Source organism: Choloepus didactylus, chromosome 22 (genome assembly GCF_015220235.1).
Source record: "Choloepus didactylus isolate mChoDid1 chromosome 22, mChoDid1.pri, whole genome shotgun sequence".
Lineage (NCBI taxonomy): Eukaryota > Metazoa > Chordata > Mammalia > Pilosa > Megalonychidae > Choloepus > Choloepus didactylus.
This window is the reverse complement of record NC_051328.1, coordinates 6,580,580-6,724,758: the sequence shown is the minus strand read 5'-3', so window position 1 is coordinate 6,724,758 and position 144,179 is coordinate 6,580,580. Positions and strand designations below refer to the sequence as shown.

The following is a 144,179-nucleotide window of genomic DNA, read 5'->3' as shown; positions in this document are numbered from 1 at the left end:
AGCAAGGAGGCACAGATTGAGGTGATGTGGCTACAAGCCAAGGAATATTGAAAACTGGATGAGGCAAGGAATGCAGTCTCCCCTAGAACCTCCAATGGGAGTGCCATCCTGCTGATGGGCCTTAATTTTGACTAAACAAAACTGATTTCAGAACTCTGGTCTCCAGAACTGTGAGAGAATAAATTTCGCAGACATTTGTTACAGCAGCCTTGGAAAGCTAATACACCAGGGGCTCCTGTCAGTGACTCCTCTGTGCCCAAAGCTCTTCCAAGACTGAAGAGCCACGGTGCCAGTTTGAATGTATTATGTCCCCCTGAACACCATTATCTTTGATGAAATCTTGCATGGGCAGACATATTAGTGTTGATTAGATTGTAATACTTTGATTGAGTGTTTCCATGGAGATGTGACCCACCCAACTGTGGGTGATAACTCTGATTGGATAATTTCCATGGAGGTGTGGCCTTGCCCATCCAGCATGGGCCTTGATTAGTTTACTAGAGTGCTATATAAGCTCAGAAAGAAGGAGTGAGCTTGCCACAGCCAAACGGGGTGCTTTGAAGAATGCGCAGGAGCTGAGAGGAACATCCTGGGAGAAAGCCATTTTGAAACCAGAACTCTGGAGCAGATGCCAGCCATGTGCCTTCCCAGCTAACAGAGGTTTTCTGGACAACATTGGCCATCCTCCAGTGAAGGTACCTGATTGTTGATGACTTACCTTGGACATTTTATGGCCTTAAGACTGTAACTGTGTAACCAAATAAGCCCCCTTTATAAAAGCCGATCCATTTCTGGTGTTTTGCATTCTGGCAGCATTAGCAAACCGAAACAGCCACCAAATGCCTAAGTCATGGAATGGCCTTGGGAATGGTGTGGCCCTGGGATCGAGTTCCCCTGCCACCACTTCCAAGCTGTGTGACCTTGGGCAGATGGCCTAACCTCTCTGGATCTCAGTCTCTTAATTGGCAGAATGAGGACTGCCATATCCCCACACAAGGTCGTTTCAGGGTTAAATGAAATAGCACACATAAAACAGAGCCTGGCCTGTCTTCCCCTGTCAATGAATAGGGGTTATTCTGTTTTCCTTTTTTTAAAAAAAAAATTATTATTACACTTCTGTTGCTTTTTCAGGGGCTGCTCTCAGTGTGTTCTGGAAATTCCCTGAGTGCTGTAAATCACATTCATATTCTCTTCAAATCAATAATTTGCCAGGTAAATTTACTTGCTAATTTCATGGACTCAGCTCACTGAGAGTTAGTACCTCATAAACTCAAGACGGCTTACAGAAAGTGTCCTTGACAACAAAAGCAAAATGGTGCCCAACCCGGAAAGGTGGTCCCAGAACAATGGGAAACAAAGAGGAACATTTATATCAAAATTCTTTGACAAAGTTGATAGCAGGTAGAATTAGCTGCATCCAAGCAGTTCTGGTAGTTCTCATACAGGTGAGATAAAGCTGGCAGTTAATATATTCATGGTATGTTTTCAGAGGTACTCTTAGATTACCCACTTCATAAACGCCTTTGCTATTGGAAGCCTAAATTTCACCATTAGAGATGTTTTCCTTTGTTGAGTTCAAACATGGACCTGTTGAGAGCCAAATACCATGAAGATACAAATACTATTACCTGAGGACAGTTGCAATTTAAAATCTTTCAGTGGTTTCCTGATGCTGCTGGGAAAAAAAACTACATTTTTCCATGGCCTCCCAGGCCTGCATGTTGTGCCCTTCTCCTTGCTCTGTGTCTTCCTATCTTTCTTCCAATTCTCCAAATGTTCTATGGCCTCTCCTTCTAATCTATGTGGTTAGAAAGCTCTTTCTCTCAACAACATCTGAGCTCCTGAGGGTGGGGACAGGTTCTTCTCTTACCATTTCTGCATTCCCATAACCAAATATTGTGCCTGGTACATATCTTATGCTGTTTAGTAAATATGTGTTGTATGAATGAATGAACTAATGAATAAACCCAGTTCCAGAGTGATGGCATTGAGGACACAGTAAAGTTTTGTTTGTTTGCTTATTTGCTTAATGTAGAAAAAAGAATAAAATAAATGGCAAGTTTAGAGAAGAGAGAGAATGATGGCAGAGAGGCTGTTCAGTAAGGATTAGATTTGGTTACACATAAAATAACAATGGCTTAACTAGAGAGGAAGGTCTGAGGGGAGATGTCAGATGTTGGTGGGATGCTCCGTGGTTATCAGGACCCAGCCTCCTTTCTTGGTGCTCCAACAAATTTAGGACCGACTTCAATACTCAAGGTTGTCTCAGAGTTTAAAAAGGCTGCTTAGGTTCCAGCCACCACATCTAGATTCCAGACAAGAAAAAGGAGGATGGAGGTAAAATACTCTATTACCCAGATAAACTTAAGGAGCTGTCCCAGAAGCCCCACCCAACAACTTTTGCTTGCATTTTGTCGGCCATGCCTACTGGGAAACATAGTGTCACCGGCAAAATAAAATAATCATTCTTTTGTTAATAAGGAAGGGGAGCCAAAAGAGTTCATGACTTTAAAGAGGAATCCAGGGCAGAGTACGTCATTTATTCACTTCATTTACTCATGGAAAATGTATTTAAGACATACTGACCTCTTGGGGCCCCGTGCTGGACCGGGAAGGGATAGAGTGAATGCAAACATAACGAGGTGTGGTCCTCACACTCAAGATGCTCAAGTTCAAGTAGGTGATACAGGCTGATAAGAAGCTGAGTGCAGGACAGAGACGGCAAGCAGCCCAGGTGAGGCAGAACTAAAAGCTGCAGGTTCTGAGAGAGCTCCCTTTTCCCTGGAGGTGGCTAAGAAGATTCAGGAGGCAGCAGGGATGAGCTGAACTTTGAAGAATGGGTAGAATTTTGCCAAGTAGTGAAGATTATTGTATAGAATACATTTCAAGTGGAGAGGATAGCTCAGGCAAAGGTTTGGAGATGGTAGATTATGACCATTCAGGGATGAGGGACTTGCCCTAATGCCAGCAGGACAAGGGCTGGGGCAATGGGGGTAACCTGGAAAGCCAGTACCAGCTCCCTTACGACCTGTCCCGGCCAGTGCCCCCAGTCTCATTTCCTACCACTTTGCTCCCACTATCACAGCCCAGCCACGTGGGCCTTCCTTCTGCATCCCCAATAACTCTAAGTCTCTCTCCTTAGGGCCTTGGCTCCTGCCTTCCCTCTGCCTGGAGTCTCTGCCCCTCCACTCTTGCCCTGGCTGACCCTTCTCATCCTCAGGGTCTCAGATTAAATGTCATGCCCCAGAGAGGCTTTTTTCCTGCCCTCCTCTCCAAAGTACGCCCACCCTTTTATTACCTCTCAACGCACCTCACTCTTACTTCATGACATTTATTATAGTTTGAGATTATATTTTTACTTGTGAAATTATCTCATTAATGTCTGTCTCCCCCATTAGATCACAAGTTTGAGATGCCAAAACCGGGTCTGTTTTGTCCACCCCTTGGTGGGACTTGGCACAGGGTGGGTAACCAATGGAAATTCACTGGCTTAACAAATGCATGCATATATGAGTATGTGTGTGTATATGCATCTGTTATGGCTAAAGACTGATAGGGGGCTAATGTCCAATGAAGATTAAAAAACTAGCAAATTAATTAACTGTGCTCTTGTATACTTTAATTCTAAAAGCTAAGTGGTTATTTGATTAAAGCCTGCTGCCTTGATCAGAGATGTTAGCACAGGGACAGATTTGATGAGCAGTGGCTTCCTGTATTGAAATGAAATATATGGAATTCAAACACATTTATGAACGCAAACATTACTTAGCAAAGGTCTAGAACCACGCACAACTCCTTTCTTAGACAATTAGTTCCGGCATAGCCCAGAATAGAGTTATGGAAATACACGCCATTCATCTGTAGCCAGCTCTTCTCCTGTGGGACACCCACTTCCAACCATTCACCCTGGGAAGCCTGGCTCTCTAGGAGTCTACTCGTTTGGAATTCACTATTACTCACCTCCACTAGACCAATGTTTTTTCTGGACCATCTGAAAGGAAACTATTCTGAGCAAATAAACCCAAATCATGAAATTTCAAGAAAGCAGGTCTAATAATTTAAGAAACAGAGGTGCACTGTGGTATCAGAGAGAAATTGATGTGCAAACAAACAATTAATATATTAATAGCAAAACATTCTACGCTTTTCATTAAAGTAAGGTTCTGCTGAGGATATCCACTCTGGGTAATGCTGGTGGCTTTATTAGAGTTTCCGTCTGTAATTAAAGATAACACAACTACCTTTCCATGAGATTTGAGGGCATGAAAGGAGAGAGGAAAAGAGGGGTTTGCAGCTTTCATTTCCCTGGGAAATAGTGTGCCAGTCATTGGGCTAAATGCTTTGCACATTTAATCTCTTAACTCTCCAGCCACTCTCTGAGTTAGGTATTATTTTTATTTCCATTTCACAGATGACCAAACTGAGGTTCAAAGAGGTACAGCTGCCTACTGAAAGTTGCAAGAACATTTTGTAGAATGGAAGCCAAATCCAGACCATGTCTGGCTAGAAAGCACATGCTTCCCCAGCACAGCCCCACCACACCATTTCCCTCATCTAAGGTTCTGAATTTCCTTCCTGCAAAGTGGTCTTTCACTGATGAACGCAACTGAAAAAGCCTTAATGTTTCCATGTATATAAGGTGTGTGTAATTTTAATCACATTGAAAAGTCATGTAAATCATAATGAGATACCTCATCCCCAAAGAAGAAATCTCTTTAAAAGTCTGGCAAATCAGTGCTGGTGTGGTGGTTGAACAGTGGGAACTTTCTTACCCCTATTATAGGCAAAATCATTCAAAAGCGCATTTGCTGACATCTAGAAAAGCTGAAGACCCATATACTCCTTAACAGTGCATTTCCTCACCCACATGTATACACAAGAGGAACTTTTGTGTTTGAATAAAGAGATGTGTACAAGAATATTCATTTCTGCATTGCTCAGATTGGAAAAAATGGAAACAAACTAAATATCCATTCACAGGAGACAAATAAAGCTTGATTGTCATTCTGTGGAATGCTAGAAACACTGAACTCTAGGTAACAACACAGATAACTATCAAAATAATGTTGACTATAAAAATAGTAATGATAGATCTATAGTTTTGGACATGCAGTGTATAAAGACATAATTTCTAACAAGTACAACAAAAAGGTGGAGGAGTGGAGGGGTATAAGAACAGTGTTGTTTATGCTATTGAAGTTAAGTTGGTATCAAATCAGATATGACTGTTATAGATTGAGGATATTAACTTTTAACCCAATGATAATACAAATAAAATATATGCGTGCTGTATTCAGAAAGAAATGAGGAGGCACTCAAAATGGTACAATACAAACAATTAAATAAAAATGAAAGTATGCATTAACAGAAGAACTGAGAGTTAAAAAAGGTATGACTTACAAAGGCTAAACAGCAAAATAGCAGAAGAATGTCCTGCATTATCAGTAGTTGATTTCAATGTAAATGGATTGAACTCCCCAATCAAATGGCAAAGATTGACAGAATGTATAAAAAAGTGTGACCCAAGTCCAGCAGCTATGAATGTCAGCATTACCCCATACAACAAATGTTGAAGAGTCTGAAAAGGAGATCAGACTTCAAGTAGCGATATGAATGAAATGGACATGGTTCAGACCAAGGTAAATCAGACTTAAGGGTAAAGGACAATAGTGATGCTGTTTTAAAACCTCAACTTCTGTGTGAGACCAAAGGAAGAGATGTTTATTAGGTGTAAAATCTATCTATTTTTTTGTAACACACTATATAATTTAACTTGTGTGGTCAGTTTATTCAAACACCGTAATTACATGGAAATTTGAATAGGGAGTGAAATCTGCTTGGTTCGTACAGGTTAGTGTGAAGCCCTGATATATCCCAGAGTAATCTGGGCAGAGAATAAAAATGTATTTGCAAAGCCCACTTGAGAGACTGGGGGAGAATGTGGGAATATTAAATTTCCCCACTTGAGGAATTACTGATATTCTCACAAGCACTGGGGACTACCAATTTAGAAAGCTGAGCCCTTGATCTTGGGGCTTGCCCTTATGAAGTTTGTTACTGCAAAGGAGATGCTAAGCCTACTTAAAATTGTGCCTAAGGGTCACCCCCAAAGAATCTCTTGTTGCTCAGATGTGGCCTCTCTCTCTCTAAGCTCACTTGGCAGGTAAACTTACTTACCTCGCCACTACATGGGACATAACTCCCAGGGGTGTAAATCTCCCTGGCAACATGGGACACGACTCACAGGTATGAGCTTGGCCCTGGCATCATGGGATGGAGAAAGCCTCCTTGGACTAATATGGGGAAGAGAAATGAAAAAAAATAAAGTTTCAGTGGCTGAGAGACTTCAAATGGAGTCAAGAGGTCATTCTGAAGGTTATTCTTATGTGTTATATAGATAACCATTTTTAGTTTTTGGTGTCTTGGTATAGCTAGAAGAAAATACCTGAAACTAATGAACTGCAACCCAGTAGCCTTGATTCTTGAAGACAATTGTATAACTATATAGCTTACACGGTGTGATCATGTGATTGTGAAAACTTCATGGGTCCCATGTGCTTTATCCAGTGTATGGACAGATGAGTGGAAAAATAAGGACAAAAAGTAAATGAATTTTAGGGATGAATGGGGGGTGTGGGATGTTTTGGGTGCTCTTTTTTACTTTAATTTTTATTCTTATTTTTTTGTGGTAATGAAAATGTTCAAAAATTGATTTGGGTGATGAATACACAACTATATAATGGTACTGTGAACAAATGATTGTATACTATTGATGATTGAATGGTTTGTGAGTATATCTCAATAAAATTGAATTTTTTTTTTAAAAAAAGGCACAATCCAACTATATACTGTTTACAAGAGAATCACCTTAAATTCAGAGACACAAGTAGATTGAGAGTGGAAGGATGGAAAAAAAAAATACCATGCTAATAGTAACCAAAAGAGAGCTGGGGTAGCTATACTAATATCAAATAAAATAGACTAAGTCAAAAACTATTACAAGCGACAAAGAAGTTCACGATATACTGACAAAAGGGTCAACTCAATAAAAAGACATAACAATTACAAATATATATGCACCTAATGGCAAAATCCCAAAATATGTGAAGCAAATATTGACAAATTTGAAGTGAGAAAATGAGTGTTCTACATTAATAGTAGGAGACTTCAATGTACCACTTTCAATAATGGATATACATCCAGACAAAAGATCAATAAGAACACAGAAAACTTGTATGATATTCTAAACCAGCTAGACCTAACAGACATGTATAGAGCACTTCAACCAATGACAACAGACTGCACATTTTTCTCTAATGCACACAGATCATTCTCCGGGATAGACTATATATTACATATATAATAGTTCAGAGAATAAGACTCAATAAATTAAAAAATATTGAAATCATACAATGTACCTTCTCCGACTACAATGGAATGAAGCTAGAAATCAGTTACTGAGGGAGAAATGAAAAATTCACAAATTCATGGAAAAGACGTAACATACTCTCAAATAACCAATGGGTCAAAGAAGTCACAAGGGAAAATAGGAAATAAATTGAGGCAGATGAAAATGAAACCCAAAATACCAAAACTTATGAAATACAACAAAGGTAATGCTGACAGGGAAATTTATAGCTCTGAATGCTTATATTAAAAAAGAAGAAAGTTCTCAAACCAGAGACCTAACCTCACAACTGGAAGATCTAGAAAAAGAAGAACAAACTAAACACAAAACAAGCCTAAGGAAGGAAATAAAAAAGATTAGAATGGAGATAAATGAAATAGAGAATAAAAAACAATAGAGATAAACGAAACCAAACATGGGTTCTATTGAGAGATCAATACAGTTGACAAACCTTTAGCTAGACTGACAAAGACAAAAAGAAAGAGGACACAAATAACCAAATGCAGAAATGAAAGAAAGGACATTACTCCTGAACACACAGAAATAAAAAGCATTATAAGAGGATACCATGAACAACTGCGTGCCATCACGTTAGATAACCTATATAAATGGACAAATTTCTCGAAGCACTCAAGCTATCTATTTTGACTCAAGAATAAATAGAAGATCTCAACAAACCAATAACTAGTTTCAATTCAAAAGATTGAATTGGTAATCAAAAACCTCCCAACAAAGGAACCGCTGACTTCACTGGCGAACTTTACCAAATATTCCGAGAAGAATTAACACCAAACTTGCTCAAACTCTTCCAAAAACTTAAAGAGGAAGGAACACTCCCTAACTCATGTTATGAGGCCAACATCACCCTACTACCAAAGCCAGATAAACGTACCACAAGAAAATTGCAGAGCAATAGCCCTTATGCATATGGATGCAAAAAGCTTCAACAAAATAGTAGCAAACTGAGTCCTAAAACATATGAAACAAATTATACACTATGAGCAAGTGAGATTTATCCCAGGTGTACAAGGGTGGTTCAACATAAGAAAATCAATTAACGTAATACACCACATTAACAGAACAAAGAGAAAAATACATGATCATCTCAATTGATGCAGAAAAGACATATGACAAAATCCAGCACCCCTTCTTTATAGAAACACTTAGAAAACTATAGGAATAAAAGGAAACTTCCTTAACATGATAAAGGGCATTTATGGGAAACCCACCACTAAAATTATACTCAATGGTGAAAGATGGAAAACTTTCCCGCTAATATCAGGAGCAAGACAAGGATGCCCACTGTCACCACTTGTATCCAACATTGTACAGGAAGTTCTAGTCAGAGCAGTTAGGCAAGGGAAAGAAATAAAATGCACTCTGATGAGAAAAGAAAGAATGAAAATTTCCCTATTTGCAGACCACATGACCTATATACAGAAAATCTTGAAAAATCCACAACAAAGCTGCTAGAACTAAGAAGCAAATTAAGTAAAGTAGCTGAGTACAAGATTAACACCAACAAATCAGTAGCATTTTTATATATTCATAATGAACAGTCTGAAGAAATCAAGAAAAGTACCATATACAATAGCAACAGAAAGAATCAAATATGTGGTAATGAATTTAACCAAGGATGTAAAGGACTTGTACACAGGAAATTACAAATATTGCTAAGAAGAAATCAAAGACAATCTGTATAAATGGAAGGCCTTTCGGTGCTCATGGATTGGAAGACCAAATATAGTTAAGATGTCAATTCTTCCCAAAGCATTTAACAGATTAAATGTAATCCCAATCAAAATTCAATGGCCTTCTTTGCAGAAATGGAAAAGCCAATCATCACAATTATATGGAAGGGCAAGGGTCCCTGAATAGCCAAAGTCTTCTTGAAAAAGAATGGGAAGTTGGAGAGCTCACACTTCCCAATCTTAAAAGTTATTACAACACAAAAGGACAGATATTGCACAGACTCACAATATGAACTGATTATAATGAGCAAACTCTGAGAGTTAAAATCTGGAGTAATGGTTACCAGGAGATAGAATGAGGGTAGAGAATGGGGAGCTGATGCTTAATTTGCACAGTTTTTTAAATAAGGTGATTGTAAAAGTTTGGAAATCGATAGAGGTGATCGTAGCACATTACTGTGAGTGTAATTAACAGTGCTGAATTATGGGTGTGATTATGGTTGAAAGGGGAAGTTTAAGGTTGTGTATGCCACGAGAAGGAAAGCTAGAGGATAAAACATGGGACTGTCTAACATAGTAAACCCTGTTTTGGGTGATGACTATGGTTAATTGTACAAATATAAGAATGTTCTTACTTGAACTAGAACAGATGTATGTCACTATTGCAAGGCATTAATAATAAGGTAGTATATAGGAAAAAAATACAACTAATGCAAATTATGGACTATAATCAACAGTAATATTGTAATATTCTTTTGTCAATTGTAACAAAGTACTATACCAATGCTATGTGTCAATAACAGATGGGCAGAAGGGAGGATTTTTTTTGGAGCAATGAGAATATTCTCAAATTGACTGAGGTAATGAATGCACTACTTTGTGTTTATAATCAGAGTCATTGATTACACACTTTGGATGGACTGTATAGTATGTGAATAAAACTCTTATTCTTTTGTAAAAAAAAGCTATTACAAAGCCACAGTAATCAAAACAATATGGAACTGGCACAAGGGCAGACATATAGACCAATGGAATCAAATCAGTAGTTCCAAAATACACCCTCACATCTATGGTCAATTGATTTTTGACAAGAGTGCCAAGCCACTAAATGGGGAAAAATAGTCTCTTCAATGAATAGTGCTAGAAAAACTGGACATCCACATGCAAAAGAACAAAGCTGGATCCTACCTCACACTGTATACAAAAAAAAATTCAAAATGATTCAAATACCTAAATACAAGAACCAGAACTATAAAACTATAAAACCTCTGGAAGAAAATATAGGAACACATCTTCAGGACCTTGTGTGAGGAAATGGTTTCTTAGACTTTACATCCAAAACTTATCAAAAAAATAAAAGACAAATGGGACCCCATCAAAATTAAAAAAAAAAAAAATTGTGCCTCAAAAGGACATTATCATGAAAATAAAAAGACATCCTATGTGAGACAGAAAATGAAAGCACGCTGTTTGCCAGGACATTGTGGGTTTATATTCATGTGTAACAAATTGATTTGGAACACTGGAATTTCATTCTATTCTGGTTTTGGTGTTTTGGGTTTTTTCCCTCCTTGTCTTTTGTAAAGGCAATTATCTAGTCCCAGGAAAAAGCCTTCAGTTACATAAAGTTTTGTTTTATGAAATGTCATGGATTCATTCATAATTTTGTCTTGTTCTTCCAATTGATATACATGAATTTCAGAGCTCTTGTATTTGGAAGGCTTGAAGGGCCCAGACTTTGAAACAGTATCCTGTTTTCATTGTTTTGGGTTTTTTCCCCTAAACTAAAGCTATATGAAGCTGTGGATTAAACAATAAATTTCTAAATTAAAAAAAAAAAAAATGACATCCTACAGAATGGGAGAAAATATTTGGAAACCACATATTTGATAAGGGTCTAATATCCAGAATATATAAAGAAATCCACAACTCAACAACAAGAAGACAACAACCCAATTAAAAATGGGCAAAACAGTTAAATAGACATTTCTCCAAGGAAGATATATGAATGTCCAAAACTCACATGAAAAGACACTCACCATTAGCCATTAGGGAAATGCAAATCAAAACCATAATGAGATCCCATTTCACACCTACTAGAATGGCTACTATTAAAGCAAGAAAAGAAAATTACAAGAGGTGGAGAGGATGTGGAGAAATATGAACACTCATTCATCGTTGCTGGGAATGTAAAATGATGTAGCTGCTGTGGATAATTTGGCAATTCCTCAAAAAGCTAAGTATAAAATTACCATATGCCCTGGCAATCCTAATTCTAGGAATACACCCAAAAGAAATGAAAGCAGGGGCTGGAACAGATACTTTCACACCAATGTTGATAGTGGCATTATTCACAATTGCCAAAAAATGGAAGCAACCCAAGTGTCCCTCAGACGATCAATGGATAAACAAACTGTGACACATAAAAACAATGGAATAATTGCTGAATAATTTCAGCTGTAAAAAGGAATGAAGTTCTGATACATGCAACAAAATAGATGAACCTTGAAGACATCATACTGAGTGAAATAAAGCAGAAAAAAAGGACAAATATTGTATGATGAAATAATTAGAATTAGCAAACTCAAAGAGTCAAAACTAAAATATAGGCTATCAGGGGCTGGGGTGGGGATAGGAATTCAGGAATTAATGCTTAAATTTTACATAATTTCTATTTGGGATGATGAAAAAGTTTTGATAATGGGTGGTGGTGATGATAGCACAACATGGTGAATGCAATTAACAGCACAGTATTACATATTTTAACATGGTTGTAAGGAAGAAATTTAGCTTGCATATCTGTTATAGAATAAAAACAAACAAACAAAAAAGACCTATAGGACTGTACAACACAGTGAACCCTAATGCTAACCATGGACTACAGTTAATAGTACAATTACAATAATATTCTTTTATCAAATATACCACACTAATGGAATATGTTATAATAGGAGGGTATATGAGAATACTGAATTTTCTGCAAGATTTTTCTGTAAACTTACAATTTCTCTCATAAAAAAAAGTTACTTGGGAATTTAAAAAAAGCCACAATTTTGATTAAAGGCAATGCATGACATGATCCCAGCCTGGATCTAATAAAGGAGGAAATGCCCTAAAATATATTATTGGGGCATATGAAAAAATTGGAATATAGACTGTATAGATGTTACATAAGTGGATATTCTTGTTCTTAGGAAATGTACATGGAAGCGTTAAGTGTTCAAGGACCATGATGTATACAACCTAGTCTCAAATGTTTAGAAAATAAATTGATAGAAAGATAGATGGAAGGATAGATAAATAGAATGATACGGCCAATGCAGCAAAAAGTTGGTAGATCTGGATTTCTCGGTATGTTGGAGTTTACATTATTTTTGCAATTGTCCTGTCAGTTGGAAAGTATTTCAAAATTAAAAGCTAAAAAATGTTGAGAAAAATTAAAAAGCTGCAGAAATTACCAACAGTGTTATAACATTTTTTAAGCTTAAAAGCATATGGATACTCACAAATGAAGTAAAATCATCACACACACACACACACACACACACACACACACACACACACAAACCATAAACCATATATGGGAAAATTCAGAACTGCTAGGGAAAAGGGAGGAGAACAGAATGGGGAAGAATAAATAAGACACTTCGGCTGTATTTGCAATGTTTTATTTCTTAAATTGAGTCTTTGGTACTCTATTATTTATGGAATTACTCTCCATGGCTTTTTCCCCATGTCTGAAGTATTTCAGCATCTTACAATTTAAAGAGAGGGAGCAAAGTGTTTTACTTTCTATAAGAAAGGCTCCTGGGGAATAGCCATTGGTGGGGGGGTGACTGTGGGAAGCAAGAAGCTAGGAAAAGCTTCAAACATCCCATTGCTTGGCCAGAAGCGCCCTGCTACGCAGCTGCACGTGGCAATGCCTGAACGCAGCAAGTGTGTCAGACCTTCTCAGTCACCCCCCACACCTGCTGCAACTGAGCACGCATTCCCTGGAAAGTCATGTTTCCCCCAGGTGAAGGATGGCATCGCTCTGTCTCTGTCACTCGCACAGAGAAGGAAGTGCTGTAGAGAGACAGATTAGATCATCTATTATCAAGCAGGCAAAAGATAGACTGAGGAGGCACCTGGCGCTCGCCAGATGTTCTATCAATTACTGGAGTGGTGGGGAAGGTGGGCCTCACCTCCTCCCCACTGTGCCCCAGTCCAGCCTCTGCGGGGAAGAATTAGGCAAGAAACTAGATCCTGGATGGGTTACCTGCAAAACTGGCCCAATGAAGATGTGAAGCAGTGGAGGTAATTCTCCAGGTTTGTGCACACAGGCTAGAGATGAAGCACAGTGACTCTCCCCTAGCGATCTTAGAAGAAAGCCCCGCCAGTAGCTACAACCATCATCTTCATCACCTCCATCATCATCATCTACAAATGGTTACTCTAACCCACGACCTCTACCAACATTTATCTGTAAGTTTTCATTTTCTCCGATGCACACCTTTCCAAGAAAGGTGCTATCAATGTCCCCATGTTCCAATAGAGGAAACTGTGACAGGGAGAGTAAGTAAGCAAACCAAGGTCCTCCCAAGGGACAAATGTGCCCTCTTCTTGAACGCGCCAATGAGCCATTAATGATCACCTCACCCACTCACTCAGGCATGGGGAGGTGAGCACAGCCCTGCTGCTGCTTTAAATTCTGGAAGACCCTGAGCAGGGACAGCACCCGCAGGATGGCTGTCTCCAACCAGGCAAGGCTCTTGGGCCCAGGCCTCCAGAGTCTAATCTCTAAACAGGGAACTAGGGGAGTTGCCCAGCTTTCCTAAGAATCAAAAAGGCTCTTCAAGACTTGATGAATCTTTGGAGGGGAGAAAGAGAAAGGCTGCCAGGAGATACTAGAAGTCTGCTGTGTCCTGTGTTCCTTCCCACAAAGGGGACTTCAGCCCTGGGGTCTTTGCAATCTCCCACCCCTAGCACCCCAGCTTGCTGGCCCTTGGAAACAAACAGCAGCAAGTTGCTGCCTCCCCACCACACACACTCTAAGCCACAGCTTTTCACATCCAGGGCACCCCAAGTAAGTGGGAACCCTCAGATGTGCTGTAAGAGGGACGTTGCACAGGCAACCCAGCATAATTCAGATGCACTCACAGATTGGGCACTCATGGCCTTAAGCTGATTCTGCCATTACTGGCAAAATTGGAGGCATCAGACTTGGAGAAGAAGAAGGAGAAGGGAAGAGAAGAGGGCAGCTTTACTGGCTGTTCTGGTTTGGTAATGCATCAACCATCGGGTCCCTTCACTGGAGGATGGCCAATGGCATCCGGAAAACCTCTGTTCGCTGGGAAGGCACGTGGCTGGCGTCTGCTCCAAAGTTCTGGTTTCAAAATGGCTTTCTCCAAAATGTTGTTCTTGGGACGTTGTGTCCTCTCTTAGCTGCAGCTCCTCTCTCAGCTCCTGTGCATTCTTCAAAGTGTCCCTCTGGGCTATAGCAAGCTCGCTTCTTCTGTCTGAGCTTATATAATGTTCTAGTAAACTAATCAAGACCCACATTGAATGGGCGGGGTCACAACTCCATGGAAACTATCCAATCAGAGTTATCACCTACAGTTGGGTGGGTCACATCTCCATGGAAACACTCAAAGAATTACAATCTAATCCACACCAATAGGTCTGCCCACGCAAGATTGCAACAAAGATAATGACGTTTTGGGGACATAATACATTCAAACCGGCGCACTGACCAAGAGCAGAATTATGCTGTAGAAGTACAACCCACTGATCTGTCCCCGCCCTGGGACACTGGCTAGTAATTAGTTCACCCAGGGAAGATGCATCCTTTAGAATTTTCAGGCTGCTCCACTCGACCCTGGCCCACACCCTCTCCCTTCCGTTCCTCAAAATCATCCTATCCAAAGTCACACTTGCCTTCCAAGGCACAGCCACCGCCAGTGTCCTGATCACTGATACTGGGAAAATAGCACCTTCCCAGTCCATCCGAGGGAGGGAGAGCCGCTCGCAGAGAAATGCTGGAGTTTATGTATGTCACTAAATGCTTCTTTCTTCCATCAGGATTGTCCACCTGCATTTACATTCTCTTGCAAGCCCCTTTCGGCTGCTCTGCAGTCTCTAAATCTTGACAGATTAGAGGCTTTCACACGCCCTCATGATATTATATTTTCTCTTTACAGCCAGAATTAGAGCAAATTTAAAGCATTGCTCTAAGTGCAGGAGACGAGCCCTGGAAAATATTGTTATCATGTCCAATATTGGCATGCGTTATCTCCTCTGGAGTTGGGCTCGGCTGCACTAATTAATTAGTTCAGTGAATAACAGCCATCAGTCACTGCTGGGCTCTTCTCTGACACGCTATCTATGTGATTTTCTTGAAGTTTCAACAGAGTCAAGGTAAACAGGGCATGCACAGAATGTTCTAGAATTCCCAAAGGATAGAGGGGCTTCAAGCCAGGCACTACCCTCATCAAACTGAATAACGGGATTTCCAAGACCAGGAATGGAAATTGGAGAGATGAGGATGGAGCAGAGTCGAGAGAGCCCTTGGTAAGCCCAGCCTGGCACAATTGGAAAGAAAATAGCAGCCTGTACTTTACCCCTCACGGAGTCCCAGGTCCCTGGATCATCTACCCAGAGAGGATGTTGGGAGGTGGCCTTCTCCATAATCCCACCCAAAGGAAAAATAAAGCTGAGAATGCCCTCCTAATTATAAACACAAACAACAAAGATTAGGATGTGGGCCTGGGAGACTGTTTGCTCTGCAGTCCTTGTTTTAAAAAGCATTTGAGAAATTCCTTTGGATAATTCCCAGGATGTTTTTCCAGTGCTCATCCTATGTTGAATCAAAGCTTCCACAAGAGCTGCAGACTAAGTCCTCTCTCCTGCAGTTACTTGTGGATGGAATAAAAAAGGTTCCCTTCTGGGAGAATGTGGTCTCCTCCCCATCCCCATCGCCACTTGCAAAACAAGGGCACTTCATACAATGCAGACAATATGGCGCCCCATCCACTGGGTGCAGGGCCCCAAGCAAGGGTGCAAGGCTGAGACAGTCATTGCGGCAGTGCTCACACATGGAAAACAGTATAACATAGCAGCTGATTACTGTAATCTCCATGATGGGTGGGACTGGGTCTTCCTCATTCACCATTGCCTGACCCAGAGACCAGCCCATAGTAGGTGCTCATTTGCGGTGTGTGAGTAGGCAGGGTTTCATTAAATGTGCAATGCAGAGCCAGGGAAATGGTGTGTCCCAAGCAGAGGAAACTGATATTAGCAACAATCAGAAATCAGAATTTTGCTTTTTTGGATGTAGAATAAGAGAGCTGCTCGTCCCACACTGGAGCCTCACTTCATACTTTATGAGGTTAGAACAAGGGGTTATGCTGCAGGAGGAAAGCCACTCTCAAAAGGCTGCATGCTGTGTGATTCTGCTTGCATAGCATTCTTGAAAGGACAGAATTATAGAGATGTTTTGGGGTGCTTTTGTCACAAAACTGTCATGTTTCTGACAATTACCTCCCCCATTCCCCCAAGGCTCCTTGAAGCTTTGTGTACAGTAGTGTCTAAATCATCTCTGTCTGTTCCGGGCCTAGCCCAGTGCCTAACCCCAGAGGAGGTGCCAAATATCATCTTGTTGAATGCATGTATGAGTGAGTAAGTGAGCAGACTCCAGGCAAGGAAAGCAGGAGGCAGGTCAGGAATTATAGGCATCTAGACTACAGATTCAGAGAGAAGCCCCAGCAGTTCACAAGGTGAATCCAAAATCAAGGCCAGCCAATGGCCCCATGTCGACTTCTGAGGCCCAGGTGTCCCCAGGTTCCAGGTGAGAACACAGATGAGTGGCTGCACCTGGCCAGAAGGCAAATGATGGCTAGAGGTAGAACTTGAAACTGGGAAAACGGGCCCATTTGCCCAAGAGAGTCTGTCCTTTGGGAAATGGTTACTCCAGATGGGGGAGGTTGGAGAATGCCTGGCTCCCTCTAAGTTCCTTTCTGGAGCCAGCTCATCCTCAGACTTCTCCCACTCTCCGTCTGCCTGCTTAGCCCCTCCTCGCCCTGTGGGCCCAGACACGTTCTCCTTCTTCCCACTGTCAGTGTCCTCCGGCCTTAGGAGTGTGTCTAAAATGTTGACACTAGAGAGCAAATGCCACTTCTGGGATCCCAGGTATGTGTAAGCTCTTCCAAAGCAACCTGGAAATGGCTGGCCTGAGAGCAGCCTGCCCAGCTCAGGCAGAAGCAGTGGGGTCCTTCAGGCTACCTTCTCCCTCCCTTCCAGGAGCCTGCCACTCAGAGACCAGCCATTTAACTTTGAACTGTAAACAGAAGCAGTAAATTAGAGAGAGGCAGGGGTACAGGGAATCAGGAGGGAAGGGGCAGGGCCTGGGGAGGAGGAGGGCCTAGGTGAGCCACAACAGTCCGTGACCCTGGAGACACTGCTCCCTCGGGCCGGGCCAGGCCGGGCTGGCCATGCTGGGGACCCACCTCAGAGGAGATCTGCCCACCGGGGCCGTTCCAAGGCTGTCCTTCACTAAGTGCTCTGGACAGTTGTCCCTAGAAGCCCAATCCCAGTCATGGACCTTTCAGGTCAGGTCCGAAAAAGGGACAAAGGTCTCTGTAGAAAATGGACATCCTCCTGCAACCCAACAAGGAGTGCAGGCTGCAGGCCCTGGTGGGGATTTTCAAAGTGAGCTTATGTTTCTAGCACTTCTCCGGTGGCTAACTTGATTTTCGCCTTTGGGCAATCTGTGGAACCTCCCTGGCAGCACAGTTCTGCAGCCATTCCCTGAGTGTCTGTTCTGAGTCAGGCTCTGTTCCGGCCAGAAAGGCAGAGCTGGATGAAGCAGAGCTCCAGGTTTCCAGAGACGCCCAGTCCAGTGGGAGACACAAACAGTGGACCACAGACTGTAGCATTAAGCAAAGCAGCTGGTGACGAAGATCAGTAGGAGGTAAAAACAAGATAGGGGGACCTGGTTTTCCATCCCACTTGGGCGGGTTATTTCGTGGGAAAAAAGGTCAAAACTGCCTGAGTGGCCACTAAGGTTTGGGGATAAGCAGCTAGGAGCCCTTTCAAGGCTAGTACCATCTAAAAACCAAAAGAAGTCTGAAGAGGTCATCTGGAGGTGAAACGAGATAAATGTATTATTCCTGAGTTTGGCCCGGGGTCAGAGTTCAACAAATGTTTGCTGACTATATGGGAGAGTAAGTGAGAGAATGAATGGTTAAGCAGGAGAATTAATTCAGAACTGACTCTCTTACCTCAGAGCAAGATCCTCAACTGAACCTCTGAAAAGAAAAGAGACTCGGCTTATATATGTGTTTATTTAGCAAACATATAGTACATGCACCCATATAGCGCGGATGGGTAGCCTCTGAGAGGGTGTGCAGAGACCATGTGCCACACCAGGCCCCAGCCTTGCTCCTGGCCTCACCATCAGGCACTCAGCACCACCTGCCCCTCTCCGAGCCTGGGCCCCAGTTCTACTGACTAGACCTGTGAAGTGTCCTTGAGTGGACAGCTGCCCCTTGCACCCCAGGTCCTCCCAGAAAGGGGCCCTGTCCGGCCCCTGTCCAGGACCTCAGGCAGGAATGGCAAATGTGTCTGTGCTTGTGCCAAGTGTGGTCAGTCAACAGTGGCTTCCTGGAGCCCTGGGTTGGAAAGGATTTGGTGGTCACATCTGGACTGACCAGGAATGCTCTCGCTGGCCTGGCTTCCCACTACCCTCCACTGTCGAGGCCTGTAGTCCTCTGCCCTCTTAACCAGGCTGGGCCAGACTCATCCCTCTGGTCACCTCCGGGCTGCTCTGCCACTATGTCAGTCAGGACAATCTGGTTGCAGGTGACAGAAATCCAGCTCTAACTGAGCAAACAAAAAGGGTACACACATAATTGTACCATTCAGGGCAGACTTCTCACTCTCTCCAACTCTCAGGTCTGTTTTCCTCTGTGGTAACTTCACTCTCATGTGACTCTTCCCTCAGGATGGCAGAAATGGCTGTCAGTAGCTCCAAAATTAGTGACCCCAATAGGAAGAACATGCTCTTTACCTGTAGTGTCAGCAAAAGCCCAAGAATTGAGTCTCCTTGGCTTGAGTTGATAGCATGACCATCCCTAAACCAATCACCAGGCAGGGGATGCTTTAGTGGGCACACGTCTGGGTCTCCTGCCCTCCCCTGTCATGACATGGGGGTTGGGGGTAGAGATCAATCCCAACACGTTATATGAACCTAGAGGGGAACAGGGCTGGGTCTTCAAAGGGAACATGGGAAGGGTATTCCCAAAAAAAGCAGGAATGGATTCTGCACTAGCAAAGACATCATGATCCCAAGTGCACGCCCCCATTCAAAGAGTCTATCCAGTCCGTAGAGCTCTCTCCTATCTGTTCTTACCCTCTGGTGCAGCCTGTCTCCAGCAGAACCCTCTGGAAGGTCAATGTACTCCCTTGTGAGAAGGAAAAAGTTGCCTATGGTTTTGAAGGGACTGGATCTTCATTTGTGAGACTTTCTCCCTTTCCCCTGTGGTGACATCAAGTAACTATGTTAGAGTCACCTTCTTCCCAACCCCTTCCAAAGGAAGAGAGGCCAGGGCTCAAAAGATGTTCCACTGGGATTTTTCCACATGCAGGGGAACATCCATTCTTGTACCCATTTCTCCTGTTCCACCACTGTCACCTGACTCTCCTTCCAGCCCATCAGGATGCAGGAAGGAAGAAGGTGGGTCTGCAAGTTGAGTGAGGCCATGTTATGGCAGATCTTGGATATCACACAAAGGACATTAGGATGGTGCAGGTGAACCAGAAAGCCCATGTGGGCTCATGAACAGGGGAATGCTAAAACGGTGTCTTAAGACGGATTTTCTGGCAGAAGTGTTTACAACAGGGCTTAGAGCAGAGAGCCAACCAGACAGTCTTGGCTTCTGTTCTCTGGTTTATTCTCACAGAACCCAGTCTTGGGGAGATGGGTTCTTTGCAGGTTCTGCTGGTCACTCACATCTTAAGGAGTTCTGCTCCTTATGAGTTGATTTTTTCTTTTTTAATTATGGAAAGTTTTCAGATATAATCAAAAGTATAGAGAAAAGCCTAAAAAGTACCCATATGCCCATTACATGGCTTCAAAAATTATTAACTCAGAGCCAATCTTGTTTCATCTAAAGCCCCACCCATCCTGCTCCATCCTCGATTACTTTGAAGCAAATCCAGGCATCATATATCTTTAAGATACTCAGATTGCAAGCTCCCCAACCCCCACCCCCACCCCACACACAAGATCTGGAGATTCCATTCTCCTTGAGAAGAAAGGAATCTGGTCCATTATTACTACCTCATTTAGCAAAGGAGAGCCTTGCCCTTCCTCCTCCACAAACACGGTCTAAGTCTTCTTACTTCACATTATACTTTGCATCTTTATGGGAGGAAAATTGTACTCCAGTGATTCTTGTCTGGAAATGCTCAGCTGCAGTGATTGCAATGTTATCTCCCCCGGGCTTGCCCCACTGCCCTCATCCAGCCCTCTTGCTAACCCCCATCCCTGCCCACTTTCTCAGTCTATAGCCCTGTTTTCTGATCTGCTTCCCGTTCCCTTTTGCCCGATTTTAAGGTCCCTCTCCCCCATCCTCCAGAATCCCAAGACACACAGATGGCCCAAGAACCGGGACAGCCTGGAAAAGCTCTATTTCCCATCTCAGAATCACAACACAGAACGCCCTCTCTCCCGTCCACTGTACCAGCCTGCAAGTTGCCACAGATGCAGGAAACAAAGAAAGATTTGGTTTCTATCGTAAACACGGGCTGACCTTGGGCTTTCAAACGGTATGTTATCTCGGCTACAGCAGTACTCCTAGAATAACTAATAAATGCAAAAGAAAGTTTGTGGGGGGAATGGGGGGAGGGGGAGAAACACAAAAATTATTATTATTACTTAAGGAACCAATGAAAGAGCGAGGTTCTTCTAAAGTTGCAACAGCATCTTTAGCAGCTGCAGGGTACATTAAAGCAAGGGGCCGGGGGAGGGAAGATGGGGCATATTTCAAAGCTGACTGCCGCAGTAACAAAAAGCGAAGGGGGTGCTGTGTGGAATACGCCAACTGTTTGAAGTGGACAAGATTTCTAGCATGTTGCCTTGATGCCTGTACATACTTAATAACAGATGTTTGGTCTCTGTAGGCAGATAACTGTGCCGCTGTGAGGCTGGCTTGACCCGCGGAGCCGTCCAGCGTCCAGCGCCGCAGGGTAACAAAGGATCCTCGCGTCTCCCTTTTCTTCACTAGGGGAATGCCCAGCCACGCTTCCTTTTAAGCACATAATTACTCGGCGGCAACTGAAGCTCATACATCCCCCCCTCCTAATGGCCGTGGAGCCATTCGGCCGTAATTTATGGGGACAGGGTTCAGAGTTTTAATAATATTTGGATAATATCATGGCCCGCCCGTCGGTGGCGTGGTGATGAATAGAAGGCGAGTGGGCGCATTTCGATTCCGAGCATGACGGGCGAGCGCGAACGACTGGGTGCCCGGCCTGGCCTTTATGGAAACCTCCACCGGGCCATCGACTCATGAATTATAGAACTGGGCATGAAGGATTATAAACGGCTGCAGGGAATCGCACGGGGACGCTTGCTCCGAGGGGAAGTGCCCTGTTAGCGCCTCTTCCTTATGCAGATAAATGAATTGCAGAGAACACCAAAAGGGCGTAAATAAACCCTTAGTGGATGACATATTAGCACATCAACATAAAAAACCTGCTCGGGGATATTTATGTTTATACTCTCTGCTCAAGTGGCTCCCTGGATTTTTGGCTTCTTACTGCTCACCTCATAATCCCCACTTTCTAACGGCACCTCTGGGCGCGTTTCTCTGTTGGCATTTGTACACCGGTTTGCTCAGAGAATCCCTGATAGGTTGGCAGTGGGGTAAAGGATGCTCATCAAATTCAAAGCAGACTTGGTTAAGCTCGCCAGGGCAAAGTCTTGGGGTGCCCCCAAGGCAGGGACTACATCCAGGCAAAGGCTAGAGCTCTCAAGAGCGGAAAGAAGGGATGTGGCTTCAGCAAGTTCCACCCACACTAGGACCAAAGAGGGGGAGCCACTCTAAGGCTCAGAGAGAAGAGACTCCCTCAAAATCGCAAAACCTTGTTGCCAAGCCAAATCCCCGACTCCCAAGCCTTGCCCCAGGCTGCCTTATCAGGCCTGATTTTTCCTTCCCCAAAATGTAAACATTCAACACCAGCCTAAAATGATAGTGTTAAGACTAGGACAAGGTTTGCCAACTTCCTCCTCTTAATCTAGACTGACTCACCCTGAACTTTGACAAGGTTCGCGTGCCGTGAGCAATTGTTGAACTTACACACTCGATATCCATTTAATCTGAAGGATTTATTTGGAAAGAACAGCAATTATAGCTGCACCTCAGAATAACTAGGAAACGGAGTGTTTAAATCTCCTTAAATAGCTTGCTGGAGTTCTAAATAGCTTCCCCCCGCCCCCAGGTTTGGCTTCGGAGCTGTCACTTGCCTGGGCCTTCTCACGGAGACCTGGAGCTGTTTGGAGCAAGTTTCAGACATCAGGGCTTTTTGCTTTCAGTGCTTTCTGCTTTCCAAAGCATCTAAAGGCATGTGATATTCCCTTATCTCGCCAGGAGAAAAGAGGCAGCAGAAGGACACCAACATTTATTGAGCTCCAAATATTTTCTTCTTTTATTATTGTGTTTTTAAAATTATCATACAAAAATTAACTTTTTTTTAAGTTCACAAATCCATGAATTTTGTCACATGTATACATTCATGTAACCATAGTCACAATCAAGATACACAACGGTTCCATCACTCCCAAACACTTCTTCAGGCTGTCCGTTTAATGTCAAACCCTCCCTCCACCCCCTATCCCCTGGCAACCCCTGATGAGTCTCCATCATTATTGCTCTGTCTTTTGAGAATGTCATGTAAATGGAGTCACACACTAAGTAACCTTTTGAGACTGGCTTCTTTCACTCAGTGAATGCCTTTGAGATCCATCCAAGTGGTGGCCTGAATCTACAGTTCACTCCTTTTCATTGCTGTGTTGTATTCCTTAGCAGAGCTTGCCCTAAAGTCAGGTTTTTCCCCCAGCAGTAGTGGCTCACAGCTAGGGAGCAACACTGGGTGCCAGGGTCTGTCCTAATGGCTTTGCCCTGTTGACTCATTTAACCTCTCAATAATCCAATGAGGCAAGTACCTAACATTACATCCATTTTGCAGATGAGGAAATCATGGGATAGAGATGTTACATCGCTTGCCCAAGGTCATACAGTAGGTAAGTGCCAGAAACCCCTATAAGATTAGAACTGCACCCAGCCTTGTGTTTTATAATGGGAGGCCATAATTGTAAATGTCTCTGGCAGGGAGCTGAAAAATTAAAATTCCCAGGGAGGGATAAATGGCTGATAGCATCGCCTTCCAGAGAGCAGGTTATGCTGAGACTTGGAGACTGACAATTGACATGACCAGAAGAAAAGCAAGGGAAGGGGACAGTGGGCTCCCACTAGCCCATGGCAGTGAGGGCCACCCACAGTTTACACCCACCCACACATGCCCCAAGGGGGAAGTAGTGAAAGCAAAACAAGACACACTTTCCATAAATACAGCAGCTGATAAATAAGAAACATCCCAGCCTCCACCCACCCTGCCAAGTCTCAGGGATTGGGAAGGGAACCAGACCTGAGAATTTGGAATTAATTACCAGGAAATCCTGGGGCGGCTGACCTCAGGCCTCCAGAAGGACAGTCATCCACTGTTTCACCCAGCCTTCTTCAAGGCCTCAGATGCCACTGCTGTCCTTGGAACCAAAACCACACAGAAACGTAGATGTGGCATTTCAGGTGTCCTTTCACTCAGTTCACGGGGAGGCTGAGGCCCAGAAACAAAACGGACGTGTCCAAAGGCATACAGCACATCAGTAGCAGATCCAGGATTATAACCCAGATCCCCACTTTGTCCTCTAATCCACTCATTCATTCATTCGCAAATGCTGTCCTGAGGGTGGCAGGGGGCTACTCACCATGTGCCTAGCACCTGTCTGGATACTGGAGATAAACAAATGAAGAAGACAAAGCACCTGCCTTCATGGAGCTTATAGTTCTGGCAGGGAGAAAGACATTAAACAAATAATCACAAGCAAATAAATAATTAAAACTATATTAAAGATTACAAAGTTGTCTTAAGACTCCCAGTCCATGTGCTTCCAGCTAACTCCAGCTTCTTCCAATTCCTAAAGGAACAAAGGGGAACTCTCCTGTAACAGTGGGAGCCTCCACAGGCCGGCTGCATTAGGTCATGCAAATAGTTATATAGTGATAGAGCTTTTCATTAGAGCTTTTCAGTGCTGGCTCTTCAGACAGTGCTCACACCCTGTTGATAAGGCAAAGCTGGGCTGATTGCCCACTGTGGTGAGGGAGATACCCCTTCTACTGAGCCTTCCTAGCACCTTGGAGACAGAAGGGCAAGGTGGGATTTTATTGAGATTCTGACGTCTGGATTAGGAGGCTTTTTCAATGTGGAAGGAGGGGAGTTGGTTAGAATGAGAAAAGGACCTTATTATAATAGTTTTGCATTGGTGGAAAGGACAAATGATGATTTTGAGGGAGGGTTTCAAATAATCTAGGGGATATAAACTGCTGTTTGATGCTTTCATCGAAGAGTTGATAGCTCCTTCAGGATGTTCCTGTAATGAACAAAAAGCTAATTGACTGGGCCACAGTCTTCTGGAACAGTCAAGCTATGGTAATGAGACAATGGAGTAGTAAAGTCACGTCACTCTAGACTGTAAGTCATGTGGGTGGATGGTTTGGGTTTTCATGGAAGTAATACCTGTTCATTGTACACCATCCAATATTAACAACAACAATGATAACAGCAATAATAATATCTTCCACTGGGCCACTCATTGTAATTAGGAAGCTAAGAAGAGACCCACTTTACAGATGATAAATGTGCAGCTAGAAGGGGGGAAGATGTTTAGCCAGAGGCATCTAGTTTGGGACCACGAGAGTTAGGATTCAAACACAGATCTTCTCTGTCTCTGCTCTATGCCACCCAGCTAAGGGAAAAGAAGATAGGTATTAACCATGATTCCACCACCAAGAATGAATTCCAACCTTTTGGTGATTATCCTTTTAGGCTTTTGTCTGTGCATATGTGAATATTCGTAATTTTTATAACAATTTAATCATTCATACTCTGCTCAAGTCACTGCTTCTTCCTTTCTGGCCCAAATCCATTGCTGTTCCTTCTGGAAAAGCATTGCAATATTCCTTTGGAAACCACCTCTCTTCCACTCTCAGCCCAGGTCATTCAATGGGGTTCACTACCCCAGCCTACCCTCTCCCTGCTTGGGAGTGAACATGCTACCCAGGTCTGGCCAATTAGCTTGGGCCTGGATCAAAGTGAATGGTTGCTGAGATGAGCTGGTGATGCAAAGCCAGACTAATGAGAGTCTTTCAAAGACTTTGCCTGAAAGCCTTAAGGTTAAATGTCCACTTTTTTCCAGAATTCTTAGGTATAACGATTTGATAAGCCCAAACCTGCAAGTAGCCAGAGTCTGCTTGAGAATGAAGCCCACAAAGAGAAAAGTGAGGCCAGGATACTGTATTCTGATACACCACCCCAGCTCCTGGGTGCAGCTATGACTGAAATCAGTTCTCCAGGACTTTTCAGATATAGGAGACAATAAATTCCTTTTATGGCTTTAGTTGGTATGAGTCAGATTCTATCCCATAAACTTAAAATCCCCAGATTTTTTCCAGTGGTTCTATGCCCTTGGGTCTCAAACCTAAGGTTGTTGAGATCCAGCCCTGGAATCCCATTGCCCCCAGCTGTGAGGACACTTCCACCGTGGACATCCTCTTTCACCAAACTCCTTTAGCATCAGTTTACATGGTTTAAACGTGTTTTTGTGTGTGTGTGTGTGTGTGTGTGTGTCAAGTTGCTTATTCTGCCCTGAATGTCCCCTCTTCCCGAAAGTCCAGTGGGAGAACTCTGCCTCAGACCTGAAAGTTTCAATCTGATGGTCGTCTCTGGAAGGTGATGTCCACCACCCTACCCCTACCCCAGCCCTCCCACCTGCACTGGGCCGGTGGCTCCTGCTTTGGGACATTTCTAAAGGACCATCACAGCACTCATCAGGGGACTTTGCAAGCTCACTGGACTGTGAGTTCCTGGAGGGCAGGGACTCTGATCAAATTCTGAGCTCCCAGCTGCACACAAGTGGACTGACCCAGAGCAAGAAATCAGGATATGCTCCTAGAGTCCTGGAGTAACAGAACGGGAGATTCTGGTGAAACCCAGATTCCTGGGCAGGAGGCTGAGGCAGGGCTCTTGACTCACTCTCCACCCCCTGGGCCTCTATAACCCTGGGTATATTTGGCTCTCATGTCTCAGGCCATGTGCAAATGCCCCCTTTGTCCGGGCTGCCACTCAAACACTGGCCTATCAGGCAAGCCCTGATGCCCCCGGCCTGGGCACAGCCACTCAGCGTCCTGCGGTGTGAGGAGGAGGCCAGGGTCAGAGAGGCCCGGGGAGGCCATTTGGTAGACTGGGAAGTTCTTGGAAGCAGGCACCAGCTCCGCAGAATTCAACGCTCAGGGTTCAGCCACAGAGGAACCCGGAGAGAGCCAACATTTGTTAAATGTGATGAGCTTTGTTTTCATTTTTTTACTCTTGAAACTTAGAATTAGATGTCTTTATACCAAGGTTCTCAATTGAAGGGTGCATCAGAAATCACCAAGAGGGTGAGGCCTGGGCCCCCCACACTGGGTTTCTGATTCAATAGGTCTGGGATGGGTCCGATAATTGGCAGCTCTAATCATTTCTCAGGTGATGCTGACGCTGCTGTGCAGGGTCCCCATTTTAAGACCCACTGCCCTGGTGGGAGGTGAGCGAGTAGGGCTGTGGATTAGATGGCCCAGGAAGGACCAAAGCCCCTACCCCATCTTCTCCCTTCCTCTCCCCAACCTCGACAGCAAGACCCTCCTGGGCCTTCACGGGAAAGATCAGAGACTTCATCGAAAGGTCCAGCAGGGAGGTGGGGATGGGCGGACACTACCTGGGGAAGGGGCAGGTCCCCGGGAGGCCTTCTGTTAAGCCAACAAACAGTAGAAGCCACATCTCCATCCGGACCTGCTTGTTTTTTTGAGTAAACACAGTGCAGAGCCGCCTGTGTAAACACACATTGTCTCCTGTCGGATTAAGAAGCAAGCAGGGGCTGGGCTTTTTCTTTCCTTCCTTTTTTTTTTTTCCTTTCTTTTTTCTTTTTTTTTATAAGCACTGAGAAAAGCCATTAAGGGATTAACACCCCGATTTATGAAAATGGAGGATGATAAAGGAACAATGGGGTGACAGCATTGTGTAAACGACATTGATTCATTTCAGAGACAGGGCTGTTAACTGGGAGAAATGAAGAAATAAATGGAACAATGAGGAGATGCTTTTACCAGCTTGTCATTAATTAGCTGAGAGTACAATTGTTTTATTGTCCTTTTTGAAAAATACAAAATTGGTAGGAAAATACAAGCACTGAGCAAATCGATTATTCTGTGTCATGGGCTGACATCTGCTTTTCCTTTTCTCCTGGAGCTCTCCGCCTCCGGAAGTGGCTTCCTAAGGGAGGAAAAAGAAACTTTCCTCCTACACAAGGTTCTTGTGGGATTTGGAAATAGAATGACACCCTCCCCCCCAAATATACCCCAAGCTTCTCACCAGTGGAGGACAGCCCCTAAGCTACAGAACCACCCTTGGTCCTTTTCTGGACTTGGCCAGTGGCCAAGGAGGGAGCAAGAGGCTGGGAGCTGGGAGGTGAGGGAGGGCACCCTGGCAGCTTCTCTGGCAGTGGATGGGGAGAAACAAAGGGCTTGGGGCTGCAGACAGAGCCAGCCCTGCTTTGGGGAAAGACACATTTCTGCCTGGATGAACATTTCAGTAAGACTCCCCTGGGTTCTTCTGGAGGGCTTGTGTTCTCATGAGCTGAAGGAGACATACATGAGCCTAGGGTTGTAGGGACAGGGACAGAAGCAGATCTATGGGGAATTCTGACAAAACAAGACTGGGTCTATGCAGTCTGGATCATCCTTTATCAGCTGAGGGAGAGGAGTGAGGCTGCCAGAATCAGTGTCTGTTTGGGCCATTTGTAAATCTGAGCACTCCACCTGTCAGATCCAGGAAAGGTGGCCAACTGTGGACATTGCAAGAAAGAGCCAAGTGGTCCCCTAAGGGTTAATAGCACTTATAAAGAGAAGGAGCTCACAGAAACCAACAGTTTGCCTGGTAAGACAACTGTAAACAGCTTTCCCATTGTTCTTGCCTTCTGTGAATATTGGTCATTGTTAGGCCTTTAAACTGGAAACATAGATATAAATATAGCTATCTTTATAGCATTGTATCTTTATGGCTCAAGATAAAAACAATGCACCCTTATATCTCTAATCTTCAGTACATATTTATATAAAGACATCTTTATTCAGGAAGATTATGTGTGTATACCTCACATATAAATGTTGACAATCATAGACTTTGACTGATTCATACCACACGTATTTATTAAGTGTCCCCTATGTGCCAGGCACTGCTTTAGTGGATACAGCAATGAACAAAAGAGAACCCTCCCCTCCCACAGAATTCATATTACTGTATGAGAAGCAGAAAATAAAAAAATAATGATAGTTACAGGTCAGATAATAATTGGTGCTATGGAGAAAACAAAGCAAGTTTAGAGGGATAAGGAATTGGGGAGGGGGGCAGTTTGCCATTTTAGAGCCAGGGAGGCCTCACTGATAAGGTGACTATTGATCAGAAACCACAGGCAGCTGCCATGCTGGGGGAAGCAAGTTCTAGACACAGGGAAAAGTAAGTGTGAAGTCCCCAAGGCAGGAGAGTCGCACATTAAGAAAGCCCACGAGGCCGCAGCAGTGAGCAAAAGGGAACCAAGCATTATAACCATAACTGCATAAAATTCTTGGCAAAATCACTTGCCATCTTCTTCCGGCTCTCACAGTTGAACATGATTTTTAAATGTCCAATTAAAGACTGTGTACATTTTATTGTAAGTAACTTCAAATTATTTTCAAAGAGGAATAAATTCTAAATCAACAAAACTAGACTGTTAGAGAGTAGCTACTTTGATCACATTACTTTGGATCCATGTATTATAGGTGTTTGGTTGGGGGGAGAATGGCAATCAACATACTTTATTAAATACATGTGTTTGTCTTTTGTTTGGGAAGCTTCTGCTGTCACACCTGTAGTTTTCTCCAGGAACAGAGCTGGTTGTCACTTCTTCCCTGCACTCTTGCTTCTTGTGGATTTTGTTTCTGTCCTTTTTCCCCTTTCTAATTGCTCCTTTTTCTGTCCTGAAATCTTGGCCTGCAATGGGCCCTGTCTCCAATAGCTGTACCAGCCCAGCCTGCCTGCTACTTTGAATCCCTAGAAAGCACCTCTGGCTCCTGCCATTGGAATCCATGAGGACCCCTGAGGACAGAGCAGGGTGGGGTGGTGGGGGGAGACGATTTACCATCAACTCACCAGCCAATTCTGGTCAGTTGGAAACAGCTGCCAAAAATACCTGTGTCGGGAAGGAATCTGAGGCCAGGCTTAGGTTGAAAGGAAAGTACAGGCTGACAGATTCTCAAGAGATTAGGTTTTTGTCCGTGGAGTGGGGAGGGTGGGACAGACAGTATCTCGCTTCCTTCTAGTAGAATTGCAGGTGAGATCAGAGACCATCAACTATAGGCTGCACCCCTGTCGTTGACCAACAGTCGTCACCCTTTAGTGCTAAGAACCCTGGATTCAAACCCTGTCTCTGTGTTCTACAAATTGCACCCCTTTATCAAGTTCCTTAATCTCTCTAAGCCTCAGTTTCCTCATCTGTAGAATGGGGATAATAGTCGTATGCTACTTTATAGGACAGTGAGGATGATTAAACGTAAAGTCCTTAACTTGCTTGTTATAAGCACTCAGCCCATGTTACTTATTATTATCATTATCATCCTTATTTTTCAGAGGTCTGCCCCACCTTGGGGTACGCCTGTCTGTCAGCTTTTCTTGCTTCATGTCTCACCACCTTCCCCACTTCCCTACTAACTCCCCACCCCGTCCAATCCCCCTACCTCCCCACCTACTGTCTCTAGAGCATGGCACTGCTTCTCAGCATCCCTCTCTTTTCCTCACTGTGGTTCTCTTCCTGAGTTTCCCACAGGCTGTCTCTGTGTCCCTGCTACTCCATGACGTGCAGCCAGGAAGCTCATGGACAGTGAAAGTCAGGCTTTGCAGAAGCAGAGACTACCTGTGGGTGGGAGGGGACTTCCAGCGGCTGATTGACAGGGCAGGTGAGGTACCAGCCCATTTCCTTGCCCGTGCCCTGCACCAGAGCATGAAGGACCTGGGCGTGAAGCCTGAGAACTGGCATTTCTAACATTCCCGGGGGAGGCTCACATTTTTGAGAACCACTGATCTAAGATAAGCCATTTACAGTTTTTCCATCTGTAAAATGGGAGCAGTGACCCCTTATCTCACAAGATGATCTTTCACATTCCTGAAAATGAAATGCTATATATGGTAAGAGTCCATCAAAAGTTGAATTTTTAGGAATAATGCTGATGAGAATTTCTCAGAGTTAAGGTAGTGCGAGGCCAAATAAGAAGTTGTGTAATTATTATAACTCCCTTGGGGTGTTCAGCACTGCCAGGAAGACAAAGGAACTGGTAAAACCATCCCTAGCACCCCTCAAAAGCAGCTGCTTCCAGTAATTCTCTCACTTTACACTCGAAACAACCCTCTGACTTTGGTTTAGTGTTCCCATTTTACAGAGAAGAATCTGTCACTCCAAGATATGATGGGACCTCCCAGGGGCCACTACGACAGACCCTTAGCGGGGTGCCTGAACGTCTCCTCACACATCCTTCGCCTCCCCTCAGAACTGCCTCCCCACTCCTGGGGTTGACTGGACGCCATCTTTGTGTTTCGTGGTCCCAACATTCTGGCCAGAGCTGTTCGGATCAGAGGTTGACTGACCCCTGACCTAAGCTGGTCCAATTAGCATCTCCCTCCCGGGAATTTGGAAAGGCCACTAAGGCGCAGTTACAGAGTCCCCACATGTGGACCAGAGAATGCCGGTGGGGAGCATGAGTGAGAAGGGAAAGAAATGAAGCTTGCACACACAGAAAACTGCAGAGACAGCAACCAGAGGGTTCTGGAGCTCTTCAGTTTCTGTTTCCAGTACCTTCCTGGGCCCCCACTCCACGCCTGTCCTTGGAGTCCATGCTATAAGCCTGTAGCGAGTTAAGGTTTGGGGTGTTAATCTTTTTACTTGTTTATTTTGTTTTTGCTGTAAGTGAAAGAAAACTTAGATCAAGTGATTTCATCTAATAAAGATGTTATTGAATATCACATATGTTGCTGGGAAGTCTGGCCTTAGTTCTGGTTTTATATGAGGCTTGATTTGGTGGCTGAAGTAACATAACCAAGAACCCAGCTTCTTTCTGTCTCCCTCTTCAGCCTTTTGTCGTGTGGGATTCATTCTCTGGAACCACAGGGTCCTGAGCAGCTCTATGCTTTTCCATGGTGGCACCAAAAATGCCACTGTAGGTTTCATCCCTCATGCTGTAAATAAGGCTTTGGAAAGGAAGAGGGAATTTCTTCCAGTTGGCCGCACCCAAGTCACACGATTTAGTCTCATTGGCCCAAACAAGGCCACATGCCCATCTCTGAACCAATCACTGTGTCTAGATTGAACCAATCAGAACTCTCCCTAGGCACATTCTATCTGACTGAAGATGGGAGAAGAATGAATTCACAAAGGAGAACCAGGGCATTTGGGGTGGAGGTAGGAGGCGGGGAAGGGACGCTGAGAAAGCTGCCAACCCATGCTCACTACATCCTATAGCCTTTGCTGTTGTTGCTTAATCTTTTAAAATTTTTAACCAGAGTCCTAACGAATTTGGTAAGTGTGATCTTCACCCTTTACTTTTACTAATTATTTTTGAACATTCTTGGGAATCCTTTGGGGTGTGCTTGCCTGGTTTAAGTGAGCAAGAAGGGAAGGAAAGCCAGATCTCAGTCATTCACGGTAAGGAGGAGAAGTATAGTCAGACTTGGTCAAGATCCTTGTCTGTACAAAAATTTAATAGAAATTTTGATATTAGGTCCAATAATTGGCTATGAGCAAGATCTTAAAGAATGGGACTAAGTGAAATGATGAGAATAATAGATGATAATTAATATGAAAATTATATATAATCCATAGTGTTTCATTAGTTTATAATCCATTATAATCAAGGCTTTTTTTGGGGGGCCTGACTCAGATCAAAGGAATCTTAATTTGAGTCATTGTGCAAAAAAAAAAAAAAAAAAAAAAAGAAGACTGAATATTTTGTTTTACTGGATTCCTTATATCCATACAAATATTCACATAATATTCATGTATATATTTGCAGAGGAAAAAAACTTTCAAAATCGTACTCGATGAGAATACCAAATACTATTTCAGAACCATCACAAGTGCTGAAGCCAGGAGTACAGCTGTGTAATTTTCTGGATGGATATAATTGCCTGGGAAGAAAAAGCCAGAGGCAACAGCCAAGCATCCTTTTAGGAAATGCTGAATCACCCATGAGTTCAGAGGTTGAAGACAGGCAGACTTTAAAAATTCTGAGTCAAAAAGCAATTTAGAAGAGTTGGATGTTTTATCTGAAGATGCTTTAGTGGTGTCTTACCAATTTTCTTTAGCTTTAGCTTTGCCCAAGAGGGATATAGTATCGTCATCCATGCCTAAATACGATGTGAGAGCTCTTCTAATAAATGTGATTTAACAATACTAATGACAAGAAAACACTGCACCATATTTACTTGATATTTTTTCCTCTCACTGATCCATGAAATGATCACCACACCTTAATAGCCTCCTAGATTTGGTACAAAGTGTCATAACTTAAAAGCCCACATGATGTGGCCCCACTACATTCTTATTGCAGTTACAGTTATTTTTTGTTTCTATCGTCCACTCTCCTATATGCCATAGACTCTTTTCGTTCTTGTACTCATATGAATGCGTCAGAGCTAAATTGCAGAGAGGCAATTTAAGCATAGTCTCTGGTTGGGATGTTATGTGTGATTCTATCTGCAAGGGTAAATGCATTTTACAAACAATTTTACAACAGTACCAACATCATGTATATTAATTTCTTTTCCTGTGGTTGTGCACCCTAGTTCCTCCAAGAATCTAAGATGTGTGAAACAAAACATACTGACCAGTCTCAAACACATTACCATTGACTGTCAGGCACTGATGACTCGGTGCAAACGGAAGAGCAGTTCAAATAAACAAATGCTTAGTGTTGGATCCAAATAAATGAGTGGGCACATCTACTTCCTGCCCAGGCAACAGGTCCTTCTTGGTTGGGCTTTAACTATGCCTTCAGTGCCTCCACCCAGAATGAATTCAGCAGCCAAGTTGCCTTGCATGTCTCACTGTTTCTGGAAAATGAGTGCTAGGACCATGTTAAGGCATGACTGTGACTCTTGCAAATCTTTCTTCTTGCTCATGGCTGATCATTCCATTACGTCATGATTATCATACTGCTATAGTGTAAATACATGCTTATTTGCATCTCTCTGTCCAGATGGTTGGTTACATGATAATTACAGTATGTTTGTACTTACTGGGTTTAATTACCAGATAATCAGGAAGAGCATGCAAATTGCTAGGTTGTTGTAACACAGTACATTGAACCAAGTAAAACCTGTGTATTGCATGTAAGTAAACAAGTTCTTACATGGGATTGTGCACTGTAACCTGTGACGACAAGGAGGCCTGAGGTTTGTTATAGGTCCATTGTGTGGGTTAGCATCACATTTGCTGAGCTTGGATTAACGTCCAGATTACAAGGAAATGTAATGGGAGAGACACTTAGGCTGCCACGCCTGCTGGGGAGACAATGGGGAATTGGCTCAGGAGTGGCTGGGTAAGCGCCAGCTCTTGGCTCTGGAGCTCAGCTCCCTTCCAACCTTGTACATTCCAGAGTCACGTGCAAGCATCTCTTCTCAGTCCAACCATGGACCTGTCCCAGTGCTGGCAGAGAGAGGTTGCAAACTGTCAACTCAGTAAACCTTTCCCAGGAACAAAATGTTGCCCCAGGCAGAAGCCAATTTACAGACCCCTGTTGTGTCTATTTTGCCATTGGTGCCATAGCTAAAGTGTTATGTTTGTGTGTGTGTGTGTGCGCGCGCGCGTGCATGTATGTTTCCCTTCCTTACACCAAGGGGAACTTCCCAGATCAACTTCATGACTGAGCCACTCTTGTGCATTTCTTGGTTGCAGCACTTGTATTTTTTTCTACTATCCCCTTCCTGATTTTCACTTGGGAAGCCATTTGTTTTAAAGAAGCCAATTCCATCCCTGCTTCCAGGAATGAAGCTTTTGAACCTTCATTCAGTATATTCCCTTCCCCTAGCTGTAGAAATTGGCTTAATGTTGGACATATGCCTTTAGCCAATCGTAGAACATTTTCTGGAAATCCCAGAAGTGAGACACTCTCTCTTCCTCACAATATGAATGATGTAGCCTGAGGCCTCAAGGACCACTGAAACTCATCTCACAGCCATAAGGAAGAAACTGGGTCTTCAGTGACATCAGAACGGCAGGATCAAGCTTTACCTGAAAGCTACTCAATATTTTCCAATTACATGAGTGAATAAACTCCTTGTATTGTTTATGTCATCTGGAGTTGGGGTTTCTGTCATTTATAACTAGACACATACTAACCATCCTGGGGTGAATAGTGCCTCCTGCCCCCAGATTCACATCCATCCAGAACCTCAGACTGTAACCTTATTTGGAAAATAGGGTCTTTGCAGATGTATTTCGTTAAGGTGAGGTCATGCTGGATTAGGATGGGCCCTAAATCCAATGACTGGTGTCCTTATAAGAAGCCCACAGGAAGACACAGACATACACAGAAGAAGGCAAAAAGGAGTCAGAGGCAGAGATTGTAGCGATGATTCTACAAGACAAGGAACACCAAGGAGTGCTGGCAGCCAGCAGAAGCTGGGAGATAGCCATGGAACAGATTCTCCCTCAGAGCCTGCAGAAGGAGCCATCCATGTAGACATGGTGATTTTGGACCTCTAGCCTCCAGAACTGTGTGACACTATATTTTAAGCTACCTTATTTGTGGCATTTTTACTATGGCAGCTCAGGGAGATAAATCCACTAACTTGAGAAGTGGCTGTGGTTTATCCACCTGTCCTGACTTAGAAAGCCCCTTACAAATTTCCTCATGGAATCTTCTGGCTCTCTTCCTGGACATGAGCAGCCTTCATGCTCTGAAATAGCATTTCTAAAGTTTATGCATGGATTGCTTTTCCCACGGACATGAAATGGCATCTTGGCATCTACCTGGGGGTGCACAGCCCATCCCTGGGGAAGGAGGAACAGAGAAACTACTCTTTATCCATGGCAGGAAAACTCTCCAAAGCCTTGCTCTTCTCCTGGGAGAAGTCTGGTGGGAGGACCCTGGATCAAGGCAGGTGGGGTGTTACTCGAGTTTGCTCGAGTCTACAGCCCAGGATGGAGAGCGTCCAAGGACACAGCCAGAGAGACAATTGACTTGTAAACTCAGAGGGCAAAGGAAAGGCATGATGGCAGAAGGTGCAGAGAGGTGGTTCTGGTTTGCTAATGCTGCCGTTATGAAAAATACCAGAAATGGATTGGCTTTTACAAAGAGGGTTTATTTGGTTACAAATTTACAGTCTGAAGGCCATGAAAATGTCCAAATTAAGGCATCAACTTGAATATACCTTCATCGAAGGAAGGCCAATGGCATCCAGAAAACCTGTTAGCTGGGAAGGCATTTGGCTGGCACCTGCTGATCCCGGGTTGTGTTCTAGCTCCTCTCTCATCTTCTGTGTGTTCTTCAAAATGTTGCTCTTGGAGCATTCTGCCCTCTCAGCTTCTCTGGAGCAAAAACTGGGCTAGCATCTCCAAAGTGTCAGCAAAAGTCTGCTTTCAGCAGCCATCTCCAAAATATCTCATTGCTCTCCAAAATGACATTCTCAGCTGCTCTGAGGTCCTTCTGTTTGTGAGCTCTATTAAAGGACTCCAGCGATTAAATCAAGACCCACTCTGAATGGGCGGACTCCATATCTCCATGGAAATAATTCAATCAAACAGTTCACCCTCAGTTGACTGAGTCACATCTCCATTCTAGCACACAGTCAGAGGACTCCACATTAATCAATAGTAATACCTAATACATCTGCCCCCACAAGATTGCATTAAAGAACATGGTGTCTTGGGGGACATAATATATGCAAACCAGCACAAAGGGCTTCAGACACAGGCAAAATGAGGTGTGGGGGGTGGCCCTGCACCCATGGGTGCAGAACATGCACTAGGTCATCTCCCAAACAAAGAGCCTGTTATCTGTCTTGGAGCCAAGGCTCAAAGCAGCCCTATCAGGCTGGGCATTCACTAATCCTGCAAATGTTATCGAGCACCTACAGAACAGAGTGCTGGGAACTGTCCCAGACACTGAGTTGAAGATACATATGCCCCATAATGCACTTGCCCTCATCTTCTTGTGTCCATCAAGTGAGACAAACAATTAAAAGAGCAATTGCCGTCTAGTACAACTTCCAGTCTAGAGGAGGTTTAAGATGTTGTGGGGGGATATAATGAGAGAAACCAACCAGACTTGGATTCAGGGGCAACTTCCTGCAGGAAATGAAATTTATGCTGAAAATTGAAGGATGAGACCTTGGTCCCAGGACGAGCAGGAGGGAAAATGCTTCAAACAGAGGGAAGGACATTTGTCAGGAGACAAGAAGGATTGGGCAAACTTCTAGGAACAGGAAGGAGTCTGGTGAAGCATGACGGGAAGTGCAGCTGCCGAGACAAATGGGCCAGATCTCCCGGGGCCTTGTCCGTCCAGCAGGGCGTTTGCATTTATTCCAAAGGCAACTTTTAACAGGCGGGTGGAATGACACGATTGCATTTGCCTTTTAGTGGGCACCCATATTTTGTTCCAAGCACATCTCTAAACTGTTTTTCAGAGGTCTTCTTTGGGGGAGTAAAGGGAAGGGGGTACATATTTTCCTCCAAACCCATGTGTAACAGAGGAGGAGAGCAAGCAGTGGGTTGCGGATGCATTTGCACTTCAACCCTTTTGTCACAGCTGTTTGATGTTCAAGAAGCCCTTGGAATACTTTCAAAAAATCTTTTCAACTCTGTTTTCCTTCGGGGTAGGAAGCCTTGTTCTCAGCATGTGATTGGATTGCAAAACCCAGCACCTTCCAGACTTTACTGGGAAGCCAAGATGGGGCACCCAGATCTACCAGATGACCTGCCCCACTCTTAGAATCCTCTGTTGCCCAGACAGGAAAGCTTTGGCTCACCTGGAAGCGTCAGTAACTTTTGCTTGTGGCACTATCAGAATTTAAGAGGGACATACCCAGGATGTTACCAGATTCAGAAGGGGAAGATATGCACTGAGTCTGATGAGCACAATTTTGCATTTGGCCATCCTTTTATGGGCCAAGACAGATAACAAAGAATGGGAGGAAAGGATTTTTTTTTTTTTACTGTGGCAAAATATTTATAACATATTTTTTCCATTTGAATCATTTTAAGTGTACAATCCCATGGCAATAATTATATTCACAATATTGTGTAATTATCACCTTTATCTACATCCAAAATTTTTCATCACCCCAAACAGAAACTCTGTACCCTTCAAGCAATAACTCCCCAATCCCCCCTGCCCCCAGCCTCTGGTAAACCTCTATCTACTTTCTATGAATTTGCCTATTCTATATATTTCATATAAGGAGAATCATATATATAATATCTGCCCTTCTGTGTCTGACTTATTTCACTCAACATGATGTCTTCATGGTTCCTCCATGTTGTATTATGGATCAGAACTTCATTCCATATCCTGGAATGAATAATATTCCATTGTGTGTGTATACCACATTTTGTTTATCCATTTTTCTGTTAATGGACACTTGGATTGTTTCCACCTTTCGACTATTGTGAATAATGCAGCTATGAATATTGGCGTATAGGTATCTATTCGAGTCCCTGCTTTCAATTCTTTTGGATATATAGCTAGGAGAATTGTTGGGTCATATGGTAATTCTTTGTTTAACTTTTTGAGGAACCAGGAATGGTTTGTAATTTTCTTTAGTTTGCCTCCCTGGCATTTCTTCCGTTTTCCTTCTTGGTGTGAATCATCATCATCATCGTCATCATCATCGTCATCCTCATAATCATCATCATCATCATCAGAGAAAGTTGTTAATAAGAATAATAATCAACAGCAGTGATGACAAAAATGGCTGCCACTCATTGAGTTTATAGTGTGCTGGGCACTGGGCTAAGTGCCTTAAATCAATTATCTCATGTAATCCTTACAGTAACCTTGTGAGACAGATAACATTATTGTCCCTATTTTACAGGTGAGAAAATTGAGGCCCAGCAGCTAAAACTGCTGAGAGGGTTTGAACTCAGGCCATCTGGCTCTAATGTCCACAGCACAGTTGACTCCAGGGAAGTCAGTTCCTCATGTATTATTAGGAAGTCAGTCCCAGGCCTCCGGTTCTTAGTTTCTTGATGCCCAGCATAGTGTAGGGCTCTGTCTGCGTCCTCAAGCATTTCTCCCTGATGCAATCCCTGGTGGAGCCACAGGGCTGAGCCAAGAGAGGCTCGATCACCTGGGCCAAGTTTTCATTAAAATGTGTGTGTGTTTTGGGGGCTTAATGATTATTTTCAGTCCTGGTTCCTGCTTATTTGGTTTGGGTTTTGCACGATTAATTAGGAGCCTAAATTAATGAGAAGGGAAACACGTGTCCAGCTGGTCCTCCCAGATGTTCCTGGAAACAAACTCTCCAATTTGCACAGCATGACAGTGTAAACATGACTTGGGGAAGTCGCTCCGAGCCTGGTTCAGTACCCAACACTCCTGGCTGGGAGGAGCCTGGCCTTGCTGGAGAGTCTGTGGCTTTCCCAGGTTTGAAATAATGTCTCAAAAGTGCTTGCTGATCCTGTTCTCCTTGGCTTCACAATGGGCCGGCCATACCCAGGCTTCCTCACCTGATCCCGGATAAGAAGGGGAAATGAAAGCCTAAACTCAGAGCAGGAGACAGAAAAAGAGGGAGACAAGGCAAGAAAAGAGGCTTCCAAATAAAGATGATGAGCTCTCCAAAACTTCAGTGGCTGTCTGCCTTTCATCTGCACCCACCCCAGTCCAGTTTTCTTTCATATCCTATGCTCGATGTTCCTTTTGTCTTCATGATGAGAACAGACTGATTGATCTGTTCCAGTTTCATCTTGTTTGGGGTGGTGACTGAATTAAAATAAATCAGGGTCCATCAGGGTCCATCAGGGTCACCGAGGATGTCTCTCCAAGATGGAGTCAAACCCTCCCCTTCTGGCGTCCACTTGCAGGAACTATGGGAGAATGCACCCATATCAGCGTGGGCAATTCCTAGCAAGTCCACAGAAGATCAGGGAGCTTTATACTGTCTCTTCTCTCAATGCACTGGGCACCTACTCTGTGTCAGGTGCTGGAGTTGTGGAGCGAACAAGGTAGGTATGAGCTCTGTCCTTAAGGAGCTTATGATCTAGCTGTTCTAGCTACACAAATCACAAACTTCACTACGGCTATTAACCCAGTCAAGAAGCTGCCCTGTGCCCTCCGTACACAAGCTGCTTGGAGGAGTGAGTGAGTTAAGATTACCTCTGTAAACAAGCCCACCATTCCCTTACCTCCCTACCCCCCACTACAAGCCCCTTATTCTAGTTGGATCATTGGCTTCTTATCATCGTTCTACACGGCATTCATTTATGCATTCATTCAACAAATATTAGCGATGCCGTCCCAGTCCCTGCTCTAGCTTCTGAGGATACCACAATAAACAAGACACAGAAGGTTCCTGCCCTTAAGGAGCTTGCATTCCAGTGGAGGTCAGAGAATAAACAAGCAAATTGCAAACCCCCACCCCAAAAGGGTCCATCCTGGCCCTGTTTTATTTTTATCCTTAACATTCGTCACAATCTAATACAATATATAATTTACTATTTTTTCCTGTGTGCCGATATCCTCTCACCAGATTATAAGCTCCATTTTATTGATTTTATTGTTGTCACCCTGAGCCTAGAATAGTACCTGACATGTAGCAATCATCCACATGTGTAAAGCAAATGAAAGTTAAAAAAAAAAAAAATTTAAAGGACAATTTTTATTGTGGTAAATACTTTAAAGGAAAGAAACAATATTCTGTTATGAAAAGTAACTTACAGAGAAAGAAAAGATAAAGCAAATGGGGGTGTGTTATTTTAAAGTAGATGAACAGAGAAGTGTTCTTTTTTATAAGGTGACATTTGAACTGATACCTGAAGGTCAAGAAGGAGATCTCCATGGAACCCTGGAGGGTAATTATTCCAGGCAGAGGAAACAGCAAATGGAAAGACCCAAAGGCAGGAAAAATCTTCATTTGCTGGAAGAACAGAACCAAACCCAGCGTGGGTGAAATGCAGTGAGTGAGGGAGAGAGTTATCAGGTGAGAGCAGAAAGATCAGCAGAGACCAAATCATGTTGGACTCCATAGTCTGTGTAAGAAAACTGCATTGAATTCTAAGCGTGATGGGAAGCCACTTCAGTTGTATTTTTTTAAACAACTTCATTGAAGTTTAATTAACAGGCAACAAACTGCACCTATTTAAAGTGTGCAAGGGGATACACTTTGACGTAGTGAAACTATCTCCATAATCAAGAAAATGAGTATTTCCATCACCCCTGACCCTTTGAAGTTCCTCCCTCTGCTTTTATGGCTCCCCCATGTCCCCACATCCTCAGGCACCCACTGTTCTGCTTTCCATCACTAAAGTTAGCTTGCATTTTCCAGAATGTTATACAGAATCATATAGCATATGCTCTCCCTGTCTTTTTTCACTCAACAATGTTGGAGCATGTACCAATAATTATTTCTGTTTCTTGATGAATAGTATTCTGTTGTATGGAGATACCACAATTTTTTATCTATTCACGCAGTGATGGGCATTTGGATTTTATCCAGCTTTGAACTATTACAAATAAAGCTGTGATGAACACTCACGTTAAAGTCATTGTGTGCACGTGAGCATTCATTTCTCTGACATAAATATCTACATGTGACTAGGTCATATAGTGTATGTATGTTATCATTTTTAAGAACCCACCAAACTGTTTTCCAAAATGCTTTTACCATTTTGCATTTCCACCAATAGTGACTGAGCATCCCAATTCCTTCACATCCTCACTTCATATGTTCAGTCCTTAAATTTAGCCTTTCTAATAGGTGTGGAGTAGCATCTGGTAGTTCTTTTAAATGGCATTTCCCAAATGTCTAATCATGTTAAGTATCTTTTCATGTGTTTATTTGCCACCCGTAGATCTTCTTTGCTTATATGTCTATTCAAGTCTTTTGCCCATTTTTTATTGGATTGTTTGTTTTTATTTTCTTATTATTGAGTTTTAAGTGTATATATGCACGTGTGTGTGTGTGTCCTGGATACAAGTCCTTTTGCAGATATGCACTTTGCAAGTACTTGCTCCCACTCTATAGTTTGTTTTTTCATTCTCTTAAAAATGTCTTTTGAAAGGCAGAAGTTTTAATTTTTTATGAAACACAACTTATTTTACAAAGCATGATTTTCATGTCAAATCTAAGAAATCCTTACCTAACCTTAGGTCATAAAGATTTTCTCCTATGTTTTCGTCTACAAATTTTATAGCTTTAGGTTTCACATCTAAGTCTAGGATGCACATAGAGTTCACTTTTATACAGTGTGGGGTGTGGACCAGAGTTCAGTTTTTTGATTATAAATGTGCAATTATTCCAGCACCATTTGTTTAAAAGACTATCCTTCTTTCACTGAAATGCCTTTGTCAAAATTCAGTTGTTCTGTATGTATTTCCTATTTCTGAACACTTTGTTCTGATCCATTGAGCCATTTGTCTGTCTTTATACCAACACCACAGTGTTTTGATTATAGTAGCTTTTGACAGTACAGAATTTGATGTCCTAGAATCAGGTAGTGTTAGTCGTCCAACTTTGTTATTTTTTTTACTTTTTTTTGGCTAGTCCAGGTCCTTTGCATTTTCATATGAATTTTTAAATGAGCTTGTCAATTTCTCAAAAAAAAGAAAAGCCTGCTGGCGTTTTGATTGGTGTCTCATTAAATCTAAACCTGTAGATCAACTTGAGGACACTACTGAGACCTCTGACCCTGAGCATGGCATTCCTCTCCATTTATTTAGATCTTCTTTAATTTCTTTCAAGGATGTTTTGTATTTTCCAGTGTACAGGTCTTTAACATCTTATGTCAAATTTAACATTGAAGTATTTTAAAGAGGCAATTGACATGGTCTAAAGTAAGAAGAAAGGACTGGAAGGAGATCAGAATGGGAACTGGGAGACCAATTAGGGGACAACAACAGCGTCCGGGCAAGATATGTTGGGGGCTTGAACCAGGATGATGGTGGCAAAGATGGGATTTAATTTGGGGGAACCATATGAGGTTGCCAATATTATAGCCTCTTTGACCTACAAAATGGCAGTTCCTTATGGTTCAAGCTAATATTTTGGAAAAGTCAGGACTTACCGATGGATTATAGGCAGGGAACTAAGGAAAGGAAGGACTCAAGCATGCCTTTTGGTGCTTAGCTCAAGCAACTGAGTGGACGAATGATGCCATTTCCTCAGCCTGCAAAAACTGGGAGTGGAAAGGAGCATGTAGCCCCATGCTCCATGCCCTTCTCTTTATTCCCAATTCTCTCTTTCTCTCCTCATCTTTAGCTTTTCAGGGAACACAATTATCACAGGACTACATGTTTACTGTTAAACATGCATCTTTCCCAGCCAGCTCCCCATTTGACGTTTTAATGACTTTTGCTGGCTTAGCTTTCCGTGGGCAGGGCATACAGAAAGAACATGTTTCTGTGCATGGTTTCAGATTCACGCATACTCCCTTAATTTTAATGCCATAGTAACATGCCCTGAACTTTTTATTTCCTTGGGCCCAGCCCTCATCTGGAAGGGTTCTGGGCCACATTTTCAAGCAATTTGGTTCTGATCATCATGAGGCTCCTGCATTTATGGAGGGAAGGCTAAGAACGCATGCTTGGGTTTATATTCAAATTACTACCCTAAATGACTCCACGGGGGGTTCCTTTTAGGGGTCACTGAGAGCCAGAGTGGAATGTTTTTCCTTCTTCACTTTATCCCAGACCTGGGGGTGCGAGGACCATAAAGGCAGGTAATGTGTTTTATAGTCAGCTTCTCTAGATTCATTTTTCCACCTCCATCCCCACCCACAAATGATACCCATGAAATTCCACAGAGCTGACTGGAGACTCACTTTGTACAGCCCTGTTTGTATAAAGGCCAAGAGGTTTGGGTAGCTAAGTGACATATCAGGGGGCACCTGAGAGACGTGACACTCCCCATTTGTGCCTCAGCCAGTCATGAGTGATTGCTCTGAAGCCCAGTGAAGAAGTCCAGTGTGAAAAGGGCTACTGAAATGGTAGTGAGGTCCCCATCACTGGAGGTGTCCAAGCAGTGCTTGATAGAGGTGTTAGAGTTGGAGATTTTGTGCAGCTAGCAGGGAGTTGAACTATATAGCCCTATAATTTTCCTTATAATACAGACTTTTTATGAACTAAGATATTCCTTCACTGTTTCAACAGATATTTATTTACCCCCTACCATGGGCTGGAGATTGTACCCTGAGGATACATCAGTGAATAAGGTGGACCTGGGCTGTGCCCTCTGGAAACTTATAGTCCAGAGAGGGTGACAAACAATCCATAAGCAATTTACGAGATGATGACAAAAATTGTGGCAATCGTGTGTTGGGCCAAGTGCCTTGCTGGCATTTTGCATGGGTTATCTCAAAGACATGACCTTAAGAGGTCAAACTCTATTTTACCAATGATAAATGCAGGCTCCAAATGGGTTGCATAAATTGTCCAAACTTACCCTGTTGCCATCTGCTGAAGCTGGGGTGGCAGCCCAGACTTCCGGGTCTCCAGGGTCCATGAACTGAATTATCCACCTGGTTAAGATTCTTACAAGACCAAGTTCGTGCTAAGTCCTGAAAGCCATGGTCTCCCCCACTCACCCTACCCCCACTCTCACCTCCAGAAAGGTAAACAGTACAGGTTCCTTCTCCCTCTCCCCTCACCAAACATACTAGTCCTTGGAGGCCTCCAAATAAAGTCTCTCAGCTTAGCAATTAAGTTTGCCAGCTTAAATAAAGGTATAGTAATATGATTTTACTTAAAACTTGAGGCTTGATACTTGCCAGAACTCCCACTGTCTTTCAGAAAGTGAAGGTAGGAAAGTCAAGGCAGGAGGGCTTGTGACCCCCCTGCTACAATGTGCTCAGCCCTGGAAGGGGGGAGGGTTGGGCAGCCTGAGTGTGGTGAGGAAGTAAAATAAAAGGCTACCAACTCTTGATGTACATACAGTCTAATTGCAGAGACAAAAAAAAAAAAAAAAAAGAGATGGGCAGCAGGTGAGCAACAGAGTACTAAGGGAAGGACCAAGACATGGGTTCCATGAGACGCATGTTTCAAACCCTGCGTCCTGCTCTGTGTCTTTGGATAAGTCCCTTTCCCTCTCTGAGTCTCAAGTTCTTCACCTTTAACAGTGCTGTCCAATAGGACTTTCTATGGTGATGGAAATATTCTATGTCCACAGTGTCCAAGACAGTAGACACTAGCCACATGTGGCTTTTGAGCTCATGAAATGTGGTTAGTGTGACTGAGATCTGAATTTTTAATTTTGCGTAATTTTATTTTAAAATTTAGATAGCCACATGTGGCTAGTGGTTAGTATATTGGGTAGCATAGACCTAGATATTTTGGAGTTAGGAGACTTCTTCTTTTCCACATAATATATTGAAATGTGCATTTTGGAGACAGAGCACTGTGGCCATGTCCCAGCTTTAACATGTCCATTTGTGAAACCCTGGACAAACCTCTTAACCTCTCAGTGCCTCAGTTGCCTCAACTGGCACCTAACTCTCTGGGTCATTGTAAAAACTAAATGGGAAAAATAAATAGATGGGAACTGCTTGGAACAGTGTCTGGCACTTCATAAATGCTCCGCAAATGTAACTGCTTTTTAAAAATTATTATTATTACTGTTATTATTAATGGGTCTTGGCCTTACTCAGCCTCCTAGAAGCAGGCCTTGTCCGGCTAACACCTCCCTCTTCACCAGGTAGGCAACAGTAACTTCTAAAAGTCATCGTCCTGATCTCAGTTGCCCAAATGGAATGATGAGGGGTGAGAGCCCCAAGTCTATGGGGACCCTCTGTATGTCCACAATGTTTCCCATTCTAACAAGTATTGAGTGTCCTCCTTTCTAGCACCTGAGAAAACATGAAGAGAGTTGGACATCTTTATGGCATCACCACTCCAGAGTCTTTTGCCAAAGTGATTAAGATTGTTCTTGGGCTGAAATGATAAGTGCAAATCAACAGGACAATGATCAGGTGAGACATTCAGGTATGTTCATCTGTAAGTTATTTGTTTTAAGGCTGTTGAAAAATTCAGATGGGCCTGAAAACAGCCCAGAATTTCCTTCTTTTTCTTTCTTTATTTCCAATCCACTCAAGAAGGGAAAAAAGCCTGCAAGTATGGAAATCTGTTCTTAAATTGCTTTGGCTTCAATTCACTTTGATTGTTACCACGGATTTCTGTTTGTGGGAAACTCTCTACAGTGTGTCACTGATATTATCAACTCAATGTGTAACCATGGGCAAGTGTCCTCTTCTTTAGGCTTCACTTTCCCCATGAATACAACAGGGATTTGAACCGTTTTGGGGGTGGAGGAGTGTCCTTTGAAGGGCTTTTCTCTTTGAAGAGTCTAAGTTTGAACAATACCCTTTCTTTTCAGACTGAAAATATGACAGGGTCACGAGAAACTCATCATTTTAAACACCATTTCCACTCTCCAGACCTAGAAACGCAGAAGGCATCAATCATGAGTTGGAAGCTCAAATGCCTCCAGGGGCCCCACAGGGAATATAAATTAGTGAATTGGGCTGGGTAGGGTTCATGGTGAACTGGAGAACCTACACCCTGTCTAAAGGAGGCCATTGCTACATCTCCAGCTAATTGTTACCACATGGGAATGTGGGCATCTTGTTGACAGATGTCAACATTTTCAAGAAAAACCAGAAATCTGAATTTTAAAAATAAAAACTTCCAATTTTAAATGTTGGCTCAAAAAAAATTAGTACTCTGTGGACTAAGCAAAGAATATATGTAGGCTGAACTCCATCCTTACCGCCATTCCTCCAGCATCAGGTGTAGATGGTTGAGCCAAAAGGGCCTGAGTCCAAAGCAGACTTTGGAAGGCAGCTTTTAGAATAAATCTCAGGTATCAGTTCTCTTAGTATGACTCTTTCTGCTAAAAACCAATCCAATAACCTTCAATCAAAAACAGTAAAGTCCAACCTAGGCTGAAAATCAAATGCAAACAAGATCCCTACTGACTTCAGGGAGTTGGCTTGCAGAGCCTGGAATTGAACTTCATCCATTTTCCAGGTAACGGCACCCAAAATCTCCTGGATTGTTGTGAATTCCTAGGCAACAAAGCAATCAAGACGCTCCCATTGCTGAGTCATAGAATCACTCTCAGACTTGTTAGGAAACAAACGTCCAAGGTGATGGTCAATTCCCATCTCAACCATCCTGGAAATGGTGGAAGTCAGCTCCCCTTTTATCCCCTATATTAGCAGCCTTTCTGTGTCCTTCCAGTATAAATCATAATCTATTATTTAAAAACGTATTTTTGTCTCCTTGTTTATTATCCACATCCTCCACCCCACTAACTCCACGAAAGTAGGGACTCTGCCTGCCCAGTTCATACCCATTTCCCCCATGCCTAGAACACTGGGGTTCCATTTACATTTGTTAAATAATAAGTTAATGATGACTGTGACTATATTTGAGTGTCTACATGAATAAGGAGCTTATCACTTCCCAAAGCACTCTGCTATTTCTTTGGACATTTTGCCTAATAGAGAGCTCTTCTAAAACTGGTCTGAATCCAGATGATCTCTCTTAGCCCCAGTTTTTCCCTTTGGGCCACGCAGACTAAGACTAAATCCTCTTCTAACTCATAGGCTCCTAAAATCTGAAGACAGATATCATTTCCCTTTGAGTCCTTCTTTTTTCATTCAGGGAAAACAGTTTCATTCCTTCATTTTGACCTTTTAAAAGGGGAGGACAATGGGGTGAGAAGGGGAGTAGAGGGGTGAGAAGGAGATGGGAGGGGTCGATAAATCAGGAGAAGCCCTGAGCAGAGGACGCAGTTGACAGAGTTACTGACCCTCTTGCTTTCAATATTTATTTTAAAGCTAGATGGTTCAGTTTTTCAAAATGTGCATTTCTCAGTCACATTTGGATACACACATTGAAAAATAGGCCTGTGTCTTTGGACTCCACCACATTTCCATGTGAATGCAACAGAAGGATCCATTGGTTGAGTTAGAATGTCTTGGGCCCTGCCAACCTTGAGATTCTAGGACTCCATGAAGAACACTAAGTACTAGCACTGGTGTGTGTGTGCGTGTGTGTATGTGTGCGTTTGACTGTATAGATGGGCTTTTCTCTTAAATACATGTTTCTGAAAATGCTTTTTGAAGAGTCCAAAGCCAATGGCCCAGAGCAAAGGAGAAACGGGCCCGGGACTGCACGACCCACACCCTTTTGGTGTCCTGAAGAAAACGAATCTTTCTGGAGAACAGCGCTGTACTTTTCATTGCCTTCCATGCTTCCTGCTTAACTGACTTAGCCTGTCAGCTCTCTGATGGACTCTGGGTGGGGAGCAGATCAGGAGGCCCAGTGCAAGCTCTCCTGAAGCCAAAATGCCAGGTCTGAGTAACCAGCTGAAACCCACACGCTCCTCACTGAAACTTGGCAGTCGTAAGGTCCAGTGCTCTGGGAGGGAAACTTACAAAACATCAGAAAGTCAGAAGGAGAAGAAGGAATGAGCTTCTATATAAAGCAATGAAAATAACAGCAGTAATTCAACCTGACTGGAGACCATAGACACCAGATTATTAGGAAAGCTTTTAATTTCCTAAAATTATTTCTTGAACAAGAAGGAGTTGGATTATATTTAAATCAGTACAAGTCTTTTATATCGTAAGAGCCCATCTCAAATACTTTATTTTGAACAAACAGTACTATTTCAGGAAAACACGTTAGCCTGAAATAACCTCAACCAGCTGCTTTGAGATGCTAAAAGAGAGGTCACCTGACAGAATCAGTAAAGAAAGAGGGCAGACATTCAAAACAGATTCAGCCATTTTTCCTGAGGGTATGACTTTACAAGCGCACATTTTGAATACTGTTGTATACAAGCCTTTAAATGATTGGTTCAAACAGCAATATAATAAGTTATTACTGCTGGAGATCACAAAGAGTACTAGTGCATTGGAATAACATTTCCAATGACTGTATCATTCACATATTCAAAAAGTGCAGTATCTAGAACACAAAGAAGAACATGTTGTAATGGTGAAAGGACCAATCCATCAAGAAGACATAACAATTAAAAGCATATATGCACCTAACAACAGAGTCAAAATTTATGAAGCAAAAACTCACAGAATTAAAGGATAAGTGGACAATTCCACAATAATAGTTGGAGGCTTCAATACTCCGCTTTCTATAATGGATAGAACAACTAGACAGAAAATCAACAAGGAAATAGAAGACTTGAACAGCTCTATAAATTGCTAGACATAAACATCTATATACTACTCTACCCAACAACAACAGAATACACATTTTTCTCAAGTGCTCATGGAAAATTCTCCAGGGTAGACCATATGTTAAGGCACAAAACAAATCTCAATAAATTTAAAAGGACTGAAATCATACAGAGAATGTCCTCTGGCTGTGATAAAATCGATAACCAAAAAGAAATTTGATGAATTCATAAATATATGAAAATTAACTAACTAAACAATGTCCTAACCAAACAATGAGTTAACAAATCACAATGGAAATTACAAAATACTTTGTAATGAATGAAAGTGAAAACACAACATACCAAAACTTATGGGATGCAGCTAAAACAGTGCTTAAAGGGAAACATTGCTGCAAACACTTATATTGAAAAAAAAAAAAAATGATGTCAAATCAATAACCTAAACTTCCGCCTTGAGAAACTGAAAAGGAAGAAGAAAAGCAAGCTAAATCCAAAGTAAGAAGAAGGAAGGAAATAATAAAGATTAGAAAGGAAATAAATGAAATAGAGAATAGAAATTAATAGAGAAAATCAATGAACTTACAGAAAAAGTACAGTATCTATGCTTTTTGTAACACAGACAAGTTGATTCTAATATTTATATGGAAAGGCAAAGGAATTCAAATAGTGAAATGATTTTGAAAAAGAACAACATTAGAGGACTCACATTCCTTGTCCTCCAAGACTGGGCACAGGTGTAAGAGCTCCTGTGCAGCCATCTTTGATTCCTTCCTATCAGACTGATCATGTCTCCTCCATGTTACCATAGGGCACTCATTGCACTGTACTGTATGGCTGCATCTTGAGGAGGCAAATGGCATCTTTCCTTCTCATCCCTTGAGGATCCAGCAAAGTGCCCAAAACAGAAAAGATGGTTAATAAATGGTATTTTAAATGGATGGATGGACAGATGGGTGGGTGATAGATGGATGATGAATTCTGAATCCTATTACTTGTTTACAAATAGGTGAGGCAGTCTGTCTTCTTAGATTGTTACTACAGAAGGAACACTAAACTAGAAAACCAGGAGCCCCTCAGCTCTGCTAACCCTCCTATGTGACTTTAGCTGAATCGAGTCATTTCCTCTCTCTGGTCTTTAGTCCCATCTGGAAAAAGCAGTGAATTTTACTAGATGATCTCTGAAAGTCATCCAAGTATAGGTTTTCTTGTACTTGGTTAGAAGGATAGAAGCAGTTTCTTCCAGCTATGCCCAGAGAATCCAGAATTTGATGTAATGTGTTTTCTAAAAACCAAATTTAGTGGCTCTATCCATTAAATCCTTTAAAGTGGTTAAACCAGCTGAGTACCTAAACACAACACTTTGTCTCTCTCCAAAACCTTTTGTATAACTTAAACTCAGTACCCTTTAGCTCCTTTTGCAGAAAATTTACACAACACTCAATCAGCATTCACAACAGGTTTTTGGCAAGGAGAATTTGTCAGCTGCAACAATGTCACCCTATAAACTGGCCCCAAAATTCCATTTTCTATTACTGATGGGAAAGGGCATTGTGGACAGGAATTCATAGGATGTCTCTGGTTTGACAGAAAGCCATGTGGGTAAAAGAAAAGGACAAAGGAGGTCTCTTCTGGAATTTAAAATCGTATGTCCTCCTGTAAAACTTGGGAATTGATTCTGATTATACCATAGTAAAGAAAAGAACTGCTCAGGCTTTTTCTTTCCCCTCTATTTCAAAGATATTTTATTTCTCAGAGTTTTTTTAACACAGAAAAAAAAAAACAGTTTGGTCTAATTTCAGAATTTTAGCTTCTTTTCATTTCTGAGCAAGACACCACTCAATTTCTCATTCTGGTTCCAGCCACAAGAGGTTTGACAAGGACTTAATTATCAATATCCTTGCCTGGGCTAATATGGTGGGCCAGTGGTTTAAATCTAGTATTCGGTCTCAGAATCTTGAAATTATTTATCTATCTTTGCTGCAACATTGGTCAATTTTGCATTAGAACATTTTCCTGGGATCCAACCAAGGACCACAGAAGCTTCTCATTTTGCCATCTTAAGAATAATTTAGCCCTTTTTAGGAAAAGAAAAAAAGTCAGACTTTGGAGTAAGGGAACTGGCCACTTTTCCATTGGCTTCCTTGGACTCATCATTCCTAATTTGAGAAATGATAGCTAAAAACATCTGTAGCTTGAATCTGTTTTTTTTCCCAACCATGTTTGAACAATTATACACGTTGCTATCAGAAATTCTTATATATCACTTTTAAAAAATAAAATTTTCATGCAAAAAAATGTGATTTTGGTTTATCATTTATCCTAAATTGATTTCTTGCAGAGAAAAGATAAAACTGGACACTAGGTTGAAAAAGATGGAAGGGTTTCTTTCTCTGTCTTTTAAGGCAGCTCACTGAGAAGCCATTACAAATCAATGGAAATGCATTCAGCGAAGAGTACAGACCCATTAAAGCCTCTATACGTATTTCACTGACCACCTTGGGACGTATTTTCAGAATTTTAACTACTGCACACATTCCATGCCAGGGGCCTGAGAATTTAACTGGAGAGAGCGAGGTCCGCTCCCCAGTGCATTCACTCACCAGCGCTCTCACTGACCAACTGTGGGCTGGTGTACAGATTAAACAAGGGGAATTTAAATATCTGGCTTCCTGGGAAATAAAAGGTCAGCAGGTTTATTACTACCATCAAGCCTTGATTGTCCAGAATCACGGAAAGGAGCAGTGGCCTAGAAACTCCAAGCGGCACTGCCATTGCCTTCCCCACACTTTGGGACTCTCCCATTTTTTATCCCATTACTATCCTTTCTGCACCAGTCTCTTCCTCTGAGGACAAGTAGTCTGAGGATCATAAGAACTGATCCAAGAAAACTTTTTTGTTTTGAAGAGTCATCTCTGAGCAATATCTGGATGCATCTTAGTGTGTCATGAGGCCTTGTCAAATGGTGAGATGAGGGTCTGGCCTCAGCAGAGGTGGTGGGTGTGGTATGGAAGAGGGGATGGCGCCTGGCCATAGGCCCAGCACCTTAATCCCTTGGCCGCCATTTTGTCCCCCCTCCCCCCACAGGGCACAACTTCCAGGCCACTTCCCATGTAGGAAAAGGAAATGGTGATGATATTACTCCCATTATTGCCATTGCTTCCCACAGGAGGTTCAGCAATTTCTTGTCATGAGGACCCAAGCACCAAGGCCACTCCACCTATGATAGAAAGTGCAATCCCAGCAGCTAAAGGCAGATTTCATACAAAAATGCTTAATACCATAGAGATAGATGGATGGATGGATAGATAGATGGATAGATAGATAGATAGATAGATAGATAGATAGATAGATAGATAAAGATAGCTGAAAATGATGGATGGATGGATGAATGGGTGGAGAGAGGGAGATAATGGTAGAAAGGAAGGACAGAAGGAGGGAGGGAGGAAGGAAGGAAGGAAGGAAAGAATAAAAGGAGTTGAAGATTTATATTTTTCTGGCAATGCCTTTGGGATTACAGAGCATAAACCTTCTCCTATCCTGAAATTCTGCACTTGTCCCTTCAATAACACAGTCCTCCAATAAACATTTAGTAGACATCTGTGGTTTGTAATGTGAAATTCTGTGACTGCAGAGCACAGCTTCCCAAATCTTTCCAAGTATTTTAACCACCTGGAGAGCCTTTCAGATAGATCTGAAGATCTATCCCCAAAATAATCTTGCCTTGCCCACCCACTCCCTCTCTCTCTCTCCCTCCCTCCACTTTCTTTCTTTTTCTCTTTCTCTCTCTCTTTCTTTCTTTCTCTCTTTTCTTCTTCTTCCTCTTCTTTTTCTTCTCCTCCTCCTCCTTTTCCATCTCCTCTCCTCTCCTCTCCTTTCCTCCCCTCCCCTCCTCTCGCCTCCCCTTTCCTCTCTTCTCTTCTTTCCCTCTCAAGTTTCTGAGTTCCCTGGGTAATCTTGTTGGTCTAGTTACTTTGAGAACCTCTTCTGTAGGCCATGCAAAAGAAAACCAAGCCACGGGGACTTTTGTCCTAGGGAAATGCAAGTTTAATTGGATTCCCATTCTAACCCAAGTACTTCGGAGAAGAAATGCTGGAAAAAGACTGCACAATGACCTGGAACTGAACCCAAGATAACTACCTACTCACACGGAGATCTTGGCCAAGCCTCTTAAAGTGAGTTTTCTGCACTATAAAGTGGAGATATGAAGAGTCCTTATTCCATGGAGTAGTTGAATGGATGAAATGAAATGCTGCATGTAAAGCACTTAGCATAAGGTCTGGTACATAATGGAGTTTAAACAAAAGTTGGTGTTTGTTGTTGTTATTCTTATCATGGCCAAGTAGAGAGGTCAAGCCCTATTCAAGTGCTGTGAAAAATAATGGAAGGGAAGTAAGTTTAGGAACTTAGATTAGTCAAGGAAAATGTAATAGGAATAACAATAATAACAGTTGGGAGCTACTTACTCTGTACTAGGCTCTGTGCTTGAAGAGTTGTTTAGAGAAATAGGAGTTACCAGTCCCAAAAAGTCAGATCCTCTTTCCAATTCCCTGTGGTGGCCCTTCCTTAGTTATCTAAGTGGGAGCCAACCCAACCTCCACTCATACTGAGGATCCATGGCCAGAAGCCAAGAGCAGACCTTGATGAAACTGTGAAGTTATACTTGGCTTATCGTTTTTTGGTCCCTTTGGCCTAGCCCCTGATACCTCTCTTTCTTAACCATCCTTGAACCTTTTTCTCTCTCAGGCAAAAGCTGATAAACTCAGTCCCAGGGTGCTGCAGATGACATATGGCCCATAGAGAGACCACCCCCCACTGCCACCAGGAGATTTTCACTTTTTCTGAGAACTAGAAGCTTTAAACCAAGAATACCCATGGATCAGATGGTAGGGTATTTTTAGGGAGGCAGGCAAGCTGCGTCTCTTCTGAGACATGATCCCATCCACAGGAAGTGAGCAGTGCACCTCCCAGCTCCTGGTGTACAGCACTTCACAGTTTAGGAGGCCCTGTCATCCTGTATTCTCTTTGGTACTTCTGAGCAGTCTTGTGATGGAGACAGCACAGATGGAGCCAGTGGTAAGATCCAAAAGAGCCCAGAGGGATTATTAAATCCAGAATTCCCAAAGCTCAGGGTGCACACAGTACATGAGCTGATGAGAGCCCCCAGGTACAGTAATCCCTCACAGAGACTCACTGTCAACTCTAATCCTGTCCTTCTGATCAGCTGTCTCCATTGGATCCTACTGAGTCTCTATCCCCTCTCCAACACTTGCCCTTCTCCCTTTTTAACACTGAGAGTGAACTTACAACTCAGAATCTTTGCAAGCAAGAGCGTCTAGCTAGAATTTAATACCAGATTTTGGTCCTTTTAAATTTTATTTACTTTTCCTTTTACTTTCTATTTATGCCAAGTGCTACTGGTTTTCCATCTGTGGGGATACATAAAATTTCCTTATTTAAAAAATTATACAGTAAATTTAGTGAGTCAATTAAAAGGAAACTATTAAGTAAATAAATGGTGGTTCATAGATGTGACAAAAAATTGGAAAAATGGTATAAACACGTTTTAAGTCTAGAAAATCCTCAACAACCTGACCCATCATCCTATCAATAGAAAACTGAGGGCAAGTCCAAGGTCACTTACTTGTTGGTAACAGAACACACCCAGAGCTCACGCCCTCCATGTGGCCAGCTTGTTAGCAGCTGGAGAATTTTGGTGTCCAGCCCCTGGTGAGCAGGATGAGACTTCAGTGAGGGGACACAAGGGGCAAAAGGAAAAGGCCCAGAACTCTAGGGTTTTGCTGTCCTCCTGCCCTGAGCTTTGTCTCCAAAGCAGAATTAAGGCTGCAGAAAAGACCCTTAGTGTGGGCTCTTTGTTGATCAGATTTCAGACACCCCAGGCCTGAAAACCTGAGAAAATGATTAGACCCAGATTGTCTTCCAGAAACGCATCCAGCTCCCCCAACAGGCTCAGAATTTCAAGAGAACTGCTTTGGGTGCCTCCAACCAGGGCAAGGACAAGCTTTAAAACATATATTAAGAAAAAAACATGTTTGCATTGGTCTCCTGTGAAAACCTGAAAATAAATTTGGGTTTTTTTAAATGTTTTGTTTTTAAGAATTTAAAAGGTTAAAGATAGGGAACTTTTGTTTCTAAGAAGATGGAGCAGACATACTTTTTCCTATTCTTCTCACTAAGTCCAACTAAAACCCTAGAATATTATCTATAAAACAAATACAAGAAGATTCTGTGAAAAGTGAAGAGAAGAAGGAGATGGGCCAAGTACCTCCAGACACCAGGAATGTCAGAGCAGTGGGTTCCCTGAGCTGCCTTTTTTTTGTGTGTCATATACTCTAGATGTGGAGCTAAAGAAGCCAGCAACCCAGAAACATCAACAGGCACAGAGAAAAAAGCCCCATCAAACATCTGCTCTCTTAGCCAAAGGACCAAGGAAGAGGCAACCTAGCAAGACAGAAAACTTTCAAACAATAACCACTCTACATCAAACACCACAGAAAACAAACAAACAAACCAAAAAACTGTGGTACCACCCACACAATGCAATGTCAGAGTGGGGGGCTTAGACCACAAAAGGGCAACAGGAAGGATCCTTGTGGAATTGTTCTGAATTTTGACTGCATCGAAGTCAATATCCTGGCTCTGATATTGTACTCTAGTTTTTCAAGATGTTAGTGTTAGGGGAAACTGGATAAAGGGTACATGGCTCTCACTGTGTTATTTCTTACAATTGCATGTAAATCTATAATCTTCTCAAATAAAAAATTTAGTTTTTTAAAAAAATTGTTAGGGATGAAAAGGCAGAACCCATGGGAAAGGTCTGTAACGAATGGTGGTGAGGGTAGCACAGCATTTTATGATTAATCCCACTGATCGGTATGTTTGGGAGCGGCTGAGATGGGAAAGATCACGTGCCAGTTTGAATGTATAATGTCCTCCAAAATGCCATTATCTTTAATGTAATCTTGTGTGGGCAGACATATCAGTGTTGATTAGATTGCAATTCTTTGAGTGTTTCCATGGAGATGCGCCCCACCTGGCTGTGGGTGATAACTCTGATTAGATAGTTTCCATGGAGGTGTGGCCCCACCCATTCAGCATGGGTCTTGTTTAGTTTACTGGCACTATATAAGCTCAGACAGATGGAGTGAGCTTGCTACAGCCAAGAGGGACACTTTGAAGAACGCACAGAAGCTGAGAGACAGATATTTTGAAGACTGCCATTGGAAGCTGATGCAGACATTTCAGAGAACGCCATTCTGAAACCCAACCAGGGAGTAAGCAGACGCCAGCCACGTGCCTTCACAGCTAATGGAGGTTTTCCGGACGCCATTGACCATCCTCCAGTGAAGGTACCCAATTGTCAATGTGTTACCTTGGACACTTTGTGGCCTTAAGACTGTAACTGTGTAACCAAATAAACCCCCTTTATAAAAGCCGATCCATTTCTGGTGTTTTGCTTAATGGCAGCATTAGCAAACCAGAACAGATAATTTTGTATATGTTTCCACAATTTAAAAAAAATAATAAAAGTAAAAAAAGACAGAGCTTAAAGAGACAATAAAAACTAAAGGCAATATATGATCCTGGACTAGATCTAAAAATGGAAGAGAACATGCCTAAAATGATAGTAGTGGGACATATGAAAAAATTAGAATGTAGACTGAAAGCTTAAATTGTTTGAACTTGATAGCTGCACTTAAGGTGGTTACATAAGAGAATATCCTTGTTCCTAGGAAACATACGTGGAAGTATTAAGTGTTCAAGGAACACGATGTATGCAATCTACTCTCAAATGTTTAGATAATAGATAGATAGACAGATAGAAAGATAGATAAGATAGATGATAGATGGATGATAGGTAAAAAGAAAGATGGATAGATAGAATGATACAGCAATTGTAGCAAAATGTTAAAAGTTGTGGATCTGGGTTTCTGGCAGTGGGGAGGTATGCTGTATGGAATTTGTTATTATTTTTCTAACTTCCCATAAGTTTGAAATTATTTCAAAATTAAAAAGTTCTTTTTCTTAAGGTAGGACTCAGTGTCTCAGTCTGGGTCCTAGCACCTTAAGCAGATGGCAGAGTTAAGAAAGATAGAAAGATTGGCACTTGAGGGGCAGCAGACACGGGGCCACACCTTTCAACATGGATTTTTCTCTGGTTGTAGAAAACCAAGAGAAAGGTGGAGGCCTCGTTCGGGCTGCCTTTGTTTTTCTACTTTTGAGTCTCTGCAATTGGTTCCACTTGGCCTGAGGTTTTCAGGCACTATATGATAAAAGATCCAAGCAGGTATTTTTATTAGCATGTGTCTAGTGATTTCTCCCAGCCTCTTTGGCACCAGGGCACATCAGAGTAGATTATAAATACATGTGCCACTTTCCACTAGGTCAAGGATAAACATGCCTGGGCCTTAGTGTCCCAAAGACCAAGGTTGCTTTAGCACCCCCAGAGTCCTATTTAAATCATCCTAAATCCAATGGTACTTTGAAATATTATTTTTCCTACCATCTACTCTCATCCCACTTCCAGGGCAAACCTGGATCTAAGCTGAATGAGGAAGATGCTTCCTGATTTTCCCAAGAGCCTTGCAGAGAAACTTCTCAGGTCCACCTGGCTCAATTGCTGGACCATGGGAAATAACATATAGGCATGTGTATGTGAACTAAAAGAACCAAGATGGGGCATCATTTTGTATCAGCAAAGATCCTTACCAGAGTGAACAGTTACCAGACTGCACTGGACTAATCTCCAACAGTGACTCCATGAGGCAGAGATCAACAATAGCCATATTATACTGCTGAAACTCATTTCTTTCTCTTGGGTGTTTGGAGGAGAGATGACTCCCATGGATTAAAGCAGGATTTCTCAACTTTGGCACTGCAGACATTTTGAGCCAAGTAACTCTCTTTTGAGCAAGACTGGGCATTGTAGGGATGTTTAGACCCCTCTCTGGCACACCCCCGCTTCCTATTAGCCAACCCCATCCGCCTACCCCCATAATGACCAAATATGTCAGCCATTGCCAAATGTCCTCTGGGGGCAAAGTTGCCCCTGGTTGAAAACCACTGGGTTAAAGTAATCCCACAAGGTTTTTGAACAATTTAAAGAGAGTAGAAGAATTCTCAAGACGGAAATATTGGATACCTCGGTCTAGGGGATGCAGGAGCTTAAGAAAAGCAAAAGCTTAGACAACAGGGCTTTCTGGATATGAATATAAAGGGCCTGGCATATAGTTAAATGCTTAATAACATTTTAATTTTTTTGTCATGCTCTTGCTCTTTGGCATGCCCATTTCTTGCCAGCGCTTTTAAAATCATTGCCTATGTGCATATGCTCATTTCAAAAGTAGAAACAAGTGTTGGAAGGGAGAAGTAGACATGGCATTCAAGTAAAGCCTTTTCTTAGACACAATGGTACAGAAGACAAGTCTAGGGTGGGCATCCCGGCTTCTCTTGCTTTTGTTGGCTCAGTAGTGCTTCCCTCCTTCTGGAAAGAGTCTCCACCTTTCCTTTAGGCATTTGCTCCTCTTTCTCGCCAAACGGTTCTGGTGGAAGTGAAAGTTAATACACCCACTCAGTCTCAGCCACAGGGTGAGAACAGGACCCAACAAGGCCAAGTAAAGATTCTTTCCTGGGAGTTAGATTCCTAAGTGGAGGTGCTCAGCGGCAGCCTGATGATGACCTTGAGAAAGTCAGGTCATGACTTCCTGCTTTTCTGCCATTATCAGAGATGCCTTGGATCCTGCCAGTAGCACCTTCAACAATTCCTTTTTCTTGCTTAAGTTAGTGAACATGCGTCTCTATTATTTGCAACCAAAGAACCTCACAACAGATTCTCTAACACCCAAAGAGTGGCACTGGTTGGACTAGCTTTCCACAACAGGAACATCTTAAAATTCAAATTACACTGAACCAATTAGAAATGTGTTAAAGGCCAATGAAAGATACAGTGGAAATAAATCAGTAAATTGTAAGAGAACTTGGGGGAGTATAGTTTATGTGCAAAATAGAAAAAATTAAAACAATATTGTCAGCACTGGACAAGGGTACTATACATTCTACATAAATAATTATCAGCAGATCATTCCAACCTTGGTTGGGCAGATGGGGTGCAGTGTGGTTCTTATATTAGGAAGTAGAGTTTGTTGATATATACAGAAGAGTTGCATCATTGCAGGAATTCACTTTTCTCACATCCATTTAATCAAGCTTGGCAGAGATATAGGAGACAGAGAAGGAAGGAAGAAGAGAGGCAAAAAGAGAAATTGCAGTAGGACAGGACACCCCAGAGGTAGTGTGGCGTGGCTTTAGGGACCCCCTGCTCCCTCCATCAGCCTCAGTTTCTTTGTGCCTCCTATGCTGTGAGCATCTTGTGCCAGCAAATGTGATTTTATTTTCTTTTTCACACATGGCCCCTAAACTATGTCATCTAGTGTCCAGTTGACGGACATCATTCTCTTCCAGCTCTAGAAGACATTCTAACGGGGTTGGACTCACTGAGAAGATGATAAAGAGTAACTGAAAGGTTTTGGTTTGAAGCCATCTGAGATTCTTTTTTAATGCTTTACAGACTGAATCAGTGTCAGGCCTCATTTGTCCTGGTGTGGCAGCCAGCTTGACAGCTGTCCAGTTCCTTCACGTCTCCTCTCTGCAATCTGAAGTCTGCTTGGAAAGAAGGCCTGACTCCCACTGGGGACTCTGTTCCTGGCCTAGGGAGGGGACTCAGAGCCCGCAGGGTGACACGGGCGTGCTGGGGTGTTAATCCCCAGGGGCAGCCCTCGGCCGATGGCAGACAGGAGTTGGTGGACAGATGCCTCTTCCTCACCCTCCAGGTGGTATAGTCTGAAATGAGGATTCCGCTCTGACTCCCCAGGTTCCCAGCAGGATTAAGTCCCCTCTACCCACAGTGACAGGGAACCAGGGCCCCCTCTTGACTGGCCACCTTCCCTGCCGGCCTCACTTTTTCTTTCCTACCAATATGATGCCTCCCAAATAAATTTGCTTTCAGATTCTTATCTTAACATCTTCTTCTGGGAGATTCTCTCTCTAAGCCCAACTCTGCAAATAAACTCACTGCCTTCCCCCTCTATGTGGGAGCTGACGCCCAGGGGTGTTAGTCTCCCTGGCAACATGGGACATGACTCCCACACATCATGGGATTGGCAATGCCTTCTTGACCAAAAGGGAAAAAAAGAAATGAAACAAAATAAAGTTTCAGTGGCTAAGAGATTTCAAATAGAGTTGAGAGGTCATTCTGGAGGTTACTCTTATGCAAGCTTCAGCCAGATACTGCAATTTGCCACAGTATGCCAAGCCCCAACTCATAATATTCCTGAAAACCCTAAAGAATACCCTAGGCTCTATCTAAGATTCTATAAATGTTTTACTTAGTAAGTTTATTTTTTCAGAAACTTAAGGCCTTCAGATTGTTCCTATACCAGATAAGCCCTGAAACCCAAAGGTACCAGTCTCTCCAAAACATCAAACAATTCCATTCCTTTACCCCATAAGGTTGACACCCCTTTCCAGCGTGCAGAACCTAAAATGGTCATTGCCCAGACATTCCTGAAGATTGAGAGAATAATCAAATGAAAGGGAGGAGTGTAACTGATAAATTAGATTTGACAAATGATTATGACTACTGACTCATTATATAGATATTTCTTTTTAGTTTCTAGTGTATCAGAATAGCCAGAAGGAAATACCTGAAATTGTCAATCTGTAATCCAGTAGACGTAATCTTTGATAATAATTGCATAACTATATACCTTTATCATGTGACCATTTGATTGTAAAAACCTTGTGACTGACACCCCTTTTATCCAGTGTATGGGTAAACGAGTAACAAAATAAAGGCATGCATGAAAAAAATAATAATAATAGGTCAGAAATATGGGGGGAAAATACCCCTACTTAAACTATGGAACATAGTACTACTTTAATAATCTTTCACCAATTGTAACAAATGTAACTACTGTTAAAAAATAGAATTACAAAAAAAGTGTTACCCGTTGTAACAAATTTTCCACACAAATCAAATATTGGTGACGGGGTGGTATGTGGGAATCCTGTATTTTTTGCATGATTGTTCTGTAAACCCATAACTTCTCTAATTAAGAAAAAAAAAAAAAATCTACTTCTAGGGGAACCCAAACTAAACATTTGTCATCCTCACCTCACTCCTATGCTCCAAAAAGGAAAGCTTAGTGTTTCTTCAGGGTCAAAATCTGACATTGTCTTCAAAGTCATTTTTTCAAATACAAACTACAGGTACAACGTGTATAGCCTATGAGCTTCCCAAGGGCCTACAAAATATTGGTGAGCCCGATTGCCCAACATTGTGGATGCAATTAGTGCCATTTAATTCTACACTTAAAAACAGTGAAAATGGCAAATTTTATGACATGTATATACATATATTTGTATATATATGTACATATATATAAAACCACAATACTTTTTTTAAAAAAAATCGAGACCCAAAACCTAACACATTGGCTCCAAAATGTACAAGAAATCTGCAAAATAAAATGAAATATCCATTTGATGAAACATGTGCGAAATGTAATATGAGTTCAACTAGTCAACCACAGCTCACATCAATTCACATGCAGTTTCCCATGAAGTGTAATTGCTGCAGGGTGTGGGTATTTTAAAACACTTGATAGGAGATAAGATAGAGTGAGGAAGGCACGCTCACGGGTCATGGTGGTTGAGACTGGAATCCGCATCTCTGTAGCACTTTGACTCCTCAAATCAGAGAAGGAAACATCTTTCCTCCTCACCCTGCCTGGAAATACAGACAACCATTTGCAGGAAGAAATCTTGTCTGGGGAGAGGATGTCACCAATGCTTAGAATCCAATATTCGCCTGGCTTTGTTCTGCCTTGGAAGGAATCCATACTCCGCGCGATTCTGATGAAGACAACATCTTCCCAGGCCAGATTGTGACACCTCTGGGCCCCTCCCCCATATGAGCTCTATACCCAAATGTGGCTCGAGACTAGCGAGGCTCAGTGACAGTGCCAATCAAAGCCACCAGATCGGCAGTGCGCACACCGCTCCTCGATAGAAAAGGTGTTTTATTTCTCATCCCTTTATTTTTGTCACTGAAAGAATGCTTCCCATGTGTGGATTAATTAAAGTGTAAACATTAAATATTGATTGATGCATTATCAGCACGGAGCAGTGGCCTCCCGTCTGATTGATTCCTGCGGTGATTTATTGTCATATTTGGGGAGTCATTTTGCCTGATAACCAAGGGGGCGGCCTGCCTCCCCGCCAACCCTCACGCCCACTCCATTCCTTCTTTTTTCCCACTACCTCCTTTTATTCTTCCAGGTGACATCTGCCTTCCAATAACTAAAACATCTTCATCTCACTGTTGAGAGAAAAGTGTGTGACCTGACATTTGTTTTGTGTGTGTATATGTCTGTGTGTGTCTCCCAGGCAATTACCAAGGCAATTAACAATTTAATACAGAAAATAACAAATCTCCCCTTTGCTATGGATATTTCTGTTTCACGGAGCTTCCCCTACAGAGCTCTGTGAAATATGATTACAGGCAAGTTGGGAGTGGTGGGGAGAGGGATGTAAAAAGAAACAAAAAGGAACAAAACAAAACAAAACACATGGTTCCAGTCTTGACATTTTCCTGAGGTGGAACTAGAAAATATAGGGGAAATAAAACAACAATTCATACTGATAATTGCTCATAAGTCTCTACAGATGTGAATCAATATAATAAATTTTGTCAGCCTTACTCACATGAAATTGCCATTTTATAGGTCAAAAACGATCAAAAATCGACAAATTCATCTGGCTCTACCTTACACATGCAAACTCCCTTCTGAGGTAGGATATGAAGTTTACTGTCTCTCTCTGTGTTTCAAATGAAAAAATGAGCACATACAACTACCATAGCATTTGTGTTTTACCCTAAACCAAGCACTGATCCAAGTGCTTTACATGATTTCCTAATGGGAAATTACCACAGCCCTGGGAGGTTGGCACTACCATTTTACTGATTTCACAGAGCAAACATAAACAAAACAAGACTTCTCAGGGTTAAAGTTGGCGGAGACCTCGTTGGAAGCGTTTGTCTCAAGATGCTCAAGGCACTCGCCAGTCAAGGAGAGACTCCCAGACAACCAGGGCCTGACCCCCAGCCGGTGACACACGTGGTTCATGACCCCATGAAGGTGTGAGACTTTGGCTTTGAAGGCATCCCGTTCCCTGGCTCCCTCCCCTTGGCAGGAGGGGAGGTGCAGGCACTATCTGAGGCAGAGAAAGCCTTGAAGGAGAAACATTCTCAAGTCTCTCTTCTCTACATGAGCCCAGCATCAGGTCCTGCTTAAACACGGGGCATTTGAATCCTCCTTGGCCAGGGAGCTCAGAGAGGAATTTCAGGGGGTCTAAACTCTCCAACATCCTGTCAGCCTAAGGTCCTTGAAGCTGAGAGTGGTCTCTGATTTTTGCCACAATGGAACTAGAAAAGGAAGCCAGCTCATGAGTCACCCCACCACCACCACCCTCAGTCCTGGGGATTCCTGGCTGATAGCTCAGCGTCCTCCTACCCCAAAGGAGTCTACACTTTGCTCTCAGGTCTCCAGGTCCTCCCGATGCTTCTGCCAAATTGAGCAAATTGCATCCTGCAGTCAAATGCTTCTGACATAGTCCAAGGCCCAGAATGGGCTCTCTGCAACCTGCAGCACAGCCTGTCAGTTCCCCCATAACCCCCTCCATCATCTTTGACTGACACTTTTCTGAGGTCAACCTTGATCAAATAAAACATGATTGGCTGTTATAGAATGCCTGTATCCTTTGGAAAGCTCCGTGTTCTGCATAATGACAGTATATATAATTCCAAATTATTAATTAGTGAAAACTGTATCAACTCTTCAGAAAATCTCTTGATACAAACACATCCCCCTATCATAAGACTCTTCTAAGAGAACAGTCCAGTGGTAACTTCTTTCTTCCTTTAAGGGTGTCTGCTGTTGCTGCTATGTATTTTCCAGCTTCTTAACTCAAATGCTTGGGTCGTATATTTTCAATCCTTCTTAGGTTTTGATTAATCCATTTAAGGCTATAAAATGTTCTCTGAGTGCTACGTTAGCCATATCTCAGCTTCCAGCATGTGGTGCCATTAATATATAGTTTATTATTTCAGTTTTGACTTCTTTAACTTAAGAGTTTATTTGGAAGAGTATTTTTGAATTTCTGAGGGAGAAAATCAGAAGCATATTTTCTTGAAATTGCATTGGCTATAAATTTTAGAACTAGCTAAACTTCCTTACATTCTACTTTTCAAATCAATTTCATAGCTATTAAAATTCAAAGAACCAGGGAAATTCCATTGACACTGTCCCCCAACCCTAGAAGAAAGAGCAGATATCACTGGCCCAGTCAATGGCCAAAGCCCATAAGGTTAGGCAGTTTGTCCAAAGCCAAAGAGCAGAGAAAGGACACAGCCAAAGGCCCCTTGTACCCTAGTGGAGTGCTTGTCCCTGCCATACTCAACCCTGGACACTTGGTGGGGTTCATTTGTCAATAGTATTGACTGAATACCTACTGTGCACCAGGTACTATTCTAAATGCTGGGAATGCAGAAACAAGCAATACAGACATCCCTGCTCTTGTGGGCATTTGCATGGAGAGCAATGTGTGACAATAAGACCTGGAGGTAGGAGAAACCCTGGGTCCAGAGGAATAGCTCCTGCAAGGAGTCAGTGAAATAGCAAGTCCTCTTCAAAGGAGCCAAGTAAACTAAGTCTACTGGGTCCCCGTGATTCTTTCAAGCCCACATGTATGAGTTACTTCCATCTACTTTTCAGAGGTGCTCAAATTAGTGGGCGAGCCACTGTGCACTGCTTCTCTCCAGAGACGCCCTCAACTCGTCTCCCAAGACATGGCCTCCTTCCATCTACTAGACATTTGCTGGGCACATACCACCCTAGGTACAAGACTAAGCACTTCTCCCAGGATGTCTTTTCATTCAATCCTGACATTTCTGCCCATTTCACAGATGCGCACTCAGACAAATGAACTCACCCAAGGTCAGCATCTTGTGTGGGTGATGTCTTCTGTCTCCAAGACCAGCACTCATTCTAGTACCCCAGGTTGTTTTGCCTCATTGGGAGGAGACTTTGGGGAAGAACTTATGGGATTTCAGTTGATCTGTGGCCCTGTGTCTTCCACATGCAAAAGCTTTGTACCCTCCACTTTGTTGCATTCATCATCATCATCATCCTCATCTTCTCAGCAATGTGATAAACATCTTCATTGCTCCCATTTTCTGAGCAACCAGGGAGTATGCTGAGCACCTTCAATTAATTGTGCCCTTTAATCAAGATAGTGGTTACGAGCAGGGACTCTGGAATGGATCTCTTGGGTTCAAACATTGGGTCCGCTCCTTACCAGCTGAGTGAGAGTGGCATTGGGCTCCTCTCTTGCCCAATATTGCACAAAAAGTAGGTGGCAATCTGGGCTCAATCCAGGTCTGTCAGGCCACTCATCATCCTGCCTCCCAGAAGCTGGGCTTGGCCTGCAAGCAGAGCCCTTAAGGAAGGAATTCTACCATCCTCAAGAGAGTGTTGGGTTCTGTAACTCTACAGACCCACGGAGGGTATCTGGTGCAGCCTGAAAAGGCCAAAGTGGTGGCAAGAGCACATCTTACACCTGTAGCTGAAGAGGAAAAAATTTAGACACCTGGGCATATTTGGATGGCAAGCCCTGTGAAGGTGAGCTTGGGAAACCATAGACCAAATGTTCTCACCATGCAGAGTGTGGCAGTCAAATGACTTAGGCTCAGTTTTCTAGAAAAGGCTTATTCGAGAATATGAATACACAGTGCTTGAGGGAGGAAGAAGAGCAGAAAAGAGCAATGAAAGGGGCTGCATGGCACTGAGGACTTGAGTAATATCTAAGCTTGGCCTGTCGTGGAGTGGGGGCTCTGAGAGGTCAATAGCTCCTTATGGTTGTCTCTTCTTGATGCAAGGGGGGCAGCTGTTCTCTGGCTGTGGGCTGCCCCAGGGGACAGATGGGTGTAACTCTCAGAGAAAGTGGCAGCTATGAACGATTGGCAGCTAACATTAGTAGCAAGGGAGGGGGTACACTGACCTGGTCAAGGAGATCTGGACAGGGCAGCAACAGCATCTTCTTCTACCTCGCTGACATCGGTGTTACTGAAGTCCCTTCTGCAGCACACTGCCAGTACTTGGAACGGCTGGCTTATAGTGGTAATAGAAAGGAGACCACTTTTAGTTGGTGTTCTTATCACTTCTGAATTCTCCATAGCCAATGCACCCCCTTACTGCAGGTGCTTTCCTTTTGGTACCCGCTGCCCACCAGTGCTTTTTTTCCTTTTTTTTTTTTTCATTCAGTTTTATTGAGATACACTCACACATCATACAATCATCCATGGTGCACAATCAACTGCTCACAGCACCATCACACAGTTGTGGATCCATCACCCCAATCTATCCCTGAACATCCTCCCTATACCAGAAAGAAGCAGAACCAGAACAAAAAAATAAAAATAAAAAAGAACACCCAAACCATCCCCCCATCCCACCCCAGTCCCCATTCAGTTCCTGTCCCCATTCCTCCACTCATCCATCCACACACCAGACAAAGAGAGCGTGATCCACAAGGCCCCACAATCACACTGCCACCCCTTGCAATCCACACTGTCATACAATCATCCTCAAGAGTCAAGGCCACTGGGCTGGAGCCCCAGGCATTCACCTCTAGCTATTCCAATACATCAAAACCTAAAAAGTACTGTCTATATAGTGCATAAGAATGTCCTCCAGAGTGACCTCTAGACTCCATCTGGAATCTCTCAGCCACTGAAGCTTTATTTCGTTTCATTTAGCATCTCCCTTTGGGTCAAGAAGATGTTCTCAATCCCACAATGCCAGGTCCAGATTTATCCCCGGGAGTCATATTCTGTGTTGCCAGGGAGATTTACATCCCTGGGAGTCGGGTCCTGTGTAGGGGGGAGGGCAGTGAGATCACCTGCCAAGATGACTCAGTTAGAGAGAGACCACCAGTGCTTTTAAGCAGAGGGGAGGCAGGGGGCCCTGTGCAGAAATGACCAGGTGTCCCTTGGTGCTTTCTGCTGCTCAGGGCCCTGCTTTTCCCTCCACCCGCCAGGAGTTCCCTTGAGAATCCACAAGAGGAGCTTGAAGTCTTTCCTCAAAGCTTTCCCCATCCACACCTCCACCCTCTCCCTCAATAAAAGAACAAAATTTCTATGTACAGAAAGAATAATTCAAGCCACACCCAATCTGTGCTTTTTTCTTACTTACGGAAACCATGAAATCAATTACCCCCATTTCTGACTTTGGAGAAAACGGGAATTGGAAGTGAAGCATTCTGATCGCAGCCTTCGGTGAGGTGTAAAATAAGGTACAAATGGCTCAAAGATTATCTCAATCAAAAGACACAGAAACTTGAGACGGATCTTCTTACAGCCATCATCCGAGTACAGACACTCCTTCATCTTCAGAAGGAAGATAGCCAGCGCCCCGGTGGTGCCGCGTCTCCTGCAGACACATTTCAGACCAACTCACCGCAAGTCAGACTGTGAGTGCATTTATTAAAAAGAGGATTTCTAGGAGGCAAGAGGACTGGGGGCTGCTTTCTCACAGTGGGCCAAGGGGTCCCTCTTGATCACAGACATTAATTCAGAAACAAAGGACATGAGAGAGTCGCTCCTGTGTGCTGTGACACGGCAGGAATCAGGAAAGGAAATTCAGAGACAAGATGTTCGAAAGTCGAGTGGAGCTTTACGGAAACGCTTTATGGACAGGCATGAAAATCTCATTTTATACAAAAGCGGGTCTGTGACAAACTGCCGGTCTCTTTGCACTGTCCAGGAGAAATTATTATCTGAAAGGAAAGGCAGCTAATATTTTTCTTTATTTGATCTCCCTACCACCATCACTTCCAGCACTGACATGCATATTCTATATTTCTCCTGATTTGACTGGACACTCTAATCATGCAAGCTTGCCTAGGGTTTCAAAAGTGTGAGTCTGGAAGAGAAAAATGCATCCTTTCTTTATACAAAAATGACTTACCCATTTTTTAATCAACAAGCACAAGTCACCTCCTCATATTGGTGTGTTATTTCCTGAAATTATACACAATGAGTTTCAAAATGTTTGGGAAAAAAAGGAGTTCTGAAGTTTGCTAAATGCCCACCATCTCCATGACCACTCAAATCAGGCTTTTTTTTTTTTTTTGTAATTCCTTAAATCAAATATTTTTGATAAATGTAAATTAAAGAACAATAAATTATAACTTCTGGGCTGACCAGTGAGTAATTATATATATTATAATTAATTCTGGTTTCCAACACAAGCTATCTATCTTAATAAACAGCCCATATACATTAGCATGATACCTTAAAGGGACTTCATGAAACAGCCTTTACCATTTGAAGAGCCATCTGAGGTTCCTCCCCTGGGCTATGAAAGAGTGCAGAATCAAAGGAGATGGAATTACTTTCAAAAGAAGCTTGGGCTAAATATAAGCTGAGAAACTCAGATTATAGGCATAAAACCCTGACTTAAAAATATTTATCCTAAATTCAGCCTCTGACCATCATTAGAAAGCCTTTGGTTTCCAAAAATCTACAATTCCCACGAATCTGTTCAAAATATATTTTCAGACCCTCCTAGGCTTTGGGGAATGCCTCACTGGAAACTCTGGATTAGGATTTAATATCACAGAGGAAACCTGTCTGATTTTACAGGAAGCCTCTGATTTTGTTCTAGGAAAATCAACAAGGAGAATCAGCTGTCGGAGGTGGTAAGTCCAAAACAGCAGCTACTGATTTCATTCTCATCCCAGCTCTTTCATTCATTTTAGAAACTTACTTTTCTGACCTATAGTCACCTGAGCTCTTGGAATTATAAATTAGGCACAAGTAAGACAAAGAGGGTTGCTCCAGCCTTTTTGAGGCTTAGTTGTCTGCAGACTTTTCTGTAAGATTCCAAGTGTTGCTTTTAGATGTGCTACAGAGGCCGAGAAGTTCAGGGACGCATCCTATGAACACATGAAAATGGCCCGAAGGCGCTCGCCGTTCCCCAACCTACAGCACCTGCATTTCTTGGAGACCATCAGAGCCTCCTCTGGGGCTTTTCCTCTGGCTCTCAGAGGTCTCTGGGGTGAACGGTTAAGCCTTTTGATACAGCTGGTAATCCCAGCACTGGCCATTATCACTGCATTTTCCAACTGTCCCTGGGTAATTGTCCAAGGGACTTAAGACAAGCCAGACCAACCAAAGGCATCACGAAGGTCAAACCACAATAGAGCCTGCCCTGATTTTATCCAGGAGATTGATGTTCAAATCACCTTGATTTCGATTTGGCACTGGGGTTATAAAAGGCACTCACAATCGCCGAAATCATGAAAGATCAGGCCCAAGCTTGGAACACTGTATTTTATATCCTCTGTGGAGTTTTCCCTAATGCAACCATAAATCAGCCTGCAAAGCAGGGCATTTTGTACATGTTAGTAAAGACGACAGCCAAAACCCTTGGTGTCTTGGGATGGAGGCATTTCTGAAACTCGGGGCAAGCTTGAAGTCTTTGGCTTGTCTCTGGGCCACCCAGAAGCAAACTCCAGGAAGCCAGCGCACAGTGGGAGCTTTAGCAGAAGCCCTGGAGGGATGTTGGATACAGGCTGACCCTGTGAGAAGCGTATGTGTGCATCAGTTTATATCTCGGAGCATTTGAGCAGAGATTTTCAAGCTTGAGGTAGAAGAAAAAGTACAAACTAGGAGGCAAACTCTTTCTAATACACACACTTAAGTGTGGAAAGGAGAGTAACATGTGGTAAGAAGAGAAGGAAAAAAACAAACAAGCAAGCAGTCCAATCAGAAAACCACCTAGTTTGCAATAACTTCTGGCAGTGGGTACCTTGCTAATGTCTTTCCTGCCTGCCCTTCTCTAAATTCTTAGGTCCAATTAAGATTTTTTTAAAAGAAAGCCAGTGCTTTAAGTACTTTTTTAAAAGTTGCAGCACTAGGCACCATAATTTATGCAACCTTTTCATAAAATGTGCCAAGTGGGGGAATTCACTGGCCTTTGGATGTTGAACTCAATATCAGAAAAAGAAAGAAACAGCTGGTACCTCCAGGCCCATCTCCCTGGTAGCCTCTGGCTTTTGGAATCTGTTCTGCTCCCCCAACTCCTATGCTCCCACTGTCCCACTTCTCCTGCCCCACCCCACAGTTCACCTGTGGGAGTCACAGCTTGTGCTAGCAGAGCAAGTCCAACATGCCTGGGGTGGGGTGGGGGGGCTACCAAGGAATAAAGGGAAAAATTAAGGGTGGATCAAAACAGATAGATGGAACGAATTACTTGCATTGTTTACCCCCTACAATTTTATTCTTCTAGAGCTTCAAGACCTCTCTCCCTTAATCTAAAGTAAGTTAGGAAACATCTGATGAAACTGATTCCCTGGTTTGGGGGTTACACAGATAGCTCTTTCCCCCCAAATAAAACAGAAACCAGCAGGCTGAACTCGCAGGGGTAAAAAATGCGTTCCACTCAACAAGACTAAAGTTTCCTATAATTTAAAGAAAAAATACTTCAAATGAAACACGTTTAAAACTTTCATAAAGTCCCACATTTGTTATTTCCGAATGTCATTTAAGAGTGAAGCGCGATTTGGTTTTGAAGTTCAGAAACTCGACAAAATCCAGCCCTGGTAGTTGGAAATAACCCCTGGGGTAGCATTGCCAAGCAGGAAGCCTGTTTCTTAGCAAACTATCATTCCACGCTTTCCTTTTTTCTTTTAATTAAAGTGGAAAACACACACACATTGCTTTCTTTTTTAACCAACTTTTCTCTAGTGATATCTTATCAAGGTAGGAAAATAAGTGACTAAATGAAAAACTTTGCATTGAGTTTAGAAAGGGGGAGAAAACAATGACCTTTCTACAAATTCTTAAAACCCAGAGTTTTGAAGGTAATTTATGTTTCTGATATCTGGCTTCATTGTATCCAAACTAAACTCTCCAGCAGTTTTATCCTGTTTGGGGGGTGGGGGCGGGTAATAATAAAAGGAAGCTCCCTTCTGTACTCTGCCGCAGATCAAGATGTCAATTTGAAATAGCAAGCAAACAAAAAAGAAACAAAGTAGAAATCGCCTTCTCCTTCCAAAAAGAGAAGGTGGTCCTGTGCCCAGGGAGGGGTAGAGAGCAAAGCCCAAACCCCTTTTCTGCAGTGGTCCCTCCTTCCTCCTCTGGGGCTCTCCGACCGTCCGAGGCGAAGGACTCAGGGGTCCCCATCCACCTGTGTGCAGAGAGAATGACCCCAAATGGCCCAAACCCAGGGACACTTCTCACTGGCTTAGCCAGCTGACCCAGCCGCGAGGCTTCTTCCTTCTGCTTCCAGGTGAGGAGACCCTTTCTCTCCAGGCGGAGAGAGAAGACAGGATCAGGAGGAGCAGGCACAGGTTAAGCAGGTCTAGAGCCACACCGTGTGCGCAGTCCCCACCCTCAGCCACCCGCAGGGGCCAGGAGGCTGGGCTGCTTGCAGGATGCATCATTCAGACAAGTGGTGGGGGGGGGGGGCGGCAGGGGTGCCTCCTTGGAGGGCAGGGAAGCAGGGGGGCAGATGTGCATTCTTGGGGGAAAGAGTGGAGATGGGGGTGGGGTGGGAACTGAGACTGCTTTGGTAGGACTTGCAATCAGCTACCCTGTGAATCCTTCATCTCCTCATTTCCCCCCAGGGACAGCAGGGAGGATGGACAGAGGCTGGGAGTTGGGGACCCAGTCCAACCTAGTCTGGGCCCTGCTGCCATGGGGAGCCAGGAGGCCATGGACGGTGGCAGGCAGTCAGGACCTCGGTTTCCTCACTGTGAAAGGCTGCGATGACCCCACGCAGGACCCTGGGCTCAAGCACATTGGCGCCTGCGAGCTCTGTAACCGGGAGCAGGGACTCCACCCCAGCATCTCCGCACAGCAGGGGAGAAATAGCTCCTGTTGGGATGAGTGGGATTGGCCTTCAAGTAAGTTCACGCTTGCAAAAATAGCCCAGGGCCAGGCACACAGTGAAGCCCAAATGTTAATAATGATAATAATAATAATAATAACGTTTGCATATTTGTTTGGTTCAAAAATTATCCTTCACAGGAAAAAGACAACTTTTTTTAGTGTTGCAAAGGCATTGCCTGTGAGGGCCTCCAATGCACTCAGGGGAAATGTCCGTCCCCAAATGCCCTCAGTCAAAGACAGCTGCTGTGCTTATCAAGGTTATCGGATTAAATGGGGCAAAGGAGGGCAAAGAAAAGTTGCACAGATGTAGTAGTCCTTAGTTGGGGTGAGACCTCAAAATTGCTAGTGTTGGGGATCTGGACAAGGCAGTTTTAAAGATGGTTTTAAAAAGAGGCAACATTGCAGACTAGCCAGTGGGTACCTGAGGTTTGTCCTTTCACTCCCAGGGACATTGTCTCAGGTGAATCCCAAACGTGCTGAGCGGACACCACACAGGTGGTGGGCCCGTGGCACAGCCTTAGTGCCAGGGGCAATGGAGACACTGGGGAGGTCAAAGCTGTACTTGCAACCTAACATATTACAGTCTTTATTATTCGAATATCCTAGCATAACTAAATTGATTGGTTAAACATTGTAAGTGGACATTAGAGAATTTTGTCTTTGCCTCAAAGAGTTCATGCAATATTCTTTATAGATATTATGTTTGGGATCTTCTACTCTTATTAGTAACTCAAAGAACTGACATGGCAGGAGAGAATCCAGAGATGGCTCGCATGGATGTCTTGCTGTGTAAAATGCTTGGCGGCCCCCACTCGTGCTCTCCCCCTGTCTTGCCCACGAGGGCAGGCCCAGCCCACAGGACAGGAGGGTGTGGCAGCCATGCACTTCGGCTGCCTCTTGCTCATTCTTCCCTGGCAGGCCCTTTTCCTGCATCTGTCAGTGTGTGTGTGTCTTGCTCTCTGTCCCTTCTCTTCCCGCCGCCCCCTCTGTCTCTGTCCCTGACTCCCTTACTCCCTGCCCCTCACCCCCAGACCCTGTTCTTGATAATGAGAGTTTATTGATTCTCCTGGGGGTGGCTGCCTCCGGCCCTGGGCTCTTCCTCTGACGCCATCGCCATCTCCTCCATCACAGGCTGCATTTGGCAGCAGGCAGAGGCCTCCGAGTCCCACCCCAGAGTCAGTGGCTCCCCGGACCAAGCCGGGGGGAATCTTGAGGAGGCGGGCCTGACCCCCTGCCGAACCCCCATCCCTTTTGAGGCCCTGGAGGCTTAGTCAAGAGGGTAGTTGAAGGAATAATCATAGCCGTGAATGTGTGCTGACACCACATGGCAGGCAAGTCCCAAATGTCACTGCTGCAATCCGAATCCTGAGCCCACAAAGCCCTAACCGTCCCCCAGTATAGGTGAAGCAGAGAGCATAGGGTGATGGGAAAATGTCCCCAGGATGCTGGGGAATAAACACACTGAGTCTGGTGGGGCTGGCCCATTCCCCACCCATTGCTACCCAGAAAGAGAGGGTCCTCGGGCCTCAGCCCCAGCTGTTTACCACTCAGCCATAAACAGGAAGGCCCTAAAAACACATGTCCCCAGGCAGAAGGAGTTTTTCCTTTAGAATGCTGCTACTTCCCAAATGCCTTTGACACTTTGCCTTAAAGGGCCTCCTTGGACTGGAAATACCAAATATGAAAGTATTCTTGAGTTGGAGAGCAGGGGTCAAGGTCGGTGCCCACCCCAGAGAGCCCCAAGTCACACAGGCCACCGGGACAGCCACGCAGTGACCTCAACCAATCTCCAGTGAGTCACCTGATTTTTTAAAGTCATAGATAAATAGAAATGTTCCCTTTCCTGAAAAGAAAAAAACTGCAATTTTTAAAGAATGCTGGCAAGAAGGAGAATATACTGAGAGGTAAGGAAAGAAGCCCCCCGATGAAAGATCAGAAAGCCCTTCTCCATCACATTCTTCCCCACGAGACTCTGGAAAAAAAGGGGGGGGGGAGTGCACTTTCACAGCAGAGCAAGAGTGCCACACCCTCTTGGAGATATCTGTAGCCTATTAAAGGTTCTGAGAAGTCCTGCAGCAAAGGGCCTTGTTTCATCATGTAATCCAGTTTTCCAAACGTCTTTGCCTGCAGGAGTCTGTCTCCACGGATGGTCCGTTTATTATGATGTTAGTAAAGTTCCCCTCTGTGCTTTGGGGACCCATGGGCTAGTGCCTGAGGTCAGATGCTCCAGATGCTACTGGGTCCCCTCTGACTGGGTCACGCAGGCACTTTCCTTGCCAGAGCCTTTGTGTTCTAAGGGTCACACGGACACGATCTTTTTTCCTTCTCACTGTCCCGATCCCCAAGAATGAGCTGAGGCCCACAAGGCAATCAGCTAGAGAAGAAGTCATCAGATGACAAAATCTTGGATTCATCAGGGCTTTGTCAAGCAACTGGGGAGATTTCCAGTTTCCAGGAAGCCTTCCTTCCCAACTGAGCCTTCTCCTTCTGGCTCAGGACGTTCAGCCATGTGCCCTTCATTCACATGGGACAGAACTCCCATCACTTGGAGCCAGCAGTGTCCCCTCAAAGAGGATTTGTACGTGAGGATGACAGCTTCATACACAAGATCCAAGCAGCTCCAACAACACAATTTTGGTGTGATCAATTCCTTGAAACTGTACGTGACTCTCTCCCCCCAGGGATGTCCTGATCCCCATCATCTTACTGCCCAAAACCCTCTGGGAACTGGGGACTGGAATGCTGTCCCTCATGCCAAGTCCTACTGCCCGCTCAAAGCTTCTTGGGCTGCTGTACCAGCTCCCAGCTCAGCCGGCCCCTCTTGTAACCTGGACCATGTCTCTTAGCACATATATATTACTTGCTTGAATTTTCAGTGTTTTTTTTTTTTTTAATTAGAAGTTCAATATTGTAAAATCTCAAACTGATGAACCAAATCTATCTCACTGATTGATGTCTCGGCCTCTTAGTGTGAAAAAAAAGAAGGAAACGCCTTCAATTGGTTGCCTATGTATAATAATCAGGAAACTTCACATTAGATCTTTGGATTTATGGCCCTGTTTCAAAAAAGTCAGAAGATCTGGCAATGATAAGCCTGCAGTTGTCTTTTACCACTTTCAACTGGAGCTGAGTAGCAGCTATTGCCTTTAGACAGGGCAAATATTTTCAGTTGGCTAAAGTCCTCACCGTTCTCTGATGTCACTGGGAAACTAGGACACCGAGCCATTTATCCCAGATTCACCACTAATTAGCTGTGTGCTTGGGCAAGTTACTAAACCTCTCTGTGCCTCATTTTTCTCATCTGGAAAATGGGAACGATATTAGTACCTTACCTAATCAGTTAGATGATGCTAGATTTGTCATGGTTAAAAACCAACAACCCCCAAATCTTGGTGAATTAACACACCAAGTTTATTTCACACTCACAGTTCATACCCGTGCAGGTGGACACAGGTGGTGGTGGTGGTGGCACGGGGCAGGGAATGGAGCCTCCAACTGTCACACTTACTTGGGGTCCCAAGGCAGAGGAGGCTTCATATCAGCACATGCTCCCACTGTCAGTCCTGGGGGTGACCCACGTCACTTTCACCCCCCTTCCATAGGTCTCAGCCACGGGACCCTGCCCAGTCCACAGCTCAGCCTGCACCAAGTAGAGACGTGGGAGCAAGAGGCAGAGTTACCAGAAGGCTTCCGAGCCCTGCCTTCCATGGGCCCTTTCCCTGTACCCAACTTTACAAGAGGCGATTCTGCATTCCTTTTCCTCACAAAGGCCCCCCGAATTGGAAAAGCTTTAGAACCCTCAAAACCTCAACTGCCTCTGGCCAGACACGTTGTTAGAAGCCGTCGTGAGCTCCCCCACCTCACGGGCTTGCTGTGACAAGCGAGTGTGGTGACACGCAGCATGTCCAGAATGGTGTTGGGCACCAGGTCTATGTCCATCAGTGTCAGACGCTATTAGGATCAGGCAGGGGGGCCCCTTACATGTGCTAGATGCAAAGCCAGCTCACGGGCACTAAACGTGCAAAGTTCGGAACTTGGATCTGCACGTGATCATTAAACAGCATCGGGAATCGCCAGGACGCAGCTAGGTGTAATCTGTGTGTGACTGTGTGTGTGTGCCTATTTTTGTGTCTGTGTATGTCTGAGTGCGTGTCTGAGTGCATGTGCCTGTGTGTAGGCGTGTCCATCTCTGCAAGTCTGTGTATATCTGTGTGTGTGTGTGGTCTGTGTGTCTCTGTGTGTCTCTATGCGTGTTGGTGTATGTCTGTGTGTCTGTGTATATCTCTGTGTGTATGTATGTATGTGTGTCTCTGTGGGTATGTGTGTCTGGGAGTATGTGTGTGTCTCTGTATCTGGGAGTGTGTATGTGTGTGTCTGTGTGTGTCTGTGTGTGTGCATCTCTGCATGTGTTTGTGTGTGTCTGTGTGTCTGTGTGCATCTCTGCATCTTTGTGTGTGTCTCTGTGTGGGTATGTGTGTCTGTGTGTCTGGGAGTGTGTGTGTGTGTCTCTGTGTCTGGGAGTGTTTATGTGTGTGTGTGTGTCTGTATGTGTGCATCTCTGCATGTGTTTGTGTGTGTCTCTGTGTGTGTGCATCTCTGCATGTGTGTGTGTGTGTGTGTGTGTTTATGTATGTATGTATTGCCACATACTGTCTGGAAAAAGTCAGGGGCACCTGCAACCTTGAGGCAGTCCTGTACCTTTTCTGTGCCTCAGTCTCCACTTCTGTCCATGACGGGTGGTCCCAGATGAGTTGTCTACTCCACAATACCCTAGGGGCCCCCTCCAGGGGCAAGGCAAGTGCTGAGTCACCACGCAGGCAGCCCCACCTCTGCTTACCACCCCTCTGGGAGGGCGGCCTGCAGACAACGTTCCTCTGCATCCTCCGGCCATGTGCCTTTGCCCTTAGTCATCCAAATAAAGCATCCCAGCAGCCACTTCCGCAGCCTCCAGGCCCTGCCCCCACACAGTGTCCCTTGTTCACAGCGGTGGGTCCTTTTCCTAACAAGCTTGTCTGGCCAGAGACTAGGGATGTGAGAAAGGACCTCTCTGATGAAGCAGCCTAACCCTTTGCCCGATGTGACTTCCTCTGAATTTTTTTCTCATCCTCTTTTGCAAGCTCCCAATTGCACACGCCTTTCCTACTCTAAAGCAAAAAGTGTTCAGGAAACTCCCCACCCTAGTTTGCAAAAAAGTCCCCTTTAAGTCCTCTTGCTTCCATTTACAGCCTAAGTGTCTTGGGCAAGTCCCTCAACCTCTCCAACTCTATTTCCTGGTCTGTAACATGGAGACCCTGCCCTGCCCGTATCCAAGCACTGCTGGGAGGATCTCAGAGATGGATGTGTTTTGCTATATTTAAAACACCTTATAAATGTAAGGAGGTAGGGAAGGGGGACACCATTATCCCTTTTGCTTTGAATTGTCTGAATCAGCATGTCTTAATTTTCTATTGCTGCATAAAAAATTGCTGCAAATGTAGCAGCTGAAAACAATACCCATTTATTATCTCATCAATGTGTCAGTTGAAAATCTGGGTGGGCTCAACTGGATCCCTCTGTTTAGGATCTCGCAAGGCCAAAAGCAAGGTGTCAGCCAAAATGGGCTCTTATCTGGGGGCCCCGGGGAGGAATCTCCTCCCAGGCTCATCCAGTTGTTGGCAGAATCCAGTTCCTCATGGTTGCAGGTCTGATGTACCCATTTCTTTGCAGGCTGTCAGCTGGACACTGCTGTATTTCTCGAGGCTGCCCACATCCCTTCCCATGTGGTCCCCTCCATTTTCAAAGCCAGCAAAACAGCATAAAGTCCTTCTCGCACTTCCAGTTAAGGACTCACCTGATTGGGTCAGGCCCACCCAAATAATCTCCACTTCTTAGGTCAATTTCCTTGGAACTTTAACTACATCAGCAAAATCCATTCACAGTGGTACCTAGATTAGTGCTTGGTTGAGTAATCAGGGCACAAAGATCCCGGGAGTGGGGAGGAGGGTGTCATTTTTAGAATTCTGCCCAACACATAGTGATTCTCAAACTGTGTTCCACAGAGATAAGTGTGGGTAGACATTCTGTGAAGAACAGGAGCTCATAGCCAAATGATTTTGGAAAACACTGAGTTAAATAAACAGAGTGAAACCAGTTTTTTTTTCTTGTTTTTTACTTCAAAATGAATTACTACGCCATTGTGCTCTGTGGATATTCAAGATATACAACATTTCCCAAATGTATTGTGCTGTCATCCCTTTTCTGCCAGAGTACCAGCTATTCCTTTTAACCCAGTCTGAGATACAATTATCAAATTTTTAAAAGTAGTTTTAGCTATTTGTGTAGTCAAGGACCCAGGAGGTAGAGAAAATTCCCTATCCCTTTATACATCAGTTTTAGACAACTGTGACCTGATAGTTCCAGTTTGGCTCATCATCTCTAGGTGACCTCCAAAGCACAGTCCTGGATGACCAGTTACCGGAAGGAGTTAATTATCTGTGGTCATCCAGGGGCACACAGCTCCCCTTCCCCCAAAGGCTGGGTGCAGTGCTTTAACCTATTGTGTCATTTAGGGCAAGCCAAGGGGGCGGCAGTTTCCAGGGTCTAAAGGCCTTAATGCCTCAGGGGCAACCCCCCACCCCCACCCCAGAACTCAGTTTGCCTACAGTTATGTCTGAGAGGTCCAAGCCTGGTCCCTACCCAGGAGGACCAGAGGGAAGGGGTTTTGTGTACAGGAGTGTGCTGAAACGCAGCATCTGCTCCCTGCTCCCCGGGCTGAGCTGTCTGACACTCTGAAGCAGAGAGGAACGCCCTTCTTGGAAGGAGTAGGACTCTAGCAAGCACCCCCTTCCCTGCTGCCCCTGCACCCCTTCTTGGTGCCTGGCACCCCTTTCAGCAACCAGCCCAGGGACTTAGCTCAGGCCAGCCCAGGGCCACGCTATAGTTGAACCCTCTGTGTCTGGGATAGGAAATCGATGTAGGTTTTACATTATCTCCCCTGTTAATTCCAAAATAACTTTGTTTTCAATCCATTCACCTGTGATCTAACTCCTTGATTTCAAACTGTGGTGCATTTTCCCTTGGAGAATCCCCCAGCCATCTTTTGGGTAAATAGCAAGCATGTTCTGGGCACTCTAATAAATGTTCTGGGCACTCTAATAAATTACAACTTTAGATGGAAGGCTGCTTTTGCTGCAGGCAAGTGCTTAAACATTTTAATAGCGTAGCAAACATATCAACAGACTTAGCAGAAAAAAAAAAAAAAAAAAAAAGGAAGTGATTTTATCCTCCCAGCTTGTGTTTCAGAGTATTTTACTACTGAGGTCAAATGTCTGTCAAAGATTTTGAAGCCCCAATTTGATGTTGAACAACCTCAACCGATTTCTATAATGCACACTGCATTATACCTAGTGGAGGATCGAGCCTGCACAGGTCTCACTATCCAGTTCGATATCACCATGGTGCCTAAAAGGTTTTTAATATAGATATTAAATATATCCATATCATCGCTTCAATGAGAGTGTGAGCTGTGCTTTTTCCTCTGGGGTTTTCCAAGCTATTTGCTGCTGACATACACTATTAAAAATAAACCTACCCCAAGGAACTAGTCATTTTACACAGTATTAGGACTAATGTTATCATTTAAGTAGCTGAGATTTGCCAACTACGGAGGCCCCAGATAACGATGGAAACATGATCATGTGAGATAATCTGCGCGGAAATGGCTTTCATCATCTGTAATATGTCATTTAGATGCTTATTTAAGACTTATACTATTGAACAAATATTGATGCCTTCAACAGAATAAAAACATCAATGAGATGGTTAGATAAAGGATAAGATTCACTTCTGGGCTCAGGACAGGGCTGGGTATGGAACAATACCCCAGGAATCTGTATAGGGAGGAGGGGAAGTAGGGTGGGGCAGTGATGAGAGGGACATATTTCGATTCAACTTCCAGTTAGGAACGTGCCAGGCACTATGCTAAGCGCCCTACATGTACAAGTGGGTACAACTTTCCATGTACTAGACCCCATGGACATAAAATTTACATGAGCGATAACCTAATAAAGGGGGTAATATTTGTATCCCCATTTTACAGATGAGGAAACTGACAATCAGCAAGTTTTCTTAAACTGAAGGTCAAACAAAACCACTGACAGGATATGATAGGACCAAGAATTGAATATATATATTTCTGCCTTCAAAGTCTATAAACACTATACAAATATTGCCTTTCTCCATTCCACCCACAGGAAAGAGAAAGAAGTTCATGGTATAATTCAGCATCCATTCATTCACTGACTCACTCAGCCGTTAATTACCTAGTAAATATTTATCAAGCACCTACAATGCACTAGGCCCTGTGCATACAGAAATGAAAAAGGCACAGACCCCAACCCCAGCCACAAAGTTTGATGCCCACACTGCATGCCCTCATGGCTTGGTAGAAGTTGAATGGCCACACTGCATGCCCTCACAGTTTGGTGGAGGTCAGGTTCCATATTGCATGACTTCATAGTTAAGTAGAAGTTAGATGTCCACAAAAGATGCAGACACTATTACTCCACATACATACCTAGTTCCGGTTTAACACTGCCTGACTGTTTACCATTACACAGCACCATGATGTCCATCCATTGTCTAATGTAACCCTTGTAACAGTCTGAGAAAGTAGGTTTGATTAGCCCCATTTTACAGATGAGGAAACTGAGGCTCAGAGAGGTGAAGTGATTTATCCAAGGACATACAGATGGCAAGTAGTGGAGGATGGCCACAGGGCCTGGTCCTTGCCTCTCTTCACCCTCCCGGGCACCATTACAAAGGCTAATGTTATCAGTGAGGCCCTTTGGGGCAGGTGCCACTAGAGTGAGGAATTGGAGGCACAGAGCAGTAAGTCACTGGCCCCAGCGTCCACCGCCAGGAAAAGGCAGAGACAGAACTTAACCTCAGGCCTCTGACTCCCACCACCAACCTTCCAGGCTCTCCTTACTGGGTGGTTCTCCTCGAAGCAGACATTTTGGCCTTAGCAATGACTCACCAGGTCTCTCCAGTCAAGAGGCCATTGCCTTGGGGACAGACCCCTATTAAAGGCAAAACCCAGAAGAGGCTCCTCTCTCTTGTCCCTTCTTTCCCTCACCTGCTTCTCAGGTGCTGGGATTCCTGCAGCTTCATAAGATCTGGGGCTACTGAGCCTGTCCAGAAAATAGTGGGGATCTGTTTTTATCTTAAAAAAGAAAATAATTTGTGTGACGATTCCAGCATACGGGGGCAAAGTTGATGATAAGATGACACCAGCGCTGGCTCTGGGGAAGGCGTGGCGGCAGTGGTAGTGTGCACGTCTGGTTAAGCTGCACAGCTGGGCTGATGGAATTTGGCAAACTCCAGCCCTGTCTCATATCTAGTCATTTTTACCTGCTGCATTTGCATATACATATGATATCTGTAATGCTAATTATATCTATTTTCCCAGGTACAGACAAGACATACCCCAGAGTTGGGGTGCCCATTAGCAGATCACACGGGCTTCTGCAGCTGTGTTTTGATTAGCAGAAAAGGTTCTTTGGCATCAGAGAACTGAAATCACCTTTTAGGGTATGACAAGCGCAGCCAAGCATCTTGCAAGTGAAAATCAGAGGTTTCTCTAAGGAAGGAGTGAGAACGACCACAAAGAATTAAAAGGAGAATAACCTTTAATGGTTTCAACTGTGAAAGCTCAGTCACGCTTAAGGCCTGCCATCCATCATGACAGGGTGGCACTCTGGGCTCCCTTCAGGCCCCCATACAGGCTTCTGGGAAGAGGGGATGGCAAGGGGAGCCCCCAGGTGGAGCCCAACCCACCATTTTTCCAGGCTGGGCTCCAGCAGGGCCGGTGGGAAGATGAAGAGGCCAAGTGTGGTTGGAGGAGGGAGAGCAAAAGTATTATGGATTTGGCTGCATACCCACCTGCCTCAAATGACTTGCAAAGGACATGCAAATCATTCTGCAAATTACTGCAAGCCCTATTTTAGACCGTGTGGCTCAGGGTCTCCTTTCAGAAGACATGCAGGTATTTTCATGTTTGCAGGTTCCCACTGTAGACTTACATGCCCCAGCTCTCTTGGCTTCCCTGGGTGGATAGTACACCTGTGTTACAAATGTGGTTTAGGTGTTTCGTTTGTGAAAGTCTCTTTAATTTGCATAGACTTTTCATAAATTCTATCCTATGCCCCCTCACAACTGGACAAGGGAGTTAAAACAGGTTGTATGGACCCTCTTGTCCTGGGCCTAAAGGCATTAAGCGACTTTCCTAAGAGCAAACAGCCAGGCTGTGGCTGAGCCCTACCTGGAACCCAGGTGCCCCAACTTCGAGTCTGGTGCTATTTACTCTACATTTCCCTGATTGCAAATATTACTCACGGAATGGTGGAGGCCTGGAGAGGCCTGGAACACCCAGGAGAGGGGATTCTCAGACTTTGATTTTTCTTTTTTTCCCCTCCTAAAATATCAGCTGGGTTTCTCACCGGAGGAAGGAAAAGGCCGTGGAGGGGAGCTGGGCTTTGTGGATTGAAAATGGTCCTTGGGTGATTGCGACGTGTTCCCAGGTGTGACCTGGTTGAGAATTACTCATTATCTCCTCCTTTCCTTCAACAAATATTTATTGGGGACCTCCTAGATGCCAGGCATTGTTCTATGCTGTTCACTTTCTATTGGAAGCAGACAATCACCAATTGTGCTGAGAGCCATGAGGAAAAGAAAATAGCCAGTAGCTGACTGAGACCAATTTAGGGCAGACTCTCTGAGGAAGGACATGTGAGCCAAGACCCCGGGACAGGAGGAGGGGCAGGCCAGGGGGTGGCAGGGTGGCCGGGTGGCATGGCGGGGGGGGGGGGGGTACGGGGACACATGCAGAAGTTTCTGGCAGAAAGGGCTGGGAGTCTGAGAACCAGAAAACAGGTGGGCCTGGCTAAGGCTGCACAGAGCAAGTTGCCCCAGGCAGAATGGTATGAGCTTGGAAGGGAAGCAGGAAAGAGACCATGCAGGAAGGGCCTCAAAGGATTTTTTTTTAGGTAGCCTTTCAGCCACCCTAAACTCAGTGGCTTAAAACTAACTGGTTTTCTTTGTCATTAAACAAATTAGAATAGTACACACTATGCAGCAGTTCTCAAACTTTAGCCTTAATCACTTGGAAGGCTAAACCTCCCCAAATGTGTGATACAACATATCTAGGGTGGGGAAGAAGAATGTGCCTTTCTAACAAGCTCCCGAGTGATGCCCCTGCTAATGATGCGGCACCACACACTGATGACCACTGTCATAGAGGGCATCACATGTGCTAGGACAGGTTTTGCTTTGTGAAACTCTTGTTTTGGTAATACACATATTCATGGATCTTGGGGTATCAGGAAATCCAGGGCCTGGAGCATAAAGGAGATTCAGACACAGCCCGTGTCTTCGAGAGGCTCCAACATACGTAACTGCCATGATGGAGGGTGAGGTTACAGACGGTCCTCAGAAACTCAGCCAAGGCTCCTGAGGCGGGACACAACTCTCTCCCCACCCAGGCTGTGGTCTTCTTGAGGGCCGGGGCTAGGCTCTTTCCCACCACCTCCTGGAAGATCCAGCATCTTCCTTGGAGAATCCTCAAAAGGAAAAGGTAGCAGCACAGAGATGTGGAGCCAAGTTCATGGAGGCACAGGGGAAATTCCCCTCACTCTTTGCCTCCACCCCTTCCCCAATGGCACTGGCTGGTTATAACGGAGTCCATGGAACCAACCCCTCCTGTTCTAGTTTGCGAATGCTGCCGGAATGCAAAACACCAGAGATGGATTGCCTTTTATAAAAGGGGATTTATTTTGTTACACAGTGACAGTCTGAAGGCCAAAGAGTGTCCAAGGAAAGGCATCAACAATCGGGTACCTTCACTGGAGGATGGCCAATGGTGTCCGGAAAACCTCTGTTAGCTGGGAAGGCACGTGGCTGGCATCTGCTCCAAAGTTCTGGTTTCAAAATGGCTTTCTCCCAGGACATCCCTCTCTAGGCTGCAGTTCCTCAAAAATGTCACTCTTAGGTGCACTTGGGGTATTTGTCCTCTCTCAGCTTCTCCAGAGCAAGAGTCTGCTTTCAACGGCCGTCTTCAAACTGTCTCTCATCTGCAGCTCCTGTGCTTTCTTCAAAGTGTCCCTCTTGGCTGTAGCTCCTCTTCAAAATGTCACTCACAGCTGCACTGAGTTCCTTCTGTTATGTCAGCTCATCTGTATGGCTCCACTGATCAACTTAGACCCACCCCGAATGGGCGGAGCAACACCTCCATGGAAATCATCCAATCAGAGTCATCACCCACAGCTGGGTGGGGCACATTCCAAAGAAACACTCAAAGAATTACAATCTAATCAACACTGATAATGTCTGCCCACACAAGATTACATCAAAGATAATGGCATTTGGGGGGACATAATACATTCAAACTAGCACACCTCCCCCCCCAGAACTCCCTAGCTAGAAACTGCCCTGCTTCCCACCCCCCCCACACACACACGGTCACCGAGTGAGTCACTCTGTAAGTCCAAGGTGATTCCTGACCACAGGTGATTGCCCCAGGGGTTAGCACCTGAGCCACATGGAGCCAATCAGAGGCTTTTCAGGAATCCTTGAAATTAAAACTGAAAAAGAGCATCCAGTACCTTCAAGTGGGGCATAGACTGTGCTGGGCAGCCCATTTCCTTCCGCTGAAGGTCTAAGAAGTGGAAGAAGCTGATCAGCCTGCGGAGAGGATGGAGCAGATGCTCGGTGAGAAGCAGAATGAGAGACGGAGGGTTCTGATGCCATTGGAGCCCCTCATGTCATTGATTCTTGGGGTCCTGTTGCATCTTTTCTATGAATCTCTCCATTATCCATTTACTCCCTCTCTTCCATAAGTTTCTCTTGCTGCAACCCATGGCCTTCTGCTCTAGGAAATCTCTCCACTTGGAAAATACCATGCCCTTGGAGGAATTTCTTCTCTGCCTTACCCTTATTCCTACCCCAAACTGAGAGACACCCATGAAAGGTGCTAGTAATTATGTTAAAAACAACATCGAAAAAGAAAATGAGCCCTTTAATGGTAATGGAAGGTGGTCAGCAAAGCTCCAGGGCAGGGTGTCTGTAGTAGACGTGCTTTGGCCACAGACTGGTCAGATGCTAAAGTCCGGGCTGAGAAGAACAATACATTGACACATCTTCGTTCTGTTTAAACTGCTGGTATGTAGAATTTTTTGGTTGAATAAAGAGCTAAATATGATCACAAATATCAGTATGGTGAATATAATGACTGGCCTGTATCCCCTGGTCTGTGTCCCTGTTTTAAATTAAAAAATGAGTTAAACTTATACATATTTAGGATATTCAGACACCCTACAATTCCCTGTAGTAAGCCATGGTCAACTCCCCAACATCCATTCCACCTCTCCGCCATCTTGTAACGTCCATGCAGTTTGGGGATTGGTTCTGCTCCACTGGTAGGTCTGACATTGGTCACATTTAGTATTGGCCATATGATGCAATTCTGGACCGTGAGACTCAAGACGAGGTTTGGGGGAAGCTTCTGGGAAAGTTCTTTCATATGTTTAGAGAAAGTATGAAACTCTACTCCCACTTTTCCCAGTGGGACATGAAGAAGGAAGCAAAGAGTCCTAAGGCCTCCGGTTGCCATCCTGAAACCAAAAGAGCAGCCAGCCTTAGGATGAAGCTGGCACAGGCCCCCAATATCATGGCTGAGGGCTCCTGGATTAGCCGATATGAATATGGGAGCTAATAAAATTCCTTACTGTTAGATCAGTTTGTGTAGTACTCTACTACAGTACCTGTTACTGTCAGCTGAACTCATCCTTACTGATGCATTCCCTAATTAGAGAAAGTGCAGCTTAGTGGTTAGGAGCTTGGTATCTGGAGTATAAGAATTCCGAGGACAAATTCCAGCTCTGCCACTTGCTGCCTGTGTGAAACAGGGCAACTTTAGCCATCTGAGCTTCAGTTTATTAATCTATAAAACGGGGCACTAATATTTCTACGGTGGATATTTGCCAGTCTGGGCTATCCAAAATCAAGCCTGTCATCTTCCTAACTCCTTAGGAAGAAAGATAGAACCTGTCTGGCACTACTGATGCTTTTCAGACAAGACCTTTTTCTGCCATTCAAATGGCAGGTATCTATGATGTAGGCTGAGCAAATCCTGATGGAGTAATTCTAGAGTGTGCAATGATTGGAAGTTATGTTGACTGTAGCAGCAGCAGTAGCACATTGACCACCCACCCCTGCTGTCTTGCCCTCTGGGATCCACTGACTCCCTCCTCCTTTTCACAGCTTTGTGTTCCAGCCTTCTGACAACCCTGGAAGCCTCCATCGTCCTTCCAATAAACTCCTTCCTTTGGTATAGCGAGTCAGCTTCTGTTGCTTGCAGCCAAGATGCTGGCAGATAAAAGGGCCTTCTTTGTAAGGCTGGTGTGAGGCTTAAATGAAATCACACTTGTAAAGCCTTTTACTGAATGCCTGGCACGTAGTCAGGCTCAATACATGTTAGCTATTGAGATTGTTACGGCCCCGATGAAGTGTTGATCTCAGCCAACACATGGTTTTGATTGACCAAAAAGGGTACACAGAATCCTAGTGGCCCAACTGGCAACATTCGCCACTACACTTAGGCTTTGGCTGCTTGGGGTCTCCTGCTTGCCATATTCACCATGAATTAGCAACACTCGATGAACAGAACGGAATAGAGGCATAGACCATCCAAGAAAAAACCAACATCAAACAAACAAGGATGTCACCAAGTGATTATTTGGACAGTTTTCCTCCTTAGCTATGGCTGGCTTTCCCTTCATAGTCCTGGGACATGCCACCAATGGGCAGCACAGGGAGGTCCGGGAGGTGAAGGAGCAGCAGCTCAGGGCAGAGTCCAAGGCCAGCTCTGGAGTGCAAAGAACCATCCAAGGAATGTGTTCCCTAACAGTTCTGACTGGCCTCTTCTCCACCAGTGGTGCTTTGAGGTGGTTGAACCCCCTTCCTACCTGGCAAGAATAAGAGTCAAACGAGTAAAGCGTGTGGCAATACTTACAATTTGGTATATTCCAAATGACAAGAGATCATTGTCGACAACATCATCCGCATCAACAGCATCTTTTCCTTCTTCCTAACATTTATTGAGCTACTATTATGTCCCAGGGACTGGTGATATATTTTACATACACTCAATCCTAAAAAACACCTTTATGAGGCCAGTTACTATTATTTTCATTAATAACCTGATGCTAGAGAACTGGAATGATGCTAAAGAACTTGAGCCTAAAGTCATACAGCTAGTAAGTGAAGGAGCCATGGTTGACCCCCTGGATCTTCCCAGGCTCTTGACCGTTCAGCAATAAAGCTGCTATAGTGTTTGCAGAGAAGCTCCCCCCTCCCAGACACAGGCTCACACATCCAGACTCTAATTTCAACCTGCTCTATTTGCAACAGACCTTTCTCTGCAGCCTTAGCAGCCATAGAACAGAACTTCTGCTAAAGGGCCTTTGTGCCTTTATTTGGAAGATGGGTTTTATGCCCTAGCTGGGGCTGGTGGCAGATGTCTCTTCCATATTATAAAGTTTCATGTACGTGCCATAAGAATGCCCCCCCGGTGTTCATGGCAATATACTGATCCCTGATCACGGCCATTTAGTCTCACATGTGGAGTCAGAGGGTGGATGGAGTACACACTCCTTTCCACTGAGTTTTGCCTGCAGGCTTTGGTGCTGGGTCGGGGGAGGCAAGAAAAAGGATTATTTATGAATGGGATTCTCAGGCGTTCTGCCATGGATTGATTGCTTTCAACCCTGTTTAACGGAGGCCCAATGTGTCAATGGCTGCAGAGTGAATCACAGCCACACCACTCCAATGAGGAAAAAATTCTGAAGAGGCCCGAATATTTCTGACTGGTCGTCATATCCTCGGACCTGGGTAGTTTCTCTTCATCGGTGCACGGGGCAATGGTGATCAACAGCTCAGCCAGGAGGGGCGACAAGGAACACCCGTGCAGCCCACCACAGCTCAGGGCCTCAGGCAGCAGCTCCGACACTTTTACTCCTTCTCCCTCGCCAGATCAATAAGATGCGCAGGTGCCCGCAGCACGGCCATTTCTCAGGCTAGACATGATGGCAACTAACACTGGCAATAAAAGGCTGCCAGAGCCTGGATGGAGAACGGGGGCCGACCCATCGTGGGCCTGTCTGCCTCTCTGATAAACATCTCCCGCACAAGCTTGCCGCAAAGAAATGATTTCCAGGGGGCAACGCACTGCCTATGCACCACCGCCCCCCCCCAACTTCCCAATCTGTATTTCCTTGTGTTGTTCGGGGATCCGTCCCTTCCTTTCCACTGAGCTGTGTGGAGAGATGGAGTCTCAGGGAGAGAGCGCTGCTGGAGGGTTTGCAGCAGCTCCTGGCTCTCAGGGAGGTGTCAGCAGAGACCAGGGGCTGTCAAGTTCCATTCCAAATTAAATGACTTGACGGAGGGCAAACCCCGTCAGTCCTGCCTCATTTTTGGAGAGGAAAAAGCACTATTCTGCCAAACTAGTTGCCTACAGTGCAGCTAGACTGTTTATTGTTGTTGTTTGGGTCTTTTTTGTTTGTTTGTTTTGTTTTGTCTTGTCTTCTGTCTGGCTCCCCATCCTGGGCAGGGACCCCCTCACTGATCTCAGCCTGGGCAGGGAAAGGAGTGGCCCCAGAACTATAGGGTCTTGTTCTTACAGAGATGGGGTACCAGCACACCGCCACGGGGCCCGCTTCTCCCCTCCTCCCTCCATGTTCTGAATGAGAAAATGAAACAGCCCCAGCCACAGCCTCCTTACTGAAAAAAGCAAAGGGCAGGGGGCAGAGCCTGTGGGAAAGCCCTTGCTGGCCTTTGGCTTGAACTCACACAACTAAGAGGCTCCAAAGTATACACGTCAGGAAAATCACATAGCGAGTAAGATCTTTTTCATTCCAAAGTCGGCATGGAGAACTTGGAGCATATTTGCAGGCAGAACTGGGGACTGCATTCTCTATAGGGGGAAACACCTAACACAGGGTTTCTCAACAGCGGCCCTACTGACTTTTGGGGTGCCACCATTCTTTATTGTGGGGGCTTCCCTGTGCATTGTAGGATGATTAACAGAGTCTCTGGCCTCTACCCACAAGATGCCAGTAGCTCTTTCCAATCATGACAGCCAAAGTGTCGCTGGACATGGGCAAATGTCCCTGGAGAGGAGGGGGTCTCCCCGGTTGAAAGCACAAGGCTGTAATCTATGGTGTGAATGATCCAGGTATGTCCAAGATCTGGAGGTAAAAATTCCAAAGCCTGCATAATTAATACCCACCTCACCGGATAACTAAGAGAACTAAATGAAGCATGAAAAGACTCAATAAAAAAATTAATAATAACAATGACAATAATAATAATTACCCTTTCTTGAGTGCTTATCACACCCTAAGCATTTGCTGAGTACTCAACACAAACATCTCTAACAAGTATCAGTGGTCGTTAAGACTAGTGATGCAGAATAATGGGGCCACCGTTTACATCAAATATGGCAAACACAAGATACCATGGCCAGGCTGTGCTCACAGTTGCAAGAGAATAAAAAGGATGTGCTTTTCATTCCCTCATAAATGTAGGAAACTGGGGATGTTTTCCACAGGGGCTGAGATGGAGAACTGATTGGTGCTCCTGGCTTCGATCCCATGGGAAGACGGCTGGCCCTGGAGTACACCCTCCACCACCTTGTGCATTTGCTGGCCACTTATCTACAACCTCTAACTTCAGAGAGTGGACCCTGAGCAAGCAGCACCAGCATCCCCTGGGAACTTGTTAGAAATTCAGAATCTCAGGCCCCGCCCCTGACCTCCCAATTTAGAGTCATCATTCTAAGAAGGCCCCCAAGTGATTTGTGAGTGCCTTAAAGTTTGAGACTCTGCTCTAGAATAGCATGACAAGGCACACGTCAGTACGTTAGGGTGTGCACGGATGCAGTGCAGCATCCCTGCTCTTGCTTGGATTCATTCACTCAACAAATATTTATTGAATGCCTGTCATGCACTGGGCAGGTTTCAAGTACTGGGACATGGTAGTGAACAAAACAGATGACATGCCCTGCCCTTGTGGAGCTGCCAATCTGTTGGTCCATCCCCCACCACCACCCCAGGTGACTAAATAGGATGCAGATGAAGGCACATGGTTTACACAGGAGGAAAATCTGGCTCTACCAGGTTAAGAGTCTCGGGCAAACCCCTCTGCTAATAAACAGAGAAGCATTGTTTATCAGGTATTCTTTTCCCAAATCCTGGCGCTTTATACAACTCCCATGCTACTTTTTCAACCACAATCATCAAGTCAAAAAGACAAATCAAGGCAGCCAACAGAGGTTTCTGCCTATCTCAACTACTGAATCAAGTCAAAGGAGGAATGGGGGGCTCGGAGCTGCTCAGACTGACTGCTGGCAGCATCCTGATCTCATCCAGAATCAGAGGCTCAAAGACAGTTTAATTCACTGGAGTGGGGTTAGCTTTGCTCAAACTCTCCATCAGTTCCATCAGTTCCAAATCAAAGCCATTTAAAGACCACCATAAAAAAAAAATACAAAGCAATTGCCACTCCTGAGACTTTGAGTCTGTACCCTCACACTGTTTCTCATCATCTTCCGAGATCAAAATGGAAGGCCAAATCACGCCCCCACTGTGAGCACCAAAGTCCTGCCCCAGCCCCTTCCTCACCTGGGCTTCCCAAAACTTCAAAAGTTTTGTATTGTCATTTAGTTTCATTCTATTTTGTTATATTTTCCCATAAAGATGCAGATAAAACCTGGTGTTAGCCATCCATCACTCATCTCCCTGAAATTTCAGGGAAATTTCTTGAGAGCCTCAGTTTTCTCTTCTATACAATGGGAAAAAGAGAAACCACCCCACTGAGTTCCAGCAGAATTCAATGAGTTCTGCCCAGCCCAACTCCTGGCAAGTATGCAACAAATGAGAGCTGCCTTCTCCCTCCCATTTTTCTGAGAACATTCTGGGGGACTGAGGTCTGATGGAGCCTGATGACTCTTTCAAGGAATTCTCCAACATATCAGGTTTTGTTGAACTGGGGGTATGAAAGGGGTAGAGCCCACACAGGATGGAACCTAACAGTTGCCTGAAAGTAAGCTTGCTGCCATCTTTGGCATGTAATTTGGAGATAGGCTTTCTGTGATGCTCAGAACACGGCTCTGAACCTCTCCATTAGTGGAGTGAATGTCTGTAGAGACCCCTGACTTCTTTCTGGTTCACCCTGAGAACTCTTCACTACATAAGCCTTAGATCACCTCCACCATAGAAGCTGAAAACACCAGATGTACATTTCTCCAGCCTCCCTTGCAGCTGTGGAGCACCCAGCCACTCACCCACCTGCCAAATGCACCTGACCAAGATTTTGACTCAGGAGCCAGGGCCTGTGAAAAATCCAATCTGCTGTGCCCAGCTCCCGTTGTTGTGACAGTTTGCAGTGGCAATAACGGCGTCTCTTCAGGAGCCCTTCTGCGGAGTGGATCTGGGCAGGCTGAGCTGGATTGTCTGGCCATCCTAAAGAATGTGTGAGCTCCCCAAGTCCTTTGACAGCTTATTTCTCTGTTTAAACATTTTTTGTTGCTGAAGCTAAGAACCCTGCTGGAAACTTCCCCCCGTTTAATTCCTGGGCATAAACTTAACTAGTGGAAAGAAGCAAATGCATACCAACAGGGAAATCTGACCACTGACCACCTCCACTGTTTACACATAAGGGCTTCTCCAAATGAGGTCCTCGGTACACAGGTGTCATCAGTGTGTAACAAGGCTAATGCTGAAAATGCCGATTCCCGGGCCTCACCTTGCAGATACTGCATTACAGTCTTTGGGGCTGACGTTCAGAAATATGTGCTTTTATAATTGTTACAGTCACTAACGTGGGAAAACCACCGGTCTATGGCAACTTCCTAACCTTTTCCACACAGACAACTGTAGCACCTGTGTGGTTCAGTGGGATGAAAGGAGGAAGATCCTTGTGACCAGAAGCAACTGGCCCTGAGGGGTCTCTGGCTGCCCCAGGCCCCACCCAGCTGGCCTGAGTATTAAGGGGAATCAAAATCTCACATACCCATACCCCTCTAGAGGTACACAGGCTATGAGGTTATGATCTATTCCAGGGTTACTCAAAGTATGGTCCACAGATCAGTGTCATCTGTGACACCATACTACAAAAATTGAGAGAAGCATTTAGAAGCTTCTCTGGCAGTTTTCCAGACTAATATTAGGATTACTGAAGACTTCATGGCTGTTCTTTTTTCTAATAATATATCTTTATTTTATTTTACCGAAGTAGTCATCCATGGCTGATTAGGGAAAGAAAAAAACAAAACAAAACAAAAAAACCAACCATAGACGGTTTGAGAAGTACTGATCTATGGCTACCAAATCCAGTCAGCAAGCCGTAAGTTGGTTTGGGGGTTCTGCACCATGTGGGCCCAGCCTCAGCTCCTGAACCCCTGTGGATGTGCCTATCGGTGGAAGCTGCGGTTTTCCCTCCTGTCATGAGCAAGGGCCTCTAATTCTGAGACTAGATTAGTACCTAACGTTCAAAGGTCTTTCTTTGTGCTTCTAGGCCTTTTTATTTCCAGGGAGAATAATGGAAAGAGTCACTACTACTCAGAAATACAAGAAAAGCTTCATGTTGTTTCCAGGGTTGATATAGGTGGCTTGGTGCCAACCTCAGTCCATCCCCACCCTAGCTAATAACTGTCTCCAGATCAAATGTGACCCAGCCTCAGAGGACTGTTTACAGTTCAAATGCTTAAATAGAAAGGTGATCATTTCCATTTTCCCTCTAAATTCTTTATATATAGCATCCATTCCCAACATCTTTTGAAATGAAAAACCTAATTTCTCTCAACTTTATTGCAATATAGTTGAAGTAGACTGAACTGCATATGTTTAAGGTGTACAATTTGATCGGTCTTGAACCATGTATAAATCTGTGAAACTATTACCACAATCAAGACAACAAAAATTTCCATCCCCCCAATGCTTCCGGTGTCCCTTCTTCCCTTCCCACCCCCAGGCAAACACTAATTTCTTTTCTGTCATTGTAAAATTGCATTTCATAGAATTTTATATAAATGGAACTATACTGTGTGGACTCTTTTTGTTGTGGCTTCTTTCACTGAGCATAATACTTTTTGCCATTCATCCACGTCACGAGTATAAATAATCCATCCATTTTTATTGCTGAGTAGTATTCCATTGCATAGAAATTCCTTAATTTGTTTAGCCATTCAACGAGAGAAACTAGTTTTCATAAAGGAAATTCAATTCCCCTAATCTTCCTGAAAGTATAATAACCAGGAGGGGAGAAAAAAGGAAGAAGAAAAAGGAGGAACCTTCTTCAAGCTCATTCTCACCTTGGAAATGCGGTTTTGCCCTTGCTTTTCCCTTGGTCAGGAATGTTCTTCCCCCCAAATCTCAACGTAGCTGACGCCTTCTCATCATTCACATCTCAACTCATAGATCACGTTTGCAGGAGCTCCCCTGGTACCCTCTCCTTCCTCCCCGTGCACCCACTCAAGGCACTCGCCATTACATCTTGCAGTTCATGTTCCCCAAATTTGATTGAATCTGTTTGCTGTTTTTATGTCTATCCCTGCACCGGAATTTGGACTTCAGAAGAGCAGGTGCTTTGTCTGCTGCATTCACCCTTATATCTTCTATGCCTAATCTATTGCCCGGCATGTAGTAAGTGCCCAATAAATGTTGATTAAATGAACATACATAGGAGTGAATGAATGAATGAGAAAGTGAAGGGGCGCTGTATATTGAATTGCATTTTTTAAAGTTATAAAACCTATGGTTTTGGAAAGCCTCAGTGTCCCCTGATAGAGTAAAGCCATTCCGGAGGCCACCCAGCAAAGCTGGGTGCTACTCTACAGATCACATCAGAGGCCAGGAGGGAAACGGTGGAGAACAGGCTGGACAAAGCAGCAGCCGCGGTGCAGCAGTGAGGAAGCCAGCTCCGGCTCTCCCCACCGCCCCGGCTGGCTCCAACGCTCCTACAAATCATCTGAAATGCTAAATCATGTTTAAATCCCTCTGATTGTGACCACGGGGAACTATGAAGGACACTCACGCATAATTTACATACTGCCAAGCTCCTAAGAGCCTCTAAATAAAGTCCCCGAGGCCCCCCGGGCACTGTTTTTGAGGAGAAGGACATCAAGTGACAGATTAACTCGAGTCTGCTCCCCCAACACCAGGGAAAGGGAAACCTCACCCTCCACTCACTGACATCTGCAAAATGTCTTAAACTACGTTTGCTGTCAGATGCTTCCCCGAGAAGCAGTTACTACGTTGAAAACAATACACATGTGCAATTGTCTCTCCCATTTTACACAACTCCCATTGCTAACAGATATTTTTGATCAGACTTTCATTCATTTTCCAGACTCTTACCATAAAAAGTGTTTTCATCTCACAGCTCTGGAGTGGGGTTTCAGAAGAGCACTCTGCATTCTGCCAGTAAGTGTTAAATTATATTTGGTCACAACATGGTAATAATACTAAAAATGAGTGGGTTGATGTGGTGACCTTTAGAGGGTCTGAATCCCGACCCAAGGACACACACCTCTGAGGACTGGACAGGCTGATATTGGGCTTCTCCATCTGAACCATTAGATTTCACTACAGAAACCTCTGCTAGCATGACTGTAAGTAAATTATTATAATCTGAAAAATGGGAAGTGATAAAGCCAGAAAAGTGAAGCCTAGGACACTGTAGGTGGCTTATATTTTTCAAGGACCCAAAGAAAAGCAGCATGAGCTTGTCTTGCTTTGTTTGGTACACAACCCTGAGTGGTCTACACAATCAAAAAAGCAAATAAATGAGAAAATGAAATCACCAGTTGAGTGCAAGCTGGCACCTGAGCAACAGGCCACTTCTGTGTCCACCACTGTTCCTGAACTTCTCAGAAGCATGAAGATGGTCCGGCCCTGGCCCAAATGATTCCATGCACTACTGGGCTTTAGCTCATAACACAATCTACTCTAGTCTCAAATTTCTTTATTAATTTAGATGTCCCTGTTAGAACATTACGAATTCCCCTAAGATCAAGCACTACTTTCACCCTTGCTCCTATGCCATTCCTCCCACCCCCAACACTGAGCCAGGCAATAACACATTCCCAGTAAATAATCTGTTTGATTGATTAATTTCCTGTAAACAAGGAAAGGAACCAAAACGCTCATTTCACAGTTGCATCCCCCATCCTAGCACATTACTCTGTAGAATGAATGTATAAATGAATGATGGATGACGGATGGATGGATGGAGAACAATATTTTATCCATATTATATAATTTGACCCTCACCATACCTCCACAAGGTAAGAACAGTAATAGTCAACACTAATATCGTGCTAATCATATGCCAGTCGCTTTTCTAAGTTCCTCATCCCTGTCAATGCTTTTAATTCTCAAGAACCCTATGAAGTAAGAACTAGTATTTCTCCATTTAACATCTGAAGAAACTGTTGGAGGCATACGGAGGTCACACTGCTAGTAGAAGGCAAAGCTCATTTCTTGTTAGAAATCACAATGCTTAAGCACAATGCCTTCTCTCCATTAGTTATATTTTGCAAAGCAGGAAGCTGAGGGTAGTGACATTAATTTGAGCAAGGCTATCCACCACATGCATGCAAACCTAGGGCTGTATTTCCAGGACACTCATAAGTGACAGAGCCAGGATGCGAACCCAGATAGCCTAACTCCGAGTCCACACTCTCAATCCCCAAGTAGGACTCAAGGAATCAAGCGGATCCATAGCAAATATTTGAGATCAATAGAAGAGAGATTGTATTGTCAAGAGGGCTGAAATAATAGGCGCTGGTTTTCTCAGCACTATTCCCCCAAACAGGGGGTGCTGTGGAACCCAGGAAAGAAAGTAAAGGGGAAAAAGAAAAACATGGAAAATGTGAGCTGTACCCAAGCTCTCCCAGTACAATTTTTGTTTGGGTTGGAAGGGTGATTTGCTAGCATTTCCCTGGTCTCCGTCCCCGGGCATCCACTGCAGCTGGCAAAGGCCACAGCCAAGTTCTGAGCAAGTCCTTTTAGGGGCTGGATTTTACTATGAGATATGTTAAAGAACCTGGGGGGTGGGGGTGGGGGTGCAAGATGAAAAGGCGGAGGCCAGGACAGAATGAGAATTTATAAACGGAAAGAGGAAGAAAATGTTGGCACTGCCTTCTAACATTAATGGGGGTTGGGGGAAAGGCCGAAGGGGGAAATGATTGATGGTTTCAGATTATGACTTTAAAAGAAAACTGCTTCTGTTTTGAGAAGGCACAAGAGAGCAGGAGACACATGTTGAAATTAGGGCATTTTAATAATTCTCTTAAATTTAAAATTCCACATTAAAGTTGGAGAGAGCAGTGTCGTGACTGTGGCTGGAGAGATGAAGATGAAAAGTGAATGGAAGAAAGTATAGGGCAATAATCAAGAAAATCTGGCCAAGCTGAGGAAGGGCAAAAAGAGCGGCGAGGGGGATACCCCCCTGGTTTGTTGTGTTGTACCTTCTGACTCACAGCACAGATGGAGCTGGAAAGACAAGGATGCAGGTTGGAACTGAAATGGTTGCACAGGGTTGATGAATTGAAGTTTACTGTGGGGACGAGGTAAAGCAACCACTCTGACTCAAAACTGTAGCTGCCAGAAGAAATGCCTCTCTGCCTCAGAAAAATAAGCTGTGCTCCAGAGTTGGGGGAGAGAAAACCAGAGAAAATTCTCCATGAAAGGTATATCTCAGCTGAGACTTGCGGGATTACCCCCTAAATCTTAGGGATGCTTTTGTAAATTTACCATATTGTGAGTGACGGCAGGCCTTGTTCCCAGGCCCCGCCAAGCAATCAGCTTTGGGGTCCCAGTAACAGTCCTGAACCCCCCCACCTTGCCATTTGATTTCCACCAAATAGAAACAAAATGGTGCTTCCCTCCCTGAAAACTTACCAGGAATAGCCATCCCCGGGGCAAAGTTTCACTGCACACAGCTTTTGAAAAACCAAGATGCACATCTCTTTGAGAAATTTTTATCTGTTCTTTATAAAGGAAAAGTGACAGACTGTAACTAAAAAAAAAAAAAAAAAGTTTGTTGCAAGAGATTTGCTGAGTTAGTTCATCCCAGGCCCACAGGGTGGGGCTTTGAGAGGGTCACCTTTACGATTGCCAAGTTCCCATCAGACTCCCAGTCACCCCCAAATGCACACACTCAGAAGACAGGGATCCACAAACCTTACACCTATTCCCCACATTAGACAAACAAGAACTGATGAATATCCACTGGATCCTAAAATCCAAACTGTAGCTCCTAGATGAAGCTCTGTGACCCCCGCTGGGCTCTCTGACCGCTTACTCCTCGGTTCCAGGAATTAGCTACTGTTACACAGAGGGGTGTTTGCTTTCTTTTCTTGAATATATATATTTTTCACGCTCAGAAAACCACAAAGGCATTTTAACCAAAAAGAAACAAAGGTTTTCTTTCTACAAATTCGATTAATCTTTTCCACTTTCTCTACCTTGGGACATTTCCTTTGGGAGGAATTTTATTCCCAGAGACTTCTTGGCGAGGCACTGTTGCATGCAGGGCGCAGTGAATTTAAGTGCAAGGCGCTCAGTGTGGACGGAAAGTAAAAATCTCGGGTAGTTGTAGTAGCCCAGAGAAGTCACTTTCTAAATGCCGGCCCGGGGATGGATGGTCCTGCAAAGAAAGAAAAGACGAAGTTTGCCGCGGGCAGGCAGTGTAGGACCCTCCGCCGCGAAGCGCGCGGGTGGTTACCACCGCTGGATTTCCCGCCGGAGCCGGCGCCGGGGCGCCTGGTCCCCGCGCTGCGCCCGGCGCCCGTCTGGAGATAGCCCTTGGCGTGGGCGGCGGGAGTCCCCCAGAAAGTGCGCCTTTTCGCAGCTGCGGCTTAGCTGTTGCAGAAGGACCGTGCCAAGGGCGCACAACCCGGACTCGACTTGAGCTCTGGGGCAGGGGCACCCACCTAAGCCTGCTCCCCCAGGCCTCCAGTTCGAAACCGCACCAGTAGCCCAAGTGAGATTAGGATTGGGGAGACAGCAGTTCGGTTACGCAAGGTGTTTCTAAAACTCCCCGGGTAGCCAAATCTCGGGGCTGGGAAAATAACCGAATCCACGGTGGGCTTCACAAACTTTGTCTTTGCTCTATGTCGTTTTTCTTGACCCCCTCCACCCACCACTCTAGAACCAACCTCAGGAGCAAGCCCTAAGGGCTAGGGTAAAAGCTACCTCAACCCTTCCCCCCGCCAACTTTTGTTTGAAAACAAACAAACAAAATATCCGGGTGGTTAGTGCGGGTGCGTTCAGGCACCCCCATTCCAACACGCACACGCACGCACAAGCGCGCGCACACAAGCATACACACACACACACACACACCCCTCGCTACCAGCTACACACACACACACACACACACACACACACACACACACACACCCCTCGCTACCTGCGTTCAGGCACCCCCATTCCAACACGCACACGCACGCACAAGCGCGCGCACACAAGCATACACACACACACACACACACCCCTCGCTACCAGCTACACACACACACACACACACACACACACACACACACACACACACACACACACACACACACACACACACACACACACACCCCTCGCTACCAGCTCCGTCCCACCCACCTCCGCATAGGGGAGGGACTGGGAACCTGATCTCCGGGTTCCAGCCCCGAACGTTTCCCCATCAATAATGTTGATAGCATCGATGTGCCTCCTCCCCCACCCCCGGGGCGCCGCTGCCGCCTTTTTGCCGCTTTTTGCTTGGTGTAAGAAAACGAAACCTCTCCTGCCCTCCTAGCTTGGGCCGAGGGCTGAGGAAGCAGAGGCGAGGGCAACAACTTGGGGACGTCCTCCAATTGTTGGGGAGGATGGCCCGACTCGCGCCCGCGGAACCCGAATGAGGGTCCCGGGCTCAGGCAAGGCCTCATGCCAGGCCCGGTCCCGAACCCGGGGTCAGATTGGGCAGAAATAAGGTACTTTCGCCGGAAGAAGAACCAGGCCTCGGAAGGGGAAGTCTCAGCACCCCCTGCCCTTCCTAGTATCGCGGATGGAGCGAGGAGGCTTGGAAAGCCCTTCGTTGGTAATGGAGTTGTGGCCCGCGGCCTTGGAGACGGCCCTTCGGCCCCGCCAACCCACCGAGGCCGCTCTGGGCCTTGGGAAAACTGAAGGGGAGTATTAGTGGAAGCGCAGGCATCAAGCCCCCATGATGGGAGTTTGCAAAATTCGCCAAAAGTCTTTCCCAGGTGCGATTCTTCTTGACCCGCGAGGTCACGACCCCGGCGCAGCCGCTGCCTCACATCGCATCATCCCCGTTCCCCATCGCGAATCAGCTCCTAAATGCCAGACCCTCTCGAGGAAACGGCAAGCCCGGGCCCTGTCACCCCAATTCCCCCAGCACCTGCCCCACCCAGGGATGGGATGGTACTAGCCCCTGTAGAGCGTGCACGCAGGTCTCTTGGGTGACCAAGACATCGGAAGAGCTACGGCCGTGGCACCGCACTCGCACTTGCTGCCTTCTTTCGACCCGCTCAAAAATAAAAATTACCCCCCCACTCCCTCTCGGTTTTCACTTATTTAATTATTTATTTGCATCGCGGCACGCGGAGCCTCCCCCGCGCCCTGCCGCAGCGGCGCCCGCGACAGCGAACCGCGGGACTTGGGCCCAAGACAATGGCCGGTAATTGATGTATTGCCATCAACAATAAAGACCAATTCTCCTCTCCCCGCCATTCCGACTATCCCCCTCCTCCCATCCCCTCCTCCACCTCCCCTCTACTCTTCCCCGGCCACGGAGGGAAAGAAAACAAACAAGAAATTAGCCCGGGACGCGGTGCGCGGAGAGGGACTCCCGTCTCGACGCCTTGGAGGACGCAAAAGAACGAAAAAAGTTATTAAAGTTTGGATCCCCCCAATTAATTCGTGTCTGCTCTCCCATTTTTAATTAAATATTGCGAAGCTGCTTTTGCATGTGCATTTCGTTTAGTTGTTTGTTTTTGTGGGGTTTTTTTTGGGGGGGGAGGGGAAGCTTAAAAAAAAAAAAATCTCACACATAGAGCAAGTAAGCAACACATGTGAAGCTATTCCCGGGAGCTTCCTGCGGCGCACGCCGCGGGTTCGGGAAGGATTTGCCCGGTCGTCCGCTCGGCTTGGTTCCCGACAACAAGCGGTGCCCAAGAGGCCCAGACTTCCAAGAAGCCAAGATTGTTAGAGACCGATGCCGGCGTCTCCAAACACGGGCATATTCAGGGAAACAAGTGTGCTGCTGCACACGGGCGCGCTCGTGTACCTGGAAGAGTATGGGTCAGTGTGTTTGCGAGGACGCCTGTTTGGCGGATGGGGGTGGGGTGCGGGGTTTACAAGTGCTCCTGTACACGTTCCCGGGAGTCTGGGGGAAACCAACAGCTCGCACCCCAGGAGCGCACAGATCCATCTTTGCCCAGGGAGCTCTTTAAATATTCAGTGAGAAATAATGGCATTTGAAGCACCACCTATGGAAACATTATTATCTTCATTCTTCAACATCAACCCCACTGATAGCTTCGTTTGTCTTTTTATCAAAATCTACTGTACCCAACAAGACCTGGGGAGAAAAGGAGAGCGAGGCGCGGAGAGGGGGTATGTATGTGCGTGTGTGTGTTAGTAACCAAGCGAGGGCAGAGAGGGAAAAAATAAGGGGGGGAAGAGGAAGGGTGAAGGAAGGACGAACATGGAGAAGGAAGGGAGAAGTTATACCAAGGAAAAGATGATATAAAGTCAGCAGGAGAAAAACATAAACATTCACCCGCACACACAAAAATTTAGATTTAAAAAGAAGTAAGATGCAAAGAGAAAGAGAAAAGGGTAGTTTGGGAGATCCTGGTTGGTGAAGGGTCCAGGGTACCAGAAGCGCCGCTCGGGAGACTGGTGCCCACTTCGCGCGAATCGACAGTGGCACTATACGCACTCGAGAGCGCTGAGAAATTGGGGCGTCCTTATGAGCCCCCTCCTTTCCCGATCGCGAGATAGGGCAGGGATCGTGTGTCTGCACCCTCCGCTTCCCCGATTCCTCAGCCGAAGTTTAGTTTGTCCTTCGGGAACCTTGGAGCGAGGAGACCCCGAGGCTGAGCCAAGGACCGAGTCCCAGGTTCGCGGGCACCTGAGCCCGGAGGAGGGGCGCGGGGAGGGAGCTGTATCCCAGCCCGGGGATATGGAGATAGAGCGAAAAGTTTGGGTGTCGCGCTCGGCAAGTGAAGGCGAGCTCCCGAGCGGTGGGTCAGCGGGGAACAGGGACCCTCTAACTCACTCCCGACTCGGCGTCGCCACACCATCGCCCAAAGGCTGCAGCGCAGCGTCCTCTCCCCCACTCCCACCCCCACCCCCAGCCCCAGGGCTGGGAGCTGAAGGGTCCCAGGGACTGCTTTGCCCAGCGCCCAGCCCGGCCCGGCCGCGCCTCCCGAGGCCGGGGGCGGGCTGCAGTGAGCAGGGTTAGTCGGCGGCCCCTCCCCTTGACCCCCCACCCCACCCCGGCCGGAGCTGAACTCCTAGCCCAGGCCGGTCCCCGTTCTCCGCCCGCCCCGGGCTCGGCGGCGCCACCACCGCCGCCGCCTCCCCGCGGAATGACGCGCCCTGCAGCCAACCCGGGCGGCCGGGGGGGAGGTCCAGGAGGGGTCCTGGGCGGAGCCGGGCCGCCCCCTTATCCCACGGGCCCGGGGGCCGCTTCTCCCGAAAACTTCAGCCCTAATTGTCCTGGGAATGCCCGAGGTAGAGAAAGGGAATGAGGGAACAAGAGAGAGGCAGGAGGATCGGGGGCCTTTCGGGCGTGGGGGGGGGGGAGGGAGGGAGGGAAGGCGAGAAAGCTCCCCCCCCTCCAAAAAACAAGAAGCCCCAAACCTTTCCTCGATCCTCTTCTCCGCGCCCCCGCGAGCCCGGATCCAGGGGATGGAGAACTCGGGGCGAAGGAGCGCCGAGCCAGGCGGCGGGAGGGAAGGAGGGAGGCCGGGCCGCGGGCGGGAGGCGGACCGGCGTGGGGCTGGCTCTTCCCCACTCGCTTTTTTTTTTTTTTTTTTTTTTTTTTTTTAATAGGAGTGGGGATGGGCTGCTTTCTGGTAGCTCTTAAAGAAACGAAGAAACACTCACGGAACGGGACGCGCTCCTCCCCCCACCCCCAAATCCCGCCACGGGACTCCCTCCCCCCGCGGGCCAGCGCGCTGGGCCACCGAGTTGGGAAGTTCGCCGCGCGCCCGCAGCCCGGGTCCCCAGCCCCCGCCTCCCGGCCCCACCCCCCACCCGAGCGGCTGGGTGCGGGGGAGGGCATGCTAATTTGGGTCGGCCCAGCCCGGGATGAGGTGGGGGAGCCCCAGGGAGGGAGGGAGGGGGCGCCGGGCCGGGGCTCTGGGCACGCAGTGGCGAGGAGGCAGGCCCCCGGCGACCCGGCCGCGGAGTCCCGGGCGGTCGCGAAGAGGGTTAACCCAGTGCCGGGCGGCGCGGCGCGCAGAGCCAGCCCCGCGGCCGGCTTATTGGGCCAGCGCGCGGAGAGACAGGGGTCTGCAGCAAATCACGAACTAATTGATTAAGGCGAGCGGGTTTGAATAGCGCTGGCCCGGTGCCAATCGCCTTTCAAAGAGCCCCTCTATGATTAATCGCAATGCATTATTGATAATCATAATTATAGCAGGACACATGCGCGCTGCGCCCGGGGCCGGGGAGCCGGGGAGGGGGCGGGCGGGTCGGCGGGCGGGGGGAGCCGCCGCCGCCGCCGCCGCTCGATTTCCGTAATTTTGAGAAGATTTTTTTTTAGTAATTTTTTATTCTGCCCCAGCTGATGTTTGAGCCAGCATGTCGCGGAGGAAGCAAGCGAAGCCTCAACATTTCCAATCCGACCCCGAAGTGGCCTCGCTCCCCCGGCGAGATGGTGAGTGCTCCGGCCCGCGCCGCGGACACACACACTCGCACTCGCACTCACACTCACGCACACTCGGACCCACGCACCCGCGGGCTGGCCCCCGCGCCCCCTGCCCCGCCGCCGCCGCCGTAGCGCTCGCTCTGTGGACTTGGCTGCATTCTTCTTTCTTTTTAATTTTCACTTTGCTTTTGCTTGGCTTCCCCCTGCCCCGGGGAAAGCAAACACATCTCCCTGCAGGATCTTTCTGGAGTTGTTGGAATCTCCTGTTGGGAGGAGGGAGAGCATGCCTGCCTTTCTCCTCCGTCCCTGCTTTTCCGGGGAGCTTTTCCGGGCACAGGAACCCGGGACGCGCGGCTGGGGCCCGGGAGCCGGCAGAGGCAGTCCGCAGCTGCACGCTCAGGGTCCCCGCTCTCCCCGCGCGGTGCCCGGGGCCCCCGGCCCGGCCTCGCGGCCCCCGGCCCTTGTGCAAGCGGGAAGGAAGTTTACTTTGGGGTCGGGGCTGAGCTCCGGGCGAGGGGGGGAGCTCCTGCTCCGCGCCCCCCACCCCACGCTCACCTTCCACCTCGACCCGCGCAGCGGAATGGAGTGGCTTTGGGAGGTTCGGAGCTGCAAGAAGGTGGGGACCTGGGTCTCGCGCCCCAAATCTGACACGCTGGGGTCGCGGCGGGGGCGAGATGCCTTGTTGCTGCTGGTTGCTTCCGCGACAGAGTGAAGGCGCACGGAGGAAGGTGTCCGGTCCGGCTGCCCAAGTTTACCCCGGCATCTTTCCCCCCAACTCACGCACTCCCGCCCCCAAGAAAGCTTTAGAGTCGGTATCCGCCGGCTGAGCACCCCGGTATCCCGGACTTCCAGATGCGTCGGGGAAGGAGTCGTAAGGGTAATTTTTTTAGGGTTAGGGGGCTCTACAACCAGAGGAGAACCCTCTGAAACAGAGGCACCCGGTTTTTCCGATGGAGGCGACAACTGCGGAGTCCCGAACAAGTCCGGAACAAAGTTTGTGTCCGAGAGTTACGGCCGAGCGTAGGCGAGATCCCGGCCGGGAATTTGGGGCACGGAGGGAGGACACCTTGAATCCCTCCCGGTACCTGCAGGGTTTCATTTTAGGGGCCTCCGAGCTCCCAGGCCCAGCCCCGGAGGCGAGGGAGCAGCGCCCGGGCTCGGTTCCCGGGTCATCCCGACTCGAAGCGCGCCTCCCGGCCGCCGCGGGGACGAGGGGCAACCCCCGAGGGGTCTCCGCGGTTCCGGGTGCCTCTTGGGATGCTCCGGTCCCCGACGGCATTTTGGGGTATGCCGGAGGGATCAGGACCCCATGGGGCCCAGAAGCGCGCCCTTAGATCGTCACCTCTGTCCGCCAAACTGCGGCGGGCCGGGCCCCACGATCCGGAGGAGCCTTTCCCCGAGGCCTGCCTCTCAGTAGAGCCGGGGCGCAGGGACGCGAGCAGATCCCAGGCAGGGAAGCGAGGGGACCCCTACTCATACCGCCCCGGCCGTCGGGAAAGGGGGACTCCTGTAAGAAATGGGGACCCGGAACCCGCTTAATTGTTCATAATCTTTGCCCCTCATGTACCTACTCAAGCTTGGAGCCTTACCGAGAGCCTCTGCGGTTTCTCAGCCGGCTGGGGAGAGCCCCTGAACCCCGCTTATCAGCACAGACGAGACCGGTGCGCGGGGTAAATCGAGGTGAAATTAACCAAGGCCGCAGCCAACTCCTGGGGGTATTTTTCCGGGTATTCTCAAGCTGGTTTCTTCTGCTTCTCGCCCCCACAGTCATCTTTCCTAAAGTTCCTAGTGAGACCTTGCATTACCGAAATACTGTCAAAGTTAACAATTTGTCTACGAAAATCCAAACGGGAAAGAAGAGAGAGGTTTATTTTTCTGTATTTTGGTAAATTTGTACTGACTTTATACATTTTTAAATTAAAAAAAAAAAAAAAGTCTCAGGCTTTGCGGAGAAATGATGCTTGTTAGGTCTTTGCCTTCTCCTGCCGCCTTCGAAATCAGGAATTTTTAATAGTTAAGTCTTCTCATAAAGCGATAGCATAAAAGGAGTTCACTGCCTCTTACCATTATCATTTATTAGTGCTTTTTTTTTTTTAGTTTATTTGAGCTTTGAGGTAAATTAATTAAGTGACTAAATCTGTTCCTTTCTCTCTTTTTTTCTTTCCTTTAATTTCTTTCTTTCTCTTTCTTTCTCTCTTTTTTTTTTTTTTTTTTTAATCTCCAAAAGTAGTTCATTGTCTTAAGAGGCAGTCAACTTTTAGGGGCACCGTAGGAAAGAAACCCCCACCCCAGCCCCCTTCCTTCACGTCTCTCCACCCCCCCCCCCTTTCTCTTCAGTAGTAATGGTTTTAGGTTATGACTGTTTTTACATGGTTGAACAATAAGTTTGGGAGAAGTTGCCTAGAGGGTAGATTTTGTAATAGGGTTACAGGATTTAGTGTGTTGTAATAATATTAGTACACAACTAATCCTCTCCAATGCCTGACTTACAGGAGGGCCTTACATATCCAGTTCTTTTTATTTGGGAATATTTGTGGGATAAATGGCATTGAGAGTTCAGGACATAACTCAGAGTTACCTTTTAAAAAGTCACCTTTCCACATTGAATTCAGCCATTTCCATTCTCCCCAAGAAAACAGACATTTCAAGAACATTTTTTTTGAATAAAACACATATAAAGGTGGTTAAGTTTTAGAAGACAAACCCCTGTTCAAACCATGTGATTATGTTTTCTTATATCTCGAGATGGCCTTAAAATATGACAAGTGAAATACTGAACATAGCAAATTAAATCTAGTTTGTACTCTTCTACTGTGCTAGCACCTCAAATTTTAAGACTTTTACCCAGAATGGGACCTAGAAAAGTTTGTTAGCTGGCAGTTACCCGAGCACTCCAGGAGCAGCCCTAAAGCCTAAGGAGCTCCCAGGGCTGATGTGCTGTTTCTGTCATGCATGTGTGTGCTTGAGTGTGTGTATGTGTACTTACAAAGAAAACCCAAGCCATGCTAAGCAGCTACTCCGATAACTTCATTGGACCAAGTTCAAGGAAACTGGATTGTTTGGTCGATCTTATGATGTTGATATTTTAATCCTGTTGCAATATAGCTGTGATGCCAGAAATGCCCTCAATTAAAATGGGGAATTTTGAAATATTTCCAGTGAAATCAAAATTATGGCAAATAGGACTTGTCTCTTAATTGATATTCAACAAGTCTTGAATTACTCATAGAAAAATGACTACCACTGGAAAGATAATTTACCCAGACAAATCTTTTTGAGCAAAAGGAATACTGGATGAATTTACTGGTGTTCTTTATGTGTGTTCTTTACTAGAGATTTGGATTTCAGTACTGTGTGTGTGTATGTGTGTGTGTGGGGGGGGGGGGGTTTTGCTTTCTTTGGTGGTGTTTTGAAGATTCCTGTAACTTCATGGATGGCCTTTTCAGACTTCACTGATTTATTAAGAAAGTATTTTGGAGCTCAGCTGTTTCAAGGAGAAGATAATATTGGAAAGGAAATAAGAACATCATGAATTGCTGATAAAACATTGACTTTCATATACAGAATCATAAAAATTCCTTGTGTTTATATTAAATAATGAAAGTCTATTATTTACCAAAGTAATTTATTCATTGTGAGCATCTTAATGGCAATGCTGATTTCTGGACCCAAAAGGTGAGAGAGAGCTATAATTAATTGTTTTGTTTTGTTTTGTTTTGTTTAAAAAACCGACACCTGCAAGATAAGGCAGTTGGAAAGAATTCGTGCTTAATCAGGCCTATCTTAAGTTTGTGGCATAATGGAAGATTCTGGATGAGAAAATGCAAAATGTTTCTTGGGATTTGCTTGGGGCTGCACATACTTCCTAAAATGTTAAAAAAACAAACACACAAACAAGCACAATCTAGTTGGATAAGGGATAAAGGTGTATGAAAGTGAATCGGTGATACTGTAAGTTTTGTGGTTTATTTTCCATCAAGTTTCTCCCATGATTTACAGGCACAAGTACCAATTTACACGTTATTCTTTGGAGGCTTTATTCCATTTCTTTAGTCTTTTGGAGGCAGCAAGTCGTCTTTACCAACACATATCCTTTAGAAGTCAGAAACCCACATTTTTAATGTAGAAATCTTACTGGGAACGAGGGGGAGAAACAGGCAGATGACTAGTTAAGCTTTTTGAGATTGTTAAAAGCCAAGCTCTATACTGTAAGCAGAACAAATTCCTTCTGTAGTCTTTGCTAGGTTTTTCTAAGGCATATCCTGGTGCAGCTGGCTATATCTTCCAGAAATAGCCATAGAATATCAAAACTGAAGTAGTTTGGCCAAGGAGATGGTAAATCAACCTAGGAACCGGCACCCCTCCCCCCACACAGACAAGAAAAAACTTTGTGGGCCAGGCTTTAGAAAACCTAAATGTGTCCGGCTGTTTTAACCTTTGCTAGCCTCCTTCCATGCAAAGGTGACAAGGTCCAGATCATAATACGTCCTTCAGTATCTTCCCAGTGACCCCCAAATTGAGTCTTGCTAGTCACTTAGCAGGAAGTTCGTAGTTTATTTTAGTTTCACCTTATCAGCTTGGCTTCTTTTCCTAACCTTATTCCCCTGTCACCCTCAGATGCCAGACCCCCAAAGGGGAAGATTGACAGGTAGTTCCCATAGCTCGGTTCTACCCTCAAACAACAGGGATTTAGTTTCTTGTGCCTTTGCCAATGTTTATGTAGTCAAAGTTTAGATCTCGCCTTAAGGAGTCTCTCTTTTACGCGTCACTGGGATAGGAAAGCCACAAAGAAGTTTTTGAACAAACCCTTGCAACTGGAACCCCATCTGGTGTTCAGTTTGATTCATCCATGGAAAAGACATTTTCCCCCTTTCATTTATTGTGTACATTAGGTGGGTTTGGATTACTATTTTTAAAGGAGTGTCTTGTCCGCGTTGCTGTTTGTTGTTTGTTTTTTATTCCCCAGAAATTTCACTCGTATTCTTCCACTTGAGACTAATCCTGGTCAGAAAACTGAGCAAACTTGAAGGGTGCCAGTAAATTTGTCATTTTGGTTACATAGTGTGTAGAGGAAACATTAGACATTAAATAATGCACAGAATATGTTGTATTTAAATTTTCTTTGGAACCTTAAGCTGGACATTCAGATTCAGGCGTTTACCAGGTCAGCGCAAAAAAAGAAAAAAGATAGTTGATCAGAAACGTTTGTGACAGCCCTTCCAAATAGATGGATGGAAAGTAACAGCCTGCTAAAATTCTGAACTCCAGAATCACCATCATGAGGGGTTCTATTAAAAATTGTTAATGATACCATAAGGTAATGGGAAGTATGGTGAAGTGTCCTTCTGAGGAGCTCCAAAAACAAAAGCTAAATGCGGTAGAATAGGTTTTGTTTTTCTTTCCTGGCTGGCTAAACCCTTCTGTGTGGGGCATACTTTTATTTTTATTTTCTCAGTAGACAGGCTGAAACACTTCAATTTTCTGCTTCCTATTTTGCAGTGCTCGGTTAAGATGATGAAAAACTGACAAATTTGAATTGGGCATCAAGTACCCAAATAATACAAGAACCCAAACATCTAGGATTTTAGTATAATTGGGTGGAGCTATTAGATCTCCCACACCCAGACATGGGAAAAAAAAAAAAAAAGCACAGAAAATTCACATATCTTTTGGTGTGTACATAGTTGGAAAACCACTACTTCTTAAATTTTCTTATCGGACCAGGATTACAAAACTGCTTCAATTTATATGCAAAATTCATTGAAAAGGAACTGAAATGTTCTTTTCACAGTAGTACAGGGATCAAGGCAACTGTATTTACTGTAATGGGGTCACCAGTTGCAATCTTGTGTAACAGATGATTGAGTGAGATACAAGATAGCAGAGATTTTGGAAAAATGAATTGGAACATGTTAGTTTGGGGTTTGTTTTGTTTTTCTTTTGTTTGTTTGAATCTTATTACAACTTAAAATATCGTAGTTAAAGACTTCAAACTAGTCCTCATGTTTTGTCTTTTTTTTTTTTTTTTTTTTTTGCTGTTTCATTGGAATTCTGTTCAGAATACAGATAGGTTTAAAGTTAAGAATTATTACAGTGTAGCGACACCTGCTTTGAAAATAAATCAAAATAGATACCATGATTTTTGTGTGTGTGGTGTTCATAAACATCAGGAAATTAAATTAGTTGACTCTCGAGTGAGATCAAATATCAGCTTCTTAAAATGTTGTGAAAATCAAAGCTAAAATATGGACAGCTTTTTAACAGTCTCTTTCTTAGAAGCGAGTGGGAATTTTTTTAGGTGTCTATATTTTCCATTCAGTTAGCACAATCCTAAATATAAAAAGCATTCAGTTTGAAAAACTTAAAATTTCGAGTGAGTCTTGAGACAGCACAAATGCAGAATTCTAGCACAGGAAAGTAATAATCAGCTAAGTCCTGTAATGTAACCTTCCTTTTATTTTCTTTATATATTATGAGAATATCAGATGTTTGCAAGTTAGAAAGAATTAAAATGCCCTTTAATCGTGAGCACAGATGTGCTAAATATTTGAAGTAACTACATTGTAATGTGTGCAATTGATGAAGTCAGTTTTCTGATTTCCCTTGCTAGTTATTTAGTTCTGAATCTGTCATTATTTGTCTAAGCCCAGCTGACCAAGCAAAACTGTGTTTTAAAGTGGCTTTATGTTTTGATAAATGTGAGCTGGTTGAAGAGTATTTTCCACTGAATGCAGAGCTTAATAGAACATGCTGACATAATAGTTTTAATGCATTTTGTTGAAAATGTGTGAACAAACAGAATAGCTTTTGTTCCTTCATAATTGGCTGTAAAAGTAGATGGAAACATAACCATTACATATGGAAATGTGCAAAGAAAGAAATAACATTTCTGTTGAATATATTAGGAATTGCATTTCCTAGTTTAAAATAAGCATCTGAAATGGATGCATCATTTAAAATTGGTTGTCAAAATAAGAAGCTTTAAACAGAATTTTTGTCACATTATTTTTGTCCCAAGTTAAGCAACATAACTTTAGCGAATTTCACCTAATATTTTGTTTATATTATTTTAAGGCAGGGAGAGAGACAGAATGTGCTTAAGACGGCGCCTTGAATGTACATAGGAATCGGGCACCAATTAGGATGATTAAACGTTAAATGAAAACTGAATCATTATTGGTATTTTCTGCTACGACGAAGATTTGTTTGGTGGTGTTAATGCATTTTGCACTATACCCTTGTGGAGATTAAAAGATAGGTATTAGGAAAGCTAGCTTGTTAAGTATAACTTAGCTACTCAAACAGCACTCCCAGTGAATAAAGCGTGCATACGTTTGGCATACTTCGCCAGGGATTCTAGTCAACTTCAACACCACTCAAGGCAAACAGAGTTAAGGAATTTTCAGAAGTTGGTATTTAGGTATTAATTCTCTTTTCTGAAATGCAAAACTGCTCACGCTTTTTTTTTTCTTTTTTTTTTCTTTTGATGCTTACTACAAAAAGGCAAATGGCCGGCTCTTTTGAATTGACTCTTAAGTTTACAGAAAAGCAGCATTTTGATTTTGCATTTATTCATATCTGCAGTTACGTTCTCTTCCTGCAAGTTTTCTGGGAGATTCAATTTGGAAGTCATGCAAACTACCTATTATCTGACTCAGTTCTGCAGAAAAGCATGCAGGGAGGTAATCCTTGAATTAAACAGTTTTTTTTTTTTCCACAGCCTTTGGAGATGACCACACACCATTTGTACAACAGAAGTTGGTGTTCCCCATGCTGGGCAAACAATGGGACGCCATCCTGTCTTTGAATAGGATGTTAGCTTGGAGTTGGAGATTTTTATGTTTAATTTACAAATGGATCTTAGTGAGAAGAAATCTGAGCAACCAGTGGAAACAAACATGAAATAAAGGGATTTCATAATGAAAGGTTCAGGACAATCTGTTGAACAATTGATAACAGTTAAGAGCAAACTGTTTTTAAAGGCATTCAGACAAGGAGAATTGCAAGGCATTTCCAAACTCCAAACCAAGAATTATTTCTTATGGAATAGGAGCCCTTCCTCTTAACTGCACATCCTTCTTTAAGTTGCTGTTTAATCAGAACTATAAATCTTGTGCCAGTTTTTATAGATACAAAGAGTGCTTTTGATGAAATATTTAGAGGCATGATGTTAACATTTGGAGCTTACTGGTCGTTTATTCCTTGATTAGTGGAGTGGTAGCCTGGGTTGCATTCTTTAATTTTAAAAACAAACATGCCATGGGGTGATATCTAGGTGCCAGGCAGGCCTGGTAACAGATTATGGCCATAGTGTTTCTCTTCATTGTGTGTGTGTGTTGCTTTCCCTTTTGTATTCAGCTGAGGCTTGAGCTGGCTGGAGGGTTTGTTACTGATGTTAACTAAAGTACGTTTGTCACGGATCAGACTTAGCTCAGGTTCTAGGTAGGGGCTTGAGGTGATTTTTAGGTTGTCAGTCTACGCTTGGTGATGTGCATTTTGTTTTCCCCTTGTCAACAACTGATTGGAACCTGAATGACTACAAATTAGTTTAGTGACAGAACAGACTGTCACGAGGTATCTTGGAATCAGTTGAAAATGAATAAGGTTGACAGATATTCAAGAGTAATGAGTCCTCAGAATGATTGCAGGACACTCTCTGGACAAGTAGACAATAAGGTGTATAAAATGTTGGAAATCGGTATTTTTGCTATGGAATTTCATTATGCACCAATATCTTCAGTTCCATAGTATTTTATATTTTGATGGGTTTTGGGAAAGCCGTGACTCTCTAAGATATCAGACTGACAGGAATTCCTCCTGTACCCTTAAAAATTGATTATGAAAGTTCTTAGGCAATAGTGATTGCTTTTCAGGGCTACAGCTTTGAGCTTTGCAGGTAGAAAACAATGAATTAACCTTTTTTATTCTTTTTTTAAGTCATAGGTGACTCTTGAGTGCTCTGGCTCCTTTCTAACCCTGCGCCTTTTGATATTTGTAGGAGACACGGAGAAGGGTCAACCGAATCGGCCCACTAAGAGCAAGGACGCCCATGTCTGTGGCAGGTGCTGCGCCGAGTTCTTTGAATTATCAGACCTTCTGCTCCACAAGAAGAACTGTACTAAAAATCAATTGGTTCTAATCGTCAATGAAAATCCACCTTCCCCTCCCGAAACCTTCGCCTCCAGCCCCCCTTCCGATAATCCTGATGAACAAATGAATGACACGGTTAAGAAAACAGAGCAAGTAGACTGCAGTGACCTTTCGGAACGCAACGGACTCGACAGGGAACAGTCCATGGAGATGGAGGCCCCCGTCACTAGCAGAAGCGGTGGCAGTACTTCCGGCGGCGGCGGCGGCGGTGGCGGCAGCAGTGCCATCCCCAGCTGCAATGGCACCTCCACCACAGGTACCTCAGCCATCACAACCTCTCTACCTCAACTCGGGGACCTGACAACACTGGGCAACTTCTCCGTCATCAACAGCAACGTCATCATCGAGAACCTCCAGAGCACCAAGGTGGCGGTGGCCCAGTTCTCCCAGGAAGCGAGGTGCAGTGGGGGCTCCGGGGGCAAGCTGGCCGTCCCAGCTCTCATGGAGCAGCTCTTAGCTCTGCAGCAGCAGCAGATCCACCAGCTGCAACTGATCGAACAGATCCGTCACCAAATATTGCTGTTGGCTTCTCAGAACGCAGACTTGCCAACGTCTTCTAGTCCTTCTCAAGGTCCTTTACGAACATCTGCCAACCCCTTGTCCACGCTCAGTTCCCATTTATCTCAGCAGCTGGCAGCAGCAGCTGGATTAGCACAGAGCCTCGCCAGCCAATCTGCCAGCATCAGTGGTGTGAAGCAGCTACCCCCAATCCAGCTACCTCAGAGCAGTTCTGGCAATACCATCATTCCACCCAACAGCGGCTCTTCCCCCAGTATCAACCTGTTGGCGGCGGCAGTGACCACCCCATCCTCGGAAAAAGTGGCTTCGGGCGCTGGTGCCTCCCATATCAGTAACCCAGCAGTCTCAGTGTCATCCTCACCAGCTTTTGCAATAAGCAGTTTATTAAGTCCTGCATCTAATCCACTTCTACCTCAGCCGGCCCCTGCTAACTCGGTTTTCCCCAGCCCTTTGCCCAACATCGGAACAACTGCAGAGGATTTAAACTCCTTGTCTGCCTTGGCCCAGCAAAGAAAAAGCAAGCCACCAAATGTCACTGCCTTCGAAGCGAAAAGCACGTCGGACGAGGCGTTCTTCAAACACAAGTGCAGGTTCTGCGCCAAGGTCTTTGGGAGCGACAGTGCTCTGCAGATCCACTTGCGTTCTCATACTGGAGAGAGGCCGTTCAAGTGCAACATCTGTGGGAACAGGTTCTCCACGAAGGGAAACCTCAAGGTCCACTTTCAGCGCCACAAAGAGAAATACCCTCATATCCAGATGAACCCATATCCCGTGCCTGAGCATTTGGACAATATTCCCACAAGTACCGGCATCCCATATGGCATGTCCATCCCCCCAGAGAAGCCAGTCACCAGCTGGCTGGACACCAAACCGGTCCTGCCCACCCTGACCACTTCGGTTGGCCTGCCGTTGCCCCCGACGCTCCCCAGCCTCACGCCCTTCATCAAGACGGAAGAGCCAGCCCCCATCCCCATCAGCCATTCTGCTGCCAGCCCCCCAGGCTCGGTCAAAAGCGACTCCGGGGCCCCTGAGCCACCCACAAGAAACCCTGGTGGGCTCCCAGAGGATGCCGAACGGTCCACGCTGCCAACTTCCAGTGGGCAAACTGAAGAGAGCGGTGGGGTCGTCACCTGCGTCCCGACAGCGAGCAAGAGCTCCCTGAGCTCCCCGGCGGTGGACTCGGGCCCGGGCAGCGCTGCCACCTTCACCAACCCTTTGTTGCCGCTCATGTCAGAGCAGTTCAAGGCTAAGTTTCCTTTTGGGGGACTGCTGGACTCAGCCCAGGCATCGGAGACGTCCAAGCTCCAGCAGCTGGTAGAGAACATTGACAAGAAGGCAACCGACCCCAACGAGTGTATCATCTGCCACCGAGTCCTCAGCTGTCAGAGCGCCTTGAAAATGCACTACCGGACACACACTGGGGAGAGGCCCTTTAAGTGTAAGATCTGCGGCCGGGCTTTCACCACGAAAGGGAATCTCAAGACTCACTACAGCGTCCATCGTGCCATGCCACCTCTCAGAGTCCAGCATTCCTGCCCCATCTGCCAGAAGAAGTTCACTAACGCCGTCGTCCTGCAGCAGCACATTCGAATGCATATGGGAGGCCAAATCCCCAACACCCCAGTCACCGATAGCTACCCCGAGTCCATGGAATCAGACACGGGCTCCTTTGATGAAAAGAATTTTGATGACCTGGACAACTTCTCCGATGAGAACATGGAGGACTGTCCCGAGGGCAGCATCCCCGATACGCCCAAGTCTGCAGACGCCTCCCAGGACAGCCTGTCTTCTTCCCCTTTGCCCCTAGAGATGTCAAGCATCGCGGCTTTGGAAAATCAGATGAAGATGATCAATGCCGGCCTGGCGGAGCAGCTGCAGGCCAGTCTGAAGTCGGTGGAGAATGGATCAGTAGAAGGGGACGTCCTGACCAACGACTCGTCCTCGGTGGGTGGAGACGTGGAGAGCCAGAGTGCTGGGAGCCCGGCCGTTTCAGAGTCTACCTCTTCCATGCAGGCTCTGTCCCCCTCCAACAGCACCCAGGAGTTCCACAAGTCCCCCGGCCTCGAGGAGAAACCACCCAGAGGGTTAGCAAGTGACTTTGCCAATGGTCTGTCTCCCACCCCAGTGAATGGGGGCGCTTTGGATTTGACATCTGGTCATGCAGAGAAAATCCTCAAAGAAGATTCTTTGGGAATCCTCTTCCCTTTTAGAGACCGGGGTAAATTTAAAAATACTGCTTGCGACATTTGTGGCAAAACATTTGCTTGTCAGAGTGCCTTGGATATTCACTATAGAAGTCATACCAAAGAGAGACCATTTATTTGCACAGTTTGCAACCGTGGCTTTTCCACAAAGGGTAATTTGAAGCAGCACATGTTGACACATCAGATGCGAGATCTGCCATCACAGCTTTTTGAGCCCAGTTCCAACCTCGGCCCCAATCAGAACTCGGCAGTGATTCCCGCTAACTCCTTGTCATCGCTCATCAAAACAGAGGTCAACGGCTTCGTGCACGTTTCTCCTCAGGACAGCAAGGACACCCCCACTGGTCACGTCCCCTCTGGGCCTCTGTCATCCTCTGCCACATCCCCAGTTCTGCTCCCGGCGCTGCCCAGGAGAACTCCCAAGCAGCACTACTGCAACGCGTGTGGCAAAACCTTCTCGTCCTCGAGTGCCCTGCAGATTCACGAGAGAACTCACACTGGAGAGAAACCCTTTGCTTGCACTATTTGTGGAAGAGCTTTCACGACAAAAGGCAATCTTAAGGTACCCCGCTCTGTGCATACCTCACCCACCCTCTTGCCCTGCTCTCTCGGTGCCACTGATTGTTTCTGATGGCTGTTCCCAGTGTCATCACCCCAGCCCCTCAGGGAGAGAACCCCCCCCACACACACACACACATAAGGGAACTTGCTGCCTGGGGCTGCCTGGGGAAAATTGGGGGCACCCCCACACATCAGGAGGGTGGCAGGGACCAGAGCTGCCTGCAGGTTGCCGAGTGTCAGAGGGCACTAAATAATTTTGCACCTAAGCAAGGCAGCAGCCTATCTCTGTTGTCTCGCTAAGTGCACCAGATGAATTGCTTTACCTACCGAATAAGACAGCCCGGCATTGCCAGGGGGTATTGATTGAAGACCTCTGTGTGGCCTGCGTGCTGCCCGTATCACTTAATAATTACGGTTCTCCTCGGCGCCTGCACCTATTTGTCATAACTGTGCAGTTCAGCATGGTTTGTTTTGCTCAAAACAATAACGTCACTGCTCTGCTAATGGGTATTATGATAATTGATTATACAACATTTCCTACTGATATGTGTTGGAAATAAAGCAAATATGCTTAAGTTCTAGAGCAACAGTTGAACGCTCTTGCTGTGTACATTTTTCTGTTGACAGAGTATTTCTCTAGAGATTGCTGCCAGTAATGCGAGATGAATAATTACTTTCTGGCTTTTCTCTGCAGACACGGGCCCTCCAATGGGCAATCAGTGAGGGGTACTTTCTCCCCATCTGAAAAGGACATTTATAGGGTAGAGGGTGTCAGATACAATCCTTACCATGGCAATGAGAGTGGACATAACAATTCTAACCCTGAAAGGAGCTCTCTGCGACTGGCTGGCTTGCTTGAGGCCATTATAAGCTAAATACGGGTAATAAAAAAAGAGTAAGTAAGGCATCTCTTTTGCCAGGGAAGAGGAAAGAAGGACCAGGGCTGCAGAGAGCAAACATGTTATTACTAGTTGACGGGAGTGGATGGTTCCCGTTTCCTTTTCCACTGTCTGTCACATAATGAGAACAGACGTTTAGGCCACGTGCTTTGTCGAGTGTTGGGATATGAGTTGAGACAGATTCAACTATTAAGCCTCTCCCTCTCTCCTCTGTCTCTTTCTCTCTCCCCCTGCATCTCAGGTGCACATGGGCACCCACATGTGGAATAGCACGCCTGCACGCCGAGGCCGGCGGCTCTCTGTGGATGGCCCCATGACATTTCTAGGAGGCAATCCCGTCAAGTTCCCAGAAATGTTCCAGAAGGATTTGGCTGCAAGGTCAGGAAGCGGGGATCCTTCCAGTTTCTGGAATCAGTATGCAGCGGCGCTCTCCAACGGGCTGGCGATGAAGGCCAACGAGATCTCCGTTATTCAGAATGGTGGCGTCCCTCCAATTCCTGGAAGCCTTGGCAGCGGGAGCAGCTCACCTATTAGTGGGCTGACGGGAAATCTGGAGAAGCTCCAGAACTCCGAGCCGAGTGCGCCTCTGGCCGGCCTGGAAAAAATGGCAAGCAGTGAGAACGGAACCAGCTTCCGCTTCACCCGCTTCGTGGAGGACAGCAAAGAGATTGTCACTAGTTAAAGGAACTTGAGCTCGAGAAATAACATTCCTCTTCCGAAGGCCACCTCTGGTCACCTCCTACCCGTGGTCCCTTCCCCCTGCCCTGTGGTCCCCCAGATCTATGAACTGCAACTTTATGAAGATGGTCTTTTGTACCTTGTTCAACTTCTAGAGTTCTAAGAAAGCTTATTTATTAGTGATATAACCTTGCTTTGCAAACAGAATGCAAGCGTTAACTTTGGTCTTCTGTATTTTGGACTAAATACTAATTGACTAGAGTGCCGTAAGCTTGCTGTAACATTTATGGCAATCGCAAGTTGCCCTGCTAGGCGGTCTTAATCTGGCATTAACTTATTTTCTATATCCAGTTTAATATGAATCTGGTGTTGATGCAATGCCTCAGTGATGCATTAGATCTCTAATAAAGTCTGTATATAAATGTACACTTTGATCCTGCTGGAAAATTTTATCAGCAAACACATTGTCTAATCTTTCGAAACAGATTTAAGGAAAGGACTAAAAGTAGCCTGAATAGTGTGGTTCTCTGAAAGATTCGGTTTTTTAATTTTTATTCTAAACTTCAACCTGGTTTTTTTTTTTTTTTTTTTTTTTTTGGTAGTTTAACCATTTCCGTTTTGAACTGCTATTTGTATTGCGCTTTTTACTTGAGTCGTCCTCAATGTTAATAAGTTTCTGTACAGTAATAAGCACGCAGAATTCTTTAGAGAAAATACAAGTGTTGTTTTGGTAGTTGAAACTGAGACGTAACATTTTGCCTTGTAGGTATATTCACGATAGAAAATGTGTGCTGGAATTTCACAGTGCTGCTAAGTAAGCATCTTGAACAACCTTCAGTGGAGACAACGTAGATGCTCTTGTGCATACAATAAGAAATATCACTTTCATTAAAATGTACATAGGTTCCTTACAAGAGCAGATGCTTCTTCTTGATCAAGAGAAAACAGGTATAGTGTTTGTTTATTTTGTATTAGGTATGGAAGGAAGAAAAAAAAAGGACTGTTACATGCACTTTCTTGGAAAGTTGAAAGGAAAGGGGGGGCAATTTCTTTAACATTTAATACTAACAACAGAGATACTGTAATTTTACTCAAGTAATCAAATACATTTTTTTTGCAACAGATAAAAGAAAATACTGTGTCTGTGTTTTTAGAGTGCATTTCTATTTAACCAGACCCCTAAACGTATTTTAACTTTTCCCCTAGTGCCAGTAAATTGAGTATGTGAGTGTGTCTCTGTCTAAATAAGGATTGTAAGAAGCATAACAAGTAAGGCATTGCGTGGGCCTGCATTTTTTTTTTTTTTAATTTTGAAGCTATTGATATTTTCACATTACTTGTTTGAGAACTTATTTTATAATCTTTCTGCTCTTTTCTCAACACCGCCCTCCTCCCTCGGGGGAAAAAAAAAGAAATGAAGTGAAATAAAACTTTGTTACTGAATGTTTCATTCAAACAGGTAAGTTTCCTTAAGCGGACATTTGTGCAGAGCTAGACTTCAGCTTTATTTCAACTCTCCCGGTTTCACTTCACTGGATTCGGTCGTGTTTTTTCAGGCGGCTGCGGCAGCAGTGCTAGAGAATTCCCGATGCAGCGGGGTTATATAATCGGACTGCGAAACTGGGCCTCAACCCAAAGAGGTCAACGTGTTCTTTATTTAATTACTCTTTTAGGCATTGAAACACACATACATATTTGAAAGAAAAAAAAAATTCAACTCTAAGGCATATTAGAGTCGACATGAACATTTCATCATCAAAATTCAGTTGGATTCTTCCTCTCTCTCTAATGTTCTTTCTGAACACTCGGGGGGAGGGCAAACCGACAGGGTGGAAGTTGTATCTACAGGAGTCAGCGAATTTCTCCTTCCAGGGAACCGGTGGCTCCGCGCCCAGGTAAGGGTCGCCTTCCCATAGACGTTTCCACGGGGGCGCGGGCCACGCGGTGACCAGCCGGGGCCGCGCGCCCCAGACCTTGTCATTGGACTCGGGCACGAGAGGGCGTGGATGGGGGTGTGCGCGGCGTCGGTGCAGAGAACCATCTCGACGTTTCAGCACCCGAAAATTTAAAGGGCGGTTATTTCTCAGGTGCGTCTCCCATCACCTCCACCCTCCCTTCCCAGGAGAGACCCCTTTTCTCAAAAGTGGGAGCAAGGAGAGAAGGCGCGCCGAGCTGGCGAGCTGGTGTCGCGGAGAGGGAGTTGAGCGTCTTCCCGTCGCGCGGCGTGGCGAGGAGAGGCGTGCCCCGGCGCTGCGCGGGGTTGGGGGCCCGGTGCTCTTCCGGTGCGCCCCGGAGCGAAGCCTGGGGCCATCCTGCGGGGATCTGCGAGCTGCGGGCAGCCGAGAGCGGCGCGCTTGGACGGCACCCACCGCCGGCACACACCCCGGCTCCCGCGCGCCCCCGCCTCGCGCGCGGCCCGCTCCAAAGGGGTCGGGGGGTCTGAACCCCGACGCCGTTTCCCAAGGGCCCTCTTCCTGTCGCAGCAGTCCTGACACACACACACACACACACACACTCACACACACACACACACGCACGCACACACGCTCGCCGATTCCTGTCGCAGCACTCCTGACACACACACACACACACACACACACACACACACACACACACACACACACACACGCTCGCCGATTCCGAGCTGAGTGGCGCGGGGGTCACGGCCCTGCGCACCCCGGGTTGCGCCTCCCTTTCAGCAAGGCGGGCCGTGGGGCAGAGAGGCTTTTTTTTTTTCCTTTGCCCTCTCGTCACCAGCCTCCTCGTCACCAGCCTCCTCCCTTCTAGCGTTTTCTGAAAGTGAGTTAAGGGGGACAGTGGTAGCTTTTCGTTTAGACAGAATGTCTGAGACAACCCAAGTCCTGAGGAAAAGGTCGGAGCCTCAGCGTCTGGGGCTGTCTCCCTCCCTCCCCCTCCTCCCACTCCCCCTTTGTCTGCCTATCCATCTGTCGATCAAATATCTTTCTAATATATTGATCAGTACCTCCCCATTGCTTTTTCCATCCATTTCCAAAACAAGAAGTCGCCCTCAGCCCTGCTTCCCCGCAGTGTGATAAATACTCAGCCTTTCGGCTCAGCCCTGAAGAAGAGAAATGGATACAAATTTATAAAGCACCGGGGTTTATTTTAAGGCGGTTGATGCTTACACAACACCCCCATCTCAAGCACACCCCCGACCCCCGCGTGCCTTCGCCTTTCTTGTCCCCTCCTGAAACTTGAGGGGCTTCGAGGTCGTTTTGGAACCACCGTGGACAGAATGCACTGAAGGAAGAAGGGCTGCAGCTGCGAAGAATGGTGACAGCAAAGTTCACACAATTTTTGAACTAAAAAGATTCATTTTGGTGACTTATACTCCCAGCTAATTAAAAAAGAAAAAGTCAGTCGCTGCCAAAAAAAAAAAAAAAATACAAAATACAACGAATAATGTAACACCCCTTGTGTCCACCATTCAAAGTTAACAAATGTTGGCAACTTCTTGCTTTCTCCTATTTTTTTTTTATTTTTTAGCAATATCCTTTCTGCTCCTCCCTTTCTGTCTCACTGTGTCACTACCATCCTCTTTCCTTCTTTTCCTGTGTCTTTCCTTCCCTATCTTCCTCGGTGTTTTTTTCCTTTCTCCTCCCTCCCTCCAATCACCCCCACCCCCACCCCCCTTCTTCTCCCTGGAAAATTTAGTTGGAAGAGCAGTTTGGTGATCAACAGGGACCTGAGGAGGAAAAAAGGAAGAGAGAACTAATAACAGACCCAGGTGCCCAAGAGATCCCCCCCCCAATGTCCTTTGCTGGGGTGGAGAGGGGGAGGCTGACAGTAAGGCAGAGACAGTTCTTGTAAACCACTTGGAGATACCTGAAGCTGACTTTGGGCCTCAGGTTTTCAGACCTCAATCCTCACAGGCTAGGTTTATTCAGATGGCTTTTGGGGGAAGCAGTCATTTTTTTTTTTTAAAGTAGAAAAAAAGTGTTAAAACAGAAAAAAATCCTAAATGATTTGCAGTTGACATAAATTTCTAGCAATAGATTATTTGCTTATTGTTTTTGGCATGTTGTGAATGTCGAGAATAAGAGAACTTAAAAAGAGAAAAAAAGTATTGCTCCTACTCTGTTAAAACTTCGCAGTCCTGTTAGAAAAATAAAGCAATGGAGTCTTTCTAGGAGTTACATACTCTACCTCAGATGAAACAAATGTCAGAAGGGGTAACAAAGTGGGAAAAAATGTAAAGTGAATTTCAAAGGGCTCCACAGTAAAGCGCAATCGGAGATTCACGGAAAAGTGGAGCCGGATAAGACAGGAATTAGGTCATCCCATTCAGACCCCAGGAAATATGTTTAGATCAAAGCCTGCTCCGTTAGAATAAACAAAACGGGACCATTGGGCCCTACCAATATTTTCTTCTCAGTGCTAAGGGCTGCTAATCTAACCAGCTCTATTTGATGAAAGGGGGTAAAAATTACAACTACACAAATGACTAAGTAAAAATAAGGATGTCCTCTCAACTTATAATCGGAAGATAAAGATTTAGATTTGAGCTAGAAAGTAACAAGATCCAGGCCCAGATCAACACAAACTTCCCGGAATTTTAGCACCAAGTAGAATATCTAATCCCAGCCCATTGTTTCCCCCTGCCCCTTCCCCCCACCCACCCTGGTGCAATTGAGTCTGCCAGATGATTACATTAAAAAATTGTTAAATTTTAACTACAGTCTAAGAACGTTGCAGGAGGAAGACTTTTGGGTTCACTTAATTTACATTCCTTAAGGATCTACCCCCTCTTCTGCCCCTCCACCAATCCCACTGCCGCCCACCCCCCCCACCCCCACCCCCACCCCCGGGAGTTGTTGGAGTGGCCAGGCCTTTATTGTGGATGGTTCTTTAAGCTCTGTCTGAAAGTTTGGTCTCTCTTTCCATTGTAACCACAGATTGTCAGAGGCCTGGAGCTGGTGTCATCTAAACCTGGCTGTGTTGATATTTTAGCAGCTAAGCCCAAGAACCGTGTGAAGCTTCCTTTCACCACAAAGTTGATGGCCTTACACCAACTGCCAGGGAACATTCAATACATAGAAACATCCAGAAAGGGACAGGAAATCCCAGAGAAGGAAAATTCACCCAGGCTAAATCCAGGGTTGTAGTTCCTTGCTGAGCCTGGTTTCCTCTTAACTGTTTAAACATATGATTTGGCTCCTCTTGTGTTTCTACCTCCATCTGAGCTCAAGTTTACTGAAGACTCGTTGCACACTTGTCTGCTTGGCTGTGGCCCTTTCTGAAGCCAGGGACGAGTGGGGGATGTGTTGGGCCTCTAGAAACACTACCAGGAACAGCCGTCTTCTGTGTGGGGTCCTTGGCCACTCACCTCCCCAAGGGCAATTCCAGGATCAGCCTAAGACTTAGGTTCTGAGAGAGTGGCACTGGGCTGGAGACCCCACAAGTCGTTCTTCCCTGTTATCCCCAGGGTGGACCTGGTGCAGCCTCACCAAGCACAGTTGGATCCTGACATGGCACATCTGTTGGGATGTGACGTGGAGAGACCAGGGATCACACATTCAGTGTCTGGCCCAGACCGGAACCTGTATCACAGGTGTGACAGCAGGCTCCACTGCTGGCATAAGGAACAGAAAGAGGACTTCTTACCAGTCTACAGTCCATAAAAGACCTACTAACTCCTAATGTCTCATCTCTCTTGTGATTCCTAACAATCCAGAAGTAGGCAGGGCCACTGTCATTTAACAGATGACAAACTGAGGCCCGGAGAGCAGAGAAGGAGCACTTGAACAAGCCATCCAGAAACCTGGAGCTGTCAACACCCTAATGGCAAGCCTTGGGGAGCAGTCATAACTTCCCTGATCCATGGTACCATATCCCCATCTTACAGCGAAGGTGTGATTCCCTCAATAATATTTCCCAGTAGCTTCCATCACACTCTTACACCCTCACGATTTCCCTTATCCGAGCACCACCTTGACTATTACTTAATATTCTAATTTAAGTTGACTTCTTTTTTAATACTTAAGGTCTTTTTATTTTGGAAGGAATGGGAAACACTGGATTAGATTCTCTCTAATAGTCTTCCCCATTCTTTGCAGGAGAAATCCTTACCATGCAGTACGATTTCACGTACATTCAGTGATGTGTCTAAGGTCAAAATAATATGGACATAATCTTAATGCTTCACTTAGCTACGTCCTTTCTTTGTTCTCTTCTAACCAAACGAGGTCTGTGAAATCTGAGTTTTATTTCCTGGTCCCCATCTCCCTCCCTTTACCTGTCAACACACACCTTTGAATGGGGCCAGAGTTTTAGAAGGTGTGAGTTGTGATCCATTAGTGCATCACGACATCAGTACTGTAGGCCATCACCAGCATTATTTTTTAATATAGCAGAATAAAAATTAACAGAGTATATCACACATAGTAAGGGTAAAGAGTGTTTCGTGAAACTTCTTTCAGTTTGTGCGTATGTGTACTAGGCCACATGATAAATGTAGTTTTTACCATAGGTTGCCATCAAAAAAGCTTGAAAAGCCCCTGAAAAATATGGTTCTCCCCTAGGTTTCTCACCCAAAATCACAGAATCAGAGGCTTAGAGAAAGGTCTGGCAGTAAGGTTTGGGGGGTAGGGAGACTGTGGATGGCACAGGTAGATACCCCAGGCTCCCAAGTTCCCTTTGTAATCACTCACTCATTATGCAGAGTTTTCTAGCTGCTGCTTCTGTAAGGAAAGAGAGGCTGGCAGCTGGGCTCATGGTGCCGGCTTGTGCGTGTTCTCCTCTCCCAGGCTGCTTCCACATGGAGGATTTTAATAGCATTTTGTCGTCAAGGGGATTTCTCCTTAAATATACACATGCATGCAAAAGAGAAAAAAAACTGTGAGTAGGAAAGCTTAATTACTGTAACAAGCTGCACTGTCCCTTTAAGATCCCTCCCCCATTGGTAATTGGGCTCAGCTCTTAGGTAACTAACACATCTCTCCCAAATCCAGCTATATCCAAGCATTCTTAGTCACTGTGCTAACTATGGGGCCTAATAGTATGAAGCCTTAAGAAATCTTTCCTAGAAGGGTTCCTTTAAAAACAGTGCTCCAGCTGTATGAGGGTACCAGGGGCAACTGATTGTACACTTTGGATCTTTGGATAATTGTATGGTATCTGAACAATCTCAATAAAAATTAAAAAAAAAAAACAAAACAGTGCTCATAAAAACAGTGCTCATATAGGCAGCTTGTCTAAGGACTTAACCAAGATCTGAATCTAAAACGCATATGCACACACAAACACACACATTTACCAACATCTCCAGAGCTAGGAGTGGCCAAGGAAGAACTTCTTTGGATGGAGAGCTAGGGCCTGAGTTATTTAGATTCATCCCTCTCAACTGGGGTGCGGAAGTGACTTACAAGAGGTCAGCTACTCAGTTGAAGACCCACATTATAGTGTCTTAACCTTGAATCCCAGTGAAGTATTTCTTATTTAAATTGCAATTAAAAGAGTAGCTATGGTGGTTTGCATTATAGGCATCAATTCTTCAGCCCTCTCTCTGTCCCTTGACATGGGACTTGCAGTGTCTTCCTACCATGGACAGGGTAACACCCCCCCCCCACCTCTTTGGTTTTGGCCATGTGACTTGCGTTGGCCAGTAGAATGAGGCAGATACAATGGTGTGTCAGTTCCAAAACTAGGCCCCAAGAGGTCTGCAAGTTTCCACCTGTGCTCCTGTGCCTCTGCTGACTCCATGAGAACATACCTACTGGTAGAGGATGAGGGCCACATGGAGCAGAGCCACCCCCTGACAAGCCCAACCTAGATCGGCCAGTTCCCAGCCAACTGCAGACACTTGAGTGAGCCCAGCTGTGCAGAGCCTACCCATGGATCTGTGGGAATAAATCCTTCTTGTTTTAAGCCATTGAACTTGGGAGTGTGTTATGGCTTGAACTCTGTCCCCCCGTCCCTCCCCAAAAGACATGGTCAGGTCCAAATCCCCAGTCCTGTGAATGTGAGCTTATGTGTAAATAGGATTTGGAAGACACTATTAGTTAAGATGAAGCTGATCTTGATTAAGGTGGGTCCTAATCCAATATGACTGGTATCCTTATAAGGAGAGAACATTTGGACAGAGTCAGTAGGAGACAAAGAGAAGATGGCCATGTGACAGAGGCAGACATTGATTGAGTCATGTCTCCAATTCCTGGCAAGCCACAACCAGAACCCTTACAGATTTCAGAAACATGGCTCTGCCAATATCTTGATTTTGGAATTCTAGTCTCCAAAATGATGAGACAATAAATTTCTGTTGTTTAAACCAGTTGGTCTGTGGCACTTGTTATAGCAGACTTGGCAAACTAATACAGGGTGGTTTATTATTTAGCATCACTGGGACCATAGTTCACTGTTCCAGTAAAATATATTTAGCAATTACTAAGTGTCAGGCATTGTTACGGATATTTTACTTGAATTAACATATTTAATCCCTATAGCAACCACACGATTTAAGTATTAACATTATAACCCCTTTATGGATATGGATAAGGAAACTAAGGTAAAGAGAGGTTAAGTTAAATGTCCAAGGTCACACAACAGTTAAGCAGCAAGAATTTGAACCCAAACAACCTGAGCATGTATACTGAGTTCTTTTGCTCTGTTACAGATCTTCCCAAGAAGCTCACACTTTCAGTCAGGATTCTCCAGGGAAACAGAATCAACAGGATATATATATGTAAATATAATGAGCTTTATTATAGGAATTGGCTCACACAATGGTGAGGATTGACAATCCCAGATTCCATAAGGCAGACTGCGAGTTGGGAACTCTAATGAAGGTTTTAATTAATTCCCCAGGAGAGGCTGCATGGCTGAATTAGAGATAAAAATTACTGCTTTTGACTGCTGAAATCATCGGTTCTCACTTTAAGGCCTTCAACTGATTGGATGAGACTTCTTTTGTTGCTGAAGGCAATCCCCTCAGTTGATTGTAGATATAATCAGCCATAAATGCAATCAGCTCACTAATGATTTAAGTCAAAATATCTTCACAGTAACAATCAGCCCAGTGCTTGACCAAACAACTGGACACCATAACCTAGGTAAGTTGACACATGCAATTAACCATCACAGTCCACCCCTTGTCAACTTAGCACCCATACACATCTCCTTAAAACATACTTGATCTCTAAATAAAAACAATAATAGTTACATACTCACCTAACAATATGCGACTGCCCTGTGTAAACCAGAAATGCATGAACTGTTTCCTCAGAAGAGGGTGCAGGTCCTTGGGTAATATTCACCCTTGAACTTGATATCCTATAACTTAAATTCTATGGCATTAAGTTAATACAACTTATATTATATGATAAAGGGATAAGCTAGGGAAGAAAAAAAGATACTTGCTTTATGTATATACACAAACATATTCATAACAGAACAAGGAAGAAATATTCATAAACTTTATAGTCCTTGTTCTAAAACTGGTCACATGGTTGTAGTTCATATTTATAACTACCTTCTTCCACTACCCATTCCATATTCCCTTTACTCTCGGCAAGCAGCTCAGTTGGTCGTGTCTCTTTGCCTGGTGAAGTAACCCAAACCTTTATTCCTGAAGGTTCTGAGCCATTGGTAGTTCTGCCTGGATTGGGTTGTTGTAATTTTCCATTGATTTTAATCATAGCACATGGAAGTACTAAGAGATGCCCAAAGGATCTCCTGTATTCCAGGCAAACTCTTCTTTACCTCTACTGTATAGTTGCAGTCTTATATTCCCTTGAGAGTCAAGATCAATCACCCCAGCCAGTACAGTAATCCTTTTCCTTGCCTGTTGACTCAGATGCATGAGGAGCCCAAAGTGGGCAGGTGGCAGGTTTAGCTTGCAGTTCAGCGGAATCATTGTTATGTCTCCTGGTGGAAGCACTCCTCCTTTTGGAACTATGACCTGTAGAACAGCAGAGCTTAAGGTTGCAGAGACAGGAAGCAAACAATTTTCTAGTGGATCACTAGGGATAATAATGAGTGCAGCCACTCACACTTCCACCCCTTGATTCCTGGACCTGTGTATCCTGGCTACGGGAGAAACAGGTGGATGCTGACTTAGAGCTTACACAGCCTCCTGGAGAACATCACCCCAACCCTGTAAGGTATTGCCAGGATTTGGTGCCATAATTGAGTCTTCAAAGGTCCATTCCACCATTCTATTAATCCATCTCCTTCAGGATTATGGGGAACATGGTAAGACCAGTGAATTTCATGAACATGTGCCCATTCCCATATTTCATTTACCATGAAGTGGATTCCTTGATCAGAAGCAATGCTGCATGGAATACCATGATGGTGGATAAGGCATTCTATAAGTCCATGAATTGTAGTTTTGACAGAAGCATTGCATGCAGGAAAGGCAAACACATGTCTGGAGCATGTGTTTATTGCAGTTAGCAAAAATCATTGTCCCTTCCATGATGGAAGTGATCAAACATAATCAACCTGCCACTAGGTAGCAGGATGATCACCTCAGGGAATGGTGCCATATTGGAGACTGAGCATTGGTTTCTACTGTTGGCAGACTGGGCACTTAGCAGTGGCCGTATCCAGTTGGCCTTGGCAAATGGAAGTCCATGATGCTGAGCCCATCACATAACCTCCATCCCCACCACCATGACCACTTTGTTCATGAGCCCATTGGGCAATGGTGGGATGGCTGAGGAAGGAGCCCAACTTGTATCCACAGAGCAGGTCATTCTGTCTATTTGATTATTAAAATCCTCCTGCTGAAGTCACCCTCTGGTGAGGATTCATGTGGGACACAAGTATTTTCATGTTTCTTGCCCACTTAGGAAGATCCATCTATATACCTCTCTCTCAGACCTCTGTGTCACTAGTTTTCCAATCATGTTCCTTCCAATCCCTGACCATCCAGCCAAACCAATGACCACAGCCTGTGGATCATTATACAAATACACCTCCATGCAAGGCTTGAGGCTCTGCCCACCAGGATGATTTCTTTTCATCACTGTCCATCAGGGATGCCCCAAAAATGGGCCATAGAACTGTAGCTGTCCACTTTCAGGTGGTACTTGTATATTGTGTGGAACTGTCTGTTAACCAGGCCCAAGTTTTCTCTTCCTCAGTCAGTTGTTCTTAAGGAACTCCCCACAAGGCCATTACTATGGTCTGGGAAAAAGAAGGTAATGTGGTAGGAGTGGGGGCCATTGACATTTGGGCCACTTTCTCATGTAACTTACTTGTGCCTTCAGGGCCTGTTTACCTGATCTCATATAGATACCACTTCAGTTTTATGGTGGAGTATGACTGTACACACCCAATTTTATACTTTGTGGGTCAGACAACACCCAATTCATGATGGGCAGTGAAGGTCTCATGGTAGGTTGGTGGCCCATGGTTAAACATTTGTTCTCTATCAAGGCCCAGTAGCGGGCCAAAAGCTGTTTCTCAAAAGAAGCCTAGTTATCTGCAGAACATGTCCAGGCTTTGCTCCAAAATCCTAAGAGTTTGTGCTGTGATTCTTCTGCAGGTGCCCACTAAAGGCTCCAGACAGCATCTCTATTTGCCTCTGCAACTTCCTGCTCCATTGGATCTGCTGTATCATATGGCCCAGTTGGCAAAGTAGCATACACAGCAGTCTGGACCTGTTGCAGAGCCTCCTTTTGTCCCAGTCCCCACTCAAAACTAGCAGCTTTTCATGTCACTCAGTAGATGGACCAGAGTAGCACACCCAAATGAGGAATATATTGTCTCCAAAATCTGAAGAAGTCAACTAGGCATTGTGCCCTCCCCCCTTTCTTTTGGTTGTAGGAAGGGCCAGATGGGACAGCTTATCCTTCACTTTAGAAGAGATATCTCCACATGCCCCATACCACTGGATGCCTAGAAATTGCACTTAGGTGCAATACCCCTGAATTTTTGTTGGCTTTATCTCCCACCCCCTGACATGCTAATAACTTACCGGTAAGTATGGAGTAGTTGCTACTCCTTGCTCACTAGGTTCAATCACCGTGACTTCATCAATTTAACAAACCAGTGTGACTTGGAAGGAAGAGATGATCAAGGTCCCTGTGGACTACATTATGACATAGGGCTACAGAGTTGCTATGCCCCTAAGGTAGGACAGTGAAGGTGTATTTCACCTCAGGCAATGTGGGTCACCTTTTGGTCCATGCTTCAGCCAACCACACACAGAGATTGTTAGAACCCTTTCTAACCCCTCCAGTTAAAACGTTGAATCGAGAGTCTCTGCTTAGTGGGCCCATATAAATAAATTCAGCCTGATCCAACTTTATGTTCTTTCCACCATCATCCCACACCCTTAATATCCATTCCCACACATACACTCTTGATTTCTGGCTATATAAATTGGAAACGTCATGCAGTTATTTTGGAGCATAGCATATCTCCTCACGGGTCACACTTGGTATTGCACCTCCCAGGACCTGTTGGTACTTCAGTCTAGTCATAGGTCTGGAAGAAAAGAGGGGTGGTGGGGGTGGGCCATGAGAGGAATTATCATTGTCTTACAAACCAACTACCTCAGGGCCTTCCATTGCAGCTTCATCTGGTGAAACAGCATTAATCTCCTTAGACAGAGGCGTGAGGGCTGTTTCCTCAGGGGAGGTAGTTATGGGTTTATCAGGTACAGCAGGGTTCATCTCTTCAGGTGGATGCTAGATGGCCGATTCTTCAGGGTTGACTGGACCTTGGGTGGCTGACTCCTCAGGGCTGACTTATTACAGATTTACCTGGCAAAGAGGACTCAGCAGAATCTAGGGTTTCAATATCCCACTGTTGTATGTCAGTCCATATGTCACTGTTCCAGTTTTCAGGATCCCATTCCTTCCCAATCCATGGCCTCAATTTAATAGCAGACACTCTGCAAGGTTGGGAATTCAGTTTATGTTGTAATTCAGCCATGTGGACAATGAGACTCTAGGTCTGGCTTTCAGTAATCTCAAGTCTGTGGCTACATGAAATAATCTTCTGAACACAATAGAAACTTCCACGTCTTTCATGTGGGACTTAAGCTAGGAACTTGGAGACTTGAGCTCAGTCTTATTAATAACTGTATCCAGTGTATTCAGGAATAGCCAGTCAACATCATTATACTCCACAAAACTCTGTTAAGGTATCAAATACACTCTTATCCAGAGCCTTACCTCTTATAAGCATTTGAGTAGCAGTACCCCATGGTGCTATTCTGTATCTCTATTGCCAACTCATGCCATGGACTTGATCTTTGGAAATTGAGTCCTTAGTGCCTTTGAATCTAATCATATTAGAGAACCACTTCCTAAAACCCCAGAACCAACTCAGAAATCTCATCCTTAAGATTCTGTTTCTCAAGAACCATTCCCAGCATAAAATCTGTATTAGTCAGTGTTCTACAGGGAAACAGAACCAATGGGATATATATGTAAATATTATGAGATTTAGTATAGAAATTGGCTCATGAGACTGTGGGGATGGGCAAGTACGAATTCCATAGGGCAGGCAGCAATCTGGGAAATCTATTGAAGGTTTTCGATGACTTCCCCGAAAGAAGCTGGCTGGCTGAAGTAGAGATGGAAATTCTCCCTTCTGACTGCTGAAACCATCATTCTCCCTTTAAGACCTTCAACTGATTGGATGAGATTTCTCTCATCACTGAAGTCAGTCTCCGCAGCCGATCATAGATGCAGTCAGCCCTTGACTCAATCAACTTCGTGAAGATTTAAATCCATGAAATACCCTCCCAGTAATAATCACAACAGTGTTTGCTTGACCAAACTACAGGACACCGTAACCTGGCCAAGTTAGCACATGAACTTAACCATCTACCACCTCTACCTCCCTAACTAACCCCAGGCCCAGAATGATAAAATAAGTAAATCTAATTTCTGCAGCTTCTCCATTCTGATGTTTTCCCTTTCCCTCTTTCCCTACTCTATTTAAAGGTCACCAGAGAAGAAGTCTTGGGGAGTCACAGGCAATTAACCTGCTCTCTTAAACACCTTCTGCCAGGAGATCCCTTCCACACAGGCTCCTTCATGCTCAGAGACACTGCCACCGGAAATAGCAGGATCCGCACTGATTGTGGGTAATTCCAACGTCTCCCTTCAGTGAGCCTCCGGTGCCTTAGGCAGGCGGGAATCACTTATCTACCCTACAAAGGCTTTGCCAGTGCTCAGAGATCCAGTTGCTTTTGTATCTTTTCCAGAGCGGGAAAGCAGTGTCCTGAGTGTCTACCCAGCACCAGGTGGATCTCTCCCCATCTTCTCTTTCATGGGAAGACACATCAGCTGTGATTCCTTTTATTTTTTCTCATACTAAAGGGGAACAGTTGCATCTGAATTATCACAGTGAAGAAATCGTGTGCTGGCAAGAACAGCTGGTATATTTCTGTCTCCCTGTGAAGAGGATCAATGACATTCACATTTTCTTACTTGCGCAAAGATAGATCTCAAAATTCCTGGAACATCAAGGAAATGTTTAGAGAAGTGGTTAACATTTAGGAAAGCTGAGAGGAGGGTCAAGTTTTTACGGTCTGGGCACCCTGTGGAGGAGGTAAGCAGGTTGGGAAGGCTCAGGAATGGTTCTTCCTTTCTTTTCTCTGGGTCTATCCCCAGTTTGATCAAGTGTGACTTCGGTCACCCGCCAGTTACCAAACATTTTCTCTGCCATTGCAAAGGAGTGCCTGCCTGCTAGAAGTATGTAGTACGGGGTCAGAGATAAAACTGGCACTGGAAATAACCCTGCAATAGGTAAGAGCTGGTATTGTGCAATTCAGCTCTGGTTTGGTTTCGTTTCATTTTGTTTTTATTGTGGTAACATATACATAACATACGATTTGCCGTTTTAACCATTTTTAAGGTTAAATGTAACTCAACGGCATTAGTTACATTTACAATACTGTGTTGCTGTCACCACCATCCATTACCAAAACTTTTTCATCACCCCAAACAGAAACTTTGTACCCAGTAAGTAATAACTGCCCCTCCCTCCCCCTCCCTTACGCCCTGGTAACCTGTGCTCTACTCTCTGTTTCTATGAATTTGCCTATTCTTGATATTTTATATAAGTGGAATCATATAGTATTTGTCCTTTTGAGTCTGGCCTATTTCAATTTACTATAATGCCTTCAAGGTTCACCCACATTGTAGCATGTCTCACAACTTCATTCCTTTTTATGGCTGAATAATATTCCCTTGTTTGAGTAAACCACATTTTGTTTATCCATTCATCTGTTGATGGACAGTTGACTTGTTTCCACCCTTTGGCTATTACGAATAATGCTATGAACATCTGGTGTACAAATACCTTTTTGAGTCCCTGTTTTCAATTCTTTGAATTCTTTGGGGGTAAAAATCTAGGAGAGGAATTTCCAGTCATATAGGAATTCTTTGTTTAACTTTTTCAGGAACTGCCAAATTGTTTTTCCATAGAAGCTGCACCATTTTACATTCCGACCAACAAGGCATGAGACCTCCAATTTCTCCATGGCCTCACCGACACTTTTTACTTTCCACTTCTAAAATAATAGCCATCCCAAGTGGTTGTGAATTGGTATCTCATCGTGGTTTTGATTTTCATTTCCCTAAGGACCAATGATGTTGAGCATCTTTTCATGAACTTATTGTTTGTGTGTGTGTCTTTTTTGGAGAAATGTCTATTCAAGTCCTTTGCCCATTTTTTAATTGCAGTATTTATCTTTTTGTTGTCGAGTAATAGGAGTTCTTTAAGCTCAGTTACACTTTGTTTTAAATAAGGGAATGATAAGGTCACTATGGGAATTTCTGAGGTTTAATAAGAGGATGGTGTGCCTCAAGATGAAGTGAAAGAGCAATTTGGTACTGTCGCAGTGGCTCAGGTGAGACACAATGAGGACCTGTGAGGAAAAGAAAGGGTAGAAAGACTGGAAGTATTTTTGAGCAAATTTCACAGCCCAGAAAATCAGGGCATTCAAAACTAAAAAGGTACCTCGAGCCCTGAGGTCGCAACTTGGAGACTCACAGGCAGAATTCAGCCTACATATGTGATTTTTTTTTTTTTTTTTTTTTTTTGACTCAGAGACATATTTAACAAATTTGAAAGTGTCACCAACATTTAAAAGTCAGGAGATCTCGTGGAAAACTTCAACTTTCCAGATTTTCTCCAAATGTGTGATGACCTCATGTTCTCACATTCCTACATTTCAACAATTGACAAGCACTAAGGCATGACTGTCCCCTTCCAATACAGCAGACCCAGTCTCCAATTTTCCTCAGTTCCCACCAAACGATGATCCTCGTCTGCCCCAGCAGTGAGTAAGTAAGTGTGTGATTTTTCTCCCCAGATCTAGTCCAGTCAGCTTATTTTGCAAGTGAGGAAATGAAGGCCAAGAGGCAGAAGGACCTTGCATTGGTGATGAATATAATTACAGATTAATTTGTCAAGGGAAGGTTGGAGGTGGAATGGTAGAATACAGATACCTTCAGGGGAAAGAGAAAAAGATAACAAAGAAGGTCATTCACAGCATGGACCTTTCAGGAGAAGGGCTCCATCAGGAAACCAATGTTTGGGGTCAGGACCCTGGATTTCCTGCAGAAGTCCTTGCTAAAGATGCTAGATAGAGAATGGGAGAGAAAACACAGGCTTGAGGCTGAGCCTGACATAGGAAAAGAAGGTTGGAAGGTCATTCTTTGTACACTTGAGGCGTTATGCTTTCAGCTACACTTTATCTTCACTGTTCTTCTTTAACCCCATAGGGCAGGATGGATATTAACCCCATTCCTATTTCCCAGATAAAGGAAAGGAGGGTTAGAGTATTTCATGTGACTTTTCCAGGGTTTCATAGTAAGAGGCAGAGCACGTTTTAAATGCACATTTCTTTCTGCTAGCCTAGGGCTCTTTCCAACGAACCTCACACTATTTTAGAAGTTGTAGTTGAGCTCTGGCAAAAAAGGTTCTATCACCCCTCAATTTGGCAGTTTCCATTCAGGTCCAGCTACCACAAAGATTATAAAAAGGAAAGTTAGCTTCCCTTAGAAGGGGACCCCAGTTATCTAGACAGAGCAATCTTTAATTAGCCACTTACCCAGGGCTTGCCTTCCCTCCCTCCCTCTTACCTCCCTTCTGCCCTCACCTCTTTCCTTCCTTCATCAAATAGCCATGAAAAATTATTAAGCACCAACTCAGTGCCTGGCAGGGTGGTAAGCACTAGGGTTGCAAAGACAAGGAAGACACAGACGTGCCTCTGGTGCTCACAGAAAACAGCATGTGAACCAGCATGCAGTGAAGTGTTCTAGAATTCCGTACATGGGGCAGTAAAGTGTAGCCACAAAAGGGGGGTCATTTCTCCTTGGAGAAGGGGATCAAGATAGGCTTCTAAGGCCCTGGGAATGTGCCTGGCTTGCCGGATGTTTGCTCAGTCAATCAGCAAATATTGTGTGAGCACCTACTCTGGGCCGGATACTGTTCTAGGTGCTGGGATACATCAGTGACCAAAGCAGAATAAAAATCTGCCACGTTGCTTACTCTCTTGTGAAATGGCTGGACGAGTGGTTCCTGCAGCTTTAGGTGGATAATTTTCTAAACGCTGTTGCACAACCCAAAGGGGATAATAATAGACACTTACAACAATGCAGACTGCTGTAGAGGTATTTTCATTCTGCATGACTAGGGCACAGAGCAAAGCAAAAGCCACGAGATGAGAAGTAGACCAAACCACCCCAGGCCAGGCGCTGAGCTAGGTGACCCCACTTCCGGGACTTTCTGCTTCCGGAAGCATGGAGGACCAGAAAGCCCTCCTGCTGTAGAAGTCCCAGAGGCAAGAACAATCCTCTCCGCATGGGCTGCACCCAGAAACCCCAGTAAAGCAGCCGCCCTCGTCGTTCCAGGTGAGTGGGGCTCGTCACCCGGGAGTGTCTTTGCTTCTCTCCAGACTCATCCAGTCAGGGTAAAGGGGCAAGATCAGGTCTTATCCACAAGAAAATCTTTCTGACTCAATCACATGGGAAAGGAGCAGCAGCAGCCCCTGCTGCCAAAATAAATAAAGAAGGACGAAAAAGAACAACTGTGCTCCTTACTTATGAATCCTCCTTCATGGAGAGGAAAACACCTGAGGACATCGTGGGCTGAAGCAGGTGGCAGCAACACCTCATGGCGAGGGCAGCGTGGCCATCACCGCTGGAGAAGAGGCCACTGGGGGGACGTGGAGAAGCCCCTCTTTGATTCTGTTCTCGGTTATGCTGTATCTGACATTAACATCCTCTAATAAAAGAGCACAGATAGGAAGTCAGGCCTTTTCTAATTCCAGTTTCCTTTAACAGAATGTAGCACGTTGGGTGGAAACATGGTATTTATTCTTGAATTAGTAATGGTTGCTAGAAATAATAGCTATTGACTTCAAAGGATGAAAAGATAAAGTTAGGGGCTGTGGTGGGTTGAAAGAAGCGTTTCTTGATTAGTGAGAGCCTCAGAGTAAACTCAGGGCTTATATAAATTCATACAACGTGGGCTTTTTCCTGGCCACTCGAAGGGAAAGAAGCAAGACCTGCCCGAGAATTAGCAAAAGCTACTGCATAAAAAATAAAAGGCCCCATGTTATTTTGTCAAAGAGTGATTTTACAGAGTAAAGAAGAGCACACAGATCTGAATATGAAGGTCAGCGAGATGTGCAAAGCTTTATGAAGCATCACGAGGAAGAAGAGGGAACATGACTGAGTCAGGATCAATAAGGATTAATGATAGGAGTCTGTTGATTCAATAGAGTTTCTATTTCTTTAAATCTTACACTATGGCTTTTTTAAAAATAGGAAATACTTTTATAACAGTGACTATTTATGCTCAGTTGCTTTAATAAAGAATTTTCCTTCTTTTCCTTTTTAAAAAGTTATAAATAGTAAAGTAAGTTTTGGAGTCTATTGCACAGTTAAGTGGACCTTTGTAAAGTCAAGGTCAGGTGCCAAGGTTTCAGTTCAGACACTGCAGTTTACCCCAAGAAGGCTTAACAGAGTCATCACCTAGAACAGGGTTATTCTAAGCTTTTCTATGTGACTCTTTAATACCAGAGAAAAATAACAGTATAATCAGATACTTTGTTTGTTTCTCACCTTTTATCTCTAAAAACATGCAGTTTCCATTTTCTTCTATATAGCAGGGTATATGATATATAGTCATGTGCATTCATGTGCATTTAATCATTTGAGAAAGTTGTTGAAATGCAGATTCTGATTCATTAGGTCTGGGATAGGCCTGAGATTCTGCATTTCCAATAAGGTCCAGGTGCTTCTGGTGCTGCTGCTCTGTGGACGATGCTCTGAGAAGCAGGCTCTGAGGTAGTTTACTCACCTTTCTGCCCGCCACTCCCACAATTTTGAGTAAAATGTGTATTCTAGAACCATGGGTCTCAAAATTTCCAGTGCATCAGAATCACCTTGAAAGTGTGTTTTAAAATGCAGATTGCAGGGCCCTGGCCCTAAAGTTTCCACCACTTGCCTGAATATGTGGGAGTACCAGTCCCCTATAACTGGAACCCTATCAGTTTTCCAACCTGACTTCCGGCTACTGTCCCCCTTGCCCAAAAGATTCCAAGACTCCACCCTCAATAGCCCTTCTTCTCTTCTTGGAATGTGCCAAGCTTGCTCTGTATATTTGGACTTAAAAAAGCATGCCTGGAAAACTCTGCCCCCAGATGTTCCCAGTTTCCCCACGACTCTCCCCTTTTCATTCTTTAGGTCTTAGCTCAAATGTCACCTCCTCTGAGAGGCCTTCCTTGATCACCCTGGCTGAAGTGGTGTATTCTCCCATATTCTCCCTTACACATCATTGTGTTTTATTGCCTTGATGTTATCATCTGTCTTCCACAGGAGCAGGAACTCCACTTATCTTGCTCCCCACTGAATTTCCCTTGTCTAGCACAGGACCAGGACATTGAATGAATGAGTGAATGAATGCAAATGAACAAATGAACATACCCAGGCTGAGAAGCAGGGTATAAAATAAAATAAGCAATACTATGAATTCTGGCCCTAGGAACTTAAGACCAGAGTGAAGCAGATGTGAGGCTAAGTTTAATGAGCAAGAGGCTCAGATGGGCAGGAAAGGAATCACTGTGCTTCCTTCAGGGTGCAGAAGAAAATCAAATTGGGAATAGAGGATGGCAGTGCATTTGCAGATTTTCTGCTTGTGTGCTGCATAATAAAAGACCCCTAGTCCTTTTTCTATGTCTGTTTATATAATAATAAAATTATTACGTTATAGAGCCACAGTGGTCAAAATAGCATGGTATTGGCACAAAGATAGACATATTGATCAATGGAATCAAACTGAGGGTTCAGATATACACCCTCAGATCTATGGTCAATTGATTTTTGCCAAGGACCCTAAATCCACTGAACTGAGACAGAATAGTCTCAGAAATGAAAGAGGACCCTCACCTCACACCCTATTAACTCAAAATGTACCATAAAACTCCTAGAAGAAAATATAGGGAAACATCTTCAAGACCTAGTGAAAGGAGATAGCTTCTTAGATCTTACACCCAAAGTACAAGCAAGAAAAGAAAAAAATAGGTAAATGGAATTCCTCAAGATTGAATGCTTCTATGCTTCAAAGGACTTTTGTCAAAAAGGTGAAGAGGGAACCATCTCAGTGGGAGAGAATACTTGGTAACCATATATCTGAGAAGGGTTTGATATCCAGTATATATAAAGAAATCCTACAACTCAACAATAAAAGGTCAAACAACCCAATTATAAAATGGGCAAAAGATATGAATAGACATTTTTCCAGATGAATTATAAATGGTTAAAAAGCACATGAAAAGATGTTCATCTTCATACACTATTAGGGAAATGCAAATCAAAACCATAATGAGCTATCATCACATACCTATGACAATGGCTGCTATTAAACAAACAGGAAACTACAAATATTGGAGAGGATGTGGAGAAATGGGACCACTTATTCACTGCTGGTGGAAATGTGAAATGATACAGCCACCATGGAAGACAGTCTGACAGTTCCTCTGAAAACTAAATATTGAATTGCCCTATGACCTGGCAATTCCACTACTCGGTGTATACCTAGAAGATCTGAAAGCAGGGACACGAATGGACATTTGCACACCGATGTTCATGGCAGCATTAGTCACAATTGCCAAAAGATGGAAACAACCCGAGTGTCCATCAACAGATGAGTGGATAAACAAAATGTAGTATATACATATGATGGAATATTATGCAGCAGTAAGAAGGAATGAGGTCCTGAAGGATGCACAACCTGGATGAACCTTCAGGACATAATGCTGAGTGAAATAAGTCAGACACAAAAGGACAAATATTGTATGATTTCACTAATATGAACTACCTAGAATAGGTTAACTCAGAGTCTTCAAACATAGAATATAGGGTACCCAGAGATAGAAACTAGAGAAGGGGAAGCAGTTATCTAACATGTACAGAATTATTGAAAAGGTTGAACTTATATGTTTGGGAATGGATAGAGGTGATGGCAGCTTGTTATTGGGATTATAAGTAATAATGCCTTATTGTAGCTGAATTTAGTTGAAAAGGGATTGTTTAAAGTCACGTTTGTCACAGATTAACACTACAAATATAAATAAGCTCTTGAATGAACAACTACAAAGGTACAACTTGTACAATGAGTCAATAACAGAGTGGTATATGGGGAAAAATTACCTATTGCAAGCTACAGACTATAGATATCAGTAATACATTAATATTCTCTCAACAATAACAGGTATACCATACTAATCTAGTGGTCAATAATGGGGGGATAATGGATGTGGGGCGTTTTGGGTTTTCTTTTTGTGCGTCTGTTATTTTTCTCTTTGGAGCAATGAAAATGGTCTAACATTGAATGTAGTGATTGCACAAATAAGTGATGATACTGTGAGACATTGATTGCATACTTTGGATGGACTATATGGTATGTGACTATATGTCAATAAACTCTGCAAAAAAATACATATTCAGGATGGATAATTTAGGAAAACAGGAAAATCAAAATAAACACATATACTGCATTATCCTACCACCCATAGATGACTATGGTTTTCATTTTTGTGTTTTTCCTTTTGCAATGTTTTCAAATGTATATATCTTACAAGAGAAATATACACACACTTTCATATCCTGCTTTTTAAAATTTTTATTATAGGATGAGCATATTTTCATGTCCATTAAGTGCCTTTTAAAACATGGTTTGTAATGGTTAATATTCCATTATATTACTGAAATACATATTATATTTTCTTTGTTGCTTTTATTTTATTGCTCAGAAAAGCACACTAACTTTGTGCTATTTCTCTTTTAAGCATAATAGGAATGTCTAATAAATAAAATTTCTCCTTGATGAGAGTAGTAGTACTTTGCCCCCCAGGGGACATTTGGAAATGTCTAGAGTCGTTTTTGGTTGTCACACTGGTTGTCACTGGTGGTGATGGGGGAGGGAGGGTGCTACTGGCATCTAGTGGGTAGGTGCCAGGGATGCTGCTAAACATCCTGCAAGGCACAGGGCAGCCCCTCACGACAAGGAATTACCTGGACCAAATGTCAATAATGCTGAGATTGAGAAATCCTGTTCTAGAAATTTCTTGCTAGCCAGGACAGTGTCAGGGTTAATATTCAACATCACTCAACATTCAAGTTAGCATTCTAAAGTATAGGACTTTAGAATTCTAAAGTATAGGACTTTGCCCTGGAATTCTGCATTAGAATACTACCCTCATTAATTAGTGCTTTGTCATTAGAATCTGGTGTAACTAATATTTCACTTTCGTAATTTTTACTTTATTAAAACTTTATAAACAACAATAATACAAAGTGAAACTAGAGATTATAACTTTAAAATTTAGTACCAGGAAGGGTTTGCGGCTTAGTCCACATTTGAGCCCAAATTTTCAAGACTGAGTCCCAGGTAGGGCCTGAGAGCTCAATCCCAGGCTGTCAGTTGAGCTCAGGAGAAAACAGTTTCTAAGGCAGAGAAGTAATTTGCTGTTAAAGAAACAGAATTTCCAATTTCAAAAAGGGGTTGGACAAGCACTTAGTTAAATTGGTATGTTTGGGATCCTAGTCCCTGAACCTTTGGAATGGAGATTTTATTTATTTACAACATTTGCAAGATGTGAACTTGTTGGGGGCTTGAATATCTAGGAAGCATTTAGTAAGTCATGGAAACCACCCCCCTCCCGTTCTGTTGAGAAATGTGCACGTCCCGTTTATCACAGATTTAGATCTCTGGGACTTTACCCAACCTTTGAACGGACACAATTGGCGTAGAGACAATTTGTTATGATACATCCCCATGGGTGATCCAAATACCAATTGTTCAATTCTAGAACAAAGGAAATACTTGCAGCTCTTTTTCTTCTACCTAGATTCTTTCTGAAGTTTATTGTGAATGGAAGAGGAGTTTCACTAGGAAATGTTTGGAATTGGGTTTCGGATATTTAAAAGATTAAACAAAAAGCTTTCCCCCAAGTATGTGCTGTGTAAGAGAGAGAAAACTAAACACAATCAGGCACCGCTTTCCGAGCTGTAACAATGGAAATGCGATCTTTAGTTAACATGGTTTCAGAATTTAGAGCAGGTTTGTGTGGGCTAAGGTCAGTGATTCACGCCTTGAGATCGATTTGCGCTTCTGACCTGGATAATTTCTGTGTGCAGCACTTGTTGGCAACTTTGCCTTCTGCAGTATTTTATTTGGCTCTTCTGCAGAGCCGCAGACCTGCAGTGGAAGGGTCAGTGGAGCTTCTCTTGCTGTCAGATCATCTTCCAGGAGGAAGGCATCTTCCCATTTCTTCATCTCCTCTTCCTGGGGTTGACCGAAGACAAGAAGCATCCCTGGGCTCTAATCGGCGACATCAGCTAATGACACAGACGGTGTCATTTGGGAGGCCTGGGAGAAGAGGGGCCAGGGAGACAGAGCCGCAGGACTGGAAGACAATTTCAAATAAACAGTCGTGGGCTGAAAGAGAATATGTGGGCTGTAAAATAAGTGCAGGGATAAAAGAGATGGATGGAAAGTCAGTTCTCAGATCTCTGTCTTCTAGATGGCATGCCGTCTTTTATTTTTCTGCTCTTAGCAACCTTTGGTTTCCAAATACTCATTTTCTTTGTAATTTTCCATTAAAATATTGATTTAACTGCTGGAAAAGATACAGCCAATGCTTTCAAGATTTGCAAGGTTGTAGAAAGGAAGGTCTTTTCCTCACTGGCAAGATATATACATCTGCAGACAGAAATCACAAATGCACCCAAACATGCAGGTGGCTCACAAAACACTCCCTACCACAGGAAAGCACGTGCGTGTGTGCGTGCACACACACACACACACACACACACACTCCACCCCCTCCTCTCTCACTGGAGACTGCTGTGAACTTACACAGTATGTCAAGTGGGTTTTGTCTGTATTCAGTTGAATCCAGGATTCCAATAATTTGAACTGGAATAGATATATGTGGTGCAGGTGGTGAGAATAGGAGGTTGAACGGAATAAGCTTTCAAAATGTGGACTTACTTTCTGCTGCAGGATTCCTCAAAATAGTGATTCCAACTGAAATAGAAGCTCCCAGTAAATCCCAACTTACTATTTCAGACAACTTCATCTCTGATTCAACAAATTCTTTTGCAGCATCTGTCTACTCACCAGATACCGTGGCAATGCCACATAAATACGATATCAGCATCGCCCTTAAGAATCAGGAGACTAAATGGAGTATAGGACACAAGTAGTTGAATCGCAAGTCATCAAGCCCTGGTTCAATTTGCCTTTCCAGTTCTGAGTAACAGAATTGTAATTGGCACACAGGATTTCTTTCAAATAGTTCCAGTCAATGCAATGGGACTTCCCAGTGGATCAGGAAATCTGGGATGTGGTTGGCATTTTACCCACCTATGGACATTGGGCCTTTTGGTTGGATTCTCTGTTAGGACAGAGAGAGCTTCCTTATAAATGGAGTTGATAGTAATAATGCAATCCTGGAATTTTTAGCCCCAGAATAATTTTGTCTTACACTAAAGGAAACTGAGGCCAGAGAGGGTAACTCTTCTAACCAAGGTCACACAGCTGGTTATTCTGAAGAGCTGGGAGCAGACAACAGGGTACATATTTTTGGTTTTCTGTGCCCTTCCTGCTACAGCATGCTTCATTCATAATGATATCTGTGCCTATGAATCAAGTATAACAAAGATCTTTGTTAAATTAGATTTAGATGCCTGAAGATGTGTCCTGATCCAGGCAGGAGAGATGGAAGTGGATTTGACTGAAATAAACCTTATAAAATACATAGTGAAATGTCTCTTACATAACAGAGCTCAGTGAACCATCATCATCGTCATAGAGCCCAATGTACCATCATGGTTGTCATTTCCTCATCTTCTTCATCTTTGTTACTATTTTGTGTCATGCTTTAAGGAAATCCAATCTATGAATATCTCTACTTCAACAACTAGTTAATTCACTCTTCAGAAAGATTCTTCACTTTACAAAGCAATCTTCAATAATATTCACTTAAATTTTGATCTGCCCCCTGAAAAATCTATACAAATTAAATATATTATTATGTAAAGGAAGACACATTTACTTTCAACTTGAATATATATTTGCATAACATAAGAAATGTTAAGTAGATTTTCATTTCTCCTGTTTATATGACAGTGATAATAAAAGATGTCCATAAAGTCTAGAATTATAGATATTATTGGTTGTTTTTAAGACTGAAGATGTCCTTGACCACATCATTTATATTCGCTTATGTTTCCAGACCTATGGACACCCTATAAATAAACAGGAATAAATTGCTTGGCATTTTGGTGGAATTTTTACTGTTTTGCAAGCTTGGTTTAAAGAAAAACAACTATATATTTTATGATGGAATCTCCATGATGATAAACAAGACACCGAAAATTTACAGAGAAAGAAACCATTGTGACTTTCTCACTCAGTATGTGTTTCATAAACCATGACCAAATTGTGGCAAATCCTACTAGGAGGATGAAGGAATTATTTTAAGTTAGTTCAATGCATTCAGAACTGGGCAATTTTTTTTTCATTTCCCTAAACTTCACCCTTCTCTGACATTTCAAAATTAAATCATCAGGTCTAATCTTTCTGAGGTATTTCTGAGCTCTAGAATTTTGTTCTCCAGGATTTTTTTTTTTTTTTTTTTCTGGTCTCATTCACCAGATGCATACTAGAAGTGAAAACAATTTAATTTTTAAAAAGTTTTTTTTTTAAACCTAAAATCCACAGAACAGATTACGTTTCTAGTTTGGTTCTTAAAATTATCAGGGGATTATCTGTAGGTATTAGGCCAAATGGAAATATAGGGCTACTTCTTATTTTCTGTGGCTAAATTAAACTGGTTTCCTGGTTCTGCAATGACAAAAATGTTAGCCTAGGTGGCCATGGGCCTGGTCAACCAGTGGCAAGCATTGGCCTGAGTCAGCTAATTGTACGCAATTGGGATTAGGTAGGAGGGATGGCATTCCCCTCTCCAAACAAAGAAAATCACGTTTGTGCTGTTTCATGTGACCTCTGATCTTTCCTGGCCAGCAAAAAGCAGAAACTTGAGTCTTCCCCAAGTCCGCATCTGCAAATGGCCAAGACGGCAGGAATGATCAGTTGTGGGATAAGCGTGAGACAATAGGCAGCAGGGGAGGGGAAGGAAGGGAGCAACAGTGGGGATAAATCTGGTGCTGGGCCAGTAGTCACCCAGCTTTTAGATTCTGCAATATAGGCACGTTCAAGGTCTAATACTTGTATTTATACAGCATACTCTAAAATGATTAACCATAGCTTCAGAAGGTGAGTGTTTCTTGCGGGGAGAGGGAGCCGGGAGGGGAGGTATAAAAAGAACTCATGCACCGTGTGCATATGTGGTGGGGTGTACGGGGTGTTAGGTGTGTATGAGGGGTGTGTTGGGTGTGCAAGGCAGGTTATAAGAGTGGGGTAGGTTCTCTGTGTGGTGATGCCACTGATTTCAAGATTGATGATCTGTTCCAGCCCTTCTGATGAGTCAAGCAGCTAGCTTTGAAGACTAAGCAGGAGCTCTGACAGCACCCCTCAGCCAGCAAGGGGCCAGTTGGAGTGGTGTCTTTCATGCGGGGTGGGGAAGAGGGCTTGTCCTCAAGTAGCCTTGCAGCAAGACTCGGAAACTCAAGGAGCAGCAGCAGCAACAATTTGGGGGACAATGGCAGCCACTGGTTAGCAGGTGGAGGGCTGGGGTGAAGGCCCTGCTACCAACCACACTATGAAGAGAGGGGCATGGGGTCTGGGCATTGCCCACCTGCACAGCAGCGAAAGCAG

General features: G+C 44.6%; 1 protein-coding gene and 1 long non-coding RNA gene across 6 annotated transcripts; one reads left to right on the top strand and one right to left on the bottom strand.

The window, feature by feature from the left end:
- Positions 1-27,595: 27,595 nt before the first annotated feature.
- Positions 27,596-102,025, bottom strand: LOC119518904. 4 transcript variants are annotated; one of them, XR_005213869.1, is made up of 5 exons: positions 101,875-102,025; positions 97,479-97,660; positions 67,215-67,451; positions 66,022-66,131; positions 27,596-27,720 (listed from the first exon to the last, which is right to left on the bottom strand). It is a non-coding gene; the product is annotated as an uncharacterized LOC119518904 (long non-coding RNA). The 4 variants fall into 4 exon arrangements; XR_005213868.1 differs by lacking the exon at positions 27,596-27,720 and having other exon boundaries at positions 65,840-66,131; XR_005213870.1 differs by lacking the exon at positions 27,596-27,720 and having other exon boundaries at positions 65,840-66,127.
- Positions 102,026-102,735: 710 nt separating this feature from the next.
- Positions 102,736-118,204, top strand: SALL1 (spalt like transcription factor 1). Of its 2 annotated transcripts, none has more exons than XM_037816319.1 (3): positions 102,736-102,895; positions 111,885-115,321; positions 116,461-118,204. In XM_037816319.1, the coding sequence occupies exons 1-3, from the start codon at positions 102,820-102,822 to the stop codon at positions 116,899-116,901; spliced, it is 3,954 nt and encodes a 1,317-aa protein (XP_037672247.1). In that variant the 5' UTR covers positions 102,736-102,819; the 3' UTR covers positions 116,902-118,204. The 2 variants fall into 2 exon arrangements, with proteins under 2 accessions (XP_037672247.1, XP_037672248.1); XM_037816320.1 differs by lacking the exon at positions 102,736-102,895 and adding an exon at positions 110,498-110,568 and having other exon boundaries at positions 116,461-118,203.
- The last annotated feature ends 25,975 nt before the right edge of the window (positions 118,205-144,179 follow it).

Excerpts from the sequence above, each read along its gene's own strand:
- SALL1 (XM_037816319.1), top strand. The coding sequence starts at position 102,820 with ATGTCGCGGAGGAAGCAAGCGAAGCCTCAACATTTCCAATCCGACCCC. Across the intron at positions 102,896-111,884 it reads CTCGCTCCCCCGGCGAGATG|GAGACACGGAGAAGGGTCAA; the intron begins GTGAGTGCTCCG and ends TGATATTTGTAG. Across the intron at positions 115,322-116,460 it reads CGACAAAAGGCAATCTTAAG|GTGCACATGGGCACCCACAT; the intron begins GTACCCCGCTCT and ends CCTGCATCTCAG.